The 119,259-nt window shown below is 46.6% G+C and overlaps 2 protein-coding genes across 16 annotated transcripts; both read right to left on the reverse strand.

Moving 5' to 3' along the window:
• Window positions 1-2,113: 2,113 nt before the first annotated feature.
• Window positions 2,114-19,752, reverse strand: CHRNA4 (cholinergic receptor nicotinic alpha 4 subunit). The gene is made up of 6 exons (XM_015881693.2): window positions 19,081-19,752; window positions 17,743-17,894; window positions 14,781-14,825; window positions 14,580-14,689; window positions 7,984-9,364; window positions 2,114-2,713 (listed from the first exon to the last, which is right to left on the reverse strand). Exons 1-6 carry the CDS (start codon window positions 19,139-19,141, stop codon window positions 2,588-2,590), a joined length of 1,875 nt encoding a protein of 624 aa, XP_015737179.1. The 5' UTR covers window positions 19,142-19,752; the 3' UTR covers window positions 2,114-2,587.
• Window positions 19,753-51,473: 31,721 nt separating this feature from the next.
• On the reverse strand, window positions 51,474-111,106 carry KCNQ2 (potassium voltage-gated channel subfamily Q member 2). Of its 15 annotated transcripts, none has more exons than XM_015881650.2 (17): window positions 110,680-111,100; window positions 92,952-93,042; window positions 92,354-92,480; window positions 91,469-91,644; window positions 90,712-90,837; window positions 88,552-88,662; window positions 87,865-87,960; window positions 86,909-87,003; window positions 84,350-84,379; window positions 80,577-80,645; window positions 78,644-78,673; window positions 73,748-73,801; window positions 68,034-68,221; window positions 67,341-67,449; window positions 66,723-66,854; window positions 59,649-59,772; window positions 51,474-58,992 (listed from the first exon to the last, which is right to left on the reverse strand). In XM_015881650.2, the coding sequence occupies exons 1-17, from the start codon at window positions 110,973-110,975 to the stop codon at window positions 58,273-58,275; spliced, it is 2,574 nt and encodes an 857-aa protein (XP_015737136.1). In that variant the 5' UTR covers window positions 110,976-111,100; the 3' UTR covers window positions 51,474-58,272. The 15 variants fall into 15 exon arrangements, 14 of the variants coding, with proteins under 14 accessions (XP_015737136.1, XP_015737133.1, XP_015737146.1 ...); XM_015881647.2 differs by having other exon boundaries at window positions 68,034-68,257; XM_015881660.2 differs by lacking the exons at window positions 73,748-73,801; window positions 84,350-84,379 and adding an exon at window positions 64,279-64,386 and having other exon boundaries at window positions 110,680-111,102.
• Window positions 111,107-119,259: the final 8,153 nt, after the last annotated feature.

Raw genomic sequence — 119,259 nt, forward strand, 5'->3', positions numbered from 1 at the left:
CTCAGCACTCCCCATCACACCTGGCATTTCGATGTGCTAATGGAGCAGATGTGTGTGGGCAGCCCAGGGTGGCAGGGCAGCTATGCCAGGACTGGATTTCATTGCTGTGCCCTTGCCAGACTCCCATGCTGTCACAGTGCAGTGATCCCCTGGAGATGCTGCTGTGTGCACTGTGTGCACTGATGATCACTTTTTGCATAGAAGGTGGTACCCTCAATCCTTTCCTACTCCTACTGCTGCACCTAAATCTTTCCCTTGTGTTAGACAGGGCTCTGACTGTGGCAGATGGGCCATCCAGGATGGTTTTATTTCTGCAGGTGCACACAGCCAAGCCCATGCCTGCTCCATTGCCCTGATGCTCATGGGCTCCTAAGTTGCAGACTGAGCTCTGAGAAGCCCTTGGGCACTGCCCAGGACCCAGCAATACCCCGGGGTCAGAACTCCTCCCACCTTCGTGTATTTTGCACTGAAAATGGGAGCCCCGGTTTGTCTGCAGCGCAGCCCATAACCTCCATGCAGTCTGCAGCTGCAGTTGGTGCAATTATGCACTAGACCTTGAAGATGTTTCGCTGTTTGTTTTCTTTTCGTTGCCGTAAGCAAGCTCACTGACTGTGAAAAAGGATAAATTAGCATCTCTAAAGAGTGAGTTTCTATTCTGAAAACAAGCAAAGAGCCAGCAGCTCCCTGGATGCAGCACCACGCCAGGGCTGAGTATCTGCCAGAGGCATGGATGGAGGGCACACAACTGAGGCTGTGACAAGAGGAAAAGCAGGTGGGATTGATGGGATTGGCCAACCAGGGTGATCACTGCTTTGATTTGATCTTGTCCTCGAATTTTGATGTGGTGTTTTTGAAATGGTTCAACTCCAGTCCTTCCAAGATGGATAAAATGTGAAAATTCTTTATTTTCAGTCTCTAGACTCCCTACTGGTTCTGCCAATAGATGTGTCAATTCTTTCTATTATAAGTAGAATGAATATATTTCCCTCTAGCATAACTAATGCCCATATATTAGGTGTGAATGGTGCACAGAATATTGGGGCCCTCACCTTTTTTATAAAGCATTACGAAGAACAAATTAAAATTAGCAGGCATTATGAGTTAGATCTGGTATCATAGTATCATAGAATGGCCTGGATTGAAAAGGACCACACTGATCATCTAGTTTCAACCCCCTTGCCTTGGGCAGAGTCACTAGCCACTAAACCAGGCTGCCCAGAGTCACATCCAGCCTGGCCTTGATGTGTAAGTTTATAGCATTTGCTGCCCTTCTTGAACTGAGTGCAGCATCACTGATCCATAGAATGGTTGGGTTGGAAGGGGCCCTGAAGGCCACCAGGTTCCAACCCCTGCTGTGAGCTGATTGCCACCTACCAGGTCAGGTCCCCAGCCCAGCATTGCTGTCATGAGCAAGGAGACAGCGCTCTGGATGTGAATAAGCCTCACGAGCTCATGCAGCTCTGGGTGTGAGCTGTGCATCTACTAAAGCTGGGGCTGCTAGAGCTGCCGAGCAGCAAATTCCCTGTGGCCCAAAGGGTTCGTGTGCACTGACTGCAGCGTGGGCTGCAGACGGACGCCTGGGTTCTGAGTCACACAGCCTTGTAAGTCCCACGGGAAGGTTGTGTTTTTAGGCTGGTTTGTGTTTTTTAGCTGTTTGTAAGCCTTTCTGCCTGTAGAAGCAAACAAGGAGCTGTGGCACTGAGTGCTGCTGTGCTGTTCCCAGCTGGCAGCCAGCAGTGGAGATGGAAGCCGTGAATTTCTAAGTGCCAAGCAGAGGGGATGCTGAGCCGGATGGGCTGCAAGCAAGCTGGGAAAAACAAGGCTGCTGAAGCATCAGTGAACAAGGTGGTCTAGTTGTGTGAGTTCAGCACCTGATGCTCATTATGCAACTTTTTCCAGCCCATCACAGAAATGGCAGGCAGGGAGGGAGGGGAGACCGGCTGCTTTGTCTGAGCCTCACTGAGAGATGCTCATCCCCATGACTTCTGAAGGGTCTTGGCCAAAGAAACCCCTGTCGATATGAACACTGCAAACCCTGTGTTTTGATGGGCTAATGATCCCTATTGTTCCAAAAGGGACACAGTTGCCCTGAGCAATTCCTTCAGCCCCTCCATCTGGTACAGACTCATCCAGCACGGGTATCCCAAAGCTGGAACTTTATTTATAAAATGACTCATACAGGGACAAGCAACCCCAGTTCACTTCAGCTGCACAGGGCAAGGTTACACAGGCACACAGAGACCTCTGAAGATGAGCTAAGTTGCTGGTTTGTATACGCAAAGCCTCTGCATGTGCTGTTTTAGGGGGTAAGCTTGTGGCCTTATACTGCTGAGTATACGCCAGTGAGTGGCACCATGCTATGTACAAACTTTAATGAGAACTTTTCCCCTAAAATAGATGGAGGACATGAAAATGGCTTGGCAAAATGATGTGAATTCAGAACGTGTTCCCCAGGATTCTGTGGAACAACTCATGCGCGGACACGCAGTAAATAATTCAAAGGGCCGGCTCCGTTTCTCTGCTCATCTCCTTCCAGGTGAACTAAGATCCACAGGGCAGGATGTGTTTCTTCATTCTGTGGTTGTGCTTAGATCATTCCTGCAAGCCACGGTGGGAGGAAGAGCCCAACAGTCCCCAGCAAACACACGATGATGAACATCCAGAGGAAGATGCGGTCGATGACCATGGCCACGTACTTCCAGTCTTCCTTCACCTGGCAACACAGAGATTACAGGCCAGTTATTAATGCTTAATTGAGATTCAAATGTAAGAGGACTTCTTGTGCTTTATTCTAAATACAGTATTTGAATTCCTTAAGTAGGGAGAAAGGGAAGGGTCTTGCTTATGAACAGTGGTGGAGTATGATGGCAGCTTTTACTCTCATCAACTGCATGGGAGACATCCCCAATGACAAACCCTATTCACAGCTACTCATTCATGATATGTCTGTGGATAATTAAGTGTGTGTGCACACTCACGATTCCAGTTTCAACGAGCAACAGCTGTAACAGGGTGTGTAAATGAGACTGAGATTCAAGTTTAAGAGGGAAAGAAATGGCTTGTTTCTTTGTGCTGGTAAACAGATTTGTTTACAGATTAATGAAGCCAAATGCATTCTGTGAAGGGAATTACAGCTTTGGCTGAGTGAGCAGTGAAAACAAACCAGCAAATAAAAGAAGTGGTTTGCCTCATCCTGCTTTTTCTCCACTTTTGTCTTGCTGTGGGATGATATTCCAGCAATTCCTCTCTAGGGAAGTCTAGTTCTTATTAGTACCATCAGGCAAGACCTGTTATAGATGGCTATTTCATCAACTAAGAAACCACACACACATGAAAACCCCTTTTATTATATTGCTGTTATTAATTTCTTTCCCAGGAAGAGGACCGATCAGATGGTGAAGCTTTATTTGATACGGCTGCACCCATTATAATTCCCCACAATATACTGCTCGATGATGAATAGCCCTGATGTCGCCTTGTGCTTCAGGCTGAAATCTGGCAGGCTGCCCTGATCCTTAGGGAAAACATCTCAGTGGGAGCTTGTTCCTGCCTCTTCTGCGCTCGTGACTGCAGCGAATCAGGAGTGTGGTGCTCAGAAGAGGAGGAGGCAGCAAAGCTGAGAGTGTGCTTTGCTGGGGCTGCTTTCCTGCACCCACCAGTGGGTGCAAACAGAGGTTTCTATTATTCAACAGCCAGGTTAAAAAAATGAAATTAAATAATGGCTTGTGCTGAAGCCACTTACTTTCTTTGAGCAAATGACTGAGCTATCATTGGTGAGTAAAAGAAATAACAACTCTTGAAATGAAACACTATCCTCTCGTACCAAGGATAAAGTTGCTGTGGATAGCCCCCTTCTGCCACACAGGTTTTCTGATCTATTCATCATTTGCTGAGAGCTGGAGTGAGTCTCTGAAGCTTAGAATTCCTGGTGAGAAGGCCACTCAGCAAGCTCAGGATGACTGTATTTAGAGGTTTAGCATCTCATGAAGAGGCAATGTGTAAAGAAAAAACTGAAATTCTCCATCTGATGTCAATCTGGAAAGGTTGGTTGAGATAAATACTTCCCTATTGTGGCAATATAACTTTTTTTTTGAGTCTTCTTTATGCTAGAAGTGAGTGGTAGAGCACCTGAATGCAAGAAACGAATGAGATGAGTTTCTCTTGGAGAAGAAAGGAGGAATGGGAGAAGAGGAACAGCTTGAAAAGTGCAGCTAAAATTTGCTTTAAGACACAATGGTTTATACATAAACAGTGGGCCCATCTTGAAAATGATGGCTGGGAGCACATTGGATGTTTGCAAAATCAATATCCAGCTTTAGAACAAGAGCACAGAAGGGTGAAATTAGAAAATACTGAGAGAGGGAAAAAAGAAGGGGAGGAGGAGGCAGAAAAGCAAATGGTTTGGGGTTTTGTTTTGTTTTGTTTTGTTTTGTGACTTCTCTGTAGCATTTCCTCATGATTGAAACTCTCCAGCCTCTCACGCAGAGCGTGATCCACAGAGACCTCTCTGACAGCATCCATGCAGCTGTCAGCATCTGCTGCCCCAACTCCTGAGCTGCACCCTGATTAGTTTCTAAGAGGCTCACTCAAAACTCTTATTGGGAAAGGATCAGGGGCTGCAACCAGCCGATCACCCCCAAATTCCTGAAAGTTGAGGGGCTCTCTGGCTCTTCCCCAGTCCATCCCAGCAGCAGAATAGGGCATCAGCCCTTGGACTGGGGTGGAGGTGCCTTGGGGACCTCCAGGTGCCATCTGATGCTCAGGAGCCAGAGCCTGTAACACAGATTAGAGGAGTCCCGAGTGGTTTTATTGTACTTTGTTAAAAATAAACCAGTGAGATTATCCCGTGTTCCCTCCCCCTCAGCTATTTTCTCTCTCCCATTTTATTTTTTAAGCTGTCTTCATGGGCTTCTTATTAGAGTAACCCTGATACGCACACAGTCATGAGGACAATGAGGCTTTGCAGACGGTGCTGTCAGTGGCTGGTTATTTTGACTGGTGTGTGACATGTAGCTCATCTTATTTCTCAGCCTGTAATTAATTTCTAATGGCATTCCTATCACATGCTGGGACAATTCAGTCTTGCATTTTCCCCGGTGTCTTCTTGTGCTGTTTTGGTCAAAGACAAGTTTCTGTAGCAAACAACTAACTGCCCTCTTGCATTTCCCATTTTCTCTTTGCCAAAGCACTTAATTAAATGAGCTATTTACTTTTAATTTAGAAACACTGCCCCTGTGGCAATGGTTCTCTAGAAAACAACAAAAAAAGAGGAAGTTTAAAAGAAGCTTTGTTCCCATCCTGCAAAGGTTTGTGGCTCAGGATATACAACCCAAAGGCAGTGAGCTGGGTCCCAAGGGCTGCAGCTGCACAGAGCTGTCTGCTGATGGGTTTGGGAGAGACTTCCATTCCTGGTAGAAATGCCACAATTTAAGATGAAAGCAAATTTATGAGTACTGATTTCTTTTTTTTCTGTGGTAAATTCTCATTTTATGAGATCAGCTCTGTTCCTTAACAGTAATTAACAATACCAGGGAGCCTGGTGCACTGACAGACTCCACTCACTACTGGATGTGCACGTGATGCCTTTGCTCACCATAAAGGGCTGTTTAGAGCCCAAAGAATTCTTCCTTTTCTTCTGCTTTTGATGTTTAGTGCTCTAAATATATATCTCCATGGGATAATTGTTTCATTTCAAGAGGGAAGAGTAGCAGAGAGTGGAAGAAGAAAGTTCACTCTGAATCATAAAATCATGGAATGGCATGGGTTCATCCAGTGATCATCCAGTTTCAACCCCCTGCTATATGCAGGGTTGCCAACCACCAGACCAGGCTTCTCAGAGCCACATCCAGCCTGGTCTTGAATGGCTCCAGGGATGGGGCATCCACAGCCTCCATGGGCAACCTATTCCAGTGTTCTTTCTTGAAGAAAGAAGCAGTGATAGATTAAGAAGAAACAATCCAAGGTATTCATTGACTCAGTTCTTGTTGATATCAACAGGCTTAGCAGGGAGAGCATCAGTTGAAATGAGAAGTATTATTGATGCAATATTTTTTCATTTGCACCACGGGGAAATACGTGAGTTAAAATCAATTGACTTCCATGGGCTTATTCATTATTACTACTAGCTGGAGAGAGCAGAGTTTAATTCCCACAGCCTTAATGTGATGGTGAAATGTTTCAGCCCAGGAAAAAGAACTGAGCTGTCAGCTAATAAAGGTGGGGGTTCACAGCCTTCTTTGCCACGGATTTGTTCTGCGACCTTGTGCAGGTCAACTCATCTCTATGCTTTGGCTGTCACTCCTCAAAATGAGGAATAAACAGCTGCTTCCTCAAAGGGATGTTGTGAAGTGAAATACATTAAAGAACAGAGGCCTCTAAAACTGTGGTACCAAAGAGCACATAAATGGACAGTAGCACTTAATCCTTTGTTGCTGCTGCTAAGTGCTCTGTGCTATGAAAAATGCAAATAGAAAGACACTCTTCAAGCCCAGGAAGTCTTGCCTAAAAGCACTGTGACTTCCTTTGACTGTAAATCTGGTGACAATCGAACTGTAAGAACTGTCAGAAAGGTATCTTTGCTGACTGGTACCTCTAAGAAAAACTAGATCCCGTTTTCTTTAGCAACAAGCTTGTGTCTGTGACCATAATTAGCTGGCGTACTGTAATCATAGTATTGTAAAGGAAAAGCTATGAGATGATATAAAAGGATGTGGCATTTGTATGTGCATCACCATCTCCATTAAAAAAAAACACCTTTCAGCCTCTACTTTCCCTCTCTGCTTGCAGCCATATTTACCCCTTCAGAGTAAGCACAAAGTCTGTCTGTCCACCCACCTTCCTGCAGACTGAGCCAAGTGGTTCTTCACTGGAAGTCCACTAATGAGGAATGGCGTCACACATGGCTAAACATACCCTGCAGCATCCCCACGCTACGGCACACTTCCCACAGCCACAGCCTATTTCAGGAATCTGCCTTGCCAGGCTCAGTAACCAGTCAGTGCTGAAAAGAAACCATCCATTTCAGACAGAAATCCCTGTCTGATAGAGGCTTCGCTATAAAGAATTCTGCTGCATTCCCACAAAGATGACTGCTTTTCTTTCACAGTCTTAGCCCAGGAAGGGTCAAGATACTTCCTGGTAGGATTCTGTTTCTGCGCTATATCTCATTATAAAACAGTTTTTGGCTCTTATCTGCAGAAAACTGAAAGCACAATTCAGAGCTGCGATGTGATCCCTTGTGCAAAGAACAGTGCTGTGAACTGCTGAACTACCAAAGCAAGGATGTTAGGGCAATGCTGGGGCATCCAACGTCAAAGTGCACTTGCTGATACTGTTCTCAGGAATGGGACAACAAGAAGTCATGCTGGCTCCTTCTCTGGCTGTTTCCTATAGCAGGCAAAGAGAGAATCACTCCTGCAAGGTGCCCTCTAGCCTCAATTAAAATCACATCCTTCGCTGCAATTAAAGGTGTTTTGAAATGGTTCAGGTTTGAAATACCAAAGGAATTCTCTTTTTTTCTAGCCATAATTTGATCCCCTAAGAAGCAAAATAAATTAAATATCCTTCTACCAACCCCAAAATTTGAAAAGAGTTGAGGGGAAGATGACTCATCTCTTCTACAGCTGGTCAAACTTGCTGAACAACTCTACTTTTCTGCTGTAGAACCCTATTGTTGGAGAGCAGCACTGAATATGACCTGGTTGTGTCAGACCCCTGGCTTGGCAAGACCCCAGAGACACGCTCTCTATCTTCATCCAGGGTACGTGGCATTGTGGGCATAGTGGGGATGGGTTGATGGTTGGATCAGATGATCAAAGTGAGCTTTTCCAACCTTAATGATTCTATAATTCTATGATTCTACCCATAGTGCCAGCGTGTCCAGGACCCATGATGATGAGTACACTCTGACAGCTCTAACGTTTGGTGAGGTTTCCTTCAGATTATTTTCAGCTTACCCAAAAAAGGCCAAGTTAACACACTTACTGAGAAATCTGCATCTTCTGCTCGCAGGTGGTCTGCAATGTAGTGGACCCCTTCCACTGCCAGCTTCAGGGCTGGGGACATCAGCACGAGGTGTTCTCCTTTGTTGCAGTGGCTCTTGCTTCCTTGAGTTGGTGTGCCAGCTGCCTCTCCCTTTCTGCACTTACACTTGCATTGGTGGGGCTTGTACTGGGGCTGCTCTTCATTGAGGTGGCAGCGCTGCGACGCTGGAGAGGCACTGGAGTGGCCATTGGTCTGGGAAGAGTCCTCCTGCAGGTAACAGTACTGGATGCTTCGGGACCTACAGCGGATGTTCCCTTCCTCTGTCTTATTGGGGCTGTACATCTGCTGAACACTGAGCGATCTGCCTTTTGAGATGGATGTGTTCTGGGTGTCACTCAGGGGATGGCAGGAGGATTGTGGAGAGGAGCACGTCACCTGTGGGGGCTCAGGGTGCAGCATCGAGTACTGTCCAGAAGGGGATTTGCACATGGGCTGGGGCTTGGTTGGTTCCTCAAGGTGGGCACAGAAGGAAGATGTGGGTGAAGGCTCATTACTCTGGGGACTGGGGGAAGATGAGGTAGTGAAGTTGGGCTCCATGTCGGTCTCGGACCAAAGCCTTGGTGAGTTGGTTATTTTGTGCATAGATTCGATCAGCTTCTTGCAATTGTCTTTCACTGTGGAGGGCCGCTTCATGAAGAGGAGACGTGGGACTATGTCAAGGAAGACCCTCCTCACCCAGTCAGGCATCGTGTGGGTACGTGGGGAACGGTGGTGCACGTTGAGCACAAAGACAGTGATGATGATAGACAAGGTGACAAATATCATGGTGAAGAGCAGATACTCTCCTATCAGGGGGATGACCAGGGAGGTAGAAGGGATGATCTCTGTGATGAGCAGCAGGAACACCGTGAGGGACAGCAGCACTGAGATGCACAGTGTGATCTTCTCTCCGCAATCGGAGGGCAGGTAGAAGACCAGGACGGTCAAGCAGGAGATAAGAAGGCAGGGAATGATCAAATTGATTGTGTAGAACAGTGGCAGCCTCCGGATGATGAAGGAGTAAGTTATATCAGGGTAGATCTCTGTGCAGCATTCATATTTCTTGCTGTTGTAATTACCCACAGCATTAATGATGACCCACTCCCCGCTTTCCCAGTAGTCCAGTTGGTCCACATGGCTATGCATGCTCACCAAGTCTATCTTAGCTTTGTCATATGTCCAAGATCCAAATTTCATTTTACAGTTTTGCTGATCAAAGGGGAAGAAGGTAACATCGATGCTGCAGGAGCTTTTATAGATGGCAGGTGGCATCCATTTAATTCTCCCATCATAGAAGAGGTGGGCTTTGGTCAGGTGGGTGACAGCAAAGTCACCATCAGCACTAGGGAGAAAGAGAAGATAAAAGAGACTGAATTTCTTTGAAACTTCTCTAATCTACTAAAGAAATAGGATATTTACTGCTTGGCTTCCAAAGATGCACTCAGAGCACCTTGGAGATGCAAGACATACACCACACACCATTGCTGGATCCATGCACCCTACCTAGATTTTGAACTCTACTAGCTTATGCAAGCACTGGATTTGAATACAAATGTCAGATCCTGATGTATATAAGCCATACCCTGGAGCTAAATGCACGCAAATTCCCCTTGAAGAGGAAAATGCCCTGGAAAGGGTTGATTTTCCTCTTCTTTAGAGGGTAGAAATAATCAGCCATTGTAGCTGTGAGTTCTGTAGAGTTGTGACAGCCACTGTAAGTGAACAGTGTTGGGTAATCAGTCAGTTTCTTACACAAAAAACAGTTAGAAAATCCTATTAATAAGAATAACAACAGCTAGAATCTTGATTTCCCAGTATGGGAATTATTTACAGTGTCTTTTTACAGGGATTCTCCACTGGGAGATGTGTGCTGACATCAGATACTTGAGTAACAACCCAGGATTTTCAATCAGAAAGCCTCATAAAGCCAGGCTGTTTGGAAAGTCACAGCCTGGACACCCAGTAATTATTCTGTGGTGCTGAACTGAGCTTTTTAATGAAATTCTTGCTTCAATAATGAAAAGTCTTTACTCTTTGTGCCAAGTTTTGGAAAAGCTGAAGTTTTTTTTTCTAAGACAAGAAAGCTAAAAATACATACAAACCCAGACTGCTCTCCCCAAGGGATTAAGGCAAAAACAGCCATACCTTTCTCTCTAACACAGATGAATAAGAGCATTATCACTGTACCATGCATTTCCTTTCTTGACTTTTCTTTTTCATGTCTAATTTACACTCGTGAACTTCTTTCTCTGGATGAACACCATCTAGTTTTCTCCTGGGTTTTGTCTACCCTGTAAAGCCAGATTGAGACACAAAACATGCGCAGCAAGTGATGCTCCAGCACTTGCTCTTCCTGGTGTTTTTCTTTCTAAATCTCAATAGGAATTTGGAATCCAATTCTGTATTTAATGAGACCTTGGAGGTCTGATTAAATCATTCATTAATGGAACAATATTGGACTGGTATTACAGCAAAGAGATAATGAACATCCACTGGTGTTTCCTTTCCCAGGTAGAATGATGTATAAGTGGCTGGGAAAACACCACAGCTATACGGTTTTGCTATTTAACACTGCTGCTAAAGGGCAGGAAACTCGCTAAAAATGCACTAAGGGACAACAGTTGCTGCATGCCTTGTATATCAATTATTTCAGTAACTGATGTGCTTCTATGATTAGAAAGACATTTGAATTGCGTGCCCAACAAACCCAGCCTCAGCCCTGGTCCTCTCCAGCTCACACACTTACAGATAGCTGCAGCTTTATCTTCCAAGGCAGATGTTGATGCAGTGCCACGGCAGGCATGAATCCAAAGGCAGAGTTGTTCCTTGCAGCTGGGGGTTGGCTAACAACTCTGAGGAGTCTTAAAACATCCTGGCATCTTCCTGCTTTTCCCATAACAACCTAACAAGGCTATTAAGTAATTGCTGGCTTCGGATGGGTTTTACAGCACATGTTTGAGCTTCTCACTGCAGTTCAGCATAGAGATATTTGAGAAAATTTTAAGCAGGCTAAATTAACCTCGATACTGTGCACAGATGGAATCCAAGCCGGTTATGCTGTGCAGAGATAGTGTTAGATGGTCTATTGCCTTAGACCATTGTGCATACATATATATTTATTTGCCTATTTTCCCAGGCTGCCCACCCACACTGGACCCTCAAGCATATGCTCACTGGCTTGGAAACCACGCTCGCTGGCATGCTGCCAATGCAGGGTGGAGCTTGAGAAAGGCTTTCATTCGGGGTGAGGTTTTCATTCTGCTCATCTTGACATGAGAAAAGAAGCAAAAAAGATCACCAGGCTGTTGACAGTCTTCAAAAAAGCCTTGCTCCCGTCTTCTCCAAGGTGTCAAGCTGAAAAGACTGTCTGTAAATGAAGTCTGCAGTTACAAGATTGGGGAAACCTTTTCTCACGGGAAGCTTTGCTACAGGAGAATCCCTTCTTGGTCAAGCTGTGCCAACATTCACTATGTAACGTGAAGGATGCCTTAGGCAGGCAGGTGGGAAATCGACAGGGAAAATCAGCAGTCAGTGGTAGCACAATTTCATCTCATTGAGTCTCGACCACCGTGTTGTGACAGATGCATTGAAAATCCATTTGGAAGCAGGAGTGAGTGAAAGGTAAATATCACAACAAGGACTTGAGAATTAAGATAGACAGGCTCTCCTGGTTGCTCCAACCTGACAGCTCTAAAAAATCTGTCAGTGATAAAGTGCCAGAGCTTTTATATTTTCACGTCAAACACAACTGTGCACACTAATAAAGACAGAAGACAGTTTCTCATTCCTTTTCTGATGGAAATAGTGCTACTGAATTCTGCAGCCTTGGACTCCTCAGTTCTAGAATGCAGGTAGTTCTAAAACCTTCTACGCTCCTAAGGGTCCAAGGGTGGCATTGTTTTGCTGGCAGCCATCAACCATGTCTCATTAAAAACCTCTGCTGTTGGTTCCTTTTTTTCCCGTTTCTGTTTTGCCTGCAGTTGGAGATGGATCATCTCACACAATTGAGTGTTTTCAGAATGCATGTAAATGAGGCGCACGCTTATTTTAATTTCTGATGATACAATTTAAATCCAAACAGAGCTTTAAAAGCTTGAAAATTAGCTATACACACGTATGGGTGTAGTTAGAATGCCCTCATTTAAAGCATTTGTCACCCAGCAACAGGAAACAAGGCAAAAATGGGGATTCAGGACCCCATTAAACAACTCACCCTGTGCCCTTTTGGTAGATATTAAAGAGATGCTTCTGTATTGTTCAGACTAAAGCACTCTCCACGGGCAAATCAAGTCATCTTTTGTTCAGTAATTACTTTGTATTACTGAAATGATCACCAGGAATTCATAGGTTGAAAAGGACCCCTGGAAATGATCTACTGCAAATTCCCTGCTCAAAGCAATCAGCTACAAGAGGGCGGTCAGGACTTTGTCCTGTTGAGTTTGGAGTATCTCCAGGTTACTGGCAACTGGGGTATAAAACATTTGTGTCGATATAGAGTTTGGGTGTTGATTTCAGGTCCCATCCCAGCATTTGCTTGAATCAAAAAGGCATCAAAAGAGATAATTCCTCTCTAAAAATATACTGAATTCCCAGAAGAATCACGTAAGCTTAAGTGTGAAGCAGCAACTGCAACTTAGAACTACATCCTGGCTCAAAATGGCAAGATCTGAGTATGCACACAAAGGAAGAAAAATATCAAGCATGTTTCTAACATTTCTCAAGTTAAACTAAGGCATCTTTTGGCATTTCTCTTCCAAAGAGGTTTGGAATGACTCAGAAAACCAGCGTTAATTCACTGGTTGCAAACATCATTGTACAGTTCAAAAGAACAAGCAACTGCAGTACAGTTCAAAGAACTCTCTGCTTCCTCAAGACTTTCAAAAGCTGCCTGCCACATGAACTTCTAATCCAGTCCAGCAGTCCTTTGTGTCCAAATTATCACTGGGTGAATCTCCTTAAGATACGTCCCCCTCCTAATTACTGGAACTGTATTATTTGAATTTTCCTAAGGCATGATCCTGTCCTTTATTCAGTTTTTGTTATTATGGAGGATAAGGCAGGGATTTCCTTATGGAAGAGCCAACTCCAGAAAGCACTGACAAAAAGTGTAAGTAAATTATGAAGTCAGAATGTTTCCAATAGCCTTTCCTTATACTCAGCAGGGATAAGAAATGCTGCAATGCTATCTCAAACATCTAGACGAAACGTGAGCTTTGCTGGATAACTTTCATGTTCCCTGTCCAACCATTAAGCTCAAGGTTCTTGCATTCCTCTTTAGCAATTGGACCTGGCTGCAAATTTGCTGTTCCAGACTCCTGTGGAGTTTCAGTGATGGGCTGGATCCAAATCACACAACACAGTGGAAGAGCAGGGAAAACATCAAAATGCAGCGCTTATTCCTTGATAAGACTGACAAATTTTCACTTAAAATAGGCACAAGAACACTAAAATTCGCATAAAGTCCATTCATGAAAGGGAATCTAAGTCAATGCAGAGAATTAGATAATTTGCTTACTAAGGATTTGGCGGCATCTGAAGAGCCTTTAGAGCCTTGGATACAGAACAGCTGGCTTTCTTAAGAGAAGAGAAGCTTTGACAGTCCCCTATTAGCTCATATTCCTCTGTTATACACGTGTTTTGTTCTGTCTAAGAAACCATTTACAGAGTCTTAGAATTTACTTCATTGAGCCTGAAAACCCAACAGCACATTCATTTCCCTGTAGGATATTAATTTGTTTTTAGATTCCTTATGAACACTGACAACTACATACATTCCTGAGGCCAAACCGTCCAAGTTTGCTCATTTAATCTGGGCCTCTAGAGTGGATAAATGGAAGTTTTGGACAACAATGTGCTTAGATATGAGTCCTTAATGATGTAAACTTGAAATCAGTTTAAGTGTTACCATTTCTATACATTCCTCAGGATGGAAACAAGAAAACCAAACCCTGTATAATCTGAAACATCACTGCCAGAGTAGTGCAACTAAGACAGTGACTGCAGCTACAGATAGACAAGAGCAGCTAGGACAGACAGCAGCCTACACAAGACATGTTGGACACTATATGAAAGAGCACGAGAAAGTATAGCAATAAAGAGAGAGAATTAAGGGAAAGCCACTGCTGACTGGCTAATGGTTGGCGCCCACAGCCATGTTTAATTCATGGATAAAGTAACCAATAAAAAATGCATGATGGACTCATGATAACCATCAGGAGAACACATGATTATAAACAGTAAGTACTGGTGAAGGGAGAGCTCTAGGGTTTGGTGGCTGGGTCAGACCTCACTGAGCCAAGCACTAAGGAAGGAAAAGCTCAAAGCATTGCAAGCCCAGAAGAGGACAGGAACCTCTGTGATGAGTGTTAGTCGTGTCATTTAATGCATGTCTGGGACAGATACTGTGAGAATGTAGGACAGATATTACAAGAATCTACACAGACCTCAAGGAAAGAGAACAAAATAAGGAAGGACAATTGCAAGAAGCTCCTTGATGCTGCAGGAAAGGAAAGTTGGCAAGGACACATTTGCTTTCTGGACTCAGTGCTCACACTCACTTGTTGTAGAGGACAATGTCCGGCCTCCAGATGAGCTCCGAAGGGATTCGGATGGATGTGACATTTTCATACTCCTGGGGGTCCCAGCGCAGCTTGTAGTCATGCCACTCCTGCCAAGAAGTAGGTGGTTACAGAACTGGGAGAGTTCAGATTGCAAAACTGAAATGCAACAGGGAAAAGCACAGCTTTTGGTGCACCCACCTGCTTCAGCCACACATTCGTGGTCATCATTTGGTTCTTCTCATCCTGAAACATAAGATCAGTTGTTGGTTATAAGAGCAGACAAAGTGGCCAAAGGATTAAACTAAATTAAACATAACTTCATTGTACCTTATTTCTGTAATTGCAAACCAATTCTGCAACAAATAAAAGTTTAATCTTGGAAATAAAAAGCAGATGTTCCCTTCATTCAGCATGGGACAGGGCACAGCTGTCTGATACCACACAACAGCTGAGACTGCACTGAAGCAATCCTGCCAGCAGACTGGCTTGAATTTACTGGGATTTTCCTGGGTTCAGCCTCAGATGATGGGGACGGGTGGAAGGAAGCACTCCTCAGCTCAGAGGGAAGGGACTGTTGGATGTATATGCTCAGTCACATGTGTGCACTGCTTGCAATGCTCAGCTCTGCAGCAAATAGCATTTAGTATTTTCATGCAACGTTATCAGTGAGCACAGCTCTGGAAACATGAAGCTCAGCGGTATTTCCCTTTCTATAAAATATATGAACTTTAAGCATCATGGAGTGACTTACTCAGACAAAACCAAGCTACTCTACTGACATATAACCTTTAGGTGGTCTAGTGTATACCCATGATGTTGACTGGCACCTACCCCTAATTCGAAATAGCATGAGACAGCAGAACTACACATATACATTCAAATAGTGCTGAATTAATAGCATAGTAGTATTACTATTCTCCACTTGCCTGGCATTCAAGTTACCAGCCCCGTGTAAATCACCAGCATGAATTAAAGGGAGCTCAGAGCTTATCGGCGTGTTTGTTACTTTTCTCTCCCTTTGGTCTGGCATCAAACCTCGCTTGGATGACAGGGCTCATTTGGAAACAAACTGCTCATCATTAACTTTGCACTTGTGCCAGTTCAGGATTAATTCTGAGCGTTAAAAGCCAGAAGGATTCACATGATTGGGCCTCCCCACTCTCTGTGGCCATGGCATCAAATGTAGCACCTGAGCAGAGAGACCTTCATCCAGGAGATGGGCATCAGCAGCACGTGGAGGAAGGAAGAACACAAAGAGCACTCAAATGAGTGACAAAGGAAAGACAAAATCCATCTGTTTCCTTGGATGCAGGTGAGACATTAGGATTGCCACCAGTGGGGCAATGGACTGGACCACTCTGCTTCTTTGCAAGTCAGGTATCCAAAGGTCTCTACCACACCCCTTGCACTGCAGACTCATGGGTGCCACCAGATCCTGAACATCTTCCTATGGAAATTCCTGCCTACTTTCTCCCTCCAGGCTATACTTGAGGGCTCTGCTGTCCTCCTGGTCCAAGCAAAGGATGGCTCTTACCCACCAGGTTCCTTGTGGTGGCAATGTGATGCTGCCTTCCTGGCTCACTTCTTCCATACAGAGCACAGCAGGGGTAGCTGCAGCTACAGTGCAGCTGCTCTGCCTGGTCTCTTTTCTCAAGGTGAACGCAGCATGCAGCACCATGTAAAGACATGGGTTTGGACTCCAAGGATGGCTCTCAGTGTCTGTTCCCTGACATTTGCCTGATCTCATGCCCTTCTAGACACTGAAACACCCGGGTGAGCTGAGGACACATGGTGATGTCAAGTTCCCCATTGATTTTTATTTCCCTCTCAGCTTTTGTCAGTGGGAGCCAGGATTTGAATACAGCTCTGATTTCTCTTTCAGACTTCTTGTTGGGAGCTGAACAACAGTCACACAAGAGTCTGCACAAGGAATGCTGCTGCTGGGGAGAAGCGGTCAAAGTACTGCAGTGGTAGCAGAGATTACACCTACATCCCCTGACCCCAGTAGTGTGGAATGGGATGAGATCCCTCCTCTTGCCTCCCCCCTGCACAGAGAGGCCAGTCAATTGCACTTCTGACTACTAACATGACTTTAAAAAAGACTTATTCTTCTTCAGGAACCCAGGAAGAGCTCTACAAGGCAAGTGTATCGATCCCACCCCTCTGTGGTTCTTCAGTTGCATAATGGAAATCTCTACCATGCCTCCACAGTCACTAATGTCTCATCTTTACTCTTATCAATTATTCAGATGAGAACTGAACAACTTCATCATGAGCAACTGCAAACAGCTCTGGATTGCTCAGGCTGACATAAAGAGAGAGGAAGAATGGAGGATTGCTGCCCTGCTGCAGAGCTGATATCTCGTGCAACCCTCCTGTAACTGGTGTCTTCCACTTCCTCTTCCTGCCCCACCTTGGCTTCATTTCCCTTGCATCTAAGGTCTAAAGCTCTACAATCCAATTTTATCACCTTTACCTCAAAATATAAGTGCAAGTGGACTGAAAGAAGCACATAGGAGCAAGGCGTGCACAAGCTAGAGTGTGTGTGTGTATCCCATCACCCCGTGGGGATCATCTGTGTTTGTGATGGTAGGAAACACACTGCAAGAAGATAAGCCTTTAAAAACCAATTCAATGCATACCAGCTCAGAGTGCAAATCACTCTGTTCCATACAGGCAGTTTGAACAAGTAACTTCTATCTGAGCAAACATGCAGGAATCATTTTCTCATTACTATCTATCTGCACAGTTACCACTCCTCATGACTTTCATTTTTAGGGAGCTCCTTAGACCAACCATCTCCCAGAGATGTACAAACCTCCGGTCCAATCAGCCCATGCAAATTAGTGCTAACAATTATACATCAGTTGCTTGTTTTTCCCTTAGCCAGGATCCTTTGGCACTCAAACCAGTTGTTCCACTGCTCTGCTGTGATTAGTCCCATTGGCTTTTGGTAAGGAATTTGGGATTCTGGCTATAGCCAGTGAAGAATAAAGGACATGGTTTGGTGACCAGCTACTCATACAGCAGAACTGTGTGGTGACTCCTACTGAGATCAAAGGCTTCCCACCCTTACCCTGAATCAGCCTGCAAACGCCCCCACTCACCACAAGCATCCTCCCCCCAAACTAGTTAACCTTCATGGGCAGGGTGAACTTACAACATCAATGAGCTGGGCTATGGACAAGCCGAAGCGGACCAGGACCACATCCGAAATATTGGCGACGGGACGGGACCACTTGTTATAACCGGAGAAGAGTTTCTTCAAGAGACGCTCCTCCGCATGGGCTCGCGTTTCCACGTGGCCGAAAGCTGTGGGCAGGGTAAGGTGAATTCGCTTTGCTGTGCACTGCAACCCTGAGCCATAGGGGGGAGCAAAATCCCTCCTGGGGGGACCCCTGGGATGATCCCGGGCATGGACGAAGCAGGGCAATGCCACCGTGGTGACGTTCCTCCCTACTACCCCAAGCACTGATTGCTGCGTATTTCTTGCTCAGTTCTTATGTATAGAAAGTAGGTTTTCTACTTAAGAACAGGATCGGTCTGCAGAAACTGAGGGCACCACTAAAACCATTTGAAATACACTGCACGGGCCATTTTCGCCCGAATCTTTTAGTCTTTGTGGCAAGCTTCTAGCATAGTAGTCTGCGGACAGGATAGGGGGATGGTAGGCAAAAAGAAAAGCAGCATCTTTAATCCAAAACCTGCAGGAGGGTAGGGGTGGTGAGTTGGATTCACACAGGAAAACTGGCATCTAATGCATCAGTTAAAAACAAAAAGACGCAAAACAGACAAATTCAGCTCTCCAAACTAAGCTTCACAGCAGCCCCTCCTCAAAAACGACGGCAGAAGGAAGAGAAAGGGAGAGAGCTCAGACTGGGTAATACGAGTGAGGCTTCTCTCAACGACTTCAGAAGTTGGATGCTGCAAAGAGCAGCCCCGACTCTGCACGTTCGCCGACGGTGCTGTCAGCGGTGCCAGTTGGTTTAATTAAAAATGAAATCCTCAGTTCACTGGAGACTGCCGGGGGGCTACATCCCATCCTCCAACATGGGAAGAGGCAGCGGGGGGCTCTCCCCGCGTCCCCTGTGGAATATGGCTCCTACTTAGCAGCAGCCTGTCCTGGATTATACAAAGGGAAGCATTAGCAGAGCTCTGCCTGCGCTCTCCCCAACCACAGCCATCGCCCGGAGACACATCAACACACTTCACCCAGGGAGAAAAACCCAGCGAGAGGCTGAGCTCTGTGTGTGTTCTCCCCCCACGTCCCCTTCCCTGCTGTGCTTTAACCCTTTCCCCAACTGTTCGGGCAAGGAGAAGAAAACAGAAGCAACAGAAGCACTACGAGATTTATTTAGTGGATCTGTAACAACGGGGCAGGGGAGACGTGTGGGAGTGGGGGAAATTCCTTGCAAAATGGGATTGGTGTTCGCAGAATGGCTAAGGGAGAAAAGAGAGAAAGAGCAGAGCAGGGGGAGAAGAGCCTTCTCAAACTTACCTGGGAAGATGCTGGCACACAGCAGGAGGAGGAGGTTTCCCTTAGACACGAGAAATCCCATTGTGGAGCAGAGCTCGGGCTCTAACACGCAGCGTCTCCCGTCGGGGCAACTTTTCCTCTCCGTGCCTCCGAATCCTCCGGCTTCATTCCCCTCAGCTCCTTTCTCTCCCTCTTTTCAGGAGGGCATAACAACTGATTTATATTCTTCCCATTCTTTGCCTGCTTCCCAGCTCTCCCCACTAGGAAGATGCTCTTTCCCCAGGATACGGATGGACACTTGTGCCCGCTCACAAGAGACACAGGAGGGTTGCAGAGCGCTCCCGTTAGGACGCACACAACACCCAGCCTTCCTCCCTGCCCTGCTCGCTCCTCGCTCTGCTCCGAGGCTCTTTGACTGCTCGGTTTGTTCACTGCTGCTGCCGCCCTTCCCCCAGCCCTTTGGGCAGCCTTCGGTGATGTTTTTTGCTGCTGGTAGACCACCGATGCCGAGGAGCAGCTCTTGGTGAAGCAGAGAGAGAGCACGGCGCATTTGGGTACTTGGTGTAGTCAGACCTGCCCACCTCTAGCTGGAGAGGAGGAGGGAATCAGAGCTCTGCCAGCAAACAGGATGCAGGCGAGGAAAACTTTGAGCGATAAAAGAGGAGGTCCAGAACCTGGCTGCATGCACCCATAAATGGTGGGGCTGTCTGGGATCTTTACATAGCACCTGAACCCTGAATAATTTTTAATTAACATTAGCTGTTCGTTTCACCTTTTCCGAGTGCTTTTCAAGATTGCTCCTGTACGCTAACGAGGTAATTAGCCTGATAGGTATTTCTGGTCCAGACATACAGCTGCTGTCAAAGGTTATTGAGGCTAATGAGCCTGCCCATGAGAACAGGGCTCAGCTGTGCTTGGTTCTTCACAAACGCATGGCAAAAACACAAGTGTTAGGCTGCTGAGAGGCAAATGCAAATCAAAGGTGAGGTAGGAGCTTACCTGAATTTATCTATATCTGTGAATGCACCTTAAATACACCACAATTAACCCTGCTGAAGTCCTGACAGCTGTCTGCAAAGGAAAACTGTCAGCAGCAAATTAGTGCTTAGCCCTTCAGCATGCAGCCCCATTCCTTGCACTGGAGGCACGGAGTGGAGCCCTCTCTGTATTATTGTAAAACCAGCTTTGATATTAACACAATTACTTCCATATGGATAGTAAATGAATTCCGTTTTCAGGCAGGGGTAATTTTGTCAGCTGCAAAATTAATCAAAGTCTGTTCTAATAATACTAACTAAATATTTAATGCATAATAATTTCCTTACTCTTCAAGCATCTCAACTATCTTCCAGTATGAAGAGCTGAAAGTGGGAAGGATTAAAGCAATGAGAGCCTTTCAGGATGACAATACCCCATCACTTTTTTTCCTGCTGGGTGCATGGACTGCTGTACAGTTTGCTTTCCTTCCTTTCAGTGACCCGAGCACCTCTTTGACACATCCAGGAGAGGGGCAGCAGATGGGCACCCACTCCTCACTGGGATAAGGACAGCACTGCCATACACTGCATGGTGCTTCCATACTCTGCTCCTCACTGGGTCAAGCACCATGCAGTTTGTACCCAACAGTATTAATGGTGACTTCAGTCATAGAATAGTACAACCATCCAAGTAGAAGAGACATCCAAGATCATCAAACTCAACCAGCAACAGGACCTACCCAGTCCAGTCTCTAAATAAAAGCCCATATCCTCATCTTCAGCCCCAAATGAAGCATCAGAAATGACAAATCTTAACAATACCCTAAGAGGTATAGTGAGAAGTAAGATTCACAAAGGCCGTTTTTCAAGCTGCTCCTAAGGTCACGCATTGGACAACCAAGCCCAAGGGATCCAAGATCAGTTATTCCCATTTGAAAATCTTGGCCATAAATAACACAGGTATCCTTGACTACAGACCCTCCTGCACAGAGCTGATTCAAATCCCATGGACGTACCCCATCCATCTTCTCCTTGCCTTATTTTCTGTGCTAGTGAACAAGGGAACTGGCCAGCAAATACTGCCTGTGGATTAACTCTATAAATAACTTTGATTAAAAAACGATTTCCTTCATTTGGAAATTAATAATAAATCATCATTTCTGATTAATGAAAGGTTTATCCCTCAGTTCCCCGGCTCTTCTTCTATATGCTGTGGGCAGTGAGCATATTTTACAGGGGTTTCTGTGCCTTGAAGTGACCTTGTTAAATCTCACTGCCTGTTTCTTTCTGCATCATTGGGCCATGATAAAATTTCCATCAGCTCTGTATGTCGTTGGAGGATGATGTTTTCCATTGGTACATGTGCAAGGGACTCAGGCTGACTGGGACAAAAGATACCATTTAAGGGTTTTAATGATTTTTTTATTGTGGGAGAAAGCTGCAACTCCAGTCTGATTCCCAGGCATCCGGCTCGGAGCCTCATTATTATCATCTTCCTTTGTTTGAAAAAGAAATGGGTAATTTGGGCAATCCAGATGTTCATAAAAACTGCATGCAAACATCCCAGCCATGGAAGAATGCAGATTTCACTAAACATAATTAAGGCAATGCTTTCTCCAAAGGTTCCCAATGTAATCTCAGACTTGTCCTTGGAATAAGGACACGGCAGTAATGCACACTCAAGCTCAAGTGTTTGGGGTCATTCAGTAGAATTCCATGAATCTGCAAAGAGCTGCTAACTCTTGAATCCACCGTCTTGCAATCTACACTCCTGCAAAGATCTTCCCCCTTTCAGCCTTTTCTGAAGTCTATTTTTATCCTGTTAAATGGGGGTTGAGATTCCCTGTGAGTTGGGTACCTGATGATAAACTGTGCCCAAGACCCCTCTCCCACCATCACTGCTTTAATGTGGAAAACATTCAACTGGCCAAAGAACAGAGGCATGAACAAAGAATCCTAGGGTCAGATGTTAGCTTTGAATTTACCCTCTCCATGATTTTGCCTTAGATGTCACTGTCTGTCCTTGGGGCAAAACCTCAGCCTCTGTCTATTTTGGAAAACATCATCTGCATGTTTGAATGTTCAGAAGTGGGATATATTATTGTGTCTCCTTACTCCTTCCCTCTTTGGGCTTCAAACAGCGGGCACAGCTAGTTAATAGCATGCTCAAGAAACAACGCCTTAGCATTCAAAGCTGTTACACTTTTCTTTCTCATCTCCACTCCTGCAATAAATGTTTCTCTCTCCCTTCCCTAACTGGTTTGTCATCCAACAGAGACTTCAGGTGGAGCAAAAGCAGTGAAAGAAAACCAACACTTAAAAGGGCGAGAGATCTTCTTTTCAGCAAAATGCACACTGAAATGAGCAGAGCAGACGTGCAAGGCTGCTTCTCAGCTGCTTCTCAGAAGAACAGGCTCAGTCTGCCTCTGGGGAAATCTGCCAGGTACTGCTGGTCTCACAAGAGTGACTCTGATTTATTCAGATTTATTGCAGATCCCCTATGAAGTGCCAGAAGACTTTGAAAGACATTTTGGACTAAATCAAACCAGTTTACTGCGTAGGAGACTTTTGGCCATGGGGGAAGCAGAGGCACCTGCATGGGAGTAACAACAACAGAGGAAAAGCAAGCGTAGTAACAATCACTTCCAAAGCAGTAAATATGGTTATGAAACCCAGGCTTCCCCCAGGTTTCTTTCTTTCTTGGAAGCTGCTTGTGGAGTGGATTGGTTTCCATCCATGTGATACTACCACAGCCTCTAATTTTCAGCAGCATCTTTATGGCAGTGCTCAGACTCTAGGGATAAAGGCAGTGCCAGTGCTGTATGACAGCTTTCTCAGGAAGAAAGCACCTTTTACTGATGATAAGCAATGCATCAGACATGAGATGCTCCAAAGCTGCACCATCCATGTAATTTCTTTCTAGACTCATTTCCATCACAAAATGCACTCAGTGAGCAAACCAAATTTGCCTCAGAGCCCAGCCCTGGGTGCCAGAGCAGGTTCTGGTCCTCCCACTATGGCACCAAGATCCTGACCTGGGGCAGCACCCAAGCTGCCAGCTGTGCAGGATACTTGGACACGCAGCAGATAATACACAAACTTCATAGTAGGGCATGGTTTTAATGCAAGCTGTTTCCTTGAAATCCTGATGCATTCCTGAGGTGGGAGTTACAGCAGCTCAGCACCTTGTATGGTTAACTCCATAATGAAGCTCTGGGCAACCTCCAGTTGGATTTACCTCTAGACCTCATGAAGCATGCAGTTGGATTTACCCTTAGACAGGCAGTGCCATGGAGCACAGGAGGAATTCTGCCACCACCTTTATCTCCTTGCTGCTCCCCCCTTCTCTTTCCTCCACAGTTTTATACCATGCTGATTATCTTTGACCAGTAAGTAACATTGATGACAATGTGCTAATCTAGACATAGAAACCTTTTTGCCTCTATTTTTCTCCCCCAGCCATCCAGACATACCTTGGGAATTTCTGAGCAACGCTCACTGTTACTAAAGCAGTGAAGGGATTTGTGATTCTGTCTTTGCTAAAACAAATCAACAAGTAAAGTGAGCCAACCACTGATAATGAAAAGGCAGCAAAGCAGCAGATCACGGCCTCATTATAGTTTGCAGTCCAGCAGCTTTTACAGAACTCCTGTTACAAATGAGATGAACCTCAACATCTTATTTGTAAATGTGGCATTTCATGGTAAAGAGCCAATAAAGAGCAAGAAGGCTCTTTAGCTTCTCTTGAGATCTAAGAAGATGGATTTCTAAATGAGAGAACAGAAGCATGTTTCTCCAGACAAGTTTGTTATCCAAGGATAACAAAACAAGGATTTGGTTTCACGGCTCAGCTTTGTAGATCTAAATTAAGCTCTTGTCCTTCCTCACCAAAGGGCAAAAGCTGCCCAACTCACTCACTAAAGAAATCTGGAGTTGACTGATTGACAAATTATTTCCCTTTTCTTCCCATAATCATTGCTAGATACAGATCAGTTTCATGCCCACATCACTGTGGATGTGATCTTTGTCCTCTGCACAAAAATCAGCACTAAAAAAGTGCTAAAAACTTGGTTATAAATATTGTGCTTGGCACCAAGCTCTGGCCATAAATATTTCCTTGGTTAACCAATAGGAAATGACAGCTCTTAAATCTCAATTATAGTTGAGTAGCGACTGGCTCGCACTCATTGGCACTGGGGTCCTGCCTTGCTGGCGTGGGAAATAAGGGCAGCTTTCCTGCAGCTTCTCTGCCTCTCATAAGCAACCCTGAAACGCTGAGTTCTGGTGATTCTCAGAGTTCAACAGCATTTTGTCCTTCTTGTGCCTGGGAGGGATAGGATGAAATATTTATATATTTCAGCATCTTTTTATAGCTGCCAAATGAGCTGCAGCCACTCACTTCATACAGATACCAGGTACGGGAGCTGCAGCCCAAGAGCTCATTGCTCAGAAAAAGAGGCCAAAATGGGCATTTTCCGTCCACAGACCAGTCTTCCCTTTGCAGACCCCAGATCCCTTTCTGAGCAACAGATAAGGAAGTGTTTCAATAAGCAGAGAGGTCACCTGGTTCATTTGTGTCCATTTCCCATATGACTGGTTCCTTCAGGTCCACATCTTCTTCATGGTAGTAACACAGGTTTGTATTATTCTCCTGCTGATTGGCCTATATGTAAAGAAACATCAGCCATCTGTTACTCCCCCATTTTTCTTTGGATCACAAGGGTTTTGCTGATTAAGGAAGAAACTGTTCTTTTCTAAAGGCACCCAGCACCCACTGATTTCCAAAGCTCCCTTTCTCTGAATTACAGCTTCTTTTCCCCTGTTCAAAGCTTAAAGCCCACATGTGAATAATACACAGGCCTTTACTTGGGTCCTGATTCATGTACAGCATTTGTTTTTGGACTGCAGTTATTTACATCACTACTCACTGCTCAGTCTGAGTAAAGGAACACAAATGCTGGAGTATCTTCAGAGTTCTGGGCTGAACTTCTATGAAATAAACAAGCAAACAAATCTTTGTGTCTTTAGGTCTTATCCTACCACTCTAAGGTGAAAAAGATACAGGTGAATTTATACCTGTGCTGCTCCTGATTTTGCCTACAGAGCTGTTGAGGCTGGAAAGGCTCCAATAAGTCCCCTCCCATCATATTGACTGGAGAGCTTGAAAATAGTCTAAAGATACTCTGATGTATTTCATTCCCAATTCAATTCTTCTTCATTTGGCGTGGACTAACATCCCATATGGCCTATTGTTGGACCCTGAACCAGCTGAAGGGAAAGCATGTTTGATTGACACTTGAAAATACCAAGTTGTGCTTTTGGGCTGGCTCAGACTGAAAATGCTCTTGGCAAATGGAAATAGGCATGTCATTTTTATCCCACTGTTCAACAGGAAGGAGACATTTTCTACACTGAGTAACGGACATAAAAGTTTGTTCTCTAAGGGGATAAAATTGTCCTCTTTTGATCTCCTCTAGTACATCTCCAACTGGAAAAAGGTTTCAAAGCAGCCAGTCATCTCTGAACAGAGATTAGGGGAATGGAAATCCATTCCCACCACTGGTCATCAGAGCTAAAAATCAAATGGCTTCTTTACAGAACAGAATCCTTGGCCTCAAAGTGGGTTGGAAGCCCTCGCATGGAACACCCACAACCAAAGTACACAAGATCCAGTATCTTCTCTCATCATAGGTGATGGAAATTCAACCAAACACTTGAGAATGTGCTGGTAATAGAGATTTGGAGGAAAGAAAAATGGCATATTCTTCTTTTTTTCAATACTCAAAAATCACAGTGACATCTCCCTACTGACTTTCTTTGATATCCTTGGTGCTATAAAGACAATCAGGAGCAAAACATCTATTCTTTCAAATGTTGTCATTCTCAACAAAGAGAAAAAATGGGAAAGGACTCCTCAGCTTTTTCCACACGCAAAAAAATGTGGATAAACAGGCTGTAAATAGCAGCCTTGTTAGTTGCAAGGCCTGTGCTAACTTATTCTTTTCTCATATTGAAGGCATTTCAGTGCATTCAGAGTAGCTGACTCATGTATGGTCTACATTAAGATGTACCATCTGCGTAAAGGAAGAGAAGATGAGCACAGGCCACTTACCTTCACTGCCTATCCAGAAAGTGCACACAACACAGCATTTACAATCCTGGGACCTTCTTGTTCTTATTGGCAGGGGAACCAAATCAGGCACTTGCATGAAAGTTTTGGTGGATGCAGAGTTGTTCCCATGTGGGAATAGTTGAGTTGGCTCCCATAGGCTATATATACATAACACACACAAGCTCCATAAGCAATGCAGGGCTTTTAAGTGGAAAGCATGAAGTGCAGCACAAAGTGAAAAATCAATCATTAGTAATAGCAAATAAAAAATAAAAGGCTATGATGCTATGAGTGAGAGCCACAAATCCAGGCATCTCCAGCAGGTTTCTGCTGTTCCTTCTCTCTGCCACACCAGCATTTCTCAGCCTTGTCCATCATGAAGGCTCAAATCATTGAGCCACAATTTGCTTTCTGCAAAGAACATCCTGACTGCTGACATGGAAATCAAAGCACTTTGCAGTTCATGAAACTGTTTCATCAAGGAATATTTGCTCGAAAGGGCCATCTCAGCGAGCAGACCCAGCCGTTGTTTGCTCCTTTATTCACAGAAGGCAGAAGCAAATGTATAAATTATGCAGGCAAAAAATCAATAAGGTTTCTAAGGGGGGGATTCACTGCAAGCGGCTCGAAGGCAGAGAGCTGCTCAGCTCTGCTACAGCCAGTGAATCATATGCACCCATCACACCAGCCCTGCAGTTTATTAAAAATCAAGTCAGGTCACATGCAGAACTGATGTTATTCCAACACCACAATCATTGCTGCAAGGTGCAAATTGTGAGGTTGCAAAGAATGATGTTGCCATCAGTTCAGCAGAGGGGATGGGAGATCATGTTTTGGAGAGATGGCAGGAGGGCAGGTGAGGGGCTGGTGGTGTGAGCACTGCCACCAGGAGCTGGATGTTCCATGAAAAGCTTTGCTTAAACACTATCATTGCTATGATACAGAAAAACCTGTCCACAGCCATAGCAACAACTTATTAGGAGCAATTCCCCAAATGTTTGAGGGCATGTTCACTCTGGATCAGAAGCTGAACTCCTCGGTATTTACCCAAGAACTAAACATCTCTGCTCAAACAATCCAGCTGGCAGCTGTGAAATCAATTAACTAGGCAAGCATGTGCCTGCATAAATGGTCCTGTGAAGTTTAAGTAAGATTCAAGTAGGGGCTGTAACCAAGATGTCTTGCAGGATTGGTAGCCCATATAGCCTGTAAATGCCAATACCTTGGTGTAGTGAAGTTACATCAGAGGCAGAGCCAGAAGAAATCAATTGCAGAGAAAGACTTCTTAGAAAATCTTCCCTTTTGCCACTTAAAGAGATAAAGACAAGTGTTACAAACAGCTGCTGGGGAAGAAAGGTGGGAAGAAGAAGCTTTCCTAATCTTTGCACTCGTCACCCACCTTCACAGGACAGCTCCTGTCCCTCAGGTCCCCATTTCCATTTCCCTCCTCCCTCTCTGGATCTGATCTAACAGAGGATGCTGTGTGTGAACAGAGCACAGAGCTGACCTTGAGGGGGGCAAAAATATATCAGCCAGAAAAGTCTGAGTTGGATAAATGGCACAAGGGAGGCTTAGTAAGCCCCATTAGTGGCAATCAGGAACCCTCCAAAGCCATCCACCAAAGCCCTGCTAATACTAATTGCTGTATCATAGGGTGTCTACAGGTATTTCCCAAGACAGAGCAAAGACAGTGATATATATATCAAAGCAATTCTCTTCCTGACCTGTAGCACACTGTGGCATTTCTATGATGTTCTAATATCATTCCCTCTTTTTTTCCCCCATGAACAAATTAAGGTCTTCTGTGATAATTGCATGAAAAAACAATAAGTGGGAAGATAAAGATTGGATATAAGAAAAAAAATGTTTTCAGAGTAAGGGAGGTGAGGCAGTGGCACAGGGCTGCCCAGAGAGCTGGTGAGTGCCCCATTCCTGCAGACACTCATGGTCAGGCTGGAGGGGCTCTGAGCACTTGTAGAAGCTGTGGGTGTCTCTGTTTGTTGCAGCAGCATTGGACCAGATGGTCTTTAAAAGTCTCTTCCAATTCAAATGATTCTGTTTCTGGGAAAGAAGTAAATTAGTGCATAAAAATTCCTGAGATCAACATCAGATTTAGCCAATTCTCATAGTCTTGTCATGCTACTTGCCTGTGAATTCCTTTGCCTTTAAAATTAGAGGTTGTGAAGCCAGAAAAATGACCCATTCTTATTATTTTTTATAGTAAATTGTGAACCTGCAGAGAAAATCCTTCAGCAACAGGCAAAAGAAACAGAGAGGATATCAAGTAGGAAAACATACCTGAGCATTTTTAAGCTTCTTCTCAGGGTTTTGGAGGAGCCAACACATGGGTGATAAGGCACGAAGCACATGTTGTTCAACCCTCTGCCATGTTGCTCACAGTGCAGGTGGCATCTGCCCCAGCTGCACTAGGAACACACTGTTAGTCAACAACAAACCTGGGCAAGGAGGTTAGGGAGGCAAGAAGAAAGCCAATAGCAACGAAACCCAGGCAAGAATGGAAGTAGCTGCAGGGCATGCACTACGCAGGGAGGTGGGGTGGGATTTCAGTGGCATTTGTACTTTATTTTCAACATAATGGACGTGATCTGGAAGTAAAGAACATTTACCCAAGTTGTTTTTCACAGTCTCAATCCAAAGAGCAGCAGAGCTGACAGATGAAGCTATCTGCACGTACAGCAGCCCCGCTCCTGTCACTTCAGCACTGAAAGCATCTGACATATCTCACGTTGCGACCACAGCTATAATTATGAGGCTCACCTCTCCAAAACCATGCAGGTATTTTGGATATCCAGACTTCATGCAGAGAAACCCACCACCCGATCACTGCTGCACAGCAGCTCTCCTTGCATGGGGATGAGCTGAAAAGCTCCTGCACACCTGTGCAGGAACAGCCTGCAAGCCAAACCTCTGCTCTTCACGCATCTCGGGGAGACATATGAGATAAATATAGAGAAGTCAGTCTCTCAGCTAATTAAGCTCCCGCAAAGGTGAACGGCTGGAAGTTTAATCAGCTGAAGCACAGCTCCCTGATGTTCCTCCTGCAAGGGTGTTTAAATGAGAGCCAGCTTCATCTGGATGCAATTTGCAACGCACAGGAATCTGGAGGGGTGACTGCGTTTCACCTTTTCTTGGAAACAGCAAAGCACTGCAAGCAAGGGGAGGATGTAACAACAACATCAGGTTTCCTCAAGGCAAGGAGTTACATTTTTCTGTAGAAATGATTCACCTGTTATTTAGCTCAACGTTGCAGGTATTTAACGAGGATGTTCAGCTCAGAAATCCTATTGCTTGGTTCACTTCGGGTTGCAGAGTTGGTTTGCCAGGAAAATGTTTGTGGAGGAGCAGCACAGGGCATGGGAGACTCCTTAGTGGTGGATCAGAACACCATTTTCCAGTGGTGAATTCACATGGAAAGGGAAAAAAGAACAAGCAAAGTATCTCTCAAGAACAAGCAAACACAAGCAAGCACGCTGCAGCTATTACAACCAGCAAATCATATTATTCACTTCAAAGGTTCCTTTTCTCAGCAGCTAAAATGTTGGGATGGGAACACAGCTGGGATGTTCCCCTTGTGGCATCGTGCTGCTCATCCCAATGGCAATGGGAAGCTCAGAGGGAGCACTCAAAGAAGAAGGAAGGCTGGAGGCCATCACTGCTCTTCTTCAGCCAAAAGCTGCTAAGCTGGGCGTCTCCTGCTTAAACATCAGCTTAAACATCATTTCCATGGGCAGAAAAGCAGCACTTTGTTATTTCTCTATGAGCCAGCAGAGCCCCGAGCTGAGCAGACAGTGGTTGTAAGGGTGAGCAAAAAGCAGGAGGGAGCAGTATAAAAGAAAAGAACCTCCCTCCCTCCTTAGGTTTGACATCCAAAAGTTATCTTAATTCTGTCCCTCCCTGTCCAGACACATCAGCTGGTCTTGTTTACTCATATGCAAATTCTCATTCCACGTTAACTGAGAGTTAATTGAAAAAGGTTTTAAATCATCCATGGCAAAATATCTTCTCCCAAAGCAAACCTTGTGAGGCTGAGATTGTCCTGGGCTTCAGTACTTGTAATAATGTTTCTTCCCCTCTAATTTCATATCCACAGCCCTTTGATTTGATAAGAGCATCTTCCCACCAAGACTGAGAAATCATTATTTCTCCTGAGACTTTTAAAATGTTTATTTTACTTTAAAATAAGCCAAAGCTTCAAGGGGGAAAATAAAAGAGAGAGATACAACATATAACAGAATATGCTGGTTGAGGGGAATTGCACAATGCCTGGAAGAGAACAATTAATATCCCCCATGAAGCTGAACAAGAGCCCCAAAACTCAGTCCCTTTGTATCCTTAACAGGATTTTCCTTTGTAAAGCAAATGTAAGTCAGTGATGGACGCTTCTCCTTGGGGAGCACGAGCAGAAGAGTGACATATGACAGATGGCAGAGAAGTGACATGACGCTCTGCAGAGACGCTCAAATCATTTGTTGACGAGGAGAGTTTAAAAGCTTGAATAAATGAAATGTTTCGGCTCCTGCGTTTCGTCAGCCTGTGCCTGAGCGCTGCGGTGATGAAGGCAGAAAAATGCTGTTTAAAGTTTATGAAGATTTAAAGAAAATAACACAGACGATGGGTTTTTTATTTCAAGTCCAAGTTGTGAAAAGATGATAACGCGCTGGCATAACATTTTCTGAGGATAAGACTTGAAAGCCAGCACAGTAAATAGGTTAAATAAACACAACTTTGCTGTCATAAGGAATTATAGGTTTCCATTTCCCATAAAAGGCTTTTTGGGGGGTTATTTCATTTTGTTTTCAAAGCAAGCAGTAGAAACTCTTTAAATCTCATCTACAGCAAAAAGTTTCTCTGGGATTCATTCAGTTTCAGGGAACACCCATGAGAAATCCAGGCTGCCATTTCCTTAACAGGGAAACAATCCAATTGCTGTGTTCTCTTGGTTATCCAGAAAGGAAAAATGACAATTCATTTGCTGCCCTATGGCAGAGAAACTCATGGGCCCCATGGAAGCAGGTGAGCCCGATCCTGAAGAGCTGGGCTGGGTTCTGAGCACCTGCAGGAAGGCACTGATCAAGCATGAATGGACAGAGCCTGGCAGCAGCACAAGGAAAAGGGGAAAATCTGTCTTCATATCAAGAGTAAATGTTGACTGAGAAATCTTTCATTAATTTGGTTTATTCATTATGTTGAGAATCAGGCAGGTCAAGCTGAGCTTCCTGCTATGTCTAGATTTATTATCTTCTTTATATATATATGGAGAGAGAGAGAGAGAGAGAGACATTAAGAGGAGGGAAACAAATTCCATGGGGACCAGCACTTTTGAGGGCATGAAGTAAAGACAGGAATAATCTGGAGAAATGAAGTCTGATTTGGAGTTGGACTCAGTGATCCTTATGGGTCCCTTCCAACTCAGAATGTTCTATGATTAATGCTGTAGAGCTTTTCTGTCCCTTTCTGAATCCTCATTGATATTCCCTGCTCAGAAGGCTCTGTCTTGTCTTTTCGTCAAGCTTTTCTTCCCAGAACTTTTCTTCCCAAGTATTTTCCCTCTGTTAACAAATGTAAGAAGAAGAGCTGATTCACAGAGAGTTTCAGGTGTCTCCTGTCAGATGCGCCTGGGGGCAGCACAGGGCCCTCTGGAAAGTTTAAAGGAACTCAGGATGAGGAAATCGCTTCTGTTATCTCCTCTGCTCAATGTGATGAAAGCTGGGGGGAAAGGGCAAAGAGGCTGGAGGCTGGAGGGGAGACAGGCACCAAGGAGAGAGCACTTAGTTTCTAGCAAAGTGCTGCACTGAGGAAAATAGGTCATACTCGAAAGCAATGGGTGAATTTACAGCAGCAAAGAACAGACCCTCAGTCCTTGTGCTCTTGGTTCAGCATAAAGTTGCAATGGGAGTTGCTAACATTGATGGAAAATTACCGTCGCTTTCACTGCATCTCATCAAGGCGACAAACATCAGCTTGCTTCTGAGCAGCCCCATCAAAGGAAAGAAGTTGGGAGCCTCTCCTGGCCCTGGCAGCCTGCTGTACGCTCTGCCTGTGTTTGCTGCAGGGATAATGACTCCTTGTCAGGACTCAAGCTGTATGCACAGTGACAGCCATTTAGGGGCCGAGTGGTGTCATTAGATGTGGCTTGCACTCTCTCCAAGCCTCTTTTGCTTTCAATTTATGCCATGTTGGCTTTCAAGATGGGCAGGAGAGGATGGGAGCTGAGGGGGGAGAAGGAGGGAGTGCATGGGTTATCTATTCCCAAACCCTTGCAGCAGTGTTTGGGCAGTGGATGCACATGTGAAAGCATGGAAAAGACAAGCATGCACACAAAGAGTGTGAAAGCAGCCCAGACAATGCTCTTCACTACAATGTGTAGATCCCTGAGCTCCCCCAGTGTATCTGATTTTCCAGGCCCAATTTCTGACTTCTGCTCTGAAGCAGCATATCAGCACGGAGTTGGCTGGAACAAGAGCCTTCCAATGTCATCTGGACTGGCACAAGCTTTGCACATGTCATCTTGTCAGCAGGATAACGAGGTTTGCTTTGCTCTTCCTTCAGGCAGAAAGAAACCAAATTAATGGAAGAAGTGGAAATGGCAAAGCCCAGCCTCCCACTGAGGGGTTGCAGAGGGTCCTTGGGTTTGTTCCAAGCAGGTCAGCATTGCCCTCAAAAAAAATCCTCTTGGTTTCAGTAATCGAAGAGCTGGCCGTGGGCTGGCCGCAGGTGTCAGGCAGTGTTAATGCCCAGTTGAGCCTTTGCCATCTACTGGGCAGCTGATTTGTTCCAACAGCAACTGAAGATGTTTTCTTCTCTTCCTCCCCAAGTTAGTCAGTACTTAAGTTGTTCTTTTTTTCCCCCCACCCTCGTACTGAAAAGTGACTAAAATGGGATGACTGAGTTGATGTGGGGAAGCTGGTTAATCATATTTAATTGTATAACATGTTTAAGCTTCGATGTAGCAGTATGGTCTCATGAATCATGTTCCTCTGGGATGCAAAGGAGCTGCATCAATTTGATATAGCAGCATGCATTTGGATAGTAAATCCCCCACGTTCGTTACGTGGCTGGCTCTAAAAATTCTCATGAGCACCGTATATGCTGATTATTTCTTATTTATTTATTTGGATATTTGGACTCATTTACACATAGCGTGGCTGATGTCAACGGGAGCTATTCTTAGCAGAGGGCAGGCAGGCTGGTATTTTAAATAAATACACATATGTTAGACAGAATTCATGTCGATCACATGCCTTGGCTCTAGACTTGGCAAAAACAACAGGCAGCAGCAGATTGCGGTTGTTTTCCCGTTGTCAGATGAAAGTTGAAGTTGTGCAACGCTGATGGGAAGAGGTGGAAGAGAGACTTTGGGCTGTCTGAGCAGCCCCAGGTTTTCCCTTGGCTGTAATAATTCGTGGTGCTGACAGTAACCCAAGGGCAGGTCTGCCCTGAGATGGGAAGGACACATCCGAGGGGCATGAAATGTGAGGTCTGCAACACTTCGAGTGCTGACATGTTTGATGGATGGGCCAGAGGTTCCAAGTAAGTGTAATGACGGATGATGAAAGCTGACTCTGCTGTGTGAAGAAGAATTGCCCAGGTGCTGAAAGGAGAAACATGTAAGGTGCAGCAGGGAATGAAAACCCTTTATTGGTGCTGCTGGAGACACGCCAAAGGCCTGTGCTCAGGATTGAGGTGACAGAGAGATTCTACGTTGTCCATTTTCTTCACTGTCTCCTGGCTGGTGATTGATTTACTGACCTTGAACCTAACTCCTTGCCTGTGAGTGCCACACACCCCTCCTCATTCCCTTCCTCTTGGTGCATGTTCCTCCCTTTAAGATCTCTTTTCATGCATAAACCAGGATTTTCATTTTTATTCGGTACAAAATAACAGTTTTATGCTACTGCATAATGCAAGAGGGACTGAGGCAGGTGGTAAGTCTGTTGCCGAGTACTGGGGAACATGCAGGCAGGGGAAAATCACCTCTATTCATTTATTTATGTCTCAAGAGCTGAAAGAAAAAGCATCAGGATCCTAGGCACTCGGGGAAGATGGAGAAGTCTCTAGTGTCAAACAAGCCTGATGAACCTCACTGTACTTGCACTTAAGGCAGTGGTGGTTTAGGGTGACAAATGGGCTCTGAATTTCCTTAGGAAAAGGGGAAGCAGTGGGAATTAAGCTCTGGTCCCACATCCCCATGCAGGTGGTCAGAAAATGGCTGTTTCCCTGGCCCTACGTATGAGAGCTCATCCCCATCCTCAGGCTCTGCTGAAGGGCTGTGTGCTCTCATCTCCAAACACAGCCTTTCTCCTGCCTGCTCTGAATTGCTCTGCAATTTCACTTTCCTTTGCCTGGTCTCCCCCCTCCTCCCTTCCCTTTTTTTCCCTTCTTCCCCCCCACTTTCCCTCCTCTCTGTACCCCCTTCATTCCTCATCTCCAATTGCCCTTCCTTTTATTTCCCAGTCACCGGTAATCCTTTCTGATGTCTGAGCTTTTGTTCTTCTCCCTCCTCACCCCTGCTGGGACCAACGCTGTTTACAGGCATGTCTATACAAATTTTGTGTCTGACAAAGTGTAGAAAAGTGCCCCTTTGAGACCCGTTTTCCTTTTGCAGAACAGACTGTCCTTTATGGCAAAATAATGATTCAGCACTGCCGGGGGAGAGGGGCTGTATTTACTCCTCAGTGAAGGAGAGATGCAGATTTGGGCTGGATCAGTGCCTAGGAAACGGCCTGGTGTGAGCAATCAGAACCAGCAGCGAGTCAGGGAGAGAAGCAGGGGGAAGAGACGTGATGCAGTGATGTAAGATGAACTTTTTCCTTTGCTTCCCTCTGCCTGGATGTACAGCAGGATGGATGGCAGTCCTCCATTGCTCTGCCCACAGCATTCAGGTAAAAAGGTTCCCAAGGGCTGGCCCATACCTTGAGCTTTCATCCAAGTGTTCTTGCATGGTCAGTCAACTGGACTCCAGGACATTTAGGCACGTTAACCCGTGGCATTTTACCTTGAATCCATGGCTTTCTTTTAGTTTTGCCCACTTGAACTTACTGCCAATTTCCCTCTGACTCACAGCCTTTATTTTTAGGCAAACGCAGTCATGAAATATGTATTTTTTAAAAAAATTTTTTTAATTAGGAATCTAGAACTTGAAAGTAAACAGTAATATGTCTGCATTTCTCATCCAAGTCTCTGAATTTCACCCTTTTCCTCCCTGGGATGAGCAACCAGCAGTGGTAGATGCAACCTCATTTATAGCATCATAAGAGTCGTTAATGTAGGAAAAGTCCTCCAAGATCCCCAGGTCCAATCCCAGCCCAACATACCCACTTACCATGCTCTTCATTACATCTCCATGGCTCTGGAACACCTCCAGGGGCAGTGACCCCACCATCTCACTGAGCAGCTGTGCCACTTCCCAAACATCTCCATGTTTGAGAGGTTGTCCCCCTAATGATGTCCTGCTGACATGAAGGCCCTGTTAACCCTCTTCCTGTTCTCAAACATTCAGTCTGGCTCTGCTTGGATTCCCCAACACCACCTGGGGAACTGGGAATTGCACCATTTCTCAATGGATTTCTTCTCTTATACTAAAAAAGTAGCAGAACACCCTGTTGTTCTGGATTTGGAAAGGATAAAGCCATCCACTCATCATTAGAGCAACTTTTGAGCTCCCAGCCTTCTTTACAGATGGATTGCCCTAATCTGCCGCCAGTGGGAAAAGCCCTATGTGAGTTTCTTGGTAGCCCTTGATGGATATTCTGGGAACAAGCTGATTTTTTTACCCACACATGATAATAATAAGCCCGTGGGAGGAGGCGATTAGTGGAACAGATTCACAGGGCGCCCTGCTGATCTAAGCTGGCTGTTGTCATTCTGCTGCTGTTGGCCCTAGCAGCCAGGCAGCGAGCTACCCACGGATGGCTGTATTTGGTGGGGCTTATGTCAATCTTCTGACTTTTCATTTTAATAGATTTTGTTTATTTATTTATTTAATGTATAGCATTGGGCAGTAGATAATCTCCGCTTAGGGCTTTTTTTTTTTTTTATGATCCATTTTCCAAAAAGATTATTTTAATCTCGTCCTCCCATCCCCCAGAACGTCTCGCCACAAAGCGGGATAATTATTTATTCCCTGGGCTCACCTCACAAACACAAGGCCACTGTCTAATGCCAGCCAGATGCTAGAAGCAAAGGAGTCAGGGTCAGGTTTTGTACAAGGGTTGCAGTATGGCGCAGTAGAGATGATATGAGACAGCAGGGCAGAAGGACCAAGGCCTACTATTGCAAACTCCAGTTTTCTTCCTTTTCTGCACCCTGGATTGAACTTGGAACTGTTTGGAGCCATCCACAAGGCTGCTCTGGTTCACTGTGTCAAATTATTCTGCCAGAAGGCAAGCAAGCATTCAGCCAGGTTGGCAGCACCCAGCATTGCTGCTGCGTCCTAAAGGCTGCCTGCAAAAAGAGGCAGCAGCAAAGTTCTGCCTCTTCAACTGTTCAGTTCCTACAGTGCCCAGTTTGCTCTACAAGATCATTTTCCTGCACAAAACTGCCTTAGGGTTAGTCACAGGGAAGGGAAGTCAATGCTATTTCTTTCAAAGCCTGCTCTAGTGCCACATACTGGAAATCACTGGTTTGGCTGTTCAGGCTGAAACTTAGAGTGAATATCACCAGTTTCAGGCCAAGTAGAGCTATAAAGTTTGCACAGACAGTACAAGTGAATTGGAAATTTCCCACCAGAAACATCCCTTAGAACATCTTCTTTTCCCTTTTTCCTCCTCTTACTTTCATCTTCAGAGATCTCCCTTGTCCTGTTCATCCAGAATGTAATTTGTCTCTTGGTGGCCTGTGGAGGCTACTAGAAAAGCTTCAATTAGCAAAGAAAGGTTCTCGCCCTGTATCTGCAGCACTTCCATTGCTTGGTTCTGCTGAACCTCACTCTTCATGCAGATTACACACTAATCTTAATTAGGAAGTGGAAAAGGAAAAGAGGGGCTTTTTAACTGGCATTATTCAACTTTGATGTGACTCATTCCCTTTCACTGTAGGAGAAAAACTTTTCAAAGGCTTCCAGTAGCCACAGTCTAATGGCATTGACCAGAGGCACTGTCACTCTTGCTGGAGAAGAGAAAATGCAAGGCTATATTGACAGCTTCTTAAATAGGGTAATAATGGCCTTCTTAGCAGTTCACTCTGATGGGATGTATTTTGTAATTTAACATCATATGCTTTTCCCTAGGTGGTTCTCATTTAAGATTCTGTATATTTTGGTGACCATTTTAGCCAATGGGAGAGAGAGATTTCTGGTCTCTTCAATTAGATTTCAAAAGCAGTTATTAAGCACTAAAATACACTGAATATTTTTGATAAATCTCAGGTATTTTATCCTCAGAAAGGAGCAGGGACTCTGCATCCAGACTTATAATAACGTATGTAATGGAACAGGTCATCGCATCTGTATCAAGTTGTGCTAAGTACCTTCACTGCCTCTGTCATTATTTTGTTTCTAAGCATAAAAGGTAGAATGGAAATGTACTGGTGGATGACTGTGATGCTCACTTCCATGCCTTGCTGCTTTATTTGTCATCCTGTGTCCTCCCCTCCAAGCTGGGTACAGCTTTCAACAACAATACATTATTTATATCCTCTTCCTGGGCACCAGCAATCAAACATTAATAGTCTCATGCAAAGTGTTTCAGTTCACATTACTCATTTCTACCTCCTTTTTTCATTTCTTTTGTTTTGTTGTTAAGAGTTGTCAATATAAAGCATGAATTGGTGAAATCTCAGTCTGCTTACTCTGATTTAAAATACCTGGCTGCTGCAATATGGAGGTTTAATAACTAAAACATGCAGCTCCACCCCAAAATCTGCTCTCTTTTGTCATACTCTTCTTGTTGAACAACCTAAATAGTTTCTCACTCAGATCTTCCACTACCTTTATTTAAGAGAATAATAAAAACAGATGGGACTTTCAAGCAACCCGGTCTAAAGGGAGATGTCCCTGCCTATAGCAGGGGGGTTGGAACTAGATGATGCCTTCCAACCCCAACCATTCTATGATTCCAAAAAGAAAGTGCATGGAATTTTTAAGTGAGCAATCCTACCAAGCAAAGCTGCCCCTCTATACTAACAATCCCTCTCCATTTCAACAGAGGAAGCCCTGGGGTGGCTGTTAAGCGTGCATGAAGCCTTCACTCTGTCTCCAAGGAAGTAAAAAGTTTCACAGGGGTCTGGGCTTCCTCACTCCTGCTGTTATCTTCCCCCTTGCACAGGAGATTCCTAGAAGTCTCCTTCCTTCAATTGCTAAAGAGCTGATCAATTTTTGGAGAAACAACCCAAAACATCGTGGCAATGATCTCTGCCATTATAAAGGGCTGTGAGAAATCAGACAGGAGAAAGGAAGCCACTTTGCCACCTAGCTGTCCTTAATTACAAGCAGCCTGATATGTAACACATGTACATATATGATCAGAGAATTAGTGAGGCAGCCAGTTTTCTACACTGTCCAAATTGTGGGAGATTTCATAGCTCTCACCCTAAAATTTCTATCCATGCAGAACAGCTCCATATCACTCTTTCTACACTCATTTCTGATCTGGAGCAGATCGGGCAGAGTTACGGAGGCTGGGAAGGAGGCCAGGATCAGCTGTCTGAAGGGTCAGCCTAGAATCCTATTTATAGGACTGGTAGCAAGTGAAACATGAAGCCCTTGAGTTCGGGGTAAGGGCAGAGCCCAGATGGGGCTGTGCAGATGTCTGAGCCCTCCAGGGTGTTGTCAGAGGGACCCTAAGCAGTGCCACCTCTTGTGCCTTCAGCACACACTGAGCAATGCCATATTATCAGTGCTGTATTTGCATATGAATAAAACATCTTATCAATACACTCATTCCACCTGTAGAGGCAGATCTGATTTGTCCGACATCCCGAGAAACCATTAAGCTGCATGTAATGAAGAAGCTGGTGCTTCAAAGGACCTGGGTTACATGAATCCGTTATCTCTTTCAAAAGGACCCTGAGACCTGACATCCTTGCTTCTTATTATTCCAACACAACCCAGCAAGAGGAAAGATAGGCAGTGTCCTCAGATCATGCCAAATTTCTGATTAGTTCCTGTAAAACAGGAAAATAAACTGCATTTCTAACTATAGCAGGAGAGATTTTCTATTTAGGAAAGGGCATCAGTGAGTGATCCTCAGTGTAGCCTGTCTGAAGATGGACAATGTGGCAATAAAAGGATTTCCAAGTTGTAATGAGGAGGAAATAATTGATGCCAAGACGCGAGCTGCCACCTAAAGGTACTCTGAAGTGGAGGAGAAAGGGCAGCTCATTATGAAAATGAGGCCAGGTCATCAAAGGGACACAAATCAGCATCACTGCAGTGAAAACGAGCAAATCCAGCTGCTTTTTGATTAACTGTGGATGTAACCAAGAGATCTTGCTTGAGCTGAAGTAGGTTTTGACTCACCTCAGGTTGTGCATGTCAGGGTGATTCTGAGCCTGGGAGGGGTGGAATAGCACCTGGGTGCAAATAATTATTTACTCTGTTTTGTTTGTTTAAGGTGAAGGAATGAACTTAAACCCTTTTCAAGATTTTCCCCCTCACATTATAACTCTTCATAATGAATTTTATTCCAAGGTGTCCATAGGGGCATCCTTTGCTATAGAAAGTTAATCCAAAGGATTCTGTTTAATTGTTTCACACAGACCCATGTGGCCCAGATGAGTCAATCAACTGATTGCTTTTTTTTTCCCTTTCCTTTTGCTTTTCCTTATCATGGGGCTGTCAGTACTTAGGGGCAGTGTTTATAAGCTAATAGCTGATTAGGACTCTAATCACGTGCCATCTGGAATGAAAGAAAAAATGCCAGGGAGAAGCAAAATGCAGATTTAATATTCCTGAAGGAGAGAGCTGTGCTGTGCTTGTAGTGCAGAGCTGGGATGGGGACAGGAAGGGAGAAAGGATGGGGACAAGCCAATTTGCTTCCCCTCCCAAAGTGCTCTTACCACCCTGCTGCATGTGCAAGAAAGGCAGAGCCAGTTCTACTGCATGAAATTGCTGCCTCTTGCCTTTGAAGTGTTCGGTGTATATAATCTTGTTTTTCCAGACTCTTATCTGCCTTATATAAACTAAGAACTGGCAAACATTTCAACCCTGCTTGGGAAGGTGTGAGAAGAAGATTAATATATTTGTCTTTCAGCACTAAGATGGGTCCTGTCCTTTCTGAGATGGGGTTTGGCTCTACATGGGAGTAGCTGCAACCCATGGGTACCTGAAGGTCGAGCTGCCCAGCTCACCCAGGCTCCCTTTGGAGCAGATGGATTGGTCAGGATCTAAGTGCTGCTCCTTGAATGCAGGAAGCACACCACACTCCTCTCTCTCTTTGGCTGAGGAGCTCCACACTGGGAGTCCCCACTGATGGAAGCCATTGGTGCTAGAGCTTCTATTCTTCTATTCTCCCACCCAGATTTCAGCATCTTGCAGTCTTTTGAATGGATGGAGAAAAGCTGCCATTTTTATTTTACCCATAACTGAGGAGCATAGAAATAAAGCAATTGATCAAAATTAATTTGTAGCAAAGAAGATTCCCCTGGTCTCCAATCCCAAATCCTACCTTGTGACTTATTTTTACTCTCTATGCTTGCAATAAGAATGGATTTGGACATAGGAATGAGGCTGCATTCATGCTCAACACAGCATGAAATCCTCCAGTACACACTACGTCTCTAGAGATTTGGGGTGATTGTATGCAAGATCTGGCTTTCAGTTCTGGCTCCTGATTTTCATTTCCTATCTTATACAGGTGCTTGGCTTGGGAGCCTGCATTGCTGCTGGTCCTGAATGCTAATTCCCACCAAACCATACAAAACAGCTATTGTAAATGTGATAAGGAAGCACTGGGGGCTAGTGTCACAGTCTCAGCTGATTGTAAACTGATATTGCTCCCTTGCTTAAGTGGAAAATTAGCTGAAAAAAAAAAAAATCATTAAAATATGGTAGATATTTTCCTCAGGCTGTTCTGAGGGCTGCAGTTCTGCAATGCATTCTAATAAGTTCTGTGCTCTCTGTGCCCTTGTCATACAGAGGAACTGCCTGTCAAGAAGTACAGGACTATCTATCTATTCACTCATCTACTGTAATTAAGGCACCTGGAACATTTATAGGATTTGGGCCATTGCACCTGAAGAATTTTGGACTTGTGCCTCCATTTTAATCAAGTGTGGGACTGCTTATTATTAACATAGGATTTGGATGCACCTGGCTGCTCAGAGAGCTAATGAAGATAGATTCCTTTCACAGAATAAATTACAAATCATGTCCTGCAACCTCTGTTTCTGAGGTATTTCTGGTAAGGGACTGAAAAGACAGTATGGATGGATGAATGGATGCTCCAGAAAGCTCAAAGGGTGATCTCATAGATAGAGCCAGACATGACAGGCTCCTCTTTAAAGATTAAGTACAGGATTCTAAAGAGTTAACAGAAAAGGTCATAATGTGTTTAAGACTGAGAATCCAGAGCTAAGGTACCTGAGATCTATTCAGACTGCTTTGGACAGCTCTGTGGTGCTGTGGATGCTGTGCCAATCTCTGGAGCCAGTGCCTGCAGAGCTGAAATTTCAGTCTTTTGAGTCTGGATACTATCAAAGTTATACTTCTATTTTGACAAAATAGAATTTATTTGCTGCCTCCAGGGTGGGGCTTTTGACTTCTACCACAGTTCCTTGGGGTTCCCACTGGGACCAGATATCTCAGCCATAATGCTGCAGGAAGGTTTCACTGCAGTCACTCTTGGTGTGACAAAATAGCTGCATGCTGATTATCATAGCCTAAAATCACACCGTATTGTGGTTCCTGAGACAGCAAAGCATCTCCTTCACCTAGCTGTCTGGCTGAATTATATTATTTGTGTCCAGATTCTATCGTACCAGGTTGCTATCTCCTGCAAAAAGCAGTAAATTAAAGCTCCCAAATAACAGCTCACTGCCCACAGGCTATCTCCTACTGCCATATTCAGTGCTTATCACCCTTAAAAAGTGAATAACACTGACTTTCCCCATGATCCTGACACCTGACAAAACAGCATTCCTCCCTCCCTCCCCCCCCCCAATCCAGCCATGTCTTGATTTGTTTTGCATAGAGAGGAAAAGGGAAGGACAGAGGGGACAGTGCCGATTTGTTTCCATAATCCTACCCACCACATCAGTATAAACAGTTACAGGGTGCCAGCTGACACGATCACATTAGATTGACTTAATGAGAGAAGCTTAAACAAACACATTTCACCATCCGACGGGATAAAAGCACATTTAAGGTTTTCTGCCCTGCCTCATCTGGCAAGCTCAACTTTGACATAATTTGATTTTAGTTGATTACGTGCTTATGTGATTTGGCAGAGGAAAGAAAAAAAGCCAAAAGGAAGATTATGACACTTCCATATGTGTCTATGCAGCTTAGATAACTGAGCGCTGTCTGTTTGATGAGCTTCGCCACCACTGGGTTACCCATAGAGCCAACTTGGTGTCTACTCTCCTGCCATTCAGAACGCCTCCAACCCTGAAGGCATTCACAGATTGACTTCTGACTTCAAAATGGGGTCTGAGGTCACAGCCAGCCTTTCTCTGGGAGAAGGATGGGGCAGGGAGCTCTCTGCCTGTGGCACCCAGGGGAAGTGAGCTTCATTCCCCTCTGGAAGTCACTCATCTCAGCACTTTGGTGGTCGCACAGACAGTTCCCATATAAATTACAACATCAGAAGAAGCTAACAAAGCGTAACATTCCATCTCCAGCTCGAGTACATTGGAATCAATTCATTTTCATGAGAAACGTGCTCATGCTTGGCACTAAATCCTTTCACTTCACTTCCAACCAGCACTGCACTCCCACATGCAGATGCCACCTTTTTTTTTCCTCCAAAGAAGGCGAGACATCAACATGAGTTTCTCTACAGGCTTGCAGGAACAGAGGGACTGGTAGCAACAACAAGTTATTGCAGCTAACATCCTTACAAAAGAAAGTGATGAAATACAATAGAAAGCTATTAAACTGCACATCCTGGGACCCAAGTAAACCTCCCAGTGACATCTTGGCGTCTTTGCTTGCTCCTGTGAAATTACATAGCTGCAGAGGGGGTGGCAAAGAGTTAAAGAAATGCAAACTCATTTCAAATGCAAATACCAAGGCAACACTTTGTATTAAAAATTAGCAGCTCTGAATGTCAAGAAAAGAGTTTTATAAGCATCATCTGCCACCTTTCAAGCAAGGTGCCCAAGTGTGGGCAGGTTGCTACTTCCAGAGGGCTGGGCTGGAAAGGGAGCAGTTGTTGGGAAGGGTCTGCAGTGGCTTCTGTAGGAGCAGTGACTCAGGGGAGCTCTGACCCCCCTGAAGGACCCTCCACACACCTGATCTGATGGGGATAAGGTTCTAATGAAGGACTGCAATGGCAGATGTGGCCAGAAAGCAGTCCAAGCTTCTGGAGTCAGTAACAGAGTGTCCATCTGGTGTGTATTGCTAGCTCTCTAAATTGAAGTTCCAAACACATGATCCATTTTCTATAATAGAAAACTTTTTGGGCTGTTGCTAACTCAGGGCTCTGACTGTCCTATGTTTCTAAGCTGGGCAGGAGATAATGGGGCTCCTCCTGCCAGCTCAGGCTACCAGCAAGGCTGCTGATTGCCACAGGAGGTCCCTGGATGCCACTGAACAATCCAACCCCACACGTAGTAACACCCACAGGATGCTCTGCTTCCTCCTTGCTTCCTTTCAAAATCATTAATCAGTTTTTGATTCCTTCAGTTTAGTACCTTGGCCACATTTGCTATTAGTAATAGTCACAGCTGCTGTTGCACACTGCATTAGCCACACGGTTGTCTTTCTATAAAGGCAGACTTTCATGGACCTCTTTCTAATAGAGAATTTTCCTACTGAAGGAAGCCTGGAGGCACTGGATAACATTTTCTTCAGACTGTCCAATTAAAAACAAAGTGTCCGAGAGCTAATAACCAAAGCAGCTGTTAGCTCAAAATCTAAACCAATTATTTCTAAAATCTGCTCCTGATTGACTTATGCTAATGCACTATTTTATTATCACTATGAACAGTAGCTTGCCCTGTGCTTTACCAGGCTAATGGGGTAGATAACGTTTGTTTTGTATGACCATGATAAGCACAGAATTTTAATCGACTCAGCACATCATAGCATGGCAGCAACTGGGCAGAGCTCTGTGACTGCAGCTCTACAGAGGGCATGAAACTTCTGACGAAGCTATTAGGGCTTGTGCATGTCTTGTCTGCATGGGGAATTAATGAAATATCTCAAGCAAAACACTTCTTTCTGTTCTAGCATTGAGTGCCCCATATAAACCCTAAAGAAAGCTTGCTTGACGGTGCCTGCAGCTGGTGGCATTGAAGCTGATAAGAATTTCTCTGTGCCAAGCACATCCCAAGCACACACATGCTCAGTGATGGATCAGAAGTCCATGCAAACACCTTATGATGCCCTTGATGTACCACTGACTATGAAGAAAATGCCTGGTGTGGCTTTGCACTGTCTCTGATCAAAACCCAGCTGTGTGGCTCTTAGGAAAGCTGCTGGGTATCCTACATGGCAATTCTTGTAAACAACAGCTGGAGAAAATTGCCTGGCTATAATCAAGGTATTTTTCCCATGTGACTCCAATCACTAAATAGATGTGAAGGTCATGGGGTTGCTTTCCCCCCCTCCTCTTTGTAAAATCCATTTTGATACAGATCAATATCTGTGAAGACTGAAGGAGGAAGCAAGCTTTGGGAAGCGCACCTCTGCTCCTTGGAAATTTCTTCCCCTTCTACTCTCCCCCCCAGCTGGATTAGGCTGCCTTCTGACTACTGGAAATGTCTTATAGCTAACATAGTGAAAAACCTATTTAAGATTTACTCTTAGAAAGCCATCATACAGCAGATGAAATTCCCAGACTCTGCACGTAATCCAGCATGTGGCTCTTCTTTTTATCCCCCTTCTTTGTGCCAGGCAGTGCTCAGAGCCCCCCCACATCCCTGTGCCCCAACACGAGCTCATGGAATGCTCTGCAGCTGGAGGAGGCAGCCTGAATGCTGTGCAGGAGTGGGCTTCAGTCCTTTTCTAAGGCATCCCATCTCTCTCTCAAACACCGTATCGATACCCATCACACAGCATCTCTCTCAAAGACCATCTCCAGCCTTTCCAAACCTTTCTTCATTAAGAAGAAAGGAAGTAAATAAGCTCTCAGGCAGCCCCAGCAGCTCCCGCCCTGCGGTGGGAGATGAATTGCATCCTTGCCTTTTATGACTAATGCAGAGTAAGCGCACAAAGACTTTACAGAGTGCCATACATCTTCAAAGAGCTTCATGTCCATTAGCTAAATAGCACTGCTCAGTGCGAGCAAGTAATAATGCAAGATGGGGCTAACAGCACAGTTCAGGGGGAGGAAAACAGAGAACTGAAGCTATGAGGGAGTTTCATTCCCTTTTCCCAGCACTGTGTCAAATCTTTGTGTACATATAAAACGAGAACAGCCCCCGTTCTTTGCAGCAACACAAGTGGGAGCAAACAGGACCAGTTCACCACCAGCACAGAGACAAAGCTCCTGAATGAGCCCAGCTATGAGCTACGGGCTCTGGAAATGAAACTCCTGCACCCTCTGCTGGGAGCAGCCCGCGGGCGCACTGCATGCCCGACCGCAGGGGGCTCAAGGAAAAGCACTTGTTAAAGCACTACATTAAGCCAACTTGCCAAGGAATTCCCATCCGTGAGGCTGAAGGCAGCGATTTCTGAGTGCTGCAGCAAAACCAAGCATGACGCTCACCTGGAGGTGAGGATACAGGACTGCAAATGCCCGCTGCCTTCCCTGTAAAGCACTGAGAAGGGAGCTTTGAATAACGTTTCTAATAGTACCAATAAATCACAGCATGAAACAAAAATGCAATTCCTCTCCAGCTTTCACCCTCAGCTGGAAGGACAAGAGACCAACAGATGCTGACACCCAAGTCTTGGGTGGTTCCCACTCCTTCACTTACAAGAATACATTTTCCCCATACAGAAAACCACCCTCCTTAATTTAATTTAATACCTGCTCCGACTTTAATACCGAACTCCGAATGAGTTACTGCTCTGCAAACAACAGAGAAGCTGGGAGACCTCCTAGATCTGGGCAAGAGCCCAAACTTTCCCTATGCAGAAAATTAGGGGACAGAGCTGTGCAGCTTCAAGGTGTGTGCTGCTAAAAGCCGCTTCCCTGGGAATCCCTGCCGACTCCACTGCGTTTGTCCAATTAGCACTTCATTACCATTACTGAGCAGTGGTCAGCGGGTCTACGGACTCTGAGGGACCCAGAAGCTCAGCTGGAAAAGGCAGCAAATTAGTCCGCTCCCAATTAAGCGAGGGGAGCTCCGCTGCTTGCTCCGAGCAGCCCGAAGGGATTCCCCGAAGAAACCCACGCTGCCCGCTCACCGCAGAGCACTAATGTAATTTTTTCTGGCTGTTAAAATAAACAAGCACAGAGGCTCATTAGCAGCACTTCATCACGTTGTCAGCCCCTGGAAGCAGGGAGGCTCCGTTCCAGCAGCAGGACGGGAGCACTGTGCTTACAGTGAGCTCGCTCTGCCATCTAGGGTCCACACAGGGCATGGAAACTCCAACCTGGAGCACACAACCCGTACTATAAATGCAACGTGCACAATACACGCATGCATGCACCAACGCGCTGCTCAGGGATGAGTTAATGCAGGTGGCTTCAAGCAGTGCCGTTGCTTGACCTGCTGACATCATCAGCTGCATCAGCACAGGAGCTATTTCACCTATGACAGCTTTTTATCTGTTATCTCAATGCTTTCCCACCAAGAACAACTTACCTCCGTGTGGTCCCTCTGATAAAGCCCCATTTGTGAATGGCAGGGAGCTGAGGCTGCTCCACCGAGCCTTGGTGGATGCTGTTCATTGTTTAACGGCTTTTAATTACAGCTGCCCTAATTGATTTATATTCACCGACTCCTGCATGCTCTGATTTTAGTACAAGCTTCAGCTGAGTCAGTTTGACTTCTGAAGAAGAAATCAAGACGTGAGATGTGGGAGCTGTGTTTGCACCTCAGCAGGGACAGACAGCCCACAAAACATCACCTTTGTGAAGAAAATTCAATTGAAGAGAATTCTATTATCCCCCGAATCCCTTATTCATGCCAAGTTACATTATCCTTTAAAATATGTCCCTTGTGCTTTTCCTAATGCTCTGGTGTCTGCCTTTCTGTTTGGCTATGCATTATTAACTTGCTTGTAGTACAGTGCAGGTAAAAGAAAACAGCAGCTGCCTTTGCTCAGAAGGTTTCTATTTCCGGAGAGATGCTTTATGTCCAAAACCACCATTACATTATTATTGATGGCAAAGGAGATTGCTACCAAGAAGTCAATAGAGGGAAGCTGTGCTCCAGAGCAACAGTGGAGCAACGTTAAAGGGATGAGTGACTTCAGTCATGACTCTGCTGCTGAGTTATTGCACAGTTTTGGAGAAGAAAATGGAGTCCATTAGTAGTACTATTGTTTCTGCCTGGGCTGGCAATTGAAGTGCTGGACTCAGGTGTGTTAGTGGGATCAGAGCCTGGAGCTGCTCCTTGGGCAGAGAAACTGCAGGTGTCTTCAGCTGCCTGGCCAAAATTAGAACTGACATCTTACAGCCTGAGTGCTTGTGAGGAGTTATGCTTACCCACTGAGCAAGGAGAAAACCTGTCTTTAATTGCCAAGGACAGTGTATGGTTTAATTAGTCAGTGAATGAGGCACTGAGATACCAGCATTGGGATCCAGAGCTTAAACCTTGCTGGAGCTTATGGCAATGAATTCATCCTGCAGAAGTTCACGCCCTGTCACTGCATATACATCTCCAACCCCAAATAATCATGCTTCATTAGGAAAAGAGCTTCTATTTAACTTCCTGAAACAGCTGCTTTGGAGTCAGTGGGCTGCAAACGCACATAGGTTTGCTGCTGGGCCACCCCAATGCCTTTGTGTTTTTGGAGCTCTGAGACAACCATGCACAAGTGTTCATACAACAGCCAGAATGACTGCAGTCCTATAGATGGGAGCACAAAACAGCAGGCAGCCTTTTTAACAGTGCATGTGATCAGCTATGGGTCCTCCCTGGTAATTTAAAGGGAAGGTATACACAGCCAATTGGCACTTACTGTCTATGTAAGCACGCAATAAGCACACTGTATCTGCATTACAAGGGTTTGTGTTTTTATTGCATCAGCAAAGAGCCTGGCACTAAGCCCATTGGGATGGCAGGGGAATGTAATCTAGGAAGCTGAGAATTTTCCTGTTTATCTCACCTGAGAGAAACATAATGGGATCAAATAAAACCATGTTATCTAAGTGCACCTTAATTTGCCCTTCCATCTGGGAAAGGCTCACACCTGGGCTCCTGTAATAGCATCTGGGGGGATGGGCACTGCTGGCGGCTCGCAGCCAAATCATCTGCTGTGCCCAAAATGAGCCACTGCTCTTGCTGAGCTCATGTCACAGCCTTGTCCGTGATGGGAGACTTTCTAAAATCCCAGCACTCAATTCTCACTGTTTATCTCTTTGGCATAACACAATCCATGTGAACGGATGGGTTTTGCTTTTCCCTTTTTTCTTGCAACACGAAACTGCTGTTTCATCGCTCAGCCTTGCTGTGAAAAATACTGTCAGCCCATTCACTTTAATCCTCGAGAGTGCTCTCCAAAATCCAGCATGTGCCTTCTTAATTTAGGACTGGCGCCTGGTAAGCAAGATAACGTGTGGGACAGATAAAGGTGCAGTTCCTTGGCTCTGAGCCTGCTTTGATGGCACCAGCCTCTATGTGAGCACAGTGATAAGAAGCTGGCATGGGGGCAAACAGCTGCAGGAACCATCCTTTATCTGCCAGGACGTGGTTGATGCCAGACAGTAAGAAAATCAATATATTCCAAGGGTTCCAAATGGATGGTGTCCTTGCAGCTACGGGCTCTTGAGATTTCTGAGCTTGACTTTATACATCAGAAAGAAGAGAGTTGTCTGAAGTTAGAAAGCAGAGAAGGAGGTGTGAAGGTTTGATGCCAGGCCCCTCAGCCGCCATCTCACACCTCCTCAGTACATCCCACATTAAGCAAGTCCCCAAAGCACTGAGAAATCACCACCAACAAACAAACAAAGCACACTCAAGAAATGCAAAGAAAAATAAATGTGTATTTCATCTCATGAAGGTTAAATCTCTGGTAATTTTACTGAATGCAAATTTTTCCATTCTGATGCTTCGAGGCTTAAATTAATGAGTGTGATTATTGAATTTTCCTCCATTTCCCATCGCTGCTGAGTCTAATATCACACATAGACAGTTTTGCAGCTGCCACAGTCATCCACGTGAAGGTACACCCTGTGTCATGCTCAATGCTAAAAGCCTGGGCTACGTTGCTCTTCTGCAGTGCTAATGTGAAACCATCTGTGTCTGTGTCGTTCTGCTCCTAGCTGTAACCTTAGAAAACTACAGGTCATTCCCTTGGCGTCTGTCCCTAGAAAATGTACATTGCAAAAAGTCATGGTGGAAATGTACAGTGGAAATTACACATTCACCAAAAAAAAAAGTCCGATTGCTATATTACAAGTGTGTACCATTCAGTTACATACAAAACGTTCGAAAGTTGTACAGAAGTACCAAAGGCATTATGAGAGATTCTTTGGAGATGAAACAAAAGTGCAAAAAAGCCAAGGCAACAGAGCAAATGAAAGGAAGCAAAGCAGCAGCTGCCTTTGCTTTCTGAAGGACAACCAAACTTCAGTGCTCAGCGGAGCCTGAGGTTTTGATGAGCAGGAGGTGAAGAGCAGCCCATTGCAGCACAACGTTCACCTCTCTGCTCACCCTCAGGACAGTGCACAAACCATTTATGACCCGGTTAAGGCCAAAAGAGCCAGATCCTGCTTTAAGCCATGCTAAGCTTCAAGGTACCTCAGGGAAATGGTGACATGCTCCAGCAGCGAGTGTACCTTTGGTGTGGTATCTTTAAATGGCTCTTATAATTTCAGAACCAGAGGTGAATTTCAGGCTCAAGTAACAATTTAGTTACAATTTGTTTTCAATGGCACCCAAACAACATTTAACTGGAAAAGTCAGCACTTGGTGCATTGGCGTTTTTGTTTATATTAAACACTGAAGAATAAGTTCTATCCAATCTCTTATCTGTGAAAATATGGGCAAAATTAAACCCTAGAGGGGAAATTGTTTAAGGTCGTTGAAATCTCAGCACAGGGTCAATTGGAGACTTCATTTTTGATAGGAGTGCTATCAAAATAGCCTCTTGTTTTGGTTTTACCTACTCTCCTGCCACTTCTTCCCCTGTGCATCTTAGATGCAAATGTTTCTGCCTTAAAGCTTCCATGTGCATGTGTCTGTATACACACACGTGTATATAGTGCATGTGTGCAAACAACACACACCAGCTGCAGCCAAAGTCGTGTTGTCCTTTTATCTCGCAGGTCATGACAGACTGTGAACCTCATTCAATCTGTACAGAATTTACAGTTCAGATGAACAGCAGTGAAGAATATATAGAAATACAGCAGTGAAGTATTCTAGAGCTGTTTGATTGGTTTTGTTCTGCTGTCTTTAAGTCACATTGCAGAAACAATCATCTCCCTTCATTTGGTTTCCTGGTAAAGTCTGGTTAAAGAAGCATTTGAATGTGGTGTATTTCCTAACAAAACAGGATCTTTGTTTCCCCTTTGTCCCACTTATGTTGAGTCACACCACTAACCAGACAGGTAATGCTTTGTTTGGCATCTGTTCAGCACACACAATGCCTATTACATGTAAAGACAGCTATCAGCCATGTGCATGTAATGTGCAATCCATCTGCAGTACATGTGGGTACTGTGCCGAAGTGACACGAGGCAAGATAAATTTCATACATACAATGGCTATACTGGAGAAAGAGTACAGTTTTAGCATATGGGGCGTTGCTGTGTAAGAGCAGTAGCACCCACCTATACAAGTTACTGATAAAAGAACAAAACATTTCTGAGAATCATCTATTGAATCTCCTAAAGCATTTGATGATACCGCGCAGCAACTGCAACTATGCTTAAAATCTGCTCTTGATTTAAAATAACAAAATCCCTGTAATTATCAGCTGTTTTTGCCCCCAGCATCCTGAAAGTTTCAGGTTTTCTACACAGATGTCACTTTTTTTTTTTGGGGGGGGGGGGGGGGGGAAAAAAAAAACCAAAAAAAAAAAAAAAAAAAAAAAACAAAAAAAAAAAAAAAAAAAAAAAAAAAAAAAAAAAAAAAAAAAAAAAGGGGGGGGGGGAGGGGAAATAAAAAGCCCAAAACAAAACCAAACACAAAACCATCTTAATTTGAATTTTAGGGCTTGGGGTCAGGTAGTGGGGAAGAGTAACCAACACAGAATGGTCCATGTCCCACCCATAGACTGGAGCAGCTCCAGCTCTAGGGGAGACGCTGGACCAACATGGCTAACCTGGCAGGAAAGAAGAGATCTGCCACCAGCACTGATGAGTTTTCCATCAGCAAGAACTGAACTCATTGTCTACAAAGATGCTAGAGGAACAAGCCCTCTACACCCACATCTGTAATAAATCCCTTTCATGAGCACCACTGCACATGTGAAATACTGGGTGATGCTCACTGTGATGGTCAGATTCAAGAGGTTACAGTGAAATGCTGCTTCTGCCTAAATGGGAGGCACACGCAACATGCTGAAATACAGAGGCATTGTCTCATCTTGGCTTGCTTTCCTTGTGCAGAGTGAGAAGGAGGGAGCAATTCCTCAGGTCCACACTCAGCAGTGCCACATGGAGCTGCAATCCCATGCTGCATGACATTCAGCCCTGGTTTTGGGCCAGAACCATCCCAGCTGGAGCGCTGAGCACGGCTTCTACCTGTAACCACTAACCCTGCCCTAAGATTGTAGGCATAGCTGCAGGTGAAATCTAGCCTGAGCTTGGCACTGAGTTTTGGAAAACTTCGTAGCTGCAGTTAGCTCAAGTTTCTCAGGACTAGGCAAACAGATGCTGCTTGAACAACTCATCTGAGGCAGATGCAGAAATGAGGAGAGAGGAAGAAGCTTCAAACTTCCCTTGCAGCTTTGAAAATAGCACAGCTTGGACTAGCTGCTTTCAGGGTCTCCCTGTTACCAAGCTGGAGGCTGGCATGCAAAGCCACATATGTGCACTGCTAAAGGGGGCTGGGGAAAAAATGTGTTGTAGATTCCCAAAGGGGAATCTAGAGATGCCACACCAAAAGAAAGTCTCAGAGCAGAGTTCTGGCACTGCATGTTCACTTGCATGTGGTCTGGACAAGGAATGCAAAGACACAATGGCAAACTTGATTGCAGCAACATCACAAGAGATACAAGAGACTTCAAACACCAGCAATGTGGGCAAATCTTGAAGGCCTTGTGAGACTGCTATCATGGCGGGTGATAGCAGTGGCAAAACTTTTATGGCGATATGAAGGCAGCTCAGTGCCCCTCCATAAGGAGAGTAAGAAATGCTTATGTGAAATATCAATATGGCACAGCTGCAGGGTTCCCAGGATCCCCGAGTGCTGTCAATGAAATCTCCAAAGAGGGTTTCCAAAGTCTGGGAGTTGCATTCTCCCCTGCCCCTTAGGCTTGGCTGCAGGCACAATGCACGTGTACACCAGAGAGCCTTATGGGAATGAGAAATATGGGAAGTCCCACACATGTGGGATCAAATAGCATCTCTAAAATGAAGGTCAGGGCTCTGCCCTTGGCATCACCTGCCCTGCTCTGCCTGCTCCTCCACGCTCTCAGGAAGGGCTATCTGGGATGCCCTTCTTCAGAGACATTTGGGTGGAAAGGAGCTTGTTACACACAGCCAATAAAATTCACATATTTTCCCTTATTTTCTCCCCATATACACATTTCAGTGGCCCGCAGGTTACAAATGTGCGTTCTTTACCCCTTATTAACAAGCAGAAGAAGTGGAGTTTGTGCATGCTGTATCAGAGGGATGAGGCAATGATCAGCCGCAGCATGAAAGACACTTGGTATATCAGTGTTACCTACTGAAGCACCGCAGCACCCTACGTGATGGGTCTCTGGGAGGATTGTGTCTCCCCAGAATAATACTTTTAGCTACGTCACCCTTCTCCAGGTACTACAGCAATCTGGGAGTGCAGATACAGCTGGAGCGTATTGCTGTCTACTCATCTCAGGCTGCATGCAGTAGCAGGCAAAATTGAGACTACAGTCAGTGAGATAGGCTGGAAAGCACATTCATACATTAAAAAGGACCTGGCTGCTCCTCTTGCAGCAGCCGCTCCTTGGGGCTGCCTAAATTACAAGCGTGATTAATACGGTATCAAAAAGTGTGTAGTCCCTCTCCCTCTAGACACTAATATAAGGCAAGCAGTATTGTGTCACTGGGGCATCAAACACTAAAGGTATACTAAAGAAGATTCCTATGTATTATTATTATCATATTATTATTTTAAAAAAACCCTATTGTTATTGTTAAAAATAAAAAAGAAAGAAAAAAGACAACAACCAACCAACCCACAGCCTTTGCCCTAAGAAGCTTTGGGGTTTGAGACAGAAAGGTTTGTGTGCTAAAAGCAAGACTTTGCTTTTACACCCCAGGGCAACATCCTTCTGTGTCACAACCTCAATGTTACATGCAGGTGAAGGAGCTTTTGTATCTGATTTCCTTGTTCCTCATTCATGGAAAGGAAGCTGATCAAAACAGAAAGGGACAAGGGTGTGCAGCTGTGCCTTGGAGCACTGCTGGCACAGGGAGCAGCGTCTGGGGAGGAAGGGATGGGGGGCTTGGTGGCTGTCCCAACCTGAAGGCTTGCATGAGTGTGGATGGAGAAACAGAAAGACTTACTCTGTTCCTGGGCTTTTTAACATTCCCAATGTAATTCTCAGTGCTATGGGCTTTTATATGGGATAACTCGTCTATATTCCTTAGGAATTTCATATAAGGGGAGTCCTGAAGCAAGCCAGTATCATTTTCTGGTCTCCTACAAGATGAATGTGGCCACAAGGCCATAGCAGTTGCTATTCAGGCAAGAGGAAGTCCCTTCTGGGTGAGAAACATGAATACCCCACCTCAGTGCTACCATCTGAGTGCCCACCTGGCCCCACACTTCCTCCTCTGGCTTTGGCAGGACAGAAACTCCAGTTTCTCTTTTAACACTTTCATTTTGTGTTTCATAATAATGTTGCCATGACCACAATGGTCTGAGGATATAAAGGAAATGAAGCTTGCAGTAGCTCCCTCCTGACAAAGGGATGAAGAAATAACATCTTTCCTTTGTCTTGGGTAACAGTTAGGAAGGGGAGCACTTGTACCTGCAGCAATGCTCTGGCTTTTCAGGTAGATTATATAAACTTGTTCTAAAAATTCAATTCAAAATCTTAAAAATCAATTAAAAATGTAAAAATATACCTATTTATCAGTAAATTGCAATGGCCCTGCTGAATTTGCTTGGATCTATTAAGCAGCATTTGAAACATAGTCGCATAGTCTGTCTAAAGAACTGTGATGGCTTTCTGAGCTGGACAAGATTTGGTTTATTATTTCAGTGAGTTCCTTGATATTCTTGTTCTAAAAATCATTAATAAGAAAATGAGTCAACAAGGAAATTCACATACAAAATCTGCACTGGAGTAACATTAAAGTCTCTCTTCCCAAATGTTGGGAAATGCAACTTATGGCTAGTGCTCTGTTCTTACATCTCAGGGTCATGTTAGGAAAGGCCACCTGCATGGAGCTTGCAGCATCTCTGGCTACATATCTTGTCATAGATATCTCAGGCAACCTGACCTCTTGAAAGGAGTGTGTCAGGGATTACCCCATCCCATAAGGTGCAGTCACCTGTAGAATGTGTCCACATGGGCAGCTCTGGAGCAGCTCAGGATGGCCTGCTGGAAATTGGGCCTTCAAAGTGCTCTTCAGTTCTCCCGTGTTCACACTTAGCATGGCCTGAAGCTCCTTTCAGTCCTTTAGGGTCTGACAAAAAATAGGGAACCAAACATGGGAAGAATAGGGGAGCAAAGACAGCCCAAGAGAGGCTCAGCAAAAGGATAAAGTTATCCTGCACATCATTTTAGGAGTCTTCATCACTGGGACTGTCTTATGAGCAAAGGAAAACCAATTTATTTCTTTTAACTTAGTGGTTAAGACTTCTGGGGGAAGATTATCAACAGGAGTGTGTGATATGAGCATGGGGAAATCAAGGGACTGAAAGCGAAGGCTTTGCAAGGAGCTTTGCTGATAAAGAACGAAACCTTTAGTTAGAGCAGGCTCTGTTCCCATTCACACAGCCACGAATCATTTCTTAGAAATAAGAGTATTATTTGGAGTCAATTCCGGCATAAGTTAACCCAAAAATCCAGGTCAAGCCTTTTTGCTGGGATGAACAAGAAGTGCTGATTTATGGGATGGCTGAGGGTAGGAGTTCTTTGAAATGATGCTATGGATCAGAATGCAATATTGCTTTATCTCTTCCAAACAATCTTCAATGAAATTTGCAGCATTAAGATGCAATCTATGCTGTACAGATATGAAACTTGTTTCCTGTGATCTTGGGACAGAAACAACACCTTTTAAAGCTACAAGTCACAGATCTTTAAAGACTTTGGTCTAAAGAGGGAAACACAATTCTTCCTGTGCAGTCCCTAAGGACGTAAAGGACTGCGATGTGGAAAACCTACAGTGGATGCAGAATAGAACTGTTTCCCCTCAGTATACAGTGGCATTACCTGTGTTTGAGGGTATAACATCAGCTGGGCAAGAGAAAGGGATTTTGTACTAAAAACTGGAAAATGCACATTCAAATCAGAGCCAACAGAGCTTCAAATTTAGGACATGATGAAAATTACATTCAGCTTAAATTGTGCCTTGAAGTAACACTGGCTTTGTCACCTATATTTAAGACCAGGCAAGTACCTTTGCTGTAATAGAACCAGACATCATCACCTTCATCCTGATCTGGAGCATTCTGTGCCAAATTTCCAGCAGGCCTCAAAAAGTAGTTGCAAAAAAACCCAGTAAAATAGTAATAATAATAATAGTAATAAAAAAGATTGCAAGTGTTTGTTATCTCTGATTTGGTGAAGATTTTGCTCTACTTGAAGGAATCTAAACTTGCAACACAGCAGGGCCAAATCTGCACCATTTATGGCCATTTTACACTCCTATTACTCCTAGACTCCATGTGGAGCCTTGCATGTTAGTCTGAGCACTAGCAAAAGGATGGTTTTACCTCCTGTCTGTAAGCTCACAGACTGCACCCACATCTTCCCAGGGGCCAAAACAGTTTGGGTCTCAGCTGGCTGCTGCTAGAGGAAGCCATGATTCTCCCTTCAACCCAAACAAGTCAATGTTCAACCTCTCAAAGGCCACGCAGAAATTAAGCTGTCACCTAAATATCCTCAGGAGCTGTTGGTACAACACGGGGAGATAGTGGGGAGATGGGATTTAAAATCACAGATACAGTCATGGCTATTGCAAAAAACACATGGAGGATTTGGGCTGTAGGTACACAGGAGGCATCAGAGGCACAACACTGTTTGTGGTGTCCTAGCCTTGGAGCTGGATCCCAAAACACACTTTATCTGATCCATTCTCTTGTCAAAAGAAATCTCTCTATCCATGTAAAAGATCACTTCGTGGCTTTTTTTTTTTTTTTGGTCCCAAAAGAAACACTAAGCATCATTTCTCCTCTCACCTTCCCCCAGCTGAATACACCGCCGGAGTTCCTGATAGCAACACAATCTTTCCAAGACAAACAAGAACAACAAAATGGGGCAGACTTGGATTGGCACAACTTGTGGGCACGCACATTGAAGAAAGAGGCCTCTGAAAGTTCATGAAGAAACAAATAAGTATCTCTTAGCTTAAGAGATCCAAACAAGCCATATGTCCAGAGGACAGGAGTGTGAGATTCTTGCCAGGGCAGAAGAAGAAAGGGGGTATAGTGTATGCAAAAGTGTTCAGGCACAATGCAAACTGTAAGAAAAGGGCCCGCTCTGACCAACAGGAATTCAAAAGGATGGAGCTCAGCACTCTGCTTGCAGCAATGCAGGAACTGCAGCATCTTGCATATCCAGCTCTCCCTTTGGATTGCTGTTGCTGTGACTCCACAACAGCCCTGCTGGCCATAAGGGCAGTTTCATACCATGGCAGCCCTGAAAAGGAGTTGCCTTTGGTTTGCCTTTGCTTCCAAAGCACCTCCAGGTCATGGCAATGGGAGGAGAGATAATTAAAGATAATACATGGTTTGAAATACAAAATTCCAGCCACACAGTCACTTGTCCTCCTTTCTCTGCCTTGTTTCTGTGCTCCCTGGGTTGTCTCAGCTCTTGAATGAAAGCTCATATTTATGAGTTTTTCATTTTTCTAAGCTGCTGGACAAGTAGAATTTCCAAACCATGCTGGTTCAGAGCATTCCCTTAACTGGTCCCTCTTGGAGACCATAACTTCTGTTTACACAAATATTCCAGCCACTGTCCCTCTCTTCCAGGGACCCATAAAAAATTCCATGTATTATTTTGCAACTCTCCCATCTTCTTGATCGTTAATGATGAACCACGGATTAACATCCCCCCAGCAATTCTCATGCGACCTGAAATCTAAGCTAGAAACTGACACATTTTCATTCTGTGACTCCAAAATACTGATAGGTGTAATCACCAGTGTCACGGTATGGCAACCACCATGTGACACTGCTCACTAACTCTTGATGTGACTTCCAAAAGCCCTGGCTGCATGATTTATTCCTGCCCCACATCTCTGAACATTCCCAAGAAATGCAAATTGCCTATCCTGCACCACGAAAGAATTTCACCTAAGGATCTTAGAAAGAGAGTATGAAAGAAATCCGGACTTCACGGCTCCAGTTCGCTCACCAGTGTGACCTCTTCCACTCCCACAGGCTTGGGCCTGCTCATTGCCCCCCAGAGTAAGCTGCAAGAAAGCATCCGGCAGCTAAGGATGTCCTAGATGGAGGAAACCCTTAGCTGTCCATCTCCTTGAGAAGTTCGACATGAGGACAGCTGGAGCGGGCAGCTGCCGGGGCTCGGCCATGGCTTGAGGCTGCACGGAGCCCTCACTGCCGGGGGGCCGACCAGCCCATGTCACTGAAGGGTCCCTCGCCCGTGGCCGACCTGGGAGGAGGGCCGCAGGGCGTGCAGAGGTCAGAATCGGTGTCCGATTCCCCTTCTGCAATGTAGGGTCTGATTTTGGCCACGGCTGCATAGCAACCGTTGTTAAGGATGTCCAAATTCTCTTTGGACTGGGAAATGCTAAAGCCGCTGAAAGAGCGCTCCAGTTCCTCGTGGTCTACCGAGGGGATGGAGATGGACGTGTCGCTGTCTCTCAGGGCACTCTCGTGGTGTTTGGTGGTAATGTCTTCGTTCCGCAGGTACTCCGCGCTCGCCCTGTGCCCGCTGCTGTAGGCTGACAGGGAGCGCTCGTGGGAGGGAGGAGGTGGGATGCGAACAAGTGAGCCGGGGTCTCCAACAGGCGAGGAGCCATGGCTCTGCCGCTGGTAGGGCTGCTGCTGGCACGATGTCGAGGGTGGGCACGAGTTGGTTGGGACCGGCGGAGCTGAGAAGTTCTTCTGGCCCATGGAGCTGGTGGACCTGATGATCTTGATGATGCAGCCGTTCTTGTCGATGTGCTCCCTGCTGTCCTCGGGGCTGTGGTAGGGAGGGGCAGGGTCTGGTTCTTTGGACCCAAAGTAGGCCTCTGTCTCCGTTGGTGGGATGCCCATCCTCTGCATGTAAATGTTCACCAGGAAGTCCAGCTTCTTCTCCATCGACTGAACCTGCAAAACACCACAGATCCAGCACTACATCCTGAGGATGAGCAGTTTCCAATCCACCTACGCACAAATATGGGCTTCGACTTCACTGCCTACACAAACCTAATCTAAGGTGGAAATTTCGGTAGATATTTGTCATATTCTGAAAGAACTTTTAATTCTCCTGCTCATTAGCAGGTCTCCTTAAGCTCCTGCGATCCTTCTGACATGCACCAAATTCCAGGAGAGCTGGAGGACTCTTGAATCCTTCCAACTCTTTGCTGCATCTGGCACTTGCCTGGGCTCAGGTGCTCAGCAGGATTTCTGGGTCTCACTCTCTGTGAGGATTTCCATGCTCAGCAAGCAGCAGCCAGGCTCATGGGCTCATTTGAAACACATCTAACAGAGTGGCACAGTGCCATCTTCAAAAATAGACTTTTGGTGGACTCATCAAAAAGAAACAGAAAGCCTCTAAGAAACAGACTTCCAAGTGCCTAAATCTGTTCATACCCTTTCATAAAACCCATGGTTTCCTTTGCAAAATACTGTTTGCTCTCAGTTTTGCCTCCAAATGATTATATACAATTGGAACAAAACCAACCAACCAACAAACCCAACCCCAAACAACCCCACAATGTAGGTAATACCCACAGACAGGAAACCCTCACACTCCAACATACCTGTTTTTCAACTTTCCCAAGCCTGCCCATCATGCTGGGGTCTTCAGGCAGCTCCCCCTCAGCTGGGCCTTTGGTCCGATCTTTGTCAGTCATGGAGGATCCTCGCCCAACGATCTGGTCAACTCTACCAGGATCAGAAAATCCCCCCACCCCCGGAAAAGGATTGGAGTCAGTTGGAGGCAGCAGGGGAGGGGGCTTTGCTCATCGCGCCTCTGGGGGATAAAGCAGCAGCCTCTCTCCCCGCTAGCACTCCAAATTACTCACAGACACGCAGTGGCACTGAAGTGTTAATTCAGATGCAAAATTCAGAGCAGTATTAGCAGAGTTTGAAATTATCCGTTTCTGTTTATACAGATAAAATCTGGCACATTATGCACAGTAAATTTACCCACTGCAAAGAATTGCTGCAACTGGCTTTCTTCCAAATCAATTAGCTTTTTATTTGCACTGAGGCTGTATTATTTTGGGGGAAGATCAAGTTTTCTGTCTAGCATATGTTGGTGGGATTTTTTTTCAGTCTTTGCAGCAGTCTCCTCTCCTTCATGCAAATGTAGACGTGCAATTCTCATGCCCATGAAAATGAGCCCCTTTGCCCTCAGATCCAAACCAACAGCTGTAGTGCTGTTTTAGGGGAATTTGGTCATAACTCACCAAACAACACCAAAATGCCTCCATCTCAGTGCTGCTGCAGCTCTCACCTGTGTCATTAGACGTTTTCTATTAGCAAGGCTCCGAGCTGTTAACATCAGAGGACATTCTTGCAGTATGTGCAGGTAAAGCTACTGGGCACGTTGTTTGGCGACAAGTTATTTACACACATTACATTTGCACTTCCTCCTTCCCAGTCTGAAAATAACTGGGTTCATAAACACCTCAGGAAAGAGGACAGCAAAGCCAGTTTGGAAACTGGAAGTTGATTATTTGATCCCTCCAAAGCCAGGGGAAGCAACCCAGTTTTGGAACAGGTTCTTAATGGCAGCCTGGTTCATAACCCAATTCTACGCCAGGCAAACTTTACTCTTGCATAATGCACCGAACGTAAGGGTGGCAAGGGAAAAGAAGGGTTAATTAATCTGACTGAAATCAAGTTGAGGTATCTTGAGCGGAAAACTCAAAATGCTTCTTACGCAGTTCTGCTGTGTGGGCCATGGGTCCATGCACCAGGAGGAGGAAAAGGAAGGAGCTGAACACAGACAGACAGGGGAAAATGAACAAACATAAAAAAAAACAAGGAAAGGAATGAGACGTGAGGCTATTTCCAACACAAGAGCCATCTGTTTTCTTCACACGTGACAGGGACTTAGCATGTATGTTAGCTGTTGACATAAAGGGACAGATATCAGTGGGTATAGACCAATGCAGCTCCCTTGGGTTATAACAAAGTGACAGCAGTTTGCAGCACCAGAAGATCTGGCTCAAAGGGATGAAGTGGGCGAACACATCACACCAAAGACAGAAAGTATAAGCCAACCATTGTTTTGGAGTTTATCTTTGATCCCAGAACATACTTCATTTGGGCAAGGATGCGACAAAATACCATTCAGTTTTTAAAGTCATATTTGATCCTTTGCTTAGCAACATAAGCACAGGAGTACAAGGAGCACCAAGTGCTATAATTACAAGTGTGAGGAATATGCATGCCTTATTTCTCTCTTGTAATGGGAGAAGCAAATTATTGACATGTACAGGAACTCCCCACAAGGGATGCAATTACTGACATGACATACAGCACAAGAAATCCTAAGACAATGTTGCTACCATGTAAGCAAAGAGGTATTAAATCAGATACCTCGGGCTACCTTGGTTTGGAATCACAAGTCAAGGCGTAGTACAGCCACTGTACGAACTCCTCTCCTGTATGCACAAGCAAGTAAACTAGTAAAGCAATGAACATGCATTTTAAGAGGCTCAAAGCCTAATTGCTACTAAATAGTGGGGAAGGCCAAGAAAAATCAGGGTACTCTGCCATATCTAGCACAATGCTAACACCTAAATGTGTGCACTAGTGAAAATGGGATGTCCTTCAACAATTGTGGAGAAGAGCAGGGAGTCAGGATGGTAACAGAGAGAAAAACAAAACATGGCCATGTTACTGTATGTTGTAATAGAATAGAGAGTCTCTTGCAACCTTATTTCTAACCTTGCAGAATTTGAGGAAGGACTTCTGCTTTCTTCCATGCCTTTAAAAGAAAAGCTATTCAGTAAGTGAGCCTCACAGGACCCACGGGAAGCACAGGTTGGCTGTACTTCACAGATGGAGTGATCAACCACCGCACACAGAGAAGCACTGACTTCTTCCACCACCATCAGGTGGGAAACAACTTCCTATAGACCTGCTGTGACTTATAAGCAGAGCTTCAAAGAGCTCATCCATAAGGCATTCAGAAGCCCTTGCCAATATGCCCTTGATAGCAGAGCCTGGCAGAACTCCTATCAGGATCATTCCCTTCCCAGCTATGCCACGATCCAACCTTTACATCTTCTGCAGCTCTGAGAAACCAGAGCCTGATGCCACCTTGGTCTCACAGACCTTAGGGTGCTGGCAGCTGTGGGACACTGGCTTCAGCGCAGAAGGTGAAGCAAGCCCTTCTCTTGGCATATGGGTAGGAGAAACCAGGCTCAAGATTTCTCATCCCTTTGCTCCTCATGGCAGAAGCTAGAAAGCTGGTGAGAGCGTGCTCCTATCCTCAGCAAAACAAGGAGCTTTCCTTCTGCCTTGTCTGATAGAAGATAAAAGAGGAATTTCCTCTTGAGAACCCAAAGGTGCAATCTTGCCTGAGCACTGCAAACACACAACCATCAGCAAAGGGCAGGTGGCCCGTTTAGCCACCCTAAGAGTCTGTCTAATCCAAACTGGGCAACAAAGCTCAAAAGATGAAGAACAGATACATTTCACCCTTGCAAGCGGTGAGGAACAGCGTATATTCTTATGGCATGACAAGGGACCATGAATCTTCCCAGAGATGCCAAATCGCCCTTCTGCACTACATCTCATGGGCAGCCTTGTGCACTCCCAACATTATCTTGGCTGTGCTGAAGACATGTGTGGAGGAAAGCCCCCAGCTGGGGCTTTAGAGGAGGCAGACCCACACTCTTCTTTTCACTGCAGAAGAGGATTCCAAGATTTCTAGCGATGCATGACAAGCTGTGCCATCTGCTGCATGTGACACGCTCTGCTGGGTCTCAGTTTGGGAAGGGGAGAGAAGGGTAGTTGCTCTTTGAAGTGAACTTTGATATCTTTCCTTCTTTCTCATGATAGGAAAAAAAAATGTAAATTCTTGCATCAGCCACAGTGCAGGTTTTCTCATGCTTCATTATGCTCCATGCTGACAGTACATGCAAAGAGGTGTAATATGTCACCCTCGGGCCAGAAGCAGACATCAAAAAGTCAAACGGCTCAAATGAGATAAAAAATGAAGTGTTTGGGAATATATATTCAATTACTTCCTGTTTTCTTTATCTGTTTTTATCTATTTATGTACTTATTTTAAACACAATCCAGGCATTGAAGCCAAACCCCCTTCATCCATGTCACGTGACTGCTCCTTACCTCCCCACTTGTCAATCAAGTTTGCTCTAGATGTATTTTGACCAATATCTGTTGCCTACGAATTCCAGCTGAGGTTGCAACTATTTCAGAACAGGTCTATGTTAAATCAGATACTGGGGGGGAATTAATCCCAATTCTCTGCATGGGCAACACTTGGCTAAAACAGGGATGGGCTAAAAAAGGAAGAGCATCACAACAGCTAAGCCTGACCCAGAGTTTGGGCCTCCCTCCCTAGTGCCCATCCTATGTGCAGGGCACTCATTTCCATGTGGAAATCTTGCCCAGCCGTTGAAGGCTGATTGCATCTACAAAGTAAATGGAGCAAAATGCAGTGGAATCCCTATTTCATATCAAAACGTTGGTCCAGATAAAAGACTGAATTCATTTTCAAAGACTCTCATCCATATCTAGTACTAGACCAGGCTGCTCAGGGTCCCATCCAACCTGGCCTTGAACACCTCCAGGGATGGGGCATCCACAACCCCTCTGGGCAGCCCATTCCAGCACCTCACCACTTTCTTGGTTAAGAACTTCCCTCTGATATCCAACCTAAATCTTCCTTCCTTCATCTCAAAACCATTTCCCCTCATTCTGCCATTATCTACTTGTAAAGAGTTGATGCCCTGCCTGTTTATAGGCTCCCTTTAGGTACTGGAAGGCTGCAATGAGGTCACCCCGCAGCCTTCTCTTCTCCAGGCTGAACAAGCCCAACTCCCTCAGCCTGTCCTCATAGGGAAGGTGCTCCAGCCCCCTGATTAACTTTGTGGTCCTTCTCTGGATCCTCTCTAACAGCTCCCTGTCTTTCTTGTACTGGGAGAAGACTGACAATAGTCTAGCCGAAGAAACTGATGGTTACAAATAATGGAAGGAATATCCGTTTTTTTAATATTCCTTTGGCTTGCCTAGTGTGAAAGCTCATTACTGCAAGTAAATCAGATCATACCCAAAGTAACAAGCCCTCCTGAGCCACGATTTAACAAGCTGCTAAGTGATAAATGCCGTCATATAACTGGAATGAAAGGGGTTTGACATTAAGCAAATGAAAAATCCAGAGAAAGCGGCATTTTGGTGAATCCTAACCTAGGCGAGTATTGGGGAGATTCTTTGGAAGAATACATGGGTCCTTTGGTTGGATACTTCTTATGCCGGGGAGTTGAAGGGGGCGGGGGACCCACAATCATATCTATCCTGGCAAAGTAAATAAGAGAAAAGACACCAGCAAAATGCATAATGAAGCAACACACAGAGAAAAGTTGGTCAGGAAGTTGCAGAAAGAAACAACTGAAAAACAGAACGACAGAAAGAGAGAGAAATTGAAAATATATTCCGCTAGAAACAGAAGTTTCTCTCCTACCATTTGGTTGCTGGTGAACCTTACCCACCTTGGGGTAAGATTTGGAGATTTTGGCACCGCTGCTGTTTAGGAGAACACCCCCCACACCCCCACCCACCCCAGACTTAACAGACAACATGCTTTACCCTCTGGAATATATTTGCAGCACTATTCCATCGAGACGGTTGGACATGAAACAACACACATTCATTCTCCTTTCAGTTATACTGCCAGAGGATGCACCCTCAGCTAGCTCAGAAATACACGAGCTGTTGGAGTCGGTGAGATACACTGTGGGACTGTGGAACTCAATGAATGGGGGACATCCGTGGTTGGCAAGGGATGAGACACAAGACAGTGTGAACACAACATTGAAAAGAGCACATTACAGACACGACACAGTGACAGCAACATTCGTGATTAAAGAGGAAAGTGCAGGTAAACCCCCCAGAGAAGTGCCTGAATGTGCTTTAATCCCCAGCCCTGGCTGTGGGACGACACAGCCAGACCCATAGAGCTGAGCAGGCAGGAGAGCACAGCACTCTGCGGGACAGGAGAACAAAGATAAAAGTTCTCTTCCAAGCCACCCCAGGACAGCCTCGCTGGGCTCCACCTATGGGCACACTGCACTCCCAGCTCCAGCTCATGTCCCAGCATTGGCCATGGTCACCCAGGTACATGCCCCAGCTACAGGGTGTCCCTTCCAGTTGGACTGGACAGGTCATAGATAGGGCATCTCCTGGTGTCCTATGGGGCTCTCTGCTGCCATCACCATCACTGACCTAGTTGGTGGGGACAGGGACACCAGTGAAGCTACTCATCAGTCCTAGATCCCAAAACCAGGTACTTCACATGTGGCTTTAAAGCAGATTCTGGTCCTCCTGACTTCCCTGCAGTGGGGTGGATGGCAGCCCTAAGAACTTCAGTCTCACTGTCCCACTGGTGTAGTTAAGGGCACAATTCAGTTTCATCTTTAAAAGCTTCAGTTCCTTACCTCAAACTCCCTAAAAACAACCAACCAACTAACTTTGTCTTAGCAGAATATTGGGGAACACCAATAGGACTGGTGGGAACAGTTGGCACTGCTCTGGGGGCTGAGCACTCAGGTGTCCCACCTGGAGCCAGCAGAGATGCCAATCCCATCCTGGCTCACCCCCAACTGCAGAGGCAGCCCCAAGGTTTCATGCTCCAGCTTATTCAGATTGGGAAATATCAATCACTTCCTCCTCCTCTTCCCCCTCCAGATTCAGCTGCACATCTCAAATTCATAATCACTGAATTTGTACTGAGTGGGGGTGAGAGGCTCAGAGAGAGGAAATTCTCTGGGGTATTTTAGTTTTCATTGGAAGGGAGAACTTAACTTCTGGCAGCAGAACTGGAAACGGGAAATGCACAGCATGCAACAGCACTGAGAAAGTTAGCTCCACTGCCTGAGCATCAAAAATAGCAGTTAAAGGGTCTTTGAGAGATTAGGATGAGAGAGATTCCCCTTTTACATAAGACAAGTTTCCTATTCTATTCCTGCATGCCTACCTAAAACCATTTCTTTTCTTTTTTCTTACAGGTTTTCATGACCAAAAAGGACTGGAAATTAAAGGAAAATTTCTCCAAGTGGCTTTCAGCAGAAGCTGGGCTGCTGCAGTCAACAAAGGAAATGCTTTCATTATCCAAGTGTTAAAATAAACGGTAAATGATTTTGACCACAGACAGCCCAAGGCCAAACCCTGCCTCCTGCTCTGGGTGCCCTTATGCTCAACAGAGCTGTGATCACTTCTGCTGAGCCAAGAGAGCTGCCAGGGCTGGGGGTCTGACCACTGACATGGGACACAGGGACCATGGAAGGTGCAAATGGATGAAACCCCTAAAGAAAAACCTGCAGGGAGGTGAGCTGCAGATGTCACAGGTTTTGTGCACAGGGGAATGAGAGAAATCTAGCTGAGAGCTGTCAGAGCTGTCCTGAGGTGGGCAGGAGGCAGATTTAATGGCATAATCCCAGTGCTTGCTCTATGTGTGCTCCCTGTCCTGATCATCCCCATGGGTCCCAGCTACATGCAGCAATGCTTCCTCTGACCTTTCTCTTAAGGAGATAAAAGATTAAAGTGTAGCTGCAGGGGAAAGTGTCTCTCATGGCAACATCTGTGTGATGAACAAAAAGCAGGGGGAAAGTGAAGCAAGCAGAAGGGTCTCTTGCCTGGACTGGAGGTTTTTAATCCGGGAGAGCATGTCCAGGTGGCCAGCTGAGTACTGCTCGATGACATCCATCACATCGTAGGGCCGAAGGCTCTCCTTAAACTTGCGTTTGGAGACAAGAAATCGCATAATGCTGCAAGAGAGGGAAGGAAAAATAAAGTCCTTGACTCACCTGGTGGCAGCTAAAACCCACAGGGAGCTGGAAGGGGACTGGAGCAAATCTGCACCCTGTGCCCAACATGGCAATAGGAGTGGGGAAGAGGCTGATGGGGGCTTGCAACTGAAGTCCTGTGAGCACCAGGGGACAACGATGACCTCCGGACTATCAGCTGGGCACGTCTCCGCTCCACACTGCTTTTATAAATGTCAGCATTAAATCTTAGAGCAAGTGAGAGCGATTGCTTGGATGTATCCCTGCAGGGGATTTTCCTGTTTCTGCATTTTTAACTTCCATCAGCAAAAATTCCCTTTCTGGCAGAATTTTCTGTGAAGGAGGGCAGGCCACCCAGGGGAAAAGCAGCCTGCAACACAGGCATCTCAGCATTTGCTTGGACTTTGTATTTCATTTTATTCTATCACCTTTTTTTCCCAAACCACTTTCCCCTTCCCCCTCTCTTACCACACTGCCCTAATGCTGACTTTCAGTCCTGGCGTTAAATCTTCCGTCACAAACTCACAGTTGCAGCTTTTGTTCTCATCGGGAATGTCTTCTCCAGGCAGGCTTGCTTCTGTGTTGGGAAAAGCAGGAATAGAGAGCAGTGTGTTAGCATTCTCCAGCCAGGTCAGGCAGGGAAAAGACCACTAAAATCAAGTCCAACTGTTGATCCATTTCCACCACAAATACCCAACCTGGCCCTCCCTTGGTGCAACTCAAGTCCATCACCTCTCATTCTCTTGCTGTTACCTGGGAGAAGAGGCTGAACCCCAACTTCCTTTCAGTCACTGTAGGGAGCAGTGAGGTCCCCCTGAGCCTCCTCTGCTCCATCCCAGTTCTCTCAGCCCATTGATCCAGTCTGTCTGGATCCCTCTGTAGAGCCTTCCTACACTTGTGCAGATCAACACTTCCTCCCAACTCAGTTCCATCTGCAAATCTACTAAGGGTACACTCAATCCCCTCATTCAAATCATCAATACAGATTAAACATAGGTGGCCCCAAAAACAACCCCTGGGGAACACCACTAGCGTCAGGTCACCAGCTGGACTTAACTCTGTTCGCCACCAAATAGATCTGCTTAATAGGATTGCTTAACTTAGGGTGGTGAGGGAGAGGGATGGGGTTTTGGGTTCCCACAGAGCACCCCGAGGCCATACCTTCAGAGTTCTGCCGCGATGCAGCTCCCTTGATGCGAAAAGCCTGCCGGGCTCTGCTGCGGTCTCCGAAGCTCCAGCTCTTGGGCACCTTGCTGGGGCTGTCCTCAATGCTCTGGTCAGCGCTGGGGGACCTCCGGATGCCCTGAGCCTGTGGAGAGCCTTTCCCTTTGGTGCCAGCACCGCGGGGACTGGAGAAGACACGATCTTTCAAACTGACCTTCTGACTGTTCAGAGAAACACGTTGAAACAAAGACAAAAAGGAGACAGCAGGAGGAGTCATTCTGGAAACCACGCAGTCCTTCCCCACCAGCCATTAGAAACCAAGAGCACTTCCAAGCAGCAGTGAGATGTAGTTTTGCTGTTGGCTTTTTAAAAAAGTATATATTTATTTCATTTCATTATCGCTTTTTTGTTTGTTTGTTTGTTTAGTAAAGCGTTATAGAAATGTTTCCGCCATAATGAGTGAAATGGGAATGATTTTTAAGAGAGAAAAAATAATGTGGACTTAAACAGAAGCCCCTTGTGGGATGCCAGGGCTGGCGGGACAGAATGACATTAACGATGAGGTCATGAGTCCTTAAATCACTGATCGGCTCCGATCACGAGTGAGAAAGCTTCTTTCACTACTACCTTCCAAAGCCCTACATCCAAGAAGAGAATACCAAGCAAAAAGCCTTGGCCATCAGTGTTTAACTTCACTTGGAAACACTCCATTCCTGGTGCTCAGACCTGCCCCTCCTCCTTCACTAGACTCTGTTTTTCCCCCTCCTAAAACAGAAGGTGGCCCTTCTATATCTTATGAAGAGTTCATCTTGGTCCAGTCCCATATTTGAATACTGAAACATGCAACTCCTTCACATCCTATGAAGATTCAATCTACAATCTAACTACCATCTAGCTGCAGGTTTGCTATGGGCACCAACACCAGGAAAACATACGACCTCAAAATACGGCACTTAACTCCTGTTTTTCTATCAGAGTCCCATTCTGTTATCAAAGCAAAAAGATCACTCTGGAAGAAGAGATGATCTCACCGAGAAGCAGTTTGCTGAGCCAGCTTTCATTATTTTACACATTCTGAGATGGGTAGTTAAAAGCTTCCATCCAAATGAAGAGGACAAAATTCTCACACCAAAACTTCAAACCACAAAGCGAGGGTGAATCCTTATGAAAAGGCTTAGAAACGGCCTCAGGGGAGCCAAACTGCAAACAGTTTGGGATGATCTATTATTCTCTGAATAGCAATTGCTTATTCAAGTATACAAATAGAGGTCGGACAACCAGTGCAAGGAATTTGTGCATGGAGCTCATATTTCATAAAGAGGCAGTGCAAAATTGAATAAAACCAAGGATAGCTTTGCCAATACTCTGTACCATTGCAGCAGCCACTTACTGTGCTGCAAACACACAGCCTCCATTTGCAGGCAGAACGCTGCTGGAATTTTGATTTCCACACTGGGTTCCCAGGGCACCAACCAAAGGTCTTTCTTTCTCCTGTCTCTCCGCAGCAGCACTTTGAAACTCAGAAGCAAACAGCCCTACTTTTCCTTCACGCCCAGCACAAGTTCCTTTAACCAGAGGTTCTTAAAACAGAACTTGGCTGCTGATGTTTGAAGCAAAGCAAACCCCAGCTCCCTCCCCAGCTGCAGCACGAGACAAGTGGCTTTGTCAGGAAAGGAAGAAGATGTGACTTCAAGACGACATACAGGGAGCAAATTTGTTGAATAAAAAGGGGCTGTTTTTACAAGGTCACTTCAGATTATGAGACATGGAACTCAGACCTGGGCAGAAAGGTGCTATGGCAGCAGTGCCCTGTGAAGGATGGGGCTGCAATCTCAGGTCAAGAGATGCAAATAAAACATGTTCACATCAAGTTTCAAGTAGAAAAGGGAGAATTAACCCAATTAACGATTCATTTTTAATTCAGGGAAACTGCATAGAGAGGCACAGGGGAATTCATGTCCAGCATGCAGCCCACCTGCAAAATGAATCTGAAAGCCAGAGGACCACAGATGCTCAGTGCAGCTGAAAATCAGAGCAGAGCAAGTGTATACCCCAACACCTTTCTGTTTGTAAGCCTCAATCCCTGACGCTACTGATATCATTGCACACAGCCAAACGTCAAAAGGCAATTCTGTGTTTGGTGCAAGAGAAGTCAGATTGAAACGCTATTTGATCCTAAAAAGGCCAGTTGGATTTTTGTTCCTGTATTGTGATTGATTTTACAGAAGAACATTCCTCGGATCTACTGTGTTTCAGAAGTATCAGTGCTTTAAACTACGTGGTCCTTTTTAAAAGAAGGTTTGCACAAATGAGTCAGCAAAGCACCAACATTCAGCACTCAAAGCACCTCATGGAGCCAAGCGGAGCCTTTGCTTTGGGGCTCCTCTTCTATACCCATGAAACAACATGAATGATTTACTGAAGTCCTCCTTCTGCCATGCAGTTCTGTGACTGGGAACAACCCCTGCAATCTGCATGCAAGCACAGTCCCTGCACAGCAATGGGAAAGAGCCCAGGAGAAACACACCCAACACAGAGAGCTGGGAGCTGTCAGCCAGCCCAAGATCATGATCTTCAACCAGAAAGTCATGCACAGTGACAGAGTGTCCCAGAGAAGTGCTGCTATTCAGGTGGAATTCAGGCAGATGGAAAATAGCTTCAGTTTAGTAACCACTGTGACACGAACATGGGGAAGCAGGAATCCAGCCCTACACAAAATGAACCAGAGATTGCAGGGATGATGGTTAAGAGCAGTGTGAACACACAACACTACTTGTTCCAGGGGGAATGGAGAGGGAGGGCTTCCTTAGAAGCCTCCAAGGACGGTGACTCTGCCACTCCCTGGGCAAACTGTGCCAACGTCAGACCACTCTTTCTGAGAAGAAATTCTTCCTAAAATCCAATTTAAACATCCTCCGGCACAACTTGAGGCCATTCCCTCTTGTCCTGTCAAAAACAGGATTTAATCCATCTTCTCTTCCTCATACGAAACCACAGTGTTAGACTTGGGTTGCAGGAGGTCACTGAAATGACAGCTGGGAAGGCTGAAACCACCACAAAGGGACATCAGCTCCAGCCACATGCCATTAACCTCAGTCTTTGGTATTCTGCAGCATCTACTGTACTGTCACCCCTCTATTTCTAAAACAGGAAGGGTTTTTTCCCAAACCGATGCTGAACGCTGGCAAAAGCCAAACTGCACATCTCCTGTGCCTTCCAGCAATTTGCCAGCTCAGCTGCTTTGCATTTCAGGAGCAGAACAAAACAGCTAGATTGCATCTTTGAACCCGGCTGATTACTTCTTATATAAGACTTTCAGAAACACTGCACCAGACCCGCAGTCCAGCCAAGAATTCTGCAGATTCCTTCTCTTCCCATCAGTGCATTTATTGACCGAAATCACAGGTTCAGCACATTGCAATGTCCCAGCTTCTGAGTCTATCACTTTACCTACGTTGAGTGTCCCATGACTGCATCACTGTTTACTGTTATTTTGTTCTATGTATCCCAGGTTAAGGCTCCTTAGCACTCAGCCCCAGATGCACCCAAGTGCTGACACCTGCCTCTAGCAATGTGCAGCCCCAGAGCTGAGCAATCCAGACACAAGAATTATTTTTACATCTCTCCAGACCTAACTTATAATCTTACTACAGCACAGAGTGCATAACTCTATACTCAGGCTGGATGCAGGCAGTAAAGATGTCCTTGTGGCTACTCCACAATTCAAGACTCCTTTGGGACTGGAAGAAGCACAGTCTGTAACCCCCCTCTGCAGGGTGTCCAATGGATTGAGAAGATCCTGAGGTAATAATTTGTTTCATCCTCCCTTTCCCTCACAGAACTCAAGATGGGGGAGATGAAATGAAGACCACAGCAGGAAAGAATCCAGTAGAAAATGGAGGAAAAACATACACTGGCTTTATCAATTCAAAATTCATGCCTAGATAGACAAGCAAGGAAGACATGAAGATCAGAGTGGCTGATTTTCCAGAAAACAGAATTGGATACAGGTGAGAAGACAGCATTACAAATATTGCTGCTTGTTATAACCACTGCCAAAACCAACCTGAGCACCGAGCAATGGAAGGAGCCTTTCTCTGGAGGCAGACCCTGCATTATGGTTCATCCTCCAAGGATAAAGCAACCTTACCTGGCAAATGCAAGCAGTATGGAAGGTAGGGGACCTTTTCCAGCTGGACTATTAAGCAAACCTTTGCCTGCTGGTGCATCTGATGATCACCCAATATTGAAACCAGTCTTTTCAAGGATAAGCTTCAAGGAGTGCTGAAGTACCAACCAAACACGTAGTGAGGCTAACTCAGAGATGCAGGATATTTACCCAGGAACTGCTATCATGAAACTAAACCATGCCCCCTGACTCTTCATTACCCATTCAGAGATGGGATTTACCATTCTACTTCTGAGCTCCTGGCACACGCAAGGCTCAGGCATGTGTCTCACGTAGCCTTTAGTCTGACAAGCAAGAAGAAAAGCCAGCAAGGAAAAGAAAATAACAAACCACCAAGGAAGGAAAAGATACAAGTTGGAACAATTAATGGAGAAAATCAGAGATACATGTATTTGGTTTGGTTTGGTTTTGCTTTAACTGTAGTTTGTTGGCTTTCTGAAGGAGACAGAGACTGGTGATTTTGAGAATTAAAACGGACTCCAAAAAATAGCATGCAAAAATCCAGTTCCACAAACATGCTGCATCACTCAGTGCCACTCCTGGGCTTCCACCTGCCTGGCCTGGGGGGGGGGAAGAGCTGAGGGGGTTCCCCTGCCAGCATTCAAAGCATGCAAACTCTGGGCATTGGAAACTCGAGAAGGTGCACGTTTGCTGCCAAATGCAGTGTCTGGGGCAGGGAGAGAGACTCCTCCAGTGCAGGTGTGAAAGTAGATCTATTTATACATAAGGAATATAATACAGATATCTGCGTGCCCTCATGGCCATCAGACGGGTGCACTAAGGGATGCTCATTGGGAATTCTCTGAAGCCACCTAGCAATAGTCAACTGGATGGAAACGATGAAATCACTGCTTGTACCGAACGCTCTGCTCTAGCTGTCTGTTCCCCATTGGATCTAGAAACAGAACCATTCACAAGGCCAACGTCAACACTAAGGAGAACCCGTATTCCTTCATCCCGTGGGACAGGCTGAGATTAGTCCTCTAGCTGCATAGTAGAGGTGCTAGATAGGCAAGCCATGGCTTCCAAAGGCCACATAACTAGGCAAGGTCAATTTGCAGTATTCAGAGAGCCAAAGGATCGCTGATCAGCTGAAGGTGGGAAGCTGGTATTTCTCATGCTACTAACTTCATATTGCTGTTCAGTGCAATGTAATTTGCAAGGATTCTCTGGACCCTGCAGAGGGATGAAGCGATAGGGAGGAAGGGGTCTCAGCTTTTTTTTTTTAATTAATTTTGTTGTTGTTCTTATTAAACTTCAGTTCCTGGCCTCCTTCATTGCTGAGCAGCCACTGGCTTGCTAGCCCTGACCAAATTCCCCATCCTCATCTCTTTTTGTTCTGCACATTAAGCAGACAAGGAAGCCTCTGATTTCTGAGCAACGGGGAGGCTCCTCCACCTTATTTTACTCATCTAGTACCTCTATTAAGCAGAGAAGTGATCAGAACGGGTGGTAGCAGGGTAGAGGGAGAATGAGCCGTGCAGCTTTTGATTAGTTCCGTGCGACGCATTTCCCGTGGTACCTAGAGTTTCCTGAGCAGCATCCGCATAGTGACTCCCTGCACGGTTTGCTTTTACTGGAAATGAGGGGAGAGTAAAAATTAGACCTAGAAGCAAATGCCAGACAGGAAACTTTTGATTACTGACTCTGGGTTTAAAGACAGGTGATGTGAGGGCCAGGTCCATGACAGGATTGTTACGCTTGAGCATTGAATTAAAAAAATCAAGGGCATTTCTGAAATATGTCTTGCTGTGGTCAATAAATGCCATTATCAGATGACACACTCTGCATTGGATTGGTGGCAACGGTTCATCTGCAATTGAATGAATCCTGCAGGGAGATCTTTTTCAAGTGCATTGGAAACAAAAAGCACTCTCTTCTTCCCCTAAATAGGCTTTTAAAAAAATACCATATTTTGATTATCTAAAGTTTGGAGAGCCAAAAATTTAACTGATTCTCCCCAACAACATCTGAAAGGTTTGAATACATTTGTTTCTTTTATATATATGTATCACCAAGAGCACTAATTAGTCTGTGAATTATTTGCACTTCTCATACAGCTAATAGTATAAGGTTAAGCCTGGCATTAAAAAAAGGACACAGATTAAAACACAGGGCGGTGCAGTCCCTTATCGGAAAGCATCCGAACATCAGCACTCAGCACTGTGTTTTACCCCACTTCTTGGATGTCCCTTATCACTTCTGGGGAACTCCTGGCTCCGTGGACCCATCCCAGTGCTGCCCACTGATTCCCCCCCACCGCTGTGGGGATATTCATGCCATGGAGCAGCCCTCTGTCTGCGGCAGGGTGACGAGGTGGCCCTGCACACAGCCAAAGCTGACGCCCTGGCTGAGCTCATGGGCAGGCTGAGGGAGGGAAGGGCACGAAGCCCCACACTCACATCAGCCTTGAGCTCAGCAGTGGGCACAGAAGGGACGTGCTGGAATTCCTCCCACATCCCGCGCGAGCTCAGCCCTCTCCTTGCTAAGGGTTCACAATAGAATCCCACAATAGGATCCCACAATAGGATCCCACAATAGGATCCCAGGATACCCCAGGAGCTCGCAATGAGTCACCATGTCCCCATAGAGTGGTGGTGCCACCAGGGGCTGAGCATCGCGGCACGGCTGTGGGGCGCTGAGCATGCAGAGCCTCGGGGTCCCTATGGAAAGATGCGGTCCCTTCTGTGCAAATAATCTGCTCCCTGAAAGGCAACTGATTATTTCCAGATTACTGTCGGTCCCAGCATGAGTTACTGACGCCACTTTAATGGGTTAAAGTCAGCAACCCCAGGTTGGCAAGAGCAGGGGTCCCCTGAGTCAACCAAAAGCATCCTCTAGTGCGTCCTAAAGCCTGAACCATAGCCCTAAGCAGAGCTATGGATGTAGTGTGCATCTCAGACAGACACATACATACATTGATATAGAGAGATATACGCACAGATATACATACACATTACAGAGTGGTCCAGTGCAGCGTTCACTCAATACGATGGCCAAGATCTTGCTGAGTTCATTGGGGCTGGGGACAAACAACCACTGAGGACAGCCTTTGAAAGAGGTTCCTCTCATTGCCTACAGAACTTAACTCATGCTGGACAAAGTAATCTGACTTTCAGCTTCTCAGCTCCCTGGAATCCTTCTGTTTCTTTTTCTCTAATATCAACAGATTATAAATGACCATCCCGTTCATTCATCTTGAGTTTCTTGCCCAACAAATCCGGTCATAGATGCTTTCAGATGTGTACCCAAACCATCTGGAGCACACCTCTTTCACAAAAGCCTCTGCAGCCCTGACTAACCACCCATCTGCCTTTTGAACGTTACAGTCAGATGACAAAATCAACAGTGAATTTTCAACCTGACTATCAAAGGAGTAATCAAATTCCTCCTTGCATAGCACTGGAGGGCTTGGATTTGTGACCCAGACCCTGCAGACTCAGAGGTGCCATTGGTGCGGAGCCTGAAGCAACTCTCAATGGAGGAGGCTCCGTAAGCAGTTTTGTTTTGTATTTAAAAGGGAGGAAAATAAAAAGGGCAAAGGGGCCCATGGCATGTAGCAAAAGGTCAGCATCCGTTCTGTTCCTGGAAGCCCAGCTCTGTGCCATGGGAGCTGAGCTCCTGTCCCCTGCAGCAGGTCAGCACTTGGCTGCCCTGTGCTCAGAGATGGACGCAGAAAAGCTCATGGTGGAGAACAAAACAGAGATGACAGAGAAAGATCATAACCTGTCTCCCTGATGACTATCCCACTGTGTACCAAGATCCAACCAAAGGCCACCAGAATCATTCCAGGCGACCCCAAGTCCCCACCTCACTAACCTGTTCACATCCCCTCACCCCCCTCCAGCTCAGGCTGCCACTCTCCCAGTGCCATCTCAACAGAAATCAGCACAGCCACAGCAGCACTGGGGAGCAAAGGGCAAAACTGTGAGACCCCATGGGCTGGCCAGCCCTGCACAGCACATTCCCACAAGCTGGGTCAGCATCTCCACTCCGATTTCAAATGCTGGAAGATGCAACACAGCAGAAAAGCCATTTCTGTGCTACTTGCTGTAAGTAAGGATGTCCTGGTACTCTACTGGTTATGGATATAGGAAATCAGCCACTCCTACAAAGAGCTGCAATAGGAAGAAGATCCAGCTGTGTCCAGATGGGAGGTTGGACACTTTGTTACTTCAATGGAAATGGAAAGGGGAAAATGCTTCACTTGCCAAAGCAGTAACAGATCAGTGCTGGGGTCTGCTAGAAGTGACTTAGCCAGGGAGTTTTCAAAGTCATGACAAAGCAGAGTTGGAGATACACCATTGGGTGGAATGGCAGAGGAGCTGAAATTACTCCTGTAAGGACAGGATGACACACCAAGAATTAGTGGGACTGCTGGAAATCAAAGCAGGTGGGAGATTTGGGATGTCACTGTGAAAGCCCCAGAGATTTTTATTTGGGAAATAGCTAATTTGGGGTCCCCTGAATACAGGTACTTCTATGCAAAATGCCTTCCTGAGGTCTGAGACGTTATCAGAAGGAAAAGGGGGAGCAGTTAGAATTGGTATTGTCCTAATAGAACAGAGATGGAAAGAGCTTTGATTCTGCCCTGGCAACTGAACTGAGCAATATGCAAAGTCCTCCACTGTCACATATATGGCAGCCATAGATCCTCAGCTTTAGGTTTGATGCTCAAGGTTTAGCATCTTCCATGGAAGAGCAATAACACACTGCACTGGGCATGGGAACAAGAAAACAACATTCGGAAATGACCCTGATGAAGGAACCACGTATAGTAAGAAATACTTTCAATAAGGACAGTGAAAAGACACGTTCACTTCCTTCTGTGACATAAGGTTAAGAAAGCATTGAAGAAATTGAACAAGAAAAAAACCTTCAACCACTGTGAAGAAATACTCTATCATTTAACTTATTGTGCTAATTGGTGAGAGGGCTGCAAGAGGACAGAGATGCCTGCAGAAGGAAAACCAGTACCTGGGACCATATGAAGGACAGTGGTCCTCACAGTTCTCCAGCTATGGAGCTGTAGGGGTTGAGCAGGGATTTCTTGTGACAATGCAGTCCCCAATACCAAGGGCAGGTGGCCAAATTTCAAGCCTTGATCTGCTCCCTGCTTTAATCAAGTTGAATGGAGGCTGCCTTTGTCCTCACTGCACCAACTGGGACCCTGAATAGGAAAAAAAAGAGAACTTCTGGCTCGTTGAAACATGATCTTGGTGATTTGATTTATTTGGCAGGGAGTGGATGGAGTGCTGTGGAGGTTCTGCTTGCAAGGAAAAAAGCTCAAATGAAAGTCAGAAAACAAAAAAGAGAAGCAGGGGGGGGGATAAAGGAAGGAAGGATGAAATTTCCTTCCTTTAGTTGGCACTGTATCTGCACAGACATCATCTTTGGTTGGATTTTGTGCTAGGAGAAAATTAGTTTCTGGCCTCTGATAAGCTAAAAGGCAGAGCAGAAAGTTCCATCTGCAAAATGCCAGGCTCTAGTCATACTACTCAAATGCATTCCCCAATATTTAAGCTAAGTTTTGAGATACGGGATGGAAGACCTGAAAGCCAAGCAGATGATCTCCACAGATCATCAGTTTTGCATCCTGCTCCTTCAGAAAATAAAGAAATAAATGTGGAGATTCAGTCCCAAAATTACCACTGTAAGAACTAAGGGAAAAACTCCCAGAATTCAGTAGTTGGAGAAGGACAAAAAGTCTCCCCAAAGCATCCCAAACACCAGCCCCACTGTCTTCCCTGGGACATACGAAGTGATAGAAATTTCTCATCAGGTCGGATTTTTGGCTGGCCTTGGAAGGTGCTCACCATGTCCAGAGGGCACCCAGCGGAGCACGCTCTGCACGCGAAGGGAAGCAGGGCAGGGACTGGGCATCACTCAGAGGGCGAGGCAGGGCTGGGCTGTTTCTGCCATGCAGCTCAGTGTCATGCCAGAGAGCCCTCCCATGCCTGGGAGATGCCACCTTGGTGACATGGCGATGGCTTTGTGCTCAAACTCACCTCCATGTTGGATGGTGGTGGCACAGACAAAGCAACAACCACCATTGGCATACCTCAAACCCCTCTTACACCATTCCAGCTACAACTCCAGCAACGAAAGGAAAAAAAAGCAGCGTCAACCAAAGCCCTGCTGTCACCCCAAATTAAGGTCTACAGCCCTACCCACCTCTGTCCCTCTGCCCTACCCAGCCTCACTATCCTCATAGCCACCCAGGCAGACTGCAAGGAAGAGATGATTTAAGGTCCAGCATTACACATAGATACATTGGACTGCCACAGCACAGAAAAAGCACGTTAATACCTAGGATGCTTCCCTCGATGGTGCCACAACATGGTACACACACATACACACACACACACAGAGATCTACGGGTAATGCATGGGGATGGAGTGTTGGCAGTGATACAGACCTTGGCGATGGTTCGGGCTGCTGCTCTTTCCTTTAAACAGAAGCAATAGTACATTAGCATGGTGTCAGGTGGCAACAGATGTTGCTGCTTCACTGTTAAAACATAACGAAAAGACAATACCAAACAGTACAACTAAGTGGAAGTTGTGGACAGAAGAGAGGGAAAGGAGTCATTAATTCCTGGAGTTTCTGTCCTGGACAGGAGATCACTGGAGACTCACACAACCTCAGAGAAGACACATAGAACGCACAGGGTTGAAGACCTGCTCCCAACCCATCCTTGTGCCTATGCATGACTCAGACACCCCAGGGCCGTGTGATGTGGGTGAGCATAGGAGGACTTCAGTGCACTCAGAGAGCAGCTCCCTCCTTTGGAAATGCACCTCCCCGAGTGATTTCTGCACATAGGGAAGGATTGACGTATCTCCTGTGAGCCTGGGGTACCTGCCTTTCCCTCCTGGACAGTGGGAAAAGACTGGGATGGGATACAGACCTCTGCCCCAGGTCCTCCACCTCAGCCATCCTTTCTGCCATTGGCAAAGGCTCTGTGGATGGAGTGGGGACCACGGTTATTGCATACAGTTTCCCACTGAGATCCCAAAGCGCTTGGCTGCACTGAAAAAACCACGGACCTTGAGGACAAAGTGAGGTGAACACCTGCAAAAGCACAGGCATAACATCACAAGCCAACCTATGGGCACACTAAAGAAGTCTCCCTTTTACTGACCAACAACTTGGTGGCACTTCCCTGCAGCAATGAGGAAAAACTTTGTCCTGCCTTCAGCTATTCACACCTTCTTCACACCAGGCTGAAAGAACAACCTCACTCATGCAGCTCCAGAAGAGAGTGAGCAGACAGTGAATGTCAGCAGTGTAAAGGTCTGCATCCACTGGCACCAGGCACCAGCTGGCTGTTGAGGGTTGGGGCAGGCAAACTGGGTTGAAGAGACTAAAAAAACACCTTCAGGCCCCTGCTCTGTGCTCAGCCCAACCCCAGCCTCACACACTCACACTCAATCTGCAGTCTGACCCACCCATGGGTCTCCAGACCCCTGTGCTCTGCAGGGTCACAGCCCAGATAGGTGCTGTCCAATCCACCACTCACCAGCTCAGCATCTCCTCTCTGTCCCCAGGGCTCTGCACTGCCCCATCACACAACAGGGTGGCCTGTCTTGCTTGAAATAAATGAAATGTCCCCTCATGAGCACAGACTGAAGCTGCAGGATGCCTGACCTTCTGGGGTGATCACTGCTATCATTGCTATCTCACCAGAACAAATTTAGCAGGTGTGAGGTGGTGCTTCTGGCTGACTGATAGCCTCACCCAGAGGATAAGCAGTATCATGCTGAGCAAGATGGTTTCCATACAGCAGGATGCTCAGAGCAACGCTGCGAGTCTGGCCCACCACTGCCATGTACTGTGCTCAGCAGGAACTGTGATTTTTGTAACCTGTTTATGGAGCTATGGGAATCTGGGACATGGTGCCTCAATCAGGGGGAAGAGACCAAGGGAGCATCCTTTTGCTTTTTCTCACCACTAAATCCTGCCTGCTCTCAGGGAAAGATGGAGGGTAGGGAATGAATTAGCACATCGTGGGCCTGAGCATCCTCTAGGGGCGGTGAGGAACAGGAAGGTCAGAGGCAAACCAGGAACACCACCTTGAGCTGACCCTCTGAAAGTACCACTTTGCGTTTTCAGCCAAGTGCTGTAACATTACTCCAGAGACAAATTAGGCTGAAGAAATGCATGGGCAGCATGGAAGAGGGGCGAGAAGGAGATCGCTGAGCAACCCGTAAGGATCGGCTGCCAACACCTCTCACATCTTCAAGGTTGCTGACACGCAAAAGGCAGGAATGGGGGGAAGAAAAAAAAGAAACAAGAAAAATATGCAGTAAAGTATGAGCTTTCCAAGCTCTCCTAACTCTGCTGCTGACCTGAATGTTAGTCCCGACTTGCTCTTCAGGTTCCTCAGGAGCTCCAGCTGGTTCAAAGGTGGGATGAGTCTACAGGGAGAGAAAAAGAGTGTTAACATTCGGGCAGAGCTGACCCCAAAGCCTCCTCTCCTGGAAGCTTTGCCTGTTGTCCCCTCCTTTCACCTTAGCTCAGTGCCACTGACTGCAATGGGGACAGCTGGGGCAGGAGGGGGGGGTCACCTGCTGCTCCCAAAATGACTTATAGCAGGGTGGTGGGAAAAGATTGGGACAGCAAGAGAGAGAGAAATTGTTTGTTTCACTGCACTCCTGACCATCAGAGCCTGGCAGCATCTCTGGGCAGCACAGGGGTGTTGTGGCAGGAGGTTTGCTGGGTGTCAGGTGGAGAGATGCTCCTGTGTTGAAGACAAATGGGGAAACTCAGCTCTGCAGCTCTCAGGATGTGTGAGATGTATACAGGGTGCAGCCTGCAGGGTGCAGGAGGCAATGAGGTAAGAAAGGCAGAGCATTGCTGGGAGGAGATTCCCAGGTTCCCTACTGCCTGCAGATGATTTTGCCCCCAGAAGAGGCATAGCCCTGTATGATGGCCTTCTGGATCAGACAGGAACCAAGGCTTTCCTTTCTTTCTCAGGCTTACCCCATAGCTTGCTGTAAACTCTGTTCTGGGCCACCAGCACATATTGCTGAAGGGCTGTGCTACAGGGTGCAAACAAGAATGGGGCCATAGCTCATAGAGGTACAGCTCCAGGAGGGGTCTCTATTCATACATACTGGGAAAGGAGCCAGAGGGGCTTTGATAGAAGCAGAATCTGCTCAAACTACCCCAAACTGCAGCTGAGGACTGGAATGAAAGGGGAAGGAATAGGGCTGTTGACAGATTTTAAGCCATTAAGAGAACAATAGGTTCACAGTTTCCCTCTACCAGAAACGAAGATCAACTGGAAGAGCCCTTCCTCTGCATGCACAAATCCCATACTCAAAAACATGGCTGATCAGCAGAACAGCCTCAGCGTTCACAAAACTGAGGCAATCAAAAGATGTTTCAGTCTTAAGGAGGGAGGAAAGAGTAAAAATAGGGCTGAAAAATTTGGCTCTGCTCTGCAGTGCAGCTCTGCTCACTTCCAACCAGAGGAGAGCACATCCTGAGCAGATGAATTAATGATCTTCCTCATTTGAAGTGTCAGGAGGAGGCTGACCTTGGTGCACTGGAGCAGTGTGCAAGTGCTGGGCTGTCACCTCCATGCAAACCCACCACAGCATTTGCAGATTGATGCCAAGACAGGAGAAGGAGGTACATAAAATCAAGCACAAAGTGTATTGAGAAATAAAAAGTGTATTCAGCACTTAATGCTGAGCACACAACTATTCTTTAGAATCATAGAATATGCCAAGTTGGAAGGGACTCATAAGGATCAGAGAGTCCAACTCCTCCTCCTTTATGGAGGTCTCCTCTTCAAAGAGCTCCACAAGGCAACAACCCCAATTTCTCCAGCCAGGATCAGGTTCTGATGCAAGTCACAAAGCTGAAGACTTCATGAGCTCATTGCATGGAAGGATTTTGGGTCCCTGTTCACTAAATGGAAAGATTCATGGTCTCAGGAGGACCGCTCCCCCTTGCATCAGCCCATAGTCTGCACAGAGCTGAAGGTGACAACCTAGTGGGTCAGCAGAGATGCTGACATAAGCAACCACAGGGATTCACTGCTGCTGCAGTAGGTGTGGGCACGGTGCACATGTGGTGGAGAAAAGAATGATGTGCTGAAAAGAAGGTTAATAAAAATGGGCATCTACTCAGCCCCATATAGACCCCAAATGTGATCTGAACTGACTGTTCAGCCCAACCTGCCCTTACAAAAGCAGCCTGCAAAACTGCTCTGCATTGCAACACTTCACCTGAACCTCAAAGGGAAGCCTGCTGCCTCAGGGCTCTGTGTGCTTTTCTCTCTCTCCTCCAGGTCCTCATGTCACTTGGTTAACAAAGGAAGTGTGTCTTGGTGAAGGGGAACTGGATGAGGTCTGCACACCCCAGGAGCACACACAGCCTGTACCACCACCAGAACACCCAGCTGCAACCCATCACCTCCCAGGACCACATATAGAAACACCATACCAACTCCATTCCCCAAGCCAAAGGGAAGGTCCAATTGCTTTCCCTGGTAGCACAGATAACATTCAAGCATCTGGGGACAGTGGGGACATCATGCCTCCAGCCAGGATATCACTGAAACCCCACAGCACGAGGAGGGAGGGCAGCATCACACAACAGAGCACAGGAGCACACACACACATACACACAGATGGTGATGATTTGTTTGAACAGCCCAAGTATGAACAATGAGGGAGGGGGTGATGAGGAGATGAATACCGTGATGACGACTAAAATGAGTCTCCATGCTGTGCTGGAGTTCTACAAGGAGCTGGTTATCACGCTCACCACGGACTTTGCCGCAAGTTTAAGTCATTCCTCATAACAGGGAATATTTATGAGACTTATGAAATATGATAAGAGCTGGAGTGGAAGCATCTTGTTCTTATTTCACATCCAGCAGTAGAAAAATGCCCAGTTCTTAAAGCAGGCTGCTGCCCCGCACAACACTAATGTGCACTCAATCACACGCTTCCAATCACAGATGCAATTTGCTGTAAATTAACCACACAAAGTGCTAAGTGTGATTTAGTAAGGCAGCAAAACTTGCATCTGTGATAGCTGGAACCAGGTTTGCAAATCGAACACTAAATCACATCTGTGTTAATGCACCGAGTGAGGATTTAAACTGCTCTAAGAACGGAGCTGGGCCCACAGTCTCCAAATGTAAGCCATTAATTCCACATCTTCAAATACTGACTTTACTGCCCCTTCAGGTACCCACCTCATATAAAACATACCCATCATCTGAAAGCCTGCTCTCTTCTGCAGAACCTGAGATAATATTGTTGGTAATAAAATTCACCCCAGTCACATAGACATCTGTTTGATTGGACTGAAAGGTCGGCTCTCAAAAGGAACAACTGGGACTAATAACTGTTTGGCACCAAGTCAGTTACAGAAGGGAAAAAAAACCCCAAAACATAATTACCCTGCTGAGATGGGACACTCCTTTTCCAAGCATCACACTGAATTACTGGAGGAAATCCTGAGCGATCACTTTGTCTTAGCACACTGCATTTGATATCCCATTATCCTTAAAAAACAGGCACAGCTACTGCTGCAATTTTATTCTGCACTACCACTGATGTATCCCATAGTGCCACCAACGCCGTTCACACCAGCAAAGGCAGCGGGCTCAGTGATACCCAGGGGGCACAGCTCCTACAGCACTGAGATAACAGATACACTGATGGATGGGAAAAGAGGGATGGGGAAAGGGCAGCACATGAGTGGTGGGAGAGGAGAAATGGAAGCATGAATGGAGAGGTATTCTTGTTAAGAGTTGTATGATTTAGAGGAGGTTGGTAAGACCATCAAGAAATCATCGTTAATAAAGCAAGCTTATCAAGCACACTCTCTCCCCTTCCTTAAATCATCCTTTTGGCGGACAGTTTCCCAACACTTGTGCAAACCAATAGCTAAAACACATATGGAGGCACATGGAGTTAGTTGGCAGGCAGCGGGATGGGCGGTCTGGTTTGGGCTTTTGTTCATTCCTTTGAAATAAAAACTGATCTTCAGAGCTTTCTGGGGTTGGTTTTTAGTTAAAGGCTTTTACATGTTACAGTCCCAAACGAAGAACAAGGAGTGACATGACACACGGTTCGGAGTCACATGCACGTCATACCTGGAGGCACCGTACGTTTGCGTTTGCGTGCTTTTTCAAGAGTTTTCACCAAAGAAAACCAAAGGGATAAGAGAAAGGAAAATAAATAAATAAATGGAGGGAGGGAGAAAAGAAACAGAACAAAGAAAATTAGCACATGAACCAAGTGCGCTCTGGGAGCAGGCGCTGGGGGTGAGCGCCAGTGTGGGCTGAGCTCACTCCCTGCTCCTCGCACCACTGCCACTCAGGAGACAGGCTGCTGGCACCTCGCTCCCAAAGCAAACTGGGCACCACGGAGCAAGGAAAACATGGGAGGGTTCTGAGAGATCTTCAGAGAGGAATCTACAGCCCTCAGTGGCTTCAGCCAGGGGCTCCTTGGGCCAGAAGGATGACTCCAAGGAGCTCCAATGTCTACTGAAATGTGGCATTTCAGTAACTGTTTTTTTTAGTGCAAATATGCGAACATAACAGAGAATAATATTCTGTTCTCTTGAGTGATAACAGAGAGATTTGGGGGTTTTTATTGCCGTTGTTTTGTTTGTTCGTTTTATATTGGTTTTGTTTTTCATAGAGGAGCTGGATGTACATTGCAGATTTGCTTTACCACATTTTGAATTTCAATATCCAAGCTGAGATGCTCTCAGAGCCCACCCTATTTTCCCCAGCAGAGAGAAACCAGCTCTCCTGTGGTGCTCTGAGTGATGCTCTGAGCACATACATGCTCCTCCAAGTCATGGCTACTAATTTTCCCCACCAAACAGCCCCTCTTTGCAAAGGTGCCTTGGGAAAAGACGTGAGCTCAAGTCATGGGGCTCCTGCTAGGAGGAACACGCAACCCAGTGTTGAGCAGAAAAGGTGCTAAGGCAGCAGTGACTGCAGATCACCTCTGGCAGAGGGGATGCTGTGTCCCCCTACCCAGTTCCCAACCACAGCGTGCAGCTCAGCTGCATGCAGCAGCCAACACCACAGCATTGGGCTCAGGCTGCAGCTGCTGGTGCATGCCAGCTGGCTTGGAGAAGTGGGTAGAAAGGGTAGATGGGCAGTGAGAGATGGAAGCGGCAGCCAGAACATACAGTTATCCCCTTTTTAAATTAGGGAACAAATACTTTGAAAGATTTCAGTTGAACACATCCAAATCAGATTCAAAAAGACATTCACCACTTGCTTGGTAAAAAACAAGCAAAGAGCTGAGGCCATCAGGGCTCACCTCCCAGTTGATGATCAGGTTGCCTGTGCATAAACAGCAATTGGAGTTTTAGGGTGAAGCTGAGAGAGCATAGAGCCCCGTGCATGAGAATGTGCTGGATGCTCTCAACCTCATGTCAAAGGGTGCCCCTGTATGTCTGGCTGCATGCTAAGTTTGGGATTTCCAAGAGCAGTATAACCTTGACCAAGCCCACTGAAGCCAACGTCAGCATTGTGCACTTTGCAGAGGGCTTTGGGCCAGGTCCTTATCCCCTCGGCAGCTGGTCCCAACCAATGCAGAGGTGGGACAGAGAGAGTTGGATGAGTGGGTTTTAATGCTATTGGGAAACAGTTTGGTTCTGTTTCATTGAGTTGCTGTTGTTTTGTTTTGGCCTTTTTTTCTTAAAGCAAAATCTTGATGTCAGTTCATAAATATCTTTAGGGAACAAACAACCGATCAGGCACACACTGGGAATGAATCCAATGACAACTTACTGACCATGACAACGTGAATTCCAACAGGCTTCTAAGATGGATTAACACACTGGCTAACACTTCAAACATGGACTAATGCTTGCCCTGGGAAATGCATTCAAATGGCTAAAAGGCACCAGTAACACAGAAAACACAGAGGGATTTTGCATCTGCATTGGCACAACCCAGAGCTGGACAACAGCTCTGCACCACAAGGAGGGGGAGCACAGGGAGCCCTGTCGTGCCCCCAGAAACCCTCAAAGCTGCAGGAATATCCAACCAACACCATCTAGAGAGATGTGGGCAGTCTCAAAACACATCAGAGAGGAATGCACAGCACTACTCAGGAAGGAAACAGAAAGGGAAAGAAGAAAAGGGAAGAGGAAAAGGAAATCAGGACCAAGGCCAAATGCACCTGGGGACAGTGCCAGGGCAGCCCAGAGGGAAAGAAGAGTGCTGAAAGGCAGAAGGACCATTAGAGCCCAATGGAGCAGCATGAATTGCTGCACGCAGGGCAAGGCAGCATTTACCTAGGTCCGGGGCAGCTTGGAGTCTTCACACCTGGGCACGGCACTGTCACAACACAACGCAACTACCCCGGGCGTGGAGAAATAAAGGTGAAAAGAAGAGCACGTACATACACACAGAGATGAGAAGAAACAAAAAGAAAAAAAAATAACAGGGAAATTAAAATTGAAGCCAAAAGAAACACAAAATGAAACATAGCAAAAGCAAATAAACTTTGAAAAGAAAAGACATATTCTGGTTCTTAAGATATGTGGAAATATATATATGTATATTAACTTAAATAAATGAAAAGTTTAAATGAATAAAAACTGAAATGAACAATAAAACTCTACATCCAGGTAACAAACATGGAGACATTGGCACCACGAGGCAGGCAGCACAAGGAGGAGGTACCTGTACATGGGGACGGTGACGGTGCGCTCATAGTATTGCCACGTAGAGTGCAGGTCTGTGCGGGACAGGTTGGTGGCATAGAACCTCCATGCAGCCTGGGAGGATACAGGGTGGGATGGAGATGCAGGCTTGGTTTCATAAACCTCTACCAAGACCAATTCTCTGCTATCTGTGGGTCTGACATTTTGCCTTCTCTTTGATATGTGACAGATTTGGGGCGCTACCACGATGCCACCGACCCATTTGGCATGTGACACATTTGGGGTGTGACCACAGCGCCAACCATCCACTTGACATGTGACACATTTGGGGTGCTACCATGATGCCACCAATCCATTCAGCATGTGATACCTTTGGGGTGTGACCATAGTGCCAAAGATCCATCTGACACATGACACATTTGGGGCGCTACCATGATGCCAATGATCCATATGGCACACGACACACTGGGGGTGCTACCATGATGCCACTGTTCACGGCTAAAGATGCTGCAGGCACCAGGCACTCACAGCATTGGGGAGCTACAAAATTTGGAGGGAAGGGAGCATAAAACCACTCTAACTGCAGGTCTCCAAGCTACCCGCCAAGGCCAGCCTTCTGTGCAGACATCTGTTAGCATGAAGAAAATGCTCCCAATTGTAACTTTGCATCAATATAAATATTCTCTTTGAAAAAAAAATATATATATATATAATTGGTGAAACAGACTGTCCCAGTGTATTTGTCTCACTGTGCTGGGCTGAGTTTCATTCCTTTTCTCCCCCAGACTGCCTTTCACATATGCTGCATCCCTATGGCTGCCTTCCTGGCATTTGTTCCCAGACAAGCCCAGCCACCAGCTGCTGTCTCACACTTCAGATACACAACACTGCTTTTCTCTGCCCCTGCTCCTAGAAGTCCATTTAGACCTCAACATCAATAGGATGCAGCCCAGAGGCTCCCAGCTCCTAACCAACCTGAATCAGGCCTGCTGCTGGGTTGCGTCTCTTCTCAAAGTGCTTTTGTCGATGCTGCTCCTGAACCTTCAGAGCAAACCCTGAACCTAAAATGCCCTGGGGAAAAGAAAGAAATTGTGCAGTTAGCAGGTGTTAGACAAGCTACGAGAAGCTGCAGCCAGCTTTCCTTCCAGAGCTTTGTTCAGTCTCATTTTGGTTTCAAATGCATGAGTAAAGGAGCAAGGAGCCCTCAACCAAGGCAGCCTCAAATGTGGGTTTTGCTGGTGCTTGCTGCTTTGGTAAAAGCAACTGATAAAACACAAAACATCTATATCACATAAGCATGCAGCAAAATACCTCTACAGGTGAAAATCAGATCCATGCAACACTGCAATAGGTAGCAGGGTGATGTACTGAAACAGAACAGCCACCCCTAGGAACAGCAGCAGGAATATGGTTTCACTTCAATAAACATTTTCCATCTCATTTGTGAAGAACTACATCCGCATTTTCCATCCTGTCTGCTCATATGCATCATGGCTGTCCACATGGGGTTTCCCCTCTATTATTTTGGTTGTTTGTTAGGGTTTTTTTTTGACTCAGAAGCAGCCAAGTAGTTGAAGCTCTGAGTTCTTCAGGCACATGAAGACACAGGTCAGTCCTAAGGCTCAGCGCCCCCACTGCCCACCCAGCCCAGCCAACACTCACAGCAGGGAGAGCAAAGAAGGAAACACCAATGAGAGTGAAGGTTGCAGCCAGCAGCCTCCCATTCCAGGTCTGTGGGTACTTGTCCCCATAGCCGATGGTGGTCAGGGTGATCTGTGAGAAGAGAGAACACAGCTTTCAACTGGAAATCGCATGGCTTGGGTTGGAAGAGACCTTAAAGACCACCCAGCTCCAACCACTACTACGAACAGGGACACCTCCCATAGACCAGGCTTCATAATAAGTACAAACATAATGGTATAAAATAAAGCAATGTCACCAAAATTCCCTGAGCAGATGGTGGGAAGCGGACAAGCTCGGGGGCCATTCTGCCTTCAGCACATCTCAAAGGAAATCAAGGTTATTTGTACACATAAAGATCTGATGTTTATTGCCCATTTTCCCAGCAGTGCTTATTAGCTGGTCTCCCTTCCTACTTAAAAACAGCACATTAGCCCAACAGGCTGCTTTCTACAACCTAATTTAGAGGTATTTTTCCCCTCCTCAGTATTAATGTAATGCACCAGGAGAAGCTGGCAAGCTGTCGTGTGTGTTTTGGGGAAGGAGCTGAGAGATTTTCTGGAAACAAAAAACCCTTGAGATTCAAACTGCAGCAAAAAAGTGATTTTTCCTGCTTCAGTTCGTGTACCTCACAAATGGGCACTCCATCAAGAATTGAGCTTGGAGAGCCTGGAAAACAGAGGGCAAAAAAGACTGGCATGATGGGGACATCCTCATGGAGACTTCTGCCCAAGGTCCCTGACCCACAGCCCCAAGGACAGCGTTGTCTCCAGGGATGGTGGAGTCCCCACATCACCGATGTGCTGTCAGAAACCTCACGCCTTCAGACTGAAGCAAAACCATCTTAATCAAATGGAAGCCCAATCCCAAAGCACCGTTTAACAGCACCCGTTAAAAGCCCTATCAATTAGCTGCCATTTTGACAAGGCATTTAGTAAAATGCATCTATGTGGCTATTCCGTGCTGAAACACTGAGCTGAAGCAACATTCACTCCTTAATCGCCGCAAAGTTTTTGGGTTATATTTTTTTCTATAATTTATGGACACAGCTGCAAGGATTTGGAGCCACTGAGTTGAAATCAAGATACAAAGCTCCTGAACCCAACAGCTGATCTGTTCTGCTCATTTCTTAGCACGTCTCTACTGGATGTGTGAACTGGACAACAATAAAACCTGCTCATTTTAACAAGGCTGGAATGTCACTGTCAGATGGACAGGAGCAACAGCATGTGGTGAACCAACACATCCTGAAACAGGGAATGAGGTGGGAAGCTCTGCATGTGGCTCTCCAGCCCAAGAAGGGACAGCTCTGCCCATAGCTTTCCCCATGCTGAGCTCTGATCTGGGCTGTCAGCTTTCCCCCATTGTTTATTTCCTAGTTATGTCAAATTGGGCTTTGTTTTTATTTTCTATCATAACCAAGGGGCTTGAAAAGCAATTCACTGCCTTAGCAGCATTTCATTCCCTTTATTGAAGAAAAGGAGCCGCTTGATCAGCCGATTCCTCCCCAAGCCTGTTATTGGGATTTGATCAGATCTGGGATTTTCATTACATGCTTTGTAATCAAGGCCAAACCAGCACTGCAGTGCCAGAGCAGAAGAACAATAATGCAAGGAGATTAGAACGTCACTAATTCTCTCTTTGTTAATCGAGTAATCCAATAATTCCCACGCACACACAGAGCAAACTGAAAGTATTGCCCTTTCCTCTTTTGTCAGCAAAGATTTGCAAAGAGAGCGCTTTCAGCACTGAAGTTTCCCTGGTACTTAGAATGCATCGATGTTATGAAACATAGTCAGGTGCATTTAACAGCTCAAGTATGACAGCAAATGATGGAAAGGTGGCAATACTTGTCATGGTGATGACCGTGGGGCCCTTATTAGATCTGCCACGACAGAGCCAAGTCCAACAGCTGAGCTCCCACTTGCAGTGCTGCCCCAGGTAGCTCAAGAAATGTGATCCCATAGCATCTCCTACAAACCTTATTTAAGAAAGCTAGCTAAATGGAATAGCCTGAAGCCATTTAATAAAAATGTTAACTAAGCAGTCTGTAAGCTGATTCCTCACATAAGTGATAGAAGATGGAGGGTTAATGGACATTTTATTTTAATAACCAGCAGCTGTTCTATGAAAATTACTTACCAGACCCCACCAGAGTGCATCTGCGTATGTATCAAAGTGCTCATTTTCTCCTTTCTCAGCCAAGTATACCAGGAAAGAGGCCAGGATGAGGCAGAGGAAGCCAATATACCAGGCAGTAATCAGCTCCTGCAAGATCATTAAGGGACAGAATAGAATAATTGAAATCCTGGTGTACATCTCCGAAAGCTGAGCCTCTTGCTTGCGGTTGGCCTCAAAGCTGAACTTGCTCTGCATTTGAGCATGTTTAGGCTTTGGGTTTCGGCTGGTGATCAAAAGTGCTGATTTTCAATGCAGTGCAGAGAGAGGACATCTGAGATGGGCCCACATACTGGTGGTGTCCTGCAGTACACACAGGGTGACTCCTGCCCTGCAGAACGCATCACCTTAAGCGCCTCAGCAAGGGGAAAGGGAGCAGTGGCAGCTCCAGTATTTAAAGATGTGGAAAAGAAACAAAAACATAATTACTTCTCCAGCCCACACAAAACTGAAACAGGAGCCCCCAAATCTGCTGGCTAAATGTTAACTCCTGGAAATGGTGTGCGGGTGGTCATTGTGTTCAACACAATGCAATCATCCCAGTGTCCCTCCCTTTTCTCTTCTGCTGGCTGGAGGGCTCCATGGGACCTCGCATTCCAGCTCTGCATGTTATGAACTAGTGCCTCCTCCATCCTCCCAAGCCTGGGGGATGTTCAGGGTGGGAAACCAAACCTAGGCAATGAAAAGAGTGGCTCCATGTCTCTGTTTCAGGCTTGCTCACCTTGCTGTGTGCGTAGACCACAGAGCCCAACAGCTTCCAGGTGCCACCGCGCCGGTCCATGCGGATCATGCGCAGGATCTGAAGGAAGCGCAAGCTCCTGAGCGCTGAGGTGGCAAAGACATTGCCCTGGGAGCCCGCTGCCAGCACAGCAATGGATGCGATCAGCACCATGATGTCTGCATAAACAAAGAGCATTGAAAGCTGGAGATGCACTGCTGGAGCACCACCAAAGGGGATGGCACTCCTACTGCCACTGGCAGCAGAAGGATCCCAAGGATGGCAGAAGCACAGGTTGGCTTGGGTTGAAAGAGAACTCAAAGACCATCCGGCCCCCTGCCATGGACAGGGTCTGCCAACCACCAAATCAGGCACAAGGTCAGGATGCCCAGGGCCCCATCTGACATAGCTTTGAGCACCTCCAGGGATGGGATAGGATCCTTAAACTTTCCCTCTTCCTTGTTTTTCTACGCAATTTTTTATGAGTGATTTTCTGTGCAATAAGCTAAAATCCCATGAGTGACCCTTGCTAGTTCCTGGACATCTGAAAGCAGGCTCCATGGGCCATGGCATGGCTCATCTGCCACTCCTGACCCCCAAAGCACCCACTGTGCTCGGATGGCCCCTTGCTCAACAGGGGTGCTTTGCAAGCTGGAATTCAGTCTCACAATCCGCTTGCAATGCAGCTCCTCAGCACCCGGGAAGGCAAAATAAAGCACGGAGCGGGCAAATTGATGGAGAGGTTGGGCAGGGACCTCAGCTCCTCCCTTCCCTTCTCTAGGTGAAGAGCAATCCCCAAACTGCAGGCAAGAAATCACAGTGGTGTGCCAACAAGCTCTTCAATAGCCATCTTAGGTTGGGAAACCCCACGTGGGAGGCAGGTCTTACCGATGACGCAGAAAGGCTTGCGGGCAAATTTCAACCTTCCTCTCCAGCCCCGGTACCGACAGCAGCAGCCGGCTGCCCAGATCCGCACAAAATACTCCACCCCAAACACCACGATGGTGACAATTTCCTGGGGGAGACAACACGCTGTCAGCCTAGAAGGAAACGTGGTGAGGAACACGCTCCAGAATTAGAGACTAAGCCCAACAGCCTAAACCTTGCACTCCTACACAAGGCAGAGTTGCCCCATGGGACCAGATGGCAGAAAGCCCTATTTTGAGTGATGCTCAGACCTTTGCCACTGGGTTTTCCCTTTCCTGGGTGGGGGATGAGACAGTGAAAAAGAGTAAAAACAACTGAAAAAGTTCAGGAAAAAGGTTTTAAAATATTTAATCAGAGCAAATACTGTGCTCAGATTACTTACCTTACACAGATAACCCTTACGGTGGGTCCCAATAGACACTGACTCACAGGTGATGGTTCAGGTCCTTGCCTGAGTTAAATACCCCCAATCTTAGGGGTTGGCTGGGTTTTGTGCATGTGTATTTCTAACTTTATTTTAATATGATATTGGTCACTTCATTTGCAAATCCCAACTCACCAGAATATAAAGGGCCCCTTCAGAGCTGTTCTGATACTCATCGATGGTTGAGAAGACAGACAGCACCAGGCAGGAGAAAACAAGTAGAAAACTATAGAACACAAAAAATAAAAACAAGAAATACAGCGGGACAGAATGTCAGTCTTCAGAGCAAAAGCTTTTCACACTCAGTCACACGTTTGGACATTTACACATAAGAGCATTCACCATGCTGCTGCTTTAACACTGTCTTCTTTACAAGGATACCTCTCACTGGTGATGAGGGGATAAGAAGTGACAGCAATGAGGCCACCAGGCCCATGCAATCACACTTGGGATCCTGCTGGGACTGCACTCTGCCCATCAGTCACAAGGCTCACATCTAACAGCGAGGAGACCAAACCTGCAAAAGTGAACATAGAACCCCAATTCTATGAACAGGACATTGGAGGACCCACTGGACCAGTCCCGGTTTGGCCAGTGCCATGACACCTCCATTCCCAGCATGTGGCTGCAATAGCCTCTGAGATCACTTCCATGTTATGTCAGCTCCAACAAACATGGAAATGCTCCTTTGTTACCTCCTCACTGCCAGCAAAACTTGACAACTCTTCAGATTTAATTCCAACAACTTCTTTCCCAGCATCCCTTGACCACAGATTACCAAGATGGGGGTTTAACAGAGATGGGATTTGGGTTTAGGGCGGTGCTGTGTGAAACCAGGAGGTGAAAACAATGATCCCTATAGGACCCCTTCCAATTCGGGATATTCTATGATAAAATGCACAGAGAGACTGTCCCCACCGATCATCCTCTCCACATGAGCATTGGGTGCACCTATGCTAATCCAAAGGGACTGATGGGCTGCAGCAGCTCCACTCTCTTCTGACATTTGATGCCAGCTCTGCAGCCATAGAGGTGTCCTGGCACCAGCTTGTGGCCGGAGCAACCCCCACCAACCTGCCATTCCTGCTGCTTACTCAAACAAAAGGAGGGAAATTAATTTGCTGCAGATCAATTTACTGAAACAATGAAGTAGGCCAGCACGGTGAGGAACTAAAAGCTGCATTCTTTCAAAGCATTAAATAATTCATCTGTCTGGCTTTGTCTCACATTCCTACAGACTGACTTTCAAATATTTATAAGGCACGGTTGGGTTGCTGGGTACAGCTCTTTGGTGCTGTGTAAAGAGAGGCACCACAGGGCTGTGCCTGCGGCTTTGCAATGGCCATTACTGTCACAGTGCTCAGATATAGTGGGGGGGATTGGCAGTATTTATTCTGACCACAGGCAGTGCTGAGTCTGCTGGAGGGAAGGGAACTTCAGAGCCACTCCACAAGGGCTGAGCTTTGCCAACAGCAAGTCCCATTCAGCACAGAACAGCTCAGGACAATCCCCTCATTTCTTTCTTCCTGATACTCAGGGACCTGGAACAACCCCAAAAAAAGCAAGGAACTGCCCCTCGCAATCCCACTCACCATCACTCTCCCCTATGTGGCTTTTGCAGGCTGTGCAGTGAGAGGGAGCTGCAAATGGGTCAGGCAGCCCCACTCCCAGGGTGGCCCAGATTTTGGTGCACACACCCACGTTAGAGTGAGAAACAAATGAATAATCGATGAAAGAAGAAAGAGAAGAGGGGGGAAAAATAGATCACGGGAAAGGATGGGGGAAAAGAAAATCCTACATGTTCTGATTGAAGAAGGAGGGCGTGGGTTGTGTTTCTGGGACTGAATATCACAATAAAATGCTCAGACAGGTGCTGAAAGCAAAGTGCTGACATCAGAGCAGCCATGTACACCTTGTTTACTAAGGTGAATGCCTCAAATGGATCCAGAACGAAGCCATGCTGAAACAATGAGCCTTGCTAGGGACGAATGCCAGGAGAAAGAGGAATCCTGAATGTTACCTTTGTCATTAGAAATGTATTGATAGGGCAGAAAAAAAAAATGAAAAAGGAAGGAAAAGACATTACTTTATCATTTCAACATGAGCTGAAAGCATTACCCAACAGATAAGGCTCTTCATGCAGATATGGTCCAACATGCCTGATGGTGAACATCTTCCTTGTGCCCTGTGCAAGCTGTGGCTGTGTGGGATGAGCCAGGGCTGCTCCATGGGCAAAACCCCATAGGGCAGCAGCTCCCATCCCTCTCTGCTCTGTTTCCCACAGGGGATGCACAGTCAGCAGGTGAGGAAAGGTCCTGCCACTGTAGGATGTAAGCACTTCACAAGCATACCAACATAGCTCCACAGTGATGCTTGGCTGCTCTGCTCAAATCCAAGGTTCCCAAACCTTCTTGAGGCTGAGAAGTAGACTTCAATAATGAAACATTTTTTCCACTGGATTCATGGAGTTGGGGTTTGCACAGCTCCAAAGGCTCTGCAGCTCCCCTGTTTGCATGGAATGGAAGGAGAAAGCCAAGCCATGTCCGTGCAGAGGTGGGAAGCACTCTCTCATGCAGGCACTGGGAGGCTGAGTCTGCTTTCATTACATGTAATCCACCCAGACAGTGAAGGACAGGGCTCCAGCTCATAATGGATAGCAAGGGGAAAGGAAACAGGCCAATAAACGGCATAGAGGTTGGGATGAATCTAATTTTTAAAGCTACATATCTAATCAAAGCAAATTATGTCTGCAGCCTGACTCTGGGTAATGTTAATGTGCAATAAGGATCGTTAATTATGTCCCATCTAATGATTTTTACATTAAAGATGCCAATTCTGCTTACAGCTGGGCAGAAGACAATATCCTCCCCCCAAGCAGACAGCAGCTGATCCTCACACAGCAAAGCTGGCAACCAAATTGGGCCAGGATGCAAAGGACAGCAAGTGCTGCTGCACCTCCATCCCTTCCACAGGTGACAGCAGGGACACAGCTGGCAGCAGCCTGAGTGCTGCTGGGGACGGACACTTCTTGAATTGCTTCCACCTTTATGCTCAGCCAAGACTCAGCTGTGCAAATCCGACTGCTGATAACGCTAACAAACCCAAAGTCCTCCAAAGTTTGGCTTTCTGTCCAAAGGTTCATAGAACAGCTTGGGTTGGAAGGGACCCTCGAGGATCATGAAGCTCCAACCCCACCACCTCAAGCAGGGCCACGAACCTCTATGTCTAATACTAGACCAGGCTGCCCAGGGCCCCATCCAACCTGGTCTTGAACATCTCCAGGAGCATCCACAACCTCTCCAGGCAGCCTGTTCCAGCACCTCACTACTCTCTTGGTAAAGAAAGGTTACGTCAACTTAATACACCCATGGCAAGCTTCTTATTCTGGCATTAAAGCTCCATATGCAGATTTCAGCTCCACCATATTTCATATTAGCAGTAGAAGAAGAAATGAGTGAACTCCCACTCCAATAAACAAATAAGCAAGCAAATAATGAATTAAAATGACTTGAAACGTGAAAGGTATATTTTTTCCCCTCTCTTTTTGGTAAAAGTAAATAACAGAATCCTTATAAATGTTTTCAGGTTATTAATCTCATCTGCATTCCAAAAGACACTCCCTTGGAACCCACACATCCATTTACATGGAGCTCCAATGGGATCAGTAGCAGCAGGATGCTGGGATGTGTTGGGGATGGATGAGCTGCAAGGAGGTAGCACGAGGCAATGGGCTCATTACATGCTTTGCTGCCCTCCCATGGAAGTGGGGAAGGAATTAATGATTTGTTTAATTAGAACAAGCAAAGCTGGAAAAGGAGGGAGCATTTTACTCAAGGCATTTGAGAGCCGCACAATAGAAAACAACTTAAACCACTTTAAAATGACTTTGGGGACATAAACAAGGCATTGATAATTGCACTAAAATAAAACCAAAATGCTTATGGGCAATTCAGCTGTAATCCCAGCAATCCATCTGCAGTGGGCTCTGTAACATGTTGGCTTTCAAGTTTCTGAAACTTGGCTGTAAATCAGAGGCATCGAAATGCAGCAATGACAATAAACCAGGGTGGGAAAAAACCAAACAAGGATAAACAGAGACTGTAAAATGCCTTTTAGGACTCAGGAATACTTGCTGCTTTGAATATCCACTAAGTCAAAAGCTGAACTCTGACCACAACATGGCTGTCCAAGGGCTCATGATGATGCACACTGTCCCTGCCCTAAACAGGAGCTTCCATCATTGATTTTCACATAAGGAATCCCACAGCCCAGCTACACATTTACAAGGCTGAACACAAGTCTCAATGCTCCAGGCCAGGTTTCCACATCCCTCAGCCAAAACCGTCACCCAAGGTGACTTCTATCACTAGCAAAACTGCATGACAGCAACATGGCAAAATAGGAGATGGGTGTTCTCCAGCAGATTGAGTTTTCTGGGGTCTTATCCAGTATGTCTGCACAGCTACAGCCTAGGGAAATGAGGGGAAATAAGGTTTCCTTCACAACGGGGATCATTTTCTGCTTTTATAGGCAGATGAAGAACATCACAAAGCCATCATATCAAACTGAAGAAAAAGGAATATGCAGCCAAAAAGGACCAACTTAGGACAAAATTCCTGCTCTTCTGCCTTCCCTCTGTCAAGGCACCATGTTTCCCAGTGAAAGGACAGGCCATGGGCTGACATACACATCCTCCCTCAATGTCCACGGCATTTGAACAGTTCCGTCAGCCTCCCCCTCTTGTTTGCAATGCAAAGAGCAGGAATGGCCCCATTTGCCTCAACCTCCCCACATCCTGCACCAATGCACTGCAGGGGTTTGAGCAGAAAGGGATTTTGCATGGCAACAAAGTCATACGCACTACCATATTTACAAGCGAGACTGACCATAGAATCACACTGTCATTAAGGCAGGAAAAGACCACTAAGATCACCAAGTCCAACCATCAACCCATCCACATCCACTAACCACATATCTTGTACACTGAAGAGCTTGAACACATGAGAGCTATCCTGGATGGAATCCTCAAAGAACAAATGCCAGCTGGAAAAGATCAGCAATAGAGACCAAGAACTGAACGTTCACAGCAGGAGAAAGGGTCACATTTCAGCAATCAGCAGCCTGTTTTATAGACTTGCCCAACTCTAATTACTTTAACTTACTCAAGGTGCCTCAAACTCATAATAAAGCTGCATCTCTAATAATGAACAAACACCAAGATCAAGCTAAAATGCTCCTTTCTATCCTCCTCCAGAATGAATCACTGGGAGACGTTTGTCTGCATTTTCTCCCTGCACTGTTCTGCAGCCTCGGAGCGGTCAGAGATCTGGAGGAGGACCCAGAGCATTCATCAATCAATGCACCTGCCCACAGGCTCTGTGCTGCAGGGCTGAGATCTGCTGCAAAACACAGGTGGGGAGAAATACATCCATGCAACCCCAGGAATGGTTCACAGGATAGAACCCTAAAGGCCGTGGTGTAATTATGGTCTGTTCAGAGGTAAATTAAGAGGATAAAACATCGGACATCTGAGTAATTCTTAAAATGCCTGCGCAGGCATTTACTCAGGGCATGTTCATTGATCTTAATGTGAGGGAAAGTTGCTGTCTCATGCAATACCAGTATTATTCAGATTGAAATCTGAGCAGTGCCTGTGCTTCATCCCACAGGGTATTCCCCGAGAAGAATCTCTGCTTCCTCTCTACCTCTGAGAAACTATTAGTGGTAAGTACAGGCACACAAGCCTTCCAAATTTAACCTTTATCTGTATATAAAGATCAAGTTCTCTCTGCACCTTTACAGCAAAGCCCTGCTTTTTGGCAGTACTGCATGATCTGAGCATGAAGGCATTAAAAAAAAATCCTCTTGCTGACTTGTGCAAGTCACTTGACCTGACTTAACTGTGCTCTCAAATTGGGTTAAAAGCAAGATGTCCCTGCAAAAATGTAATGCTGCATCTCATCTAAACATTCCTCGAGGGAATGGGATATTCAAAAATAGGTTCTGGTCTAATTGCAGATAGGAAGATTGTCTTCAAAATGTGCAGGGCTGGTTCCTGCTGCAGACAGGAATAGTAGCCAGCTTTCCAAAGGTCTGTCCCAGAATCAGCTACTCATCTCAAGCCTGAGGTTCCCTGCACACCAAGGACAAGCTGCACCTCTCTGAGCATCCTTAGCTTTGCATCCCTATTTCTGCCTCTGCACTGTTTTTACATCCACAAGAATTAAAGCATCTCAAAGCTGAGCATCCTCACAGCCTGCCCCACAGGGACCAGCCTAGAGGCTCAGCAGCATCCCCATGCTGCCTTTGTCACCATCCCCATGCTGCCTTTGTCATCTCACTTTCACCATGCCCCAAGCCCACGGTTTATGCTTTCCAGAGCTGTGCTCTTGGGCTCCCTTCCCAATGTGACGACCAATAGGATGGGCTGAGATTTCAGTGCCTACTAAGGGTAGGTGGCCCAGGTCTGGCCCTCCCTTTGTGCCTTGACAACAAAGACAAGAGCGCCAGGTCTTGAAGCAAGAGGCTCATGGATAAAGCCAATGCAGAAAACATAAGCGTTACCAAAGCACTGCTAATTTCACTTGCTCATCAGTTTTAATTAACTGAGTCTCAGGGAGAAGGAGGACGCATTCACAGACTTGCGCAGTATGTGCAGTATGGCTTAGAGCTGGTGATTTCCCCACCTGCTCAATTCGCCCACCCTCAGCCAGTAGAAAGAAGGGCCCAGAACCCAGCAGCAGGAGCTGGTGGCAGCCAGGGGAGCCCAATCCCCAATGGATGGTGACCACAGAGATAAGAAAGCACACTCATGGACATAATGGAGCATACACTGGTGAGCTGAGCAGACCAGCACTCTGATTCCATCCCATTTTGGTTCACCCTTCCCAAGCCCAGAGCTCAGCACCCTCTGCTACTCGCATCCCTCCATCAGCCCCAGCACCATCCAGTCTTGTGAAAGGAGTTCTCTATTTTTAACCCAGTTCCTAAGGCAATGAGGCTCATGTGATTGCCCTGTCTGGCTGCTCCCCCTAATATTTGGCCATGTTGGCCAATTTTCATCCAATTTGCCAAAGCACACAGAGCCTTCCTTTCTGATGTGCAGCAGGAAGAGGGTGCATGAGCTCAGCAAACCCGTAGAGCCCAGTCCAGCAAATGAGAGGTTTGTTCCCTCTCCTTATTTCCCAGCACCAGTAAATATAACAATAAATAGCAAGCTGCAAGAGGCAGATGATCGTGTGGTGAAAGGTGGAAAACATCTAAAAATGATTTAAAGCAGGGAGGAAAACAGGAAGAGAGGACTGCAGATGATGTTCCCTGAGGAGGAGGAGCTCAGCTGGTAGAAGGCAGCAGGAACAGGGGATGCTTTACTGCCTGCCCTGCAGCTCTCTGCTTGGGGTGATGCTCAGATGCTGCTCCCTGCTTGCACAGGTCTCCAGGAGGTGGGGATCCTGCCAGCTCCATCTCAGTATGCTGGGCACAAGTCCAGCACTGCAAGGACCCAACCTATGGTCTTTAAAGCTCCCAAATAACAGGGACACAGGGCATGGACACATTAAAGCCGAAAAGGATTATGTAGCTGCCATTTCAACACGCCGGTAAATCAAAGTCGATAGAAGCCATATGCTCTGCTGGGAAGCATCCATCTCGTTGCCAAGGAAACATCCTTCCCATTTAAAATGGCAGGCAAAGGCTTGTGAAAACCTGCTTTAACCCGTTTCTCTAGGCATCAGCAGGTCCTCAGGCAGCTCCTGCAGCATCACACCGGATGGCTGCTCCTGGGAGCTCAGCTCTGCTGCAAGGAACTTGTCCATGGGGTGGAATTTCTCCACCCTTGGGCTCCCAAATGAGGATGATTCTCCCCAGCACACAGCTAAGGTTAAGCCCACATGTAAATCCAGACACACCTGCAGCCTCATAAATCCTCCTGGAGGAGCACAAAGCCTCCTTTTTGTTGGCAAAGCACAACAGAAAACAAAGCCTGCACAGATCAGAGCCAAAAAGAACATCATACAACAGCTCAAAAGTAGAACATCCTGCAGCACGGCCAACACCATGCAAAGGTGCAAGTCCCCCTGTACAACATCTCCAGGTGCTTGCTACAACACTCCATCCTCTAAACACAAGCAGCACGCTGCTCCTGCCCAAACTGGGGATGATTCACCTTCACTTGGTGGCATTGCTGTGTGACCATCCACCAGCTCCAAGACACGCCGGGGCCACCTGGGAACTGGGTCACCATCAATATCAAATAGCCCTTTTGTGGTCCTGCATGCTCCTCCCCTGCTGCCTTGGCTTGGAGCCTCACAAGCATTCTGTGCTGTGCGTAGAGGACACCGGCAATGATGAATAGCAATGAATGGATAACAGCCAGGTAGTATTTTGAGTCACAGCCTCATCAGCCTGCTGCTAACACAGAGCAGGAGCAGCTCTCCGTCCTGGTTGTGTAACCCAGCCTCGCAGGACGCTCCCCGTAATTACAGGGCCTTTCCCTGCAGTCCCACAGGGGCCATATACTGCATTCATCAGAGGATGCTCAGAGTTTCGCTTCTCCTCTCTAGCACATTTTTTCAGTCTTCCCTAGAAACAGGGAGAGGAAGCAGGCAGGGAAAAAAAAAAAAGATTTAATTAACTTTTATTTAATTTCTGCTGCGCTTTCAGCAAATGAAAAATAACGGAGCTACCCCAACAGGTCCAAACTGAGACAGCACCGTGATGGCTGCACCAATCCCCTGGTTTTATCCCTACCCAGCAGGGCTTGGAGCACAGTGTGAGCTCAGGCTCAGCTCCAGCTCTTTCTGAGCCACCTCACACCAAGATACGGCTGCCAGATAGATGAGCACTCCTGGCCATGGGTAGGGCTGCCAGTCCTCTGTCTCAATGTGTTGCCCTTGGGTGCTTTCAATAATAGCCACCCCCACAGCAAGGGCCAAAAGAGTGAGGCTGGGTAGGAATGCAGCTTGTTTGGGGGGTTCTGGTGCCTTTCAGCTCGTCTGCAGGGAGCTGGGGCTTAAACACTTAATCACTGCAGAGTGTGGCAAAAAAGGCCAATTGGATGAAATGCCCCCCAGGTACCCAAGGTCCTGCATGAGGATGGATGGAGCCAAGGCAGTGCCAGTCTTCCAGGTTTGGCCATTTCAAAGCACAAAGCAAAAATCTGAGCCTGGGATGCGTTTGACTCATTTACATGTGCCTACATCCCCATCTCCCAGCAGTGCCACAGCAGAATAGGACTCTAAAGATGTCTCTGTTTCATCTGCCCCATTCTAACACTCGTTTCCTTGCCACACAGTGAGACCTCAAATCATTCCTCCCGCACCAAGGCAGATGAATGGTTGGACTCAATGATCTTAAAAGTCATTTCCATCCTCAATGATTCTATGAAGCCATTGCTGGCCTACAACCACATCCTAGCCCTGCATGCATCTTTCCTGGCTGAGATGCTGCAACTACTGATCTGGATTGAGCCCAGGGCCACCAAGCACCACTCGTGATGCACCCAGCACCCAGCAGTGGTCAGAGCTCAGCTCATGGAAGCTTTACATCAGATCTAATTTCTGTTGCAGAAGGGAAAAACAGCAGCAACAAAAGCTCAGTGCAGGAATCCTTCTTTCCCCTTATTAGCTGGCATGTTAAGAAAGGAGCAGCCAAATAAGAATTACATTAAAAGCATCTAGATTCTAAAGCAGAAAATGTGAAAAGCAAGGGAAAAAGAAATAATCAGTGCCAAACTCTAAACGGCTGCATATCATGTCTGAGATATGACTGTGAAAATCTCCCGACCTCTTTCCCTCTAAGACTTTTTCTTTTTTAATAGAAAATGCCACAACTGAAAAACCACCACCAACCAACCAAAAACAGACCACAGTGACGTGCACCCAGGAGCCCCTGGGACCAAACCAGGATGTCACAATTAACAAAGTTTCTTTAGCACTAATACAGATTAAACGCATCAGTCCCTCCTGCTGCAGAGACAGAGCCCTCCTGAAGTGCCAGCAATTCAGTTAGACAACACAAGGACTGGTCCCTCTGGCTCAGTGAGATGCTTAATGGGGTGTGAAGCCAGCCCTGGTCTAATGCTGCCATCAGCCCTCGCTCAGATGGATGCTGCTCCCTGCACAGCTGCTGGGGAGGGACTGGCCTGGCACCCAGATAACCCCATGTGAGGCCACCAGGACACAAGGGAGGCCTTTCTCTATCCCATCATAGTCATTCTAGCAGCTGGGAGATGCCAAAGAGGACAAATATCCCATGCAAACTCCTACCAGGGCTCAGAACCACCATGCTCCTCCAGCCAGGGAGGCAGGTCAGCAGCACACATCTTCCATACAGCAGAGCCAGAGTTTTGCTGCTCATTCAAGCCTGGAGTCTTTATATAGAGTCAGGGCAGGATCCAAAAGCGGAAGAGAGACACCCACTCCCATGGAGTGTAACACACAGGCTGCAATAAATAGCTCCCTGCCTAAGGAGATGACTCAGGAGTCTCACTAGTCCTCCAAGCACAAATCAGTGCTAATAAACCCGGGATACTTGGAGGAAGGCCCAGCAAGGGGTCTGCTTGGACAGCATCCTTATACTTGCCACCCATAGGACAAGAAGAAGGATGAGCAAACACAGGATGGAACCAGCAATGACAGCACAAGGAACCTGCTGCAGGAGCCATGTGTGGCCCTCAGCACTGGGAGAGGTTTTGTTCTTCACTGTCCCTTCTGGATGTGTTCTGGTTTCATCCCCATATGGCTCAGCATGGCAGGAGGGAGCGTGGCCTCTCCATTTGCCCAGCTGTAATATAGATTTATATTCAACTACTTTGCTCTCCTCTAAAGCGAAAGATGGAGTGCTCTTACATCCCTTTCTACATTCCTCAGACCTAGTAACGAAGCGCCAAGCAAACATAAACTCAATTAATGGCCACTCAGAGACTCCACGTTGCACAAAATCCCATAAACATGCAGGAGAAAAACTCTCCCAGCGCTGCCATTTCACTGCCACACACAGCACTCAATGAAGCTGTTGTAAGCACACAGAAGCAATACCTGCCTCAGCATAGGGAATGCTTTCCTCCTTCCAGTGCAGATGAAGACTACTGAGCTCCTGAGTCTGGTGGATTGGATCTTTTAGGCTTCACATACAGAACAGAAGCTCACAGACTTGATTTTCATTAGGGTCGCTTACACACTGCTATAATATTGTTTTCCCCTTGGTGTTCACTGTAACTACTATTTGACTGTAGTTTCTCTTTTCTCTTTTGCATCGCTCATTAATTTCCAACCACACTAAACACAAGTTGCAACAAATGCACACAGCAGGTGCCCAGACGTGAGCTCCCACACTCACACAAGCAATGGCAAAGAGGTGCATGTGAGTCACCTTTGAGTCAGGATCTCTGCTAGGTTTCATTCCTGGGCACCACAAGAGCTTTACAGGGAGTGACAGTGTGTCTGCAAGAGCCATGCGAGGAAAACCCATCCTGCTGCACTCATCCATTGCAACGTGTGACAGCAGCTCGGCAATTGCCTCAGACAGATTTTGTTCTCTGGGTTGGCGGAGCTGCAAAGCAGAAGGCGGGACTTGAGGCAGATTAGGGTCTGTTTGCAAATGCAGCATCTGGGAATCCCTGGGAAAATCCATCCCGAAGGCATAACCTTTGCCTCCTGTAATCTGGTCTAAGTGCCTGCTGCAATGGATAGACACAGACACCATCCTCAGCCCCCACACAGTGAGGGCAGCTGCTCCCCAACACTGCTCATCCTCTTGTTTCCTTGCCCTGTGCCTACTGCCTGGTGTCAGATAGAAGGTTGGCCAGCCTGCCAGGCACTCTGCTCCCAGAGTCCAGACACAACCAGAGCTGCTTTGAACAATCATCAGTGTTAATAAGACTTGATTATCCTCTGATTCCCTCTGGGACTTGGGTTGCAGGTCCGTGAGGTGATTGGGGTTTGCTGTAAAGGTTCCTTTCTCAAAACTGCTGCTGGTTAAGTGTGGAGCTCAGACTGTGATCGTTCTGCTCTGGTGTGGATCAGACCCATCTCCCACCTTCACCTGCTGGGACAACCACAGAGTAGTTCTGGCCCTGAACACCACATTTCCTAATGGCTGTGGTGGAAGATATTTAGCACTGCCTCAGCTCACTCAAGCTTTCAGGTTGCAAACAGATGCCAGGCTCTGCCTTCTCACCTCATTGCTGGTACACATCTCATCCAGCTTCAGTCCAAGGTACACAAGGGAACTCAGGTTTCCTTTGTCATAAAGAGAAACGAGCATCTCCAGAAGGCAGATGCGCTCTGAGGATTCTATGGGATTTCTGAGAGGATCACAGGACACAGTGCTCCACCCAGCAGGCATCTGAGCATCACCAAGCTCAATGTCTGAGCATGGTCCACACTAATTCAAAGCTTCTGCTGCACCCAGCAGTCCTGGTGCCCCCATCATAGTTTAAAGCATGACACTACAGCAGCAAGAGAGGTGAGAAGATATCGCAGAGCTCCCATTCCCCGTGCACTGGAAAAAGCTGCTCTTTGCCCATCACCCAATCACAGAATCATTCAGGTTCCTAACATCCATCCTGAATGACCCCTGACGCAACTTCAGGCCAATCCACCCAAAAGAAGTCACCAAATGGATGTTAACCAACACCAGAGCTTTTCACATATTTAAAAAGCACATTAAAGGTTGGAGTGATACTGCAGACAGATGAGAGAGAGGCAGAGGAATGCTCTGGTTTCCCTTATTTATTGGCAGTCAGGAAGCCCAGAGGCTGCAATAAAGCAGCTCTCATCATCCCAGCCGGTGACTTCTGCTCAAGATACTCCCCAGCAGACAGCTCTGCACATAATTAATTCAGTGCTTTAGAACAGATGCACATGACCTCCCCAAACACCTTCAGTCTGCGTGTCACAGGCTGATGCATTCACAGCTTGCCCAGAACAGGGCTGGGAGAAGCACGTGGGAAGCCGAGGTCACCAGCAGCTCCAGCTTGTTCTTTCTGTCTGTGTGGATGGGCACATCCACCAAAAGGGCCAATTTTAATACCTGCTCCTGCAGCATCAGCAGGGCCATCCTCTGCTCTAGATGATGTCAGAGGAGCCCAAGTGCTCTTGGCTTGCAGCCCGGCTAGGAACAGTATGAACACATGGCAGCGATGGACCAGGTGTCCTCTTGCGCTACCTGGTCCTGCTGGCACACGCTTGCTGCTCAAACCACCTCACAACACATGCATTCATCAAACTCAGCCCAGACAACCCCGATCAGCTGTTTTTTAAATGTAATTAATTCCTTTCTGATCATTTAGTGGCTAAAAGCCATTGCATTATCCCATAGCAATGCAAACCACCATAGGAAGAAGGGGCTTATCCAACTCAGTGCTGAAGATCTTGTCTCTGTAGGGGGTGTCTCACACGAACAGGCTCACATTTCCACATAAGCATTGCTGCAGTTTAATCCTCTATAGGAATCACCCTCCACCCTCCTCTGCTCCCCTGCTTCTTCTCCACAGGAGATTACATGGCAGGAACTGCCACTGCAGTTTTAAAGTGGAATCAGTCCCTCAAGAGCCCACAGAGAAACCAGCTGTACGTTTGGGCTACCTTAAACAGGATTATGCGGGGCTGAGCGTTTGCTGCTTAAATCCCAAATGCCACATAGAAAACTTCTGTGCTTTTTTATCCTGCTAAGCCCTGCAAAAGCCTGACAACAACAACCCTCCATCCCGCTCTACCAACAAACCGCAGAGTCTCGTCCCACCACATCCCGCATATCTGCCACCAAGCAAAAATGTATACATTAAAAAAACCAAGGTTTTCACAAACTGCGTTTCTTTGTTGACGTGACACCCATCTTCCATTTAGTAAAGGACTTGAGACTTACTTTGGGGGTCATCCCTTCTTAAGAAAGACGGAGGCTCAGCTGGTTGAGGCGCATTGCGTTGCAGAAAGGAGGTCACCCAGGGGACCAGCTTGTTTTTCCTTTCCTGAATGTCAGTGTGGGGTGAATACGACTGGAACGTGACACATTAAGTCAGATTGCTCCCACCCGGCTCTGACTAAGCAGGAGCTGGTGAGGCATCACCGCATGGAAGTCCCCAGGGAGGACAAACTGCACAGTGAGGGCATCTGTCTCTGGAGCCCAGCAGCTCCATTACGCTCAGCACATGGGATTTGTGTTGGATCTTTGTCCTGTACTCCCAATAGGATGTGGGGAGGTCCCAGCCCATCACTGGTGGGTTTGATGGGTGTGGTTGCTGTTAAAGGCTCACCTGAGCAAGGGGAGGAACACATCCTAATTAATCAATGCCATAAGGTGCAAAATTAACTGGGAAGAAAACCAAAACAAAACACATGAGCTTTCTGACAACAGAAAAATACCTAGGGGTTCCCAGAGGCATTACATCAAAAGCAAAAGATGATCTGAGAAAGACCCTGTATGCAATAACCACATTTTCCTGGTCCCTAAGGGCCGGGAGGAGTCACAAAAGAGGCCACTTCTGCACCAAGAAACCCCACATGTCTAGGGAAGAAATTGCATCAACTCTTCATCCTCCTGATGCTCCGTAGCTGCTGCTGCTGCCACCACGGCTGTGCCATGAGATGTGCTGGGGACAGTGGTAGCTTTGGAAGCTTAAAAGAGAACAATAAACAGAAGACGAAAGCTGTATTTGCTGTAGGCACCACACAGCTTTTAAGTGGTTGAATATAGGTCCCAAAAAAGAGCAGCTCACCCAGAGGTCAAAAAGGGCACCTGCAGACACAGAGGGCTGTGGGATGTTCAGTCCATGCACCTCACCCAGGTTAGCACAGAGCACAGCATCCCTTCTGGAAGAAGATGCATCACAGCACTTCAGGCTGAGCACCACCAAGCATGGGACAGGCGATAATAAGCAAGGTAAGAGGATTAGGAAGGAAAAGATAACCTAAATCATTTGGGGGAGAAAGAAAAAGAAAGGAAAACTGAACAGTTTTGCAAGCAAAATGCCTCTCAGCGTGGAGAGCTGCCACGAGACCTAAGTGCTGCCACGTCCTTCAAAAGGCAGGGCCTGCTGCTTAGACAGGGCTCAACTTTTCAAGTTTTAGCTCAACCTTGAACAGATCGAGGCCATGTGCTGCAGTGCTACGGCTCTGCCAAAAGAGACCAGGGGAAAAAAGAGAGAGGGAGCTGAGAGGAAGAAGAGGAATACCAGGAAAATATGGGAGATCAGATACAGATAGCCCCGAGTCCATCTCCAGCCACACTCTAAGATGGGATCCATGAGTGTCAGCTGTCCACAGAACAGTTCAGAACATACATATCCTTATAATGCACACATACATGCTTGCCATGAGCGGGTCACCCACTTGTGTCAGTGTGGGAAGAGCTGTTTATGCATAGAAATGAATCACAACACAGCAATATGAAATAGGGAGCACTGTTCTCACGGAGGGCACAGAGCTTTTACAGAGGCAACATCTGAAGTGAGGCTGGAGGGGTGGAAGCTGCACTGAATTCCCTTTTTGTTATGCATGAAATGGTGCAAAAAGGGAAAGAACAACAGAAAGAGAAGGAAAATAGATCAATGGATTGGAGCTCAGATGCAGCATGGGAAATACTGCGACTTGCATGGGGATCTCCAGGCAGCTCCCACACAAACTTCATGACCTTGAGGCAGTCCCTTCGCCTTCACATCTGTGCAGCAGCAGCCAGCAGTCCCTGTGCTGTCCTCATTGGATTACAGACTTTTAGCTATAAAAACCCAGGAAAGCCCCCACCTGCCCCATTCCGATATGCACAAAGCCGGCACTGGTGGGGCCAGGCTGACAGGCAGCAAAGGGAGTTAACTGGGTGCTGGGCTTTACCCCAGTGACTTTGTGAGATGTTCATTGTACCCTCCAGCTCCCTAAATAACACATTACTGACCTGTCAAAGCCAACCTTATTGTATGCATGGTTCAGAAGACTGGCATTCACAGAACATCCCAACACACTGTAAAAAATTAATCACATTACTAAGGCTTCACAGACCTCAGTGCAGCTCCCACCTCAGCCCTGAGCACTGCCTCCATTTCCCAGCAGTGTAAGTCAGAGGTGGTTTTGCAGTGTTTCCTATTCAGGCACAGCCCCAGCCAGGTGATGCACAGCAAGAAGAGCCATGGGCCCCCAAAGCAAGATGCAGCTGCTGGGCTCTGGAGGGATGAATTGGAAATGGAGGCTTCGGGAGAAGGTGTACCACAGGAGGAGGCAGCTCAGGATGCCTTGCTTGAGCCCTGTGATGATCACTGCTTGCCCAAGCCAATGCCACTGCACAGAGCAATGTGGATTAGAAGTTAGGAGATCAGCTGAAGAAGCAAAAGAAGCTTACAAAGCCCTCCCAGGCAGGGCTACCCCTTGCTGGCCATTTGGCTTTCAGCCCCTCTCACTGCTGCCATTTGCCAGCCCAAGCTGGGTTTTCAATGCATGCTGTACACAACAACCTCACATCCTCACTGTAAAGCCCCACCATGAGATTTTGCAGCACCAAGCATATGGAATTCCTGGGCATGGAGAATGCTCAGGACCTCACTCCCATCACAAACACCACTGAGCTCCAAGGATGCCCCCGAGGACACTGAGAGCCCCCAGCCCTCTGCAGTGCAAGGTGAAGCTTCCCCTTCCTCCCAAACAGCAGCTCCTCCCAAACAGCATCTCACCACCTGGACACAACACACCTCCCTGGGAGGCCTCAAGGCACAAAATGGCCGAGGACCATAAAGCACATCCCAACATCTGATCTGAGAATGGTGTTAGCAGCAAAAGGAATGGGGGAAAAATAACAAAAGGCCCCAGAAATCATCTCAATGGAGTTGATAAAGGCCCTGGTCGTGATGAAGAACATGCAAACAAAAAAAATCCATTGGCTCTAAGGGAGCAAGCACCCAAACAAGGCTGTGCTGGAACCCAGGACTGCAGAACAGCCCAGTGGGACTGTGGAAAGTCCCAGAGGGAAGGGAGTTGCAGTAACACAGCGACTTATCCTGACCCTCCCTTTGCAATCCTCTGAACAACGAGCAGCCGGCTGCCCTTCTCCTGCAGCACAACCTGCAGACAGAGGGATTTTTTTTTTCCCCCATCCAACGTGGCCATTCCTGCCTAAAATCGAGGCTGCCGAGGGGAAAATGCGCACCCCAGGACCGCTCCTTTGTTCCTACTCCATCCCTGCCACGGCTCAGCATGTCTTCGCAGATACTCCCACCCCGCTGCATCCCATGGGGGCATAGGAGAATCTCCCGGACCCACATTGCGGAGCCGCAACCTCCCGGCCCTACATCCTCCGCAGCGCCCCGCAAAAGATGGGGCCGGAGGAGACGTGGAGGGGGTGGGAGGAGGAAGGGAAAGAAGCCAGTGCCTGAGCAGCGCTTTGTGTTCTTCAGCTCACAGCATTGCTATGGTGATTTCAAGCAAGACGGAGGAGCGCTCCCTCCCCATCGCTCCCCTGCACGCACCCACCGCAGCCCCTTCCCCCGCAAGAGAGGAGGTAAAGGGGGGTGCACAGGACCGGTGCATTGCACCTCCCTGCCGAAGCCACCCCCAGCTCTGCAGGGGCAGCTTCTGGCTCCCCCACCATCACACACACACACACCCCTTCCCAGGTGCACAGTGCCCGGACACTATGGGGCTGCGGCAGCTCCGGGAGGGGCTCGCATCACTCTTATTAGGTTCCCCATCGAGCGTTTCCACCACCCCCCATCCCCCACTCCCTTCCTTCCCTGCAGCCGTTCTGCAGCTGGAGCATCCCCCACCCACCCCGCACTCCGCGATTGGCGATGGGTGACAAGGAGAAATTTGGGGCTGGGGGTAAAGGAAGGGGGCTACGCTGTCTTCCCCCCTCCCCCCCCCCCCATCTTTTTATTACTCACACGTATGCGTGGTAAATGAAAGCCCAGCCCCGCGGTCTCTCCAACACATTGTAGAGAAAATTCTGCAGCTTGCGGTAAAAAGCATTCCTTTTGGGGGGCTTCCCGCTACCCGATACCCCAGAACGGGGTTTGCTGAGGATGCTGCCCCTCTTGGTGCTCTCGGAACCGGCGATGAGCAAAGCCCCGTCCCGGCTGGAATCCGGAGCTCCCGGGTCCAGCCCCACGAATCCCACCTTCAGCTTCTTTTCGGCTGCGGGCCCCGGGTAAACGCCTCCGTTGCGGGATTTCTGCACCATGGTGGTGGATGCCGGGGGGCGACGGGGCAGCGGGAGGAGGAGGGGGGGGGGGTTCCACCCGCTCTCCCCTCCGCCGCTCCGTGCCCGGCGCTGGAGACGCCGCAGGAACGGAACGGAACGGAACGGAACCGGCCGCAATGGGCTCTGCCGGGCCGCGCCCCGCCCGCTCCGCCCGCCCCATTAACCCTCAGCTGTGCGGGGGGCGGGCTGCGTCCCGTAGGGAGCATCCTTCAGAATAGGGGGGATGAGGGGTGCCCGCCCTCAGAAAAAGGGGAAAAAAAAAAGGAGAAGAAATAAAAAGAGAAGGAGGAAAAAATCACAATGAAAACACTAAAAGCTACAGACACACAGCAATAGAAACAAGTGCAAAAACAAGTTGTGTTGTCCCCCCACAAAGCAGGCTTCAGCATCCTCTCCAAAATTCAGGATCTGACATTCTCTCCACAAAAGCAAGTTTCAGCATCTATAAAACCAAGCTCTAACACCTTCTCCTGGCCTCAGGACACCGCCCGTGTCCCCCCACTTTGGTTTCACCCTATAAAGTCACTGCAGGTTTTCTCCCACCTGGAAGGCTCCATAGTGTGAGCTGTTCTGCTGGGGGTGCCCTATGGTGGGGTGCCCATCCCTACAGCTCTGCCATAGTCTGGGTGGCAGCAGACACAGGCAGTGCTGTGGGGTCACAGGGGGGAACCAGCTCCATACCCACTCAGCTTCTGTAACCTCACAACAAATCCACTTATGCAAAGCTATTCCCTTTGTCCACGCTTCCCTGAGGTCAAACCCAACTTCTTCAGGCTCACAAACCCCTGTACACCTTACTTTCTGCACTGAATCTTCACCACGATGTAGCTACGAAGCTCCCACTGTAGGAAGCCCCTCTCTAATTACACTGACCCAAACCACCTCTTTGAACACCCTGTAATTATGGCCCAGTGTTACCATTATCCCCCCATATAGCACGGCAGGCTTCAGCCCCAAAGAATATTTCCTCCTGATGGACTATCACAGGACTCGGGAGAACACGCAGAAGCCTGACACAATACAGATGTCTATTTTATGGCTTCCACATTTAAAAGAGAAAATCAGCATCGCTTTCTGGATTGCATTTCCCAAGCTCTGTTTTATTTTGTCCTCCTTTTATGCTTCAGGAGAATCCCAGCAGCAATGAATGCACCAGAGACTGACATCACTGCTGCTTGCTCTGCACATCCTATCACGTATGTGCTCCGGTCCCAAGTCCCAATGAACAGTGAGTTTCCTGTGACCCGTATTGTCTCCAACACATGGATGAAAAAGGAGATGTCTCTGCAAGGCAGGCAGAGAGCTAAAGCTGGGTTAAAGAATGGAAAAACAGATCTGCAAGTATGTCAGTGAATAAATTACTCAATTCAGCGAGGGGCCATTCTATTCATTATTTGTGAACACTTGTAAGATCATTAGTGTTCTTTAATAGGGTGGCCAATTACAAATGTGCCTGGCACTAATGTACAAAGTGCATTATTATAGATCCAGCGACGCAGTCCAAAAGCAGGAAATATCCCCCTCCACCAAAAGGCCAACAACAAACAGAGGAAGCAATTTTCAATTAACAAATTGCAGATTACTAACAGTCTGTGAGCCCTAAAGAAGAATCTAAATTCGTCGCGCTCTTCTTTGCCTAATTAGTTGGTCATTTGTGGTGTCACACTGCAGCACAGCTTTGGATGCCACGCATCTCCAACATCATCATAAAACAGCAGAGGGCTCAGGGAGGGGATGGGGTTTCACCATTCCCAAGTCTTGGGTGTGAGTGAGATGCTGGGGAAGGTGTGGGGTGGTGCTGGTGGCTGTCAGGGGTTATGGCTTCATTTGGGATGGAAATAAAACCTCAAAGGAAGACAAGCAAGGACAGAGAGTGCAACAGGACATCCCAGAATGGCTTTGGTTGCAGGGGATCTCATTCCAACTGCTCTGCCATGAACCAGGCTGCCAATGTGATGTCAAAAATGAAAGCAGTTGTTGTGGAGCAGGAGGACAGAGAGACACTAACGAGCTGCTAACACTATGTGAATTAATGAAGTATGTAAAAGCAGCACTGGGAAGGTGCTTTTATCTGATCCAAGGACATTATGTCCCCACAAAAAGAATTACTGAGTCAGTTCTTTGCTTTCAACACCACTGATGGCTTTAAACACAAACACAGTGGCAGAGAGCTCAGACCCTGAAGGTAAGAGGAAATCTATCGAGCTATGTGATGATACAGAAAGTTCGTGTTCTGTCCTTTGGCAGTTGGAGTAATAAGAGAAAAAGAAGATTGGTGTGAAATACATGGAATGACTCCAGAGATACGCTTCTGTTTGAAACACTGAACTGGAGCCCTTTCTCCACACCCACCCAACAACCGGAGGTTTGCGTGCCCTGTGCTGCCCATGGGCTGGGTTTTGGCACCCTCAGTTTGCTCCCTGAGCTATTTTCAAATCCTAAAGCAGATGGCTCTATCTCTTCTTGTACAGGGCTTGGCTAACTAATGCTGCACCATCCAAGCAAAGCTAATCCAAGAGCAGAGTGGCGACTGATCTTTCAGCACCCTGCATCCACCCATCTCCCTCTTCTGCAGAACCCCTTCCCCCTTCCAGCCCCATCCTCTCCTCCAAGCAGCAACCTGAAATCCCATTTATGGCTTGGCCTGAGCCAGCACATGGTCTTTAAAACTTCCTGCTGCCATGGGAGGGGATGGGGACACCAGCCCTTGGATCACCAAGTGATGGAGACAAGCTCAGTGCTGAGGGACCACCCTGAGAGCAAAGGGGCTTCAATGTGGGCATGGGGGCAGGGAGCAAAAGCCTTTCTGGATGCTTGCATCCAACCACAGCACCACCACTGATATTCTTTAACAACCTAAAATGAAGAGACATCAGATGACTGCCCAGTTTCAATCAAATTTGACAGTCGTCGGCCTTGAAGCTAATTGAGTTTGTGTCAATAGTCATGAAAATGAGAAGCCTAGAAAGCAAGAGAATCCTGGAGCGTGATCTCATCTCTGTTGGATACCAGAGAAGGTACCCATGCAGATATCACTCCCAACCCCCCAGCCACTAAAATGCTCCAGTCCAAATTTGCAGGCAGCAAGTTGACAAAAAGCCAGGCTGCCTTCCACCTGGTGCTGACAGAGCTACTTGTTTTATATTACATATTTAGCAGATGCAAAATTTCTCTGCCATCATCCATCTTTCTGTCCTGTTCTTAGACAGCACCCACCTCATCAGGGCACCTACAGCAGAACCCAGGGAAAGTCGTGTTGAATGAGATGGGCCTGAGCTGCAGCAAGGACAGCTTGCATGGAGAGAAACCTCTATGTTGCAGTGTAGTCTGTGTGCATTCCTTGCTCAGATAGAATTCTTTTGTTTCCCCTTTTTAGGAGAGGTTAAAGTTGGTGAAGTTTCAGCATTAGTTTAAGCTGTGCAGGACTGACTGGTAAGAAAATCAGATCCCAGAGGAACAGCAAGCCGACCAGGTATGTGAAAGGAGAAGCAATGGTGAAAAACAAAGTTGGGTTGAATTGTATTGAATGAAATGGGGTTACCTTCAGGGCATGTGCAAAGCTGAAAGGAAGCAAGTTGGTCACTTAGGGATGCGATCACCTCATTTCCCCCAGCATCTCATGGCCCTACTTGCCCCCCAGCCCTCTCTCCTAGCAAATCTCCCCAGCCAGGCCTCCCTCCCCTCCACTCTATGCATCTCCTTCATCTGCCTCCAGTTCTGGCTCTTGCCCTACCATCTTTTGAGAACAAACAATTCCCTTCCTTCATTTATATTGTTACCTTGAAGGTATTTATAGCCTGTGACCACGTTGCCCCTGAGTCTTCCTTTTCCTAGACTCTGTAAATTTAGCTCTCTGTCATTCCTCACGTCTACATCTCTCACATAATCCTTCCCAACCTCCTTGGCTTTTTGCCTCCTTCTGCACCCATGAGAACCAAAGACACACAAATCAAATTGCTGCCACCTCCGTGCTCCAGCACTTATCCCTTGGGATGAGACAGTGCCAGGACCCCATCTCCCCTCCATGGAGCCACCATGCCCTGTGTGGGGCAGCCCCTTACAGACATGGCTTAGAAGGGTTCCCATGGGCAGCACCTTCCAGTTTCTCTAAACCAACACACCATTCTTTGCAACTTACAGCTTAATAACAAACAACAGAACTAACCAGCCCTACCAGATCCAATAAACTTGGGGTCCAGCTCAGGACTGACTGAAGCACCCACAAGGACTGTAACTGAACCTGGGACCACTCCCCCAGGGCCCCGTGAAGTGCTTTGTTCCCATTCCAGCACCTGCCTCCCACCAACTTCAAAGCTGAATTGAAACCTGCATGAATATTTAGGACCTGGAGGTTGTCATCAGAAAGAAAAAGCCCATACTGAAATAGCTAACAAGGCTGACACATCTGTCTCATCTCAGATGAGCGGTACAGGCGCATGCTGGATTCCTCTTGTAGATTGTTCTGCAGCGATGAAAGAAGGAAAACAACACATCCAGCAAAAATAAATAGGCTCCAAATGGTACTGAGGCAAGAGAGGAGGGGACTTTCTGGGCTCTGCCCCACCTTGGTGGGCTGCTGTGGGGATGGAAAGGGGCATGGGGGCTGGGAGAGGATATGGAACCAAAGAGGATACAAATCCTGAAGTCTCTCTGGTGATGGAGATGGCAACCCAGCCACAAACCCATTTAGGCATCAGAAAATTCAGCCACGCTTTTCCATAACAAACCCATAGGATATTGGACCCCTTTGGTCCTGCTGCTTGAGAGCTTTTCCTCTGTGGGGCTTTCCTCTGGATGTAGCTGATGCTGCATTTGCAGCACGGCTTTTCCTGACTCCCAGCCTTATTTACATGCAGTCCCTGCTGTGTTCTTGCAACTTCATCCTGTGCTCTCCGGTCCAAAGGATGTTCCTGTCCTCTGGGCACCAGGCTGTGAATACAGAATGTCTCACTCAGCATCTCCCTGTGTGTGCTGACAGCATGCAGAGCTGGGGAGACTCATCAACCTGCAGCCGTGCTGGTAGCTGGGGCTCATCCTCCTCTTTTTGCCCTTCTTACAGATGACCCTGGCATACCCTGTCCTGCAGGCTGGCTGCTTCCAGGTTCATCAAACCTAAGTGCTCTTCTGGCCAGCGCTACAAAGAGCATTCAGCAGATAGAAGGCATGAAAATAGTGCCAGACAAGGGGAGATTGGATATAATTTAGACTAAGAAAACAGGCCAGCCTAAATTTGCAGGCAGGCTGGTACATGGAAGGACAGTTTGTGAATGAAGCTGAAACAAATAATCTGAAGGTGCTGCAGCATCTCTGTGTGAAGCAATGAGTTTTGGCTGCATGGTTTCAGAGAGTTTGAGGGGGGATCACCGAAGGCAGGTGGGTGCATGGAAAGAGCTCAGCCCTGGGCTGTGCTGCAGCTTGAGCTTCTGCTTCAGGTCAGCAATATTTGCATATGCAGTGAGAGCACAGGCTGAGAGAAGGACAGGACACGTTGCAGAACTCTGTGCCACCCCATCTGCAAAAGCAGCCCGGGCTCACGCTAAAAGTGCAGCTCCAAATGCAGTGGGAGGAGGATGCAGATTGAGGTGGTTAAAGGAAATGAGGAGAAAGTTCTAGAGACATAGGCCCAGGAGCAGAGCAGCTGCAGAATTCCAGCTGCACCTACATCATTCCCACATCTACCAGGGATGGGTCAGCAATGGCAGGACCAGCGATGGCTGCTGGGGATGCTGGAAGCATAACTTGGCTTCTAAAGGAAAAGGAATGGGATGGAAGGTCAGCCTGTAGGCCAGCAGTGCCCTGGTACTGTGCTTAACCTGCAGGTAAACCATAGCTGCTGCTTGAACCCACTGCCAAGTATGGAAAGGCAGCTAGAATTCACCCAGCTCAGCATCTACAACATGGGTTCCACTTGCAGTCTTGCAGCTGCCTCATCAATATTTTAGAGCAGCCCAAATGCCTGCTGAGTCAGCCAATCAGCTCCAGAAGCTTAATGAAACTCACTTAAATAATTAACAGCACACAGCCAGCCCAGTGGGTTCTCAAACACCTGATGGGCTGCACTATGGGAGAGCCAGCCCTGGTGCTCTCTGACTTACCTGCAACCTCCAGTCACTGTTGTTTCCCCTTTGAGCTTTAAGTTTTGGGTAACACAATTGTGTTTGCAAACTCCAGTCCCCAGAGAAACAGCAATAAGCACTTTGCAGCTCCCTGCTCTTGCTGCGGATTTGCTGTCAGGCAGGGCTTTGCAGCAGAAGGGCCATCATTGGTTTGCATCTCCCGTCCCTAATTATCTCTGCAGAAGGATTTCGTGTCTGTTACCACGAGATGGCATTGCTGAGGCTGGTACTGAGGGGAAGCAAGGAGGGCAGGGATGGGAAACGCCACCATTTAAAAATGAAATAAAAATGGGTAGATAGGAAAAAAGAATATCTGAGCTTTCAGTGAGGTCCCAGCACACCTGAGCACAGCAGGAAGGGGAAGTCAGTGTTTTAAAATGCATTTCCTCAGCACAGCCCTGTAACCTCATCATCATCACCACCTGACACAGGCAGCACCACACCTGCCTGCTTTATGCACGGTGCTGATGGCTCACCAATCAGCTTCTGTTTGCTGCAGGGCTTGCTGAAAACCATCTGTGGCCCTGTTCATGTTGGGCTGCTTCTTGTTTTGATAGAAGCCCAAAATGGGTCAGTCCCAGCCCAGAATAAGTGCACCATCCCCCTTGCCTCATGGGGTTGGGCAGTGATTTGCACAGCAGTGATTGACCAGGTCCATGATGAGTCTTTGTACCTGAGGTTTGGATGGTGGCAGGGTATGGCTTCGTTCTGCTCTGAGTCAAGACCCCCAGAAGTTTGGCATGCCTGATTTTTCAATCTTCTGCTTTGAAATGGGCCTACATCAGAACATTTTGGTTTATTTTGGCTCTCTGCAAAGCCCAAACCTCCCAAACCAGGCATCTCCCTTCAGGCCCCATATCTTCTTTCAAACCTTACAGTTTATCCAGGGTACCAACTGCACAGAAGTAGAGCTGCAATCTCGAACCTGCTGTGAGCCATGAGCTAATCTGAGTTAAACCCTCAAGGTTTTCAATTTTCCCTTTATGCAGCTACACCATTAATTACTGCACTGCTTGTGCATCACTCCCAGAGCATCTTCACAGCTCCCCTGCTATATTTCTATGGAAACATACCCATGGTTTTGTCAGGCTTGTTTTTGCTTTTAAAATAGCTATAGAGGACCAGGTTTGGACTTTGTGTTTGATTACGTCTCTTGCCTGACCCCAAGCTCCCCACTGCTCCAGAACCAGCTACTGTTGGGGACAGGAGAGCTGGAGGCACAGCACAGCAGGGACAACCCCATGGGAGCTCCTGTCCCCACTGCTAAAGGATGGGGGAAAGCTGTGCATCGGGTGAGGTTCTGCCATCCTGCTTGGAAACAGCAGTGGGTACAAAGTGGAACCTTGGTGCTCTGCGGGTGCAGTTTTGGGAAAGGCAGCACGGTGAGCTGGCACAGGATTGTGGTGACTTGGGGCTCTGCCTGGGGCACGCAGCACTGCAGAGCATCTGTTATTAACGAGATGCTCCTGCAACATAAACAGTAATGATCCTTCTGCCTCTGGGGTCCTCCTGGGAAGGAGCTGGCACAGTGCCGTCCTTCACCCTGCTTCCTCTGCCAGGTGGATGCTACTTCCCCTAAGTACTGCTTTAGAAGCACAGGATGATGCCCTGGTGTGCTGCCAGCCCCACCTTCAAGGAACAACCCTTGGAGATGCCCCTAGAGCACTACAGCACAGTGCGAGCAGCCCCTCACACCTCCTCTACCTTCACACTCAGCATCATAGAATCATAAAGGTTGAAAAGACCTCTAAGGTCATTCAGTCCAACCACCAACCCATCCCCACCATGGCCACTAAATCACATCCCACCCTTTGGTCAGTCTTAAGCTCCCCCCAGGTGCAGTCTCTGTTGTTCAGGTATCCTGTGCTCTGTGGGTAAACCTTCTGCTCTACACTTTTGCAGTGGGACCAGGACACAATCCTGGGTGGACACCTTGAATTCTGGGGCTCTGGGCAGCCATTGGGCACCTCTGCCCTCTGCTTATGGCTTCTTTTGGGTGAGAAAGGCTTTTGGGGGATCTGCTGCAGGTGGGGGAAGGAAATATATGGACACTTCTCCCAACATTATTAAATAGTATAAAAGTGATATCGCTAGCTTTTCAAGGACGCATGGGGTTGCTGTTTTCTCCCTTTAAGTGGAATAACATT

The sequence above is a fragment of the Coturnix japonica genome, chromosome 20 (genome assembly GCF_001577835.2).
Source record: "Coturnix japonica isolate 7356 chromosome 20, Coturnix japonica 2.1, whole genome shotgun sequence".
Taxonomy (NCBI): Eukaryota; Metazoa; Chordata; class Aves; order Galliformes; family Phasianidae; genus Coturnix; species Coturnix japonica.

What these genes read in the sequence shown, in the direction of transcription:
- CHRNA4 (XM_015881693.2), bottom strand. Translation starts at nt 19,141, where the DNA reads ATGGGATTTCTCGTGTCTAAGGGAAACCTCCTCCTCCTGCTGTGTGCC. An exon ending in TAGCCCAGCTCATTGATGTT is followed by an intron (nt 14,826 to 17,742) that starts GTAAGTTCACCC and finishes CTTATGTTTCAG; the next exon opens with GATGAGAAGAACCAAATGAT. An exon ending in CGAATGTGTGGCTGAAGCAG is followed by an intron (nt 14,690 to 14,780) that starts GTGGGTGCACCA and finishes ACTTCTTGGCAG; the next exon opens with GAGTGGCATGACTACAAGCT.
- KCNQ2 (XM_015881659.2), bottom strand. Translation starts at nt 110,975, where the DNA reads ATGGTGCAGAAATCCCGCAACGGAGGCGTTTACCCGGGGCCCGCAGCC. An exon ending in AAGGGGCCCTTTATATTCTG is followed by an intron (nt 92,481 to 92,951) that starts GTGAGTTGGGAT and finishes TGTCTCCCCCAG; the next exon opens with GAAATTGTCACCATCGTGGT. An exon ending in CAAGCCTTTCTGCGTCATCG is followed by an intron (nt 91,645 to 92,353) that starts GTAAGACCTGCC and finishes TTGTTTATGCAG; the next exon opens with ACATCATGGTGCTGATCGCA.